Here is a 109,637-nt window from a genome sequence, read left to right as displayed (position 1 = left end):
TTTTCGATATTAGTTGACCAAAATCGAATTGGAATCTTTAGTTTTTTAAAAATATACAGAACCAACCAGTTTAACGCCCTATATTTACACAAAAATTCTTGACTAGACATTGAAAATGCCATAATCTCAATTGATGGCGCACGATCTGACTACTCCTAGTTGAAGGGCAATCCAAACTCCAATTGGGCAAGACCTTGATCTGATCGTGCCCACATATCCTCTTGTTGGTAGGTCGTACCAAATCACCTTTCATCACCAATTGAGTGTGCGAATACAGTCATTTGCGCAGGAATTCTTCGACTTCAAGTGACCTGTGTCCCCAGATGATTAACCGTAGAACTCTAAACTCTCCATCGTTTTAAACTCTAATAAACCCACTTAACAGCAAGTGAGAAGCAACATTGTCCAGCCGATTAATTAGATGCGTTTGAGAACCGTTGCCCAAATTACTTTGCAAGGTGATGGGTTTGTCTGTATGTCTCTCTTTTTTATTTCAAAAAGCAGCAGATGGGAAAATTTGAAACAAAACAGAGATTTTCGCAGAATTTCTATATTTCAAACACATTCAAATGGTGGTTGTTGGCCTACCATAACCTATCATTTGCACCCAAAATCCAAATACTTTAACAGGATTTGCACTAGGAATCAAACTCGTCTGTGTTGGTTCTCAGAACCACTGAACCAATTCCGAATTCCCTTCGATTTAAACATTACCGCCCCAGAATCCTTCGCCGGAAGAGCAGCATAGTTACCCATCTCAGGTAGGAATTCAGAATGCCGCTCGTGTATGCCCGTCGTAGAAAGCAGAACTGACCACCTGTCATGGTTGCCGACTTGCCCCAGATTCCTTTCAGTCGTTTACTCGTAAGTGGAGTGTCGATCGCTTTTTTCATTGCAGTTTTATTGTGAAAAAAATGAGTGCTGATGATTTTTTTACTGGGTTTCTTCGATGACGTGAGAGAATTCATTTCTAATTGCTCTCCTCTTTCTCTAGTTGACCCAATCCAAATTCCAAAGCCTTACATGAACGTCCTACCAGGGAATTTACAGGAGATTTCTGTCGTTTCCAATGTCCAAATGACAACCATCAAACTTAAATTTCTTCTCAAAGTTAAGCAAAACAACTTCCAGAATTTGATAAAAAAAATTACAGGAAAAGGGTCTAAGATGATAAAGAAGAGGAAGACGAAGAAGAAGAGAATTTAAGGCATTCGCTCTGGCACCTCCGGAGGCAAATATCATTCCAATTAGGCACTTGATGTTGGTTGACGCAAACAGTGCGAGCACAGGCATCGGTGCAGGCATCGAGCGCCGATAAACCGCAGACGGTGACGCAAGTATCAGGAGTTGGGTCTTTGGAGAATGCGCCAACCTTCTTCAGCATCCTCTTCGACATGCATACTCTCTCACAGACGAATATATCGTCGGAGCTCTTCTCCCGCCCCCTTGTACCATTCAACCTCTGCTCCTCTGATCGCCTCTTCTTCATTCTCAGAGCTTGGCCTGCGACGACAGCAGGAATCGCCGCCCCCAACAGAGTCACCCATAAATCCACCATCACAGCTGCTTTAGACCACAAGATTCTATCTTGCCCCCTTTCTTCTCTTCTCCTAGCAATATTAAAACAAGAAAACGAATAATCAGAGCCCTTTGCATTACAAAATTTATAAACCCTAGATTCCACTCTCTTCATACGATTCAATGGAACCGATATGATAATGATAAATTCTCAAGTAAAAGAATAAAAATATCAGAAGTTCAAACATCTAGGGTTTATCCTTTACTGCGTAGAAGAAAAAAATTGCCCCCAAGAAAAACAAACAAACTTGATAGTTGAAACTAAATAGAGATGGAAGAAAATTTCCAACCTGATTCAAGAGATTTCACATAGCTTTGCTGTTCTTCTCTGTATGAATTAATGCTGTTTTTTTTTTTTTTTCTTTTATTTCAACCGTTCAAGAAGAGAGAGCTCAAATGTAGTAGCGACCAGTTACTACTATTTCATGGGCTATTATTTATTAACATGAGCCGTTCAGGAAATTATGATGGAGCACGCCACGCACCAACCTTGTTAAAAAATGTGAAACTTCGCAACCGTTGGATTCTGAATAAGATGGTGTTTGATACGCTTTCTGGATTTTGATCTTACGGCAACGGGAGTAGAAATACTAGTGATTCGTGTTTGTCGAAACACAACATCAGAAGGACATCGGTTGAACGACTTGGATCTGCTGATCTGCGCAAACAGAGCAGAAGGCCGGAGACAGAAAAACACGAGGATGTGATGTCAGCGGCGCTTTTCCGCTTCAGGATTTCGAGAAAAGTAGAAGAAGCATTTAAACGGAATCCACCGTAATCGTTGATCCGTCAAATCAAACAGTGCTGTGCCGGTTTTAAAATTTGAAAACGTAAAGATTTGTGGTTCGGTGAAAAAGCAAAGTTTCTCGCCGGCCGCGCGAGCTGCTTTCAGTGGTTCGTTCGTGAGCTCCGGGCTACTCTCAGCGGCTCTGTCGCGAGATACTTCTGTTACTTGTGGACTGGACACTCCATTTATTTGGGTAGCTCTGTTCTTCTCTCGCTGTTGCAGTTGGTGATTCAAGCATTTGCATGTTAGTGCAGGATGGTTAGAGGTTGATATATTAGTTGGTTTATGGTTTAAAGTTATTAGCTAACATTAGAGGATACCATTTGATATTGGAATCTGTTTGTTAAGTTTTCACGAGGCATTTCTTATCTATTCGATATATGAGTTGTGTTTTGCTTCAAATGCTTGTTCTGGGTCTCGACTTCTGTTGAGAGAAGTTTAAGCCTTGAAGGTTCAGATCGACGCTGTTATCTTCTTCCCTAGCTAATAGGTTCTCCTGCTTAACACTTCTTTGCATTTGGCTTGGTGGCATACCCTTGGTCATTACTGCACAAGCCAGAGCTGTTTCGTGATTAGGTAGAAGGTATAGACAAATGCACAACCGACAAATATGTAGATTGATATTACGCTTCTCTGCTCTTTTTAGGGTACTCTTCCTGAGGAAGAAATTTGTTTATTTTTCTCTCCCTTTTTTTTTATGAAAATATAGGTTAGAGTGGAAAACTTTGTCCCAAGAAAGAGAAAACCTATGTCATATGATTTTTTTAATGTATAAGATGCCAAAAATTGAGACCCATCAGTCTCCAACACCAATGGATTGGTTCAGTTAAGAAGATGTAGAACAATCTCAATTTTAAGTTGCTTACAATCTGAAGGTTTAATTTCTAGGAGTTGAAATGAGGTCATAGGGTGAAAATTATTTTAACAGTTGAGTTGTTGAAAATTAAATTGGTTGATTAGGGTGACATTTTTAAGATTTCGTGAATAGATTGCCACCATATTTGTAATGTTTCTGGTTTCAAATTTTAATGTTCTTATATATTTCTGGTTTTTACCCTTTCAGTTAGATAAATATAATTTATTTTCTTTGTAAACAGCAATGGAATCACTTTAATATAATTGAAATCATGTACTGGAGAAGATGTACAAGGATGTGGATATAACAGTTATGTGACTGAGATAGGATTTAAAGAAAGATCCAATTGCATACAACTTATTATTTTGTTATTTTGTTCAATGTGGTTTCTAACTTCTGCATGCATACAGAACACTGGTTGGTCACAAATTAGTAATTGTTGAGGATGGTTTTTGTGGCATTGATTTTAACCAGGATGCTGATTCAAAGAACTTAGTGATACTCTTCAAGAAAAGTATTTCTCTTTTGTTTTTTTATTTTTATTTTTATTTGGGTTTAACTATGATTTTCCTTGATATTTCGGTTCCCACAGGAAATTCTTCATTATCTTCTCTGATTGATTGGTAACCTTAACAAGAATCTTGAAGGTAGATTTGTAACCCTTGTTGTGAATCTTTCAAAACTGGATACTAGAAACTTTCAGAGTTTGGATCCCCACCTCCCACGACCACCACCCACCCACACACAGACACAAAGGTAAACCCAAATATGTAAGGTCTTCCACCTCTTGCTCACAACCTATTTACTCCCACTCACAACTGGAGATTGGAAGGGAATAGAGAAAGCTGCAGGGGATTTATTAAAGGTGTAAGATATGAAGAGGAGAATGGGCATAGGGTGAGTTCTGGGAAGGATTAATGGTGTGGAGAAAGACCATTGCAGGATTTTTTTTTTTTGAGAGAACTGTAACCTTAATTGCAAGAGGGGAAAGGATGTACATGAGGAGATGTACAGCAATAGCAAACAAAACCTTATGCAGGAATTTTTCCATCTTTTTATGAGCTGGCAGAGTGGCAGCAAGCAGTGAGGCTTGGGTGTCTGATTACTTATCAGAAAATAATGGAGCAAGGGTATTGACTTCCCACAGTTTAGGAGGCAGCTTAATGATTGGGAAGTAGAACCTCTGATGGACCTAATGTAAATGCTACATGGCACCCAAGAAGACATCAACAACGAGGGCAAGAGAGTATGGATTTGGGAGCATTCGGGTCAATTTTTTGTTAATCTTTCTACAACCAGGTGATACAGCAAGATGGTCGCAAAATCCCCACTAATGTGCTTTGGAGCAAATTGTTCCCTTGAATGTAGCTATCTTTGTTTGGGAGCATATTTCAATAAGATATTAAGAAGGGACAGTCTGATGGTGAGAGGGATGGTAGTGGATAAGGATGAATATGGAGTTGGATGATCATACTTTACTACATTGCAATTTCTTTTACTCAATATGGTTTTGGGTTTTGAAGATATTTGCTCTCAAAGGACGTTTCCCTACATCAATTTAGGGCTTCTTGAAGTGGGGGATGGAAGGTTTATGTAGATGAGGAAAAGTCATCTGGAATGCAGTACCTGCAACAGTCTTTTGGACAATTTGGCAAGAAAGAAACAATAGAGTTATCCAAATGAAGAGTATACTCAAAGTTAGTTAGGAAGTTGAATTCATGATTAATATACACAAACTCTTCAAAGGAAGAGATTACAAATCTTTTTTTGTGTATGAAAGTATTTGTATTAATAGCCAGGGGGTGAGGGGGTATAGGGATCAAGGATGCATCTTTTGTAAATTTCCTTTGTACAACCTGAAAGCCTTTTCATTTTGCATTAATGAAATTTATAGTGTACCTTGTCACCAAAAAATAAATAAGGGTCCGTTTGGTTCTTGAGCAGGATCAGAATCGGAATTGGTATCTCTAGGAATTGGAATCACCAATTCCTGGTGCCTGTTTGGTTCAATCAGGAATCAGAATCAGATTCCGACCATTGCTGTTTGGTTCAACCAGAAGTTGGAATGGGAATCATCTTAAATTTCCAACTTTGATCCTGTTAAAACAACTTCAATGGTATTGGTGAAGAAACAGAGTAATCCGGAAGAAGAAGAAGAAGAAGAAGAAGAAGAAGAAGAAGAAGAAGAATGAACATTTGACACAACATTAATGACATGATTGGAATGATTTGTTAACATTGCAAAAAAAAAAAAGATAAATTAAATTTATGAATAAAGCAAGATAACTGAAGAAGAGGCATGTTTAGAAAATTTTCTGTTTATAGACATGCTTGGATTTACATTAAAATACAACAAAGAAATAAAATAATATTATTGGATGACCTGTAGAGTGTATGAAGCCAAGAGGAAAGGATAATTTCAGGAAAGTAGAAGAACCAGAAGCCATACAATCTGAGACTCATTTACTGCATTTAGATTTGATATGTGGAGATAAAAAGGACTCCAAGAGCTAAGAAAAATAGAAACCAAGAGACTAATAAAAAATTGTAGATAGCAGAAATATCTAGGTTGCTGATAGTGGCGAGATTCAGAGACGGATTGGGGATGGACTCCATAGACATGTCGTTGAGATCGACGACCTGAAACTTCTCTTCCTTAATGAATTTCTTTGCTCCGTCGACTTCCTTAATTCCATTCTCACATAGTGTTCGTACATCATGCTTCTACTCTCTGGTTTCTGATATTTACAGAAATCCAGAAATTGAAGAGATGGGATTGGCAGCGGCAATGGTGGTGGCTGATTTGGAAGAAGAAGAAGGAGGAGGAGGAGAGGACGAAGGATGGTCGACGACGGTCTTAACTCATCAGAGATGGGGTTGGTTGACGGTTGTCTTACTTCATCAGAGATGGGGTCGATGGTGGTGGCTGCGGCGCCGTAGCGGGTAGTATGGAGGTTGAAGGAGTTGCTTACACAACCTTGAAACTTGAATGGAATAAGGGTTGGAATCGAATAGGGTGTTTTCTGTCAAAAAAATAAATAAATAAATGGACTGGAATGGGAATCACATTCCTTGGGGTGGGGTCGGGAATGGCCATTCCCCCATTCCAGCAAGAATTGGAATGGGATTCCCATTCCACTCAACCAAACCGTAGGAATCAGAATGACCCATTCCGATTCCGATTCTAGGGTCCTATTCTCTCTAACGAAACGCACCCTAAATAAATAACTGTTTGCAATGTTTCTTGGTCAGTTTTTTTTTGAAAAAAAAAACATTTTTATCTCTTTCTCTTAAACACACACATTAAATGAGATAGGACATTCAAGTGCTTTATTGAAATACTAAGCTAAATTATAGCCTTTTGTAGTTTCCAAACCCGTAATCTATGGGATATTTGGTTTCTCCTCCAGGTTGCTCCATTAAGTGAGCAGATGCAAATGGAAATCAAATTAGGGCTTTACTAAGCTAGATTTGCTATTCCAAGCAATGAACTACTCTTCAACCACCCAAAACTAGGGTTTTGGGAGAGAAAACTAAACTGCTCCTTCCAAATGTTGCAGAACTCTTTCCAACACAAATTGCCCTTAATAAAAATCAAAGAGCTCCCTTTGATCCCCAAGCGCCAGCTTCAAAGTGTCTCTAGGACCTGTGACAAAGTTTCTCCAGTTAGTTAGAGTTTCTAGAAAAATTTTTCCAAGAACCTGCCTTGAGCTTCAACTAAGGTTGAAAGTCTCCGCAAAACATCTCCCAAAAACCCCCTAACTGGGCTACATAAACTGTTAAGCTGCTAATTGATCAGCCGATCAGTTCTCCATACACACTGTGTATGGGCTAAGAAAGGAGAAAGGTGTTGAAGGTGAGAACCTACTTTGATACCAAGTTGTGAAACACACCTGCAATAATTCAGAAAATATAGAAAAAAAAAAGAAGAAAGAGAAGTTTGTGAAAGAAGAAGGAAGGAGAACAGAAGGGAAGAGAGAAGAGAAGAGTTCAATCCTGTCTCTAGCTTCCCAAGATATCTTTTATTTTCTGAATTCTAAACTGAGTGCAATTCCCTGGATGCCCTTAATGGGGCAACCATCACTAAAGAATTAATAAAACTAAGAGGCTCATAACTAAGGCCCATAGCTGAAAGAAAATAAGCATAAGACAAAACTTAAAAGAAACTAGGGCCCATTTTTGCTAACTGTTCTAATGAGAGTTCAAGACCTTTGGTTTAGATTCAACAGACTTTATATTGAATTGTACCATCCACGCAAATTCTTTTAACTTTTCTACAACTTCGTTCTTAGATTTTTCTGTTGTTAACTTGGTCAAATCATTAGAACCCCAATTGCCAAATTTGCCAAGATTTTTTTGATATGGAATTTTAGAATCCCTACCCAAATGCTGTCAAAGGAATTTGGGTAGAGCTTGTTGCAACAAGGAAAACATCCAGATCTATCAAAAAAAAAAAAAAAAAGGAAAGCATCCGGCATGCTTCACCACATGAGCATTTCTTAAGACATTGGTAGGCTCACCTTGAGGGGCTGGAGTGGGATCTAGACCCTATCCCACCAAACCTTGCGGTCTCCATTCAGATATATGTCAACCAAGAAAAGGCAACCAACCCTGATAATGTATCAAAATTAAGGTGTAGATTAATTTCAATCCCCTTTAGCTTGGATAATTAATTCAGTTTTGATATTGCTCTTTTTTGTACAAGAGCAGTATCTCTTTCACCTTTTTTTTTGCTCTATGAACTAGAAAAAGTTGTTACATGTATCTCTTTTAATTTCTTGTTTTTGTCTTTTCTTCACAATTAGTTAATGTCTGGTCTCTCTCTCATAACTTTTGTTATTGTTAACTTTCATCAAGTTATGTAATAGTAATACAGTCAAGCTTTGTTGAAAATTCAGTCCTTTCTCATTTAATTGGGTATTTCAATAACAGTGACAAAGACTGACAATGGACGTTCTTTCATTTCTACATGGCTGCTATCAGGAGATTTGCAAAGCTGCACCAAACTATGAAAGGTAAAATTCAAGGTGTTGGAAATCATGCCAACAAAGATCTTGAAGAGGAATCCGATGTTGATCAATTGCAAGGGGGGCGGCTCATGTTAGGGGATGTTGTGTGGGTTGAAATCCATCATGGTTTATGGTGGCCTGCACAGGTATGAGATGTGTTTACTAATGGAAGATTTCTGATGTTGATTTGTCCCTGGACACCTTTATATGTATTTTCTTTCCCTTCTAGGTTTTTGACGAGAAAGCTGTGAGTGGAAGTTGTAAGAAGACCAACAATAAATTACCGGGTGAAGTTCTTGTTCGACTCTATGGAAGCTATGATTAGTCAGTGATCTTTGTCCTTTCTTTAATTTTTCTTGTTTTCACTGGCTTGCGTATTTGTATGGCTTTCTAAATTGTTTGCATTTTCTTCTGTCTGAAAAAGCATGTACGTCGACTCTGTTAGATGCTGTTCTGAGTTTGAGAATGTGAGTGTTAATATATTATACCTTCTGTATGAAAGTTATTTTCATTGTTCTGCCGTTTTTTTGGAACTGACCATGCTGTTCTTGTTGATGCCATTCAGATTCTCAAGCAAAATAATGGAAGTTGCAGGGAAGCATTCCAGAAAGCACTTGAACATGTAGGTTTTTTGTTGCTTATTAGCAAGAAAGTCTCATGATTTGATTAGTGGTGTATCTCAGGCAATCTCAATAACATTATTTTAATTGGTTTTCCTATATGTTGGCTATGACAATAGGTTCTTTCTCCTGTCAAATCTTGTAAAACAGAGAAGCAAAATCATAAAGAAACTAAAGGTAAGTCAATGCTTTGATCTCAGGCTCACTTCATATTTATCTTTTGAGTGGTAATGCAGGATGAAAACAATAAATTGGTACCTTCCAAAATGACTACCCCCTCCCAAAGATCCATGATCCACTTGAAGGAGTTGTGGGGAAAAAGACTGCTCCCAAGTGCTAACACTGCTTGGCTCAACATTTTATCCAACAGTTAAACACAGAAAGTGGCAAATTCGGGAATCTTTTTCTATTCTGCATTTCCATTTATGCTCCAATTCAAACACAGCCTAGGTGATTAGATGCTTATATTATTACCTTAAAATGCTGATATTTGCTTGGTCTCATGTCAATGTGATGACCATCACAAAATTTTAGTCCATTTCTTTTCCTCTCTCTCTCTCTCTCTCACACACACACACACACACACACACGCGCGCGCGCGCGCGCAAGCCATTCAGCTAATATTTATAAACAATTTGTTGTATAATGATTACATATCCTGTACATGCCTCCCAGGACCCTAGATGGCAAGGACCAGCCTGGTTAATGGCCTTTTTTTGTACAATTGTCTCTGCATTTAAATTGGCAATCTCTTTATTTCTTGTGTATATTTTTTTGATTGATAACTTCTCAAAAAAAAAAAAAATAATAAAGAATTATGTAATGTGGTACACAGTTTAGGATAAGCTAAGTACGCCATATATCATTTTAGTTCAGACCTAGCTTCCTGACCTGACCCCAATGATTCCAGTTCTTTATTTGAAATACAATAAAGTCTCTAATTAATAGACCTCCCCCAAATACAGACCGTCTCTAGTTATATTCTGTCTTGCCAATCTCTGGATCCATGTAAAGGCTCCTTATCTCACTTCATTTAATTCCTCTTCTGCTAAGTTCCAAGACTGCTATACTTGTAGCTAGTCAAACTACTCTTGAGTCCCTTTCCACTACAATATCTCTCTAATTGAGTTGCATTGTGTGATTTTGGTATGTGCATAGGAAGCTAGCCAGATTAAGAACCCCACATATTCATTTCCCTCCCACCATAATATACTGATATGTCTGATGCTAATTCAGGAAACATGATGTTGGTTTTATCTACATTTCCAGATTCACTAGAAGGAAAAATTATTATATAGACTACTACACATCAAATTGTGCTCATCTTAGTCAATCCGCCATTGCCACAAAGTACTTGCAAAAAAAAATGGAATCAACCTTCTATTATTTCATATTTTTTATAGATAACAACAAAATTTTATCAAATATATGTATAATAAGGATGTATAAAAACGTAGGATGAGTCATGCAGCTACATGCATATGTTGCCAAAAGAACAAATACAAGAACAAGTAAAATTGAACACAACAAACTGCTTGTGTTTCAAACTCAATCCTTTTCATATCCTTGAAGTCTTTTTTGACCAGTACTGAATGTGTGTTTATCGATGTCCTTGCATATCCTTTTGAATGGTCTTTGATTATTTTCAAAGATCCTTCTGTTCCAAAGAATTGCTGGCCATTGTTGAATAATCTGTGATGCTCAATGTTGGAGCCTAAAATCATTTCATTGGTTGATCCCATGTAATATTTTAGTTGGTGTTTTCAACCTGCTGTTGACCAAGCTGGTTGAACCTTTCAAACCGTCACTTGGCCTTAATTCTGGGTCTGGTTCTGCTGAAACTCTCCAATTGGTCCAAAAATGTTGACCTAGTAAAAAATTGTCTGACCTAGGCGGTTCCACTGTTGACCCATTTGACCTGGTCACCGGGTCACAAGTTGTACATTTAATGTATGTGCAAATTTTTGGGGGCCATAACTTTGCACTCAGATATCCGATTGGGGTGGTTTTATTTATTTATTTTATTTTGGGTAACTTTTTTAGATTTATGCATCCCAAGATGTTGCCCTGCTATTTTTGCCAAAACCCCCTTTCTTTGGGCCTCAAATTTTTAACATTTTTTACAAATAAAAAATTTTAAAACTGGATTAAAAATATAAATAAACATAAAATATATTTATATATACATATATTACATCTCAAAAATAATTATACATTTTTTTGATAAAATAGTGTTTATACATACCTATACAATACACACACACACACACACACACATAAACACACATCAATGTTTTAAAATGCAGAGGCGAGGCGGAGACGCTCCACTTCCACTACCTAGTGGCGTGAGGTGTAGTTCAGAACGTAAGAGGAGGGGGGATGAGGATGAAGAAGATGCAAAAGAATCTCATTTTTCTTTCTTTTTATTAAAAATCTTTTATATTAAGAAGAATGAAGATGCATAGCACTAGTTAAAAGGGGGTTTGGGGGTGAAGCCCCCTAGCCAAGGGGTCCAGGGGCTTAGATGCTTAGCCCTTGACCCACTTTCTTTACCCTTTATCTTTTCTTCCCTTCCCTTCCCTTTCCCTTTCTTCTTTCTTTTTCTCTTTTTTCGTTTCTTTTTCTTTCCCTTCCCTTTCTTAGGGCTGCAAACGGTATCCGATTATCTGATTCTGAATTCGAATTCGATCCGTTTATTGGATCAAATGTGGATCTACCCCTATCCGATCTGATTTGATTTAAATATATACGCTCATATATACTTAAAAATTATAATATATCTATCATTGGAGTTGGTCTTAATGTTCTATTTTCACTCAATTGTCATATGTTCAAGTTTTATACAAGTAATTTTCATTTCTTTTTGTTCATACAATATATTATTAGTCATTTTAGCTCATCTTATTAATAATATATAATATTTTGTTAATTTTTAGTCTAATTTATTTGTACTATTTAATATCCGATTATAATCCAAATTCGACTCGAATTTACTAGATATGATCTGATTTGGATTTGAATGTTAACAAATCAAATTGGGATATGCCTATATCTGATACATCCCTACCCTTTCTTTTCCTTTCCTTTTTTTTTCTTTCTTTTTTTTTTTTTTGTCTTTTTAAATGAGGCGCATGAGGCGTACGCCTCTAGCATGCCTCGTGAAAAAAGCATATTAGGCATACACCTCAGAGGTGTCGGTGCCTCTGGCATACACCTCAAGGCATTTTGGGGGTGCCTCTCCTGGAGGTGTGCCTCCTGGCATGTCTCCCACACCCTTTAAAACACTCAACACTGATATACATTTTATATGTATATACAGACTTGCTGGTGTGGCATGGTCTGACCCATTTAATCCAGACAGTTGAAACAGTGAACTGTGACCCAGCAGCAAAAGCAATTCGGCATCTGGTTAGGTTTTTAAAACATTGATTTTAGTTGTGGCTGGACTTTTCTGCTGATACAACTAACTCTTCATGGGGCTGTGGTTCAGTATGTAAAGATGGGCTTCAATCTGTGATCAACAGGTTGAGGCACTTCACATCATCTTGGTTTGTTCTAGTCCGAGGATTACCAGTCAACTTTTGGGGCCTACAGGATTCAATGTTGTATAGTGATAACTTTCATCAGTTATTTTATTTTATTTTTTGGAATACAGTGATTCTTCACATCAGTAATTCTCAGGTGGAGATGCGCAAGTTCAGTAAATCAACTTAACCTCCCACTGGCCCATGAATAGCCTTATCAGAACCTTGTGGCAGCTCTGTTTATGAAACCAAACCAGATGGATAATTATATTTTATGGGTGAGCAACTCTGCATAGGCTTAGTTTCTACTATTAACATCTGTATGTTTCAAAGCAAATCAGGGATCTATATGCTGTGGATTGCAGTTTACGGGCCAATGGTTCAATCATGATTGCAGCAGATTGATTAGGATAATTAGAAAAAAAAAATTCAACTGATAGATTTTGTTGGAATATTACCATCTAAGTGTGCACATGGACTCAGCCTTACGATCTTATTGGGTTGTCTTTCCCGGTTAAAGAAATTTGGAGTAGGCCCATTCCTCCTTAGGTTGGTAGTTTTTGTTGGGAAACTTTCCTAAAAAGAATTAACACAAATGACCTACTTCAGAAAAAAAGACCCAACTCTTGTTTACTTCCTAATAGTTGTACTTTGTGTAAAGTTGATGGGGAAACTGGTTACCACCTTATGGTTACTTGTTTGGTTGCTAAATCTGTTTGGGAGTGGGCTTTTTCCCTTTTTGGGTGTGTTTGGATTCCCCCTGGGCGAGTCCAAAGCTTGTTATCTTCTTTTTTTTGTCAGATGTTTGAAAAAGAGCGGGAGGATTATGTAGAGAAGCATTAGGGCTGCAGTGTGTTGGACTCTATGGGAAGAAAGAAATTCACGAATATTTTCAGACAAGGAAAGAACCGTTGAAAACTTATTAGATCTTATTCTGTTAAGGATGGCACATTGTCTGAAAACTATAGAACTGTTCTGAGATTAATCTGTGGCTGATTTGGTAAGAAATTGGAAAGAGGTAGCTTCCTCTGCCCTTTGTAAGAAGACCTTTAGTCCTTCTTGGTCCCCTCCTCCGTCTGTGTTCATAAAACTGAATTTTGATGGTAGCTGCTTAAGGAACCTAGGGCCTTCTGGGATCAGGGGAGTGTTCAGGAATGAGGATGGGGCTATCATTGCTTTGTTCTCAAGCCCAATTGGGGAAGGTATCCAAAGAGCAAGTGAGTTGAACATCAGATGTTTGGTCCTTGAAGGTGACTTGGAGGTGGTGATTAGGTGGCTTAAGGAAGAAGACAGCGGTTTGTGGAATTATAACAATGAGAAGAAAAAATTCAAATGGCTGAGTAGGGATATTGTGGTGCATTACAGCTGGGTGAAGAGAACTGTTAATTCATTTCCTGATGGGTTAGCCAAGCAAGGGGGTGAATAGGGAATCGTTTTTTTGGGCTACCTTTTGACTTTTATCCATTGTATTCTGTTTAATCTGAATCAGACGCAGTTGATCTCTGAATTAGTTTATTTACTCTTCAGCATAATGATAACTTTTCTTTGGGGGTGAGGATTGTAGAGAACTTTGATGCATCTTTACTGAAATTTATCGTAGTTTCTACTAGATAAAGCATATATTGGATATCGTTTATAAAAGCTATGCTCTTAATTAATCCACTAGGATCTAATGGTTGCTAGAAATTGGCTATCCTTTTTGGCAGAACATGTAAAGGTTAAACCATCTAAAGCTGAACAGCCAATGCAAGAGGCAATCAGAAAAAATAAAGGAGCAGAACGTACGAGTCATGTGAGTCTGTGTGTGTGTGTTTATTTTGATTTACCAAGACAATATAAAAGTATCTTTTTCTTCTTAGATACAGGTTACGTTGGGGAGACATCTAGGTAAAAGGGTTCGGGAAACAAAAGCAAAAAAAACTGATCATGTTGCTGGAAAGTCGAAAGATAAAACTTCTGTGAGTTTCATGTGTTCTTCTCTTAAACATTTGGATTTTAGACTTGCAATGCTTACTATCCCAACAATTTGTACGAGCTTGATACCAGGCAAGGGCTGTCCCAAGAGGACTACAGGTTGTAACTTCACAAACAAAAACAAAATGTGGGGATTTCACCGCAGAAAAGGCTGAGGAAGCTTCTAAAACCAGAACCCAAAAAGATGTTCGGAAAAAACTTAAGACAAATAGCACCAGCCCTGTGAGTATCTTTACATGTTCCACTAGTATGTTAATATACATATATTTTCTCCCATACATTCGTCTATAAACTAAAGATGTATTGTCAGGAAAAGAACCCGTTAGATATATCAAAAGAATCGAGTGCACGGCGGGTGAGAGTGATGCAGAATCTTGGTCTTATGGCTCCCTGTGGCTCTCCATTCTTTAGGAATGGACTCATGTCATCGTGTGGGTGATTTTGCACAAAAGAATTTCTTCCTTGGTGTTGCGGTTCCCATGTTAATACTACAATTGACCAATGGGATACCCTTGGGTTAAAATCTTTTCCAAGCAAGTTGCCCTGAATCGCCGTCAATTTTGCCCGCCTTTTAATGTTTTTACCGTCAGGGTGCTGTTTTTGAGCAGTCATTGCTGAATATGTCATCTGAAGAATTTAGTGAGCAACTACTATGGTTCATTTTTTGCTAAAAACATGAAGTTATGAACCAATTGCAAAATGTATAAATGTTTCCCTTCTCTTCTTCAATTAAACCTGGCCTTTGGCCTAATCATCTTTTTTCTCTTGACATCATAAATTGTAAAAGAAAAATAGAAAATAACGAAAGTGAGCTTTCAATATGATAAAACCATGCAATCTGAAAAACCAATAAAATAATCTGGAGCTTAACACTAAACCCCTTAAGATTACTTACTCCCGGGTTTGATTGACCTTCATCAAATTTAAAGTTTTGCTCTTTTGTGTTTCGTCTTTTATACTTGATAACAAGTTGAAACTTCTCAGATTGCGAAGTTTTGCAGGACCCTAGCCCTTTTTTTATTCTTTGTTATTTGATCAACGATCTAAAGTGCAAAAGCAAAAGCTTTTTTAAACGTTTGAGAAGCTAAGATCCTAGCCCGTTTTTTATACTTGTAGATTTTTTTTCCCTGTATCTCACGTTTGAGAAACTAAGGCAATGTTTGGTTCACTGCTTTACGCCACATTTTATATTTTTTAATACTTACTAATTTTGGGAAAGAATTTTTAAAATGAACCACATTAGACCTGTTCATGGGCTGGGTCGGGCCGGGCTTTAACTCTTCATAAACATGATTTTTTTAGGCCCAATCCCGAGCCTAGCCCTAATAAAAAGCCTGAAGCCCAACCTAATAGAACAAAGAACTCACCGCGGTTGACTGTTTTCGCCTGTGCTGAGTTTGCGTGTGTGTATGTGAGAGAGAGAGAGATAGAGGATTCACCGGCTGGTGCTCAGTTCACGATGAGATGCGATTTTGACAGTGAAAAGAGGAGTCAGTTTGCGTATGAGAGAGAGAAGACTCATCGTCGGTCTATCGAAGTTGTTGCACCGGTGAATGTTTGCTAGTTCTGTGGTTGCTTGAGTGTGAGGAGGATGTGAAGAAAAGGGAGGTTTGGCATTGGACAGTTTGGCTAACTGGAAATGTGGAAAGAGACGAATGAGAAGGGTTACTTAGGATATTAGGCCTTAGGGCTCATTTGTGGGCCTTATTTTATTGCGGGCTGGGCTTTTGGCCCGACCCGTCTGGGGGCTGGACCGGCCCGTCGGGCCACTCGGCCCATGAATAGGTCTACTTAGAATTTCATGTTGGGTAAGAATAAGCAGGAATGAGTGTTGAACCAAGCATAGCCTAAATATGTCAAGATTTCAATACTTTCAATTGGGTTTTGGGCCCAAATCCGAAATAAAGGTTGAACTGTCCAGTTTGGGCTTGGCCTGAATTGAAATTTAATGCACTCGGGTTTGGTTCAGGTCTCGGGTGGGCTTGAGTTTGTTAGCATACCTTAAAATTTAATATAAACATATGTATATATGGCTCAGTTTGAGATAAATTAGGGTTGGGTTTCGGTTATCTAAGCACTTCACCCGGACCTGGCTCAAAAAATAATAAAGCCCAAACTTTGTTCCACGCCCAGCCCGAGTCTAAAATCCAAACCTAGTCAAAATAAAATTGCAGCCTTGCAGGTTGAATCGGCCAGGCCATGGGTTGGACCCGACCCCCCCCCCCCCTCCCCTAGTTGCACCCGCTAATAGGCATCTTAAATTGTCTAATCTTTGTTCTGGAGCCAATTAAGAGAGAAAAGCTTATTTATACAATATATACTAGAAAATATGTAAATATATATTAATGTTGAGCTTCGAAATCCTTTTTAGCAGACGTTTGATTTTCGTGTCAGGTTAGAATTGTAAGATGTGTTTTAATGGTGCAACTGTGCAAGCGGCCTCCTATGGTTAAATGAGATTCGGTACTCATCTAGCTTGTACAATTCCGACGAGGATGCTGTCATGTTCTTGGCTGCCAGCGGCCTCTGAAATCAGGAAGGGACATGACCTAACAGTCTAACACCATTTAACTCCCTCTATATGGGTACAATATCTGAAAATTCTCTGTTTATTTATTTATTTATTTTTTGTCCTGATGTGATTTGACATCTCCCTGAGGGACAACGTATGGGCAGAAGCCGCAGAACTCACTTTGCAATCAGCTAATGCCATCAGTCGGCCTAAACCAGACGTGTGTTCAGAGTTACTGAGATCGCATTCAGAGTTTAGTGGAAATCCCTCGTATTGTTTTACTTTTTTTAATTTTATGAGATCACATGCAAATTTTATACTATGAATCAGCGCAGGTCTGTCAACGGGTCGGGTCTGGGCCCCGGACCAGCGAAAATCGAAACCGATGAAGACTTGGAATAGAACTGAACCCGTTAGCGTCTGTAAATTTTAGATGTAAAAATGAATTGATCGATTGTTAGGACAATCGAGTTTGATCCGATCCACCTGATATATATATATATATAATCTGTTTGTGAGTGGGTGTAACCAGTTCCGAATCGACTATAATTTGGACACTATATCTGGAACCGGAATTGATCTGTCAGTTCTGTCTTGGAGCTAGAGCAAACAAGAAAGATTTGGGAGATTTAATATATGAAGAAGAGAATATAGCTTGAGAATTGGGATTGATACAGCCAAAGCCACTGTTTTATATTTGTTGGAGCTCCCAAGTCTCAAACTCGTTAAAAGATGTATTAGTGGTCCTTTGATTGTTATTGTTTTTTAAAGGCTGCGTTTGTTTATGATGCAGATGCCGGTTCAATGTAAATATTTACTTTGGTACAGTTTTTCCACAGTTTGTTTATGGTGTAAATATGTTGTCAAAATCGATGTAAATTTGTGGATATGTCAGAATTTCTGTTGATATAAGCGTAAAAGTTTACTTCGATAAACATTTACACTTTCTCATCGATATAAACAAGCCATGTCGTTCATACATTTTGATGACCATATCGAAGAACTCTACTGGAAAAGCAACTACAGTGGTAAAATCTGATCTCAATTATTTTCCATCGACCTCTGAACCCACAAATCCAGCCAACGATCTAAGACACCAATGACTTCTTGCTACACTGGTGGCTTTTACATCAATTTCCTCTGATTTCTGGGAAGATAAGGGTTTCATAATCAATTCCTCCTTTGAACTCTGCTTCTAGTGGCTGCAGATAGCAAGACTGATTGGATTTCTCAACACCTATCGTAATGAATCATTTAGATTGCAACTGGAGCCGCTGATCAATTTCAATCTGTCACATAAGCTGAAATTCACGAAGGTTCTTCCGTTGTTAAAGTCGTAACCTGTGAGTTGGTTAGATTTTGGTTTGGGTGTTAATGTTGAAATGACCAAATTTGATGAATGCTATTTATTTGTGAACTCTACTTCTCGATAAAAATCAAATGCTAACCAGATTGAGAACCGAAACTCTCTTTTTGGATTTTTCCGATAAACCCATTTGTTTAAATCAGAACAGAGCCAAGACTCTCTCAATTGTTTTCATGTTATAATCCAAAAGCTCACAAAACTGCATTATACTCTGTATCGTTAAATGCCATACAAAAAGAGCACAAAAGAAAATCGAAATCCGCTTCTATTTTATATTCACTTGAATCGGACAAGACATCATTTACAGCGTGCAAAATTGCATTTGCACTGCAAGCAAACACAGCCTAAACTACATTTTATTGTTGTTGATTATGGATATAAAATGGGCTGGATCATCGTCTTATCCGAATTCAAATCCAATCTTATTTTTATTTTTATTTTATGTTAATTTTCAATAGATTTATTCATATTTTAATAAAATCGGATCTCTATTATTTATACATATGAATCGAATTCAAAACCATGTGTTGCATATGTATCAGATGATAAATTTGGATTTAGATGTAAATCGCAATCCAACTTTCAATCCTATCCATTTGCAGCAGCTCTAGGAGGTTAAGTCTTTGTATACCTGATATTGATTAAAATAACACGCTTGAGAATGAAACACCAATGTCACCAAACACAACCCAAATAATTGAGCTACATTGCAACCTGATTTATAAGTTATAACCATGCTACAGGATTGTTGTGTTGATAAGCCGCTCAACTACAGCGAACTGTTGGGAAATGTTTGTTGGGTATTATGATTATGTTTGGGAGTGCTTATTTGGCCTATTAAGCACTTAATAGCAAGGTTTAAAGTATTGGAAATGCAAAGTGTATCGGAAAGATAATTTATTTTTAAAAATAAAAATAAAAGTTTTACGAAATGGGCTTGAAATAAGTGCATATTTTAAAAATAAAAATTTATTTTTAAGTTCAAATTTTCAGGTTTTTTTAAGTGTTAATACAATAATCACTTATTCAATTTTTTTATTCCAACATTATCCCTAGTTGAATTTTAAAATACCACTTATAAAATTATCCTTAGTTGAATTTTATAAAAGTACGTTTATGAAAGTACTTTTATAAAGTGCTTGTATGAAAGCACTTTTATAAAAATACTTTTATGAAAACACTTTTATGAAGTACTTTTACAAAAGTGCTATCATAAAAGTACTTTCTTTAAGGTACATTCTTAAAAGTACTTTCATAAAGATGTTTTTATAAAAGTAATTTAATAAAAATGCTTTCAAATGATATATTTCAAAATTTTGAAAGAAAATAAAGGACAAAATAGCCACAAAATGCTTATTTAAGTGCTTATTTGAGAAAAAGGCTACCAAACGCCCAATATAAAATAAGTATTTATTTTAAAAATTAAGCACTTGTAAAAGTTGGATGTCAAATGAAAATAAATACTTATTCGAATAAACACATGTTTTTAAACATTTATTCAATAATCATTTATTTTTAACTTAAACGCTTCCAAACATGGCCTAAAGCAAAGAATTAATTGTCATACACGAATCCATACTGTGTGAGCCTGTGAGGCAATGGTACATTAGCAGTAGCACCTTACGCTCGCACTGGTGTATGTATTAACTCCAACATTGCCACGTGGAACCTTTATCTCTCCTCCTTTTTAGTTTGCTTTCGGGATTGAGATTTCTGGTTAAGTTGTTTAGTGGAAGTATTCTGAATAGTTTATGGTCGGTTTGGTTTATGGTAATAGGGGTCTGAAATTGGAATTGGACTGGTTTATTCTGATTCTTATCGTTTGATTGGTACAATCTGAATCCTATTCCCATTTCCTGTGGAATGATATTTTCCATTTAAGGGTGGCTATTTTTTCTTCTTTTCTTAAAATGAGAATCGATTCCAGCCAATTCTCATTTGGGTTTCATTTCCCGTTTAAACTAAAGCAATTGGAATAAATCGTTCCAATTTCTGAATTCAAACCAAACGGAGTCTTAAAAACTTCCAATGCCAGGTGGACTTAGGCCTCAATAGGAGTCCTTGAATCCTGATAAAGTTGGAACAGTTTCATTTAATGTGGCAGAGGCCAGAGGTAAATCGCCTTACGTGGCTAAAATAATCCAAGATTGGAATGACGATGAATCACATTGTAGAATTCTGATCCGATTTAGTCTGCATTTGGCATTCCTTATTTTAGGAATTTATATCATTTTTCTAGTTAAAATGCCCCTATTAATACTGAATTTTAACAGAAAAAGGTGACGAGTGCTAGGAATGCCAAATGCAGCCTAATCATACGATTCATCTACGTGGCTAAAATAATGTAGATGGAGTAGAGGGAATCGCCCTTTTTTTTAGAATAAGGGGAATCGTCCTATGACCCAGTTAGAAAACCTTCTTTCCCTGTTTCTTCTATTTATGAAACAACCTACCATCTATCATGAATCACATGGTCCAATGTTTCTTCTAAATATTTGCCACCTGGTAAATTAGAGAACCCGAAAGCACAACTAGCTGTGCTTTTGTCCCCAGACCCGAGCCCATCGCTACCAGCCTTATGGAGTTGGAGTCGGGAATGGAGGTGTCCTGTTGACATGAGAATGGCAGACAGGCCGTAGCCTCTCTACTGAACCATGACCTCAAAGTGACATTTGCTATTTTGTGACAGTGAGGAATTCCAACGCTGCCGTTGCTCTGTCTCTGTGTTTCTCTTCGATTTCTCCACCTTCCTGTTTCAAGTTTGAACTTTGAACTTCAACTTCTGAGTCTGTGACCTGCGACTGCAAAGCAGTTCTATCTCAATCCTGGCTGGGGCCCATTCTGAGGATCATAGTCTCCTGGGAGAGGGACAACAACGACATGAGAACCTGCTGTCAAAGGAGTCTTTCATTCACCCTTCCTTCCATATTTCTGGAACACCCCTCAGAAGAGAAAAGAATGGATTTTTTACTTTTTCATTTCTCCTTTCTGGCTCCCTAGGAATGATCAGTGGCTTCTTCTTGAACCTGGCTGGACCCGACTCACTGAATATAATAGAATTATTTGAAACCCCTTTGATTCAAGAAGACTAAAGGAACCCTTTAAATGTAGATCCTAGGGTCATTACCATTATTACATTCTTCATGGGGAGAGAACTGAGGAGAGAAAGGATGAAATCAAATCAAATAATAATAAAAGAAGGAGGTACACCCTACAATGGAAGTGGGTGGGGCCCATGAAAGATGCAACTCGATTCAACAAGTCTGGAGATAGCCAGGAATCAGAATGTGTCTCTGTCAAGCTCAAAATGTGCAAATTGCAGTTGAATGAAAACGTCATCCTTGGCTCAGAAGTGGGAAGGTTTTTTGGTTCAGCATCGATTGTAGGCTGTAGCCATTGCTGTTAGGGAACCACCAGATGTTTGACATCACTGTCAACAAATGTGGACCCACCCAACATCCTCACATGGGTTCACAGGTTGCTCAGAGCTTGAAGCATCTAGCCTGTCGTCTGTCACCACATCAAGGCAATTTTGCTCTTTTACATATTCCCTCTTCGGATATACTGACCAAACCCGGTTCATATGGAGTTGAACCGTATCCGGGTGGTCCATCAGTGCTCCTTCTGCTCTCTGCTCTTTACATCATTAATATGGGGAAAGTTGAAGCCCTTTGTGTTGAGAAAGGTTGCAAAGTAGAAGATTTTGATGAAGGAGTGGGGAGTGGAGAGAAGGATTCATGGACAAATTCTGTGATGAAGCATAAGTTTGTCTAGCTCTTGTTTTGCTTCGGCCATGATCGTGAATTACTTCTACTTTTGAGGAGAATGTGTCAGCACTTTAAGGAACATACACACACTGGTGCACTTTGCTGAGAAATGGGATTGACTTTGAATGTACGTCCCGTGGACTATGAGCCGCTTGAATTAATGTAGATGAAGTGTTTGTGAGTTTGTTTGAAATACCGGCCACATGGGCGGGGGCACCGAACTGCAAACAGAGAATGGATCATCGTCTCTTTTCGGCACACCAACATAGGCAGGCCATCGAGTGCGTAACGTAAGCAAGCATAGTATTTGGGGTCGGGATGGATGGCCGGAGTGGTGCAACCAAGTACGAGCAACCTGCGCAGACCCGCAGTGGGCTGTTCTAGTCCAGAAGATTCGAGCCCCTTTGTGGGCTTCAGCTTTGATTGAGCTGGTCGTGTTGAAGAAGCCACCTGTATTCCAGCTTTTCCCTGTGAGGTCCACTTTGCAAAGCACGAGAAGCGGCTGGGTGACAGCCATCTCAAATGACTTTAAGCTAGAGCTGGCATTGATAACTATCTATACTATTATTAAAAGTATAAATGAGAGTAAAATTTTTATTTAATTAAAATATTTTAATTTTTGAACAAATAAAAATAAATTTTTATAAACAATTATAAAAAATCGTCATATGCAAAGTATAAGAAAGTTGCCTGTATCCTCGACTAGGGCTGTAGATGAATCAGTCAAGCCTTATCCTCACAGACCTAAACCGGCCCAACCCACCCAAATAGGTAGTGTTATCATGTCAAACCCGATGGTCCCGATCACAGACCCTACAGAGTCTAATTCAAACTGGTTATGCACATTATGACACTACCCTTACGGGACCAGACCATACCCATTGGCCGCATCATTTTTCAAACCCAACCTTCAATTATCATAAGCAGTATTGTAGACATCATGTGCAAATTAATTTTAAGTCATTTTGTTCATATATAATGTACAATATCAAGTTCATTTTTAGTCTATATTTTTACCTTTTAATCCAAATCTGATTGATAATTCGATTAATGAATCTAATAGAGAAAAAGAGAAAGAAATAAGAAGAATCAAATGGAAACAGCTTCAAACAAAGAGATATGCTTAAGAAGTTGATGCCCAAATACACACTGCATGATTGTGACGAAGAGATTGAGAATTTGAGATAGTGACGGCCAGTTAGTTAATTCTCCCATAACTAAACGTGTCATAACCTTGGGCACATACATGCCAAATGAGTTCAGATGCATGTACGTGGAACGTAGCATGGTCCATGTATCAATGTATTTGTTTGTTTGTTTGACATAATTAATGCACATGATATCTTTCATAATATTCATACACATGTGCCACATGGCACATGCATGGATGGCGATAGAATCATGGAATCATTTTGTTTGCACACTTATAGCTAGCGCGTCTATAATATTTGGGAAACTAAGCTAATTTTAGCAGAGCAGGAGCACTGGAGCAGTGTGCAGAGAAGATTTCAGCAGGAGACAGCCGATGAGCATTATTGCTGACTGCCTAGTGGATTGGATTGGAATACTCTGTGGTGACTGCCAGACTGGTGAGCTCTTATTCCCTTTGGTTTATTATTAGCTTCTCTTCTCTGTTTCCTGAAAGATTATTCAAATCAGGGAAACTCCCTATCCCTACATGGTCGGTCCCACATTTTTTTTTCTTTTTTACTTTCAACATTTGGAGGACGTAGCTGACCAATCCAGACCGTCTGTTCATCAGTTGGGGTTTTCGTATAATCAGATCCTGTACATCTGTTTATCTGAAATTATGAAAAATCCATGCTGCAGCCAAGCTATTTGTCTGACGCATTCCGTTGGGGGAATTTAGAATCCTTTTCCCACTCTTGGGTGGAATGGCATTCTTTCATTTGATGAAGGAATAATGAAGTTCTATTCCAACTGAATCTAATTCTCATTTTGATTCTTATCTTAACTAAATATATTATTGGAAAACCATAAGTTATCAGCCTTAGGGGTGTTTGTGATATGAATCGATTTTTGTTGTTTGACTCCCATAAAATTGAGAATGGGTTTTGATTTAGGCAAAATCGGTGGAAAAACTATCACTGTATGAGTGTGAATTGGTTTTGCCTCTCTCTCTCTTTTGTTTTTTTCTTTTTTTTTTTTTTTTTTGTGAATAGATCCCATATTCCCATATATTATATCAGCAAAATGACAATAAATGTCAGAAGAGAATGATAGTGGTGAGAAAGAGCCTGAAATCCAAATTCAAAAAATGGTTGTAATATTGATTTAAAAATTGGGGGAATATTCTGTTATAGGAATTGAATCAGTCTGCTGCTTCTTACAAACAGATCCAGAAATCGTATACATGTTAGATCACTGATTCTCAGTGAACCATCGTTGTAGTTCAGCCAGCAGTCCTAGAGCTTGGCTGTAACCTGTAAGTATATATATATTAGAGAGACATGCCTTTAACATTAAATATTTATCAAATTAAGCATAAATAAGTGTAAAACTATTAGAGTATGATCTAGAACTATTCATGCCGATAATATTATATATAATAAAACAGTTCAGATCGGGCTTCATGATTTATACAAGGATTGGTATTGGAATTGGTGTTAAACATTTTTCATTAATAAAGAAGCAAAGTTCGGTCTGGCCTATGAATAATTCTAATATAACCGGTAACCACTTTTGGGTCAGACTTAACCAATTGGTTTATCAGATGATTGACCAAGCCAATTTTTTATAAATGAATCGTTCAATTATGAGACCAACTTAGATTAGAAACATAAAGCAGTGATGAACCAGTTCAATTTAAACTCTAAAATTAATGATTTCTTTCTTTTTAAGCCAACTTTGAAGGAATGTGTTACAATTCAACATTTCTCCGGGAATGAGAATGATTTGCAGACGTATATTGCCATCTGGCATCTGCCCATGTGAGTCCGGCCGAGTCTCGCCCTAAAATTGATAGACAACAAATCCAGCGCCTTGCCACCCTAACATAACAAGATTTGTCTTGTTTTTTTGCTGCTGCGTTCAGGAAGCCAAAATGTGTTTTTTATGCGTAGGCTGGACGTCAGGGAAAAACCATTAAACCAGGTACTCTGGTAAGCATGTCTCCTCTGGACGGGTCAGCGTCAGCCTGATGAAATGACGTCACATGGAGAAGATCGAGGTGGGTGTCCAGGATTTGAGGACAATGATGTGGTACAGCCTTGTTAGGTAGGCCATCATACACCGTAGTGGCCGGAGAAGAGCCAGATGTGAATGAGGAGAAACATGCCTTTTGACACGAGTCTTGCGACGTTTGTCGGCTCTTCTGTTCATACCTCGGCACCAAAAAGCTGTCGGCGCCGCCGTATTGCGCCGGAGAATGGACTTTCTTGGAGCCTCTCCACACTAATCCCACAGAGGAAGAAAACGATAAATCCTTTTCTTCATTTCTTCTTCCTTCTTCCATCTTATTTGCTCTAGCTACTAGCTAAGTGGATGAGCTGGTCTCCAGCAAGGCAGCAACCACGTGAAATCAGACCCACTGCACAAATCTCTATACATATCTCTTGTGAGTAGTCCTACTGAACTGACCCTATCTACGACTTCTTTGTCCATCTTCTTGTCTCCATGTTTCTTCTATTTGTTTGGTAATTAAGACAATATAAGTGAATATATATTTTTATGACATCTTTTTTGAGTAATCCAACTAACCTGACGTCATATCTGCAACTTCTTTGTCCATCTACTTGTCTCCATTTTTCTTCTGTTTGTTTGGTAATTAAACAGATGTAAGTGTATATGTTTATGTTCATGGGAGAATGACCAATCAACCCATATCAGAATTTTATAGCCCCAAAATGCATCCTGACCGTGAATTGATGTCAAATTCACATGTGGTTTATATGGGGGAGAGGGGTACTAGTAGGGTGGGGCTGGAATTTAATATGGGGCGGCCCAATCCACGAGCGCCAGACCCGGGGATGCGATTTGCCATTGCAGTAAGCGCCCTGCATACCTCGTGCAGAGTCTATCTTGGAGTATCCACGCGCATCTAGAGAACTTGTTGATTGCCCTCCTATGGCTTTCATCTCACATGTTTAATTTCACCAACCTCCAAGCAGCTCAAGTATAAATAGGAAGCACCCTCCAGGTGAGGGACCAAATCCTGAATCTAATCTCACTACAATACTTACGTGTATTCACTTGAGGAATTCAGTGTCTACGAGCAACCTCCTCAGAGTCCTCGTCTGAACCTAATTTCCCTCCTCGTATCCTTGTACTAACTTGACCATCAGAGATTCTATAGGCCTCTAACATCCTTTGTCTTGTAGCACTTAAGCTACCAAACCTCGGCTCCTTTGGAGCTCGGCATACAAATAGCCTTGGCTTCCAGTCTTCGGCCTTAGCACTTCATCTCCGAGCCCTCGAAGCCTTCGGCCCATCTTCAAAGCCCATGGGAGAAATTACTTTGTTGCCCTCAACCAATCCGAGTAGCAACAATTGGCACCGCCTGTGGGAAACGTCACTAAGACATTCCCTTAAAATCTAAAAAACAAAGAGAAAAGAACAAACCTCCCCAACTTTTGACATCATGGTGCGGAGAACTAGGAATAATCAGAACCTAGTCACCTATGAACAGTTCAGCCTGTCCTCGATCGTTTGGACCGCCTTACTCAACGTATGGAAGAAGTCTTCCCTTGAGCAGGAGGTCTCTCTCGAGGCGATCACCCCACGGGGGTGTTAGAGGATCAGGGCCGACACGAGCATGTCGAGCCACCAGCCCCCAGCCAGGGCAACAATTTGCTGGTCGAGCCATTGGAGTCGAGCAACAACCGTCCCCCCAATTCACTGCGGAGGAACGTCTGTCCTCCTAGCTGAAAGTAAAATGTGCCCGCTCAATCCGAAGATAGTCACCATCCTTCGGAGCAACACCACCGCCGCCAAAGGGAGGTTCCCCAAGACGATGATGGTTATCTCGGCCACCCTCGAGTTTTCTCCCGAGGCGAGAACCAACACCATTCCATTCCCCCTCCCGTCTCGGATCTCCGAGATGTTGTGAATGACCGCCACGCCCGCAGAGGAGCATGCGACCTGGTTTCGGAGTACTCGAGAGTCTGAGTTGACACCCACCGAGTTTGTGAAGACAAAAGCAGGGCCCACGCCCATGCTGTCTTCGGAAGAGGGGTTATCTAGTGGAATGTCTGCGAAGGGGCCTAGAAAAATTTACTCTTCCAATTATGCACGAAAGAGGAGTTATCTATTGGCTTGGTCCTACGGGGTTGAAGGTAGTACATGATGTCTTTGGAAGAGTGTTTCCTTGGCATAAACAACGCTTGGAAAAGCTTCGGCGTTAGTTCCACCCCCTGGAACCAAGCCACCACCAGCACTGCCACTATGGTCCTAACGGTGTTGGGCACCAGCTGACTAAGTGTGATCCCATACGCCATCAATAGTTCAGGGATCAACGGATGAAGGAGGACCCAAAGACCGAACCAAAGAAAATGTTGGTAAGCGCAAATCTCCCCCTCCTTAGGAGTCCACGACTATTCGCCCACCTCGGGCACCCTTACACCATAGTATGATGTAATGAAATACTGTCTCACCAAAGCCTTGACCTGATCCCCATCTAGAGAGTTTTCAAATCCTAGGTGTAGGAGATCGGTCTCGGCTACTGCCTAGGCAGCCCTCGTCCCAAAGACAGGGTCTGGGGTCTCCTCCCCCTCAACTTGGGAGGACCGTTCGGCTTCCCTCGACATCACGGATGTAGCACTCTCGCAAGGATGGTCATTGTCTTGACGGCTACCTTCAGCACCCTTGGAGGCTACCCTCTCCCAAAGCACCTCAACCTCTTGCCGAAGGGGAGCAAGGACATAAGGACTTAAAGGAGAAAGGGGAGAAGGGGTTTGGGTGGGGCTCCCCTCTGACTCATTTGGAATATCATAGCATTCAGGTCTAGAATCTGAGAAAGATATCGTTCAAGATTACCTAAATTGATACGGAGGAAGAAGAAGTGAAAACAAAGTGTTGAAGATTGGAGAATCTGGGAGTTGAGTTCACTCGAAAGCAAAAGCACTTGGAGGCAAATGACAAGAATGTTCCGTCAAGGCCCCTATTTAAAGGAGAACGAACGGCCCAAATATCTTGAGATCCAACGACTGAGAAGCCACCGCCTCTACAACCCAACCACAACGCACCGCCTAATGCTCAGCCTTGGAAGGCGAAATGACACGCTAGTGACGGCTCGGATCGTCTCAAATCTAATAGATGCAAAACACCTCCACACTTGCAATCCAGCCGTGCCGCACCCCTGAGTGCTCATCCTCGGAAGGTGAAATGACGCTCGAGGTGAACCAGTGCATCCGCCCAGTGTGACCCACCGGTTTATGTGACCCGGTTGCGCGAACACACACACCGGTTTGACTGGAAAGCTGTTCCGCACACGAGGTGTTCTCCCAATGCATAGACCCGTGCAGAATACGGCCCCAGGTCGCCTGACCGAAGTAGCAGCGTAGCGAATCACTCACAGCTTCAGCCCAACTTATGAAGACGGACAAGGCGGAGACGCAAAAAAGAACGCCACTGCAGGGTACACCTCGGTTGTTGAACCCACTGGCGCTCACCATCACTTCTCCCATCATCCGAAGTCGTATCTTTCACCTCAGCCTTGGGAGTGGGGGGCAAGTGTTGAGGGGTGGCCCAGCCCAGGAGCGCCAAACCCAGGGACACAACTCGCCACAGCAGGAGACACCCTGCACACCTCGTATGAAGTTTATCGCAAAGCGCCCACGCGTACCCACAAAGCTCGCTGACTACCCTCGTACGGCTCCCATATCAGGCGTTCATCTTCACCAACATCTAGGTGGCTCAAGTATAAATAGGGGGTACCCCCCTCCATATCAGGCATTCATCTCCACCAACCTCCACGCGGCTCAAGTATAAATTGGGGGTACCCCGCTCCAGGTGAGGGACTGAATCCTGAATCTAATTCCACTACAATACTTAAGTGTATTCACTTGGGGAATTCAATGTTTATGAGCAACCTCCTCGGAGTCCTCATCTGAACCTAATTCCCCTCCTTGTACCCTAGTACTAACTTGACCGTCAAACATTCTGTCTCGGGTTCTCACTCGAGGCTTTTGACATCCTCTGTCTTGTAGCACTTCAGCCACCAGACCTTGGCTTCTTCGGAGCTTGACATATGAATAGATTCGGCTTCGAGTCTTTGGCCTCAGCACTTCGTCTCCAAGCCCTCAAAGCCTTTGGCCCATCTTCAGAGCCCAGGAGAAAAATTACTTTATTACCCTCGACCAATTCAAATAGCAACAATATTCTTTTATTTGGTAATGAAACCGATATAAGTGAATAAATTTAATGGGTCTCATAGCAAAGTTTAGGGAATGCATTTAGTGGAATTAATGATAAGGTTTTATGTCAATAATAAAATATATGAAAACGTTCAATTATAAATTTATTGATTCCACACCTGCTGAACAATCAAAACGTTCAATTAATCTGAATTCAATTATAAGAGCATCATTAATTCCACAACCCGCTGAACGTTCAACTAACCCGAATTCGAATTCGATTATCAGAGCCAAAAACCTAAATTGGGGGAAGGGAGTAATAAATATGAATGGGTCCATAGCAAAGCATTTCTGAACCATAAGAGAGTCCATGATTCCCCTAGGTCCCTCCACGATAAGCATTATCCATCCGCGGAAAATATTAAAAATCCCCCACCAAAGTCTTTACCAGAGTAAGTTGAGGTATGACTTAACACTGGCACCACAATTTTTTTGGATAACTCTTGTCTGGATAAAGAGGTAGCCGGGTACCGAAAAAACGAACAAGGCATTAAATAATTTGCAACAAAATTATCGGTTACTAGATGAGTTGATGTTAGTATAATTGTAAAAAAAAAAAAAACTGTAATCAACCCCTTTTTTGTACAAAATCTAATCATATCCTGCCGAAGGTTTGAAACTGAAGGATCAGTACTTTTAGCTTGTATTTTACCAGGGGTTTTCTGAGTTCGGATTTCCTGCCCACAGAAATTGTACCCACGTTTACCCACATAGCACTACAGCTGTACATTGGGAGTGTCTTCGGTATACAATTGTAGTCTTAATGTGTCATATGGGTAATCGGGAATAGATTCTTGTGGGCAGGAGATAAGGAATTGATTTTCCTATTTTTTCTTTCAAACCAAACACAATAACAAGGTAAGGTATCCATATGGGCGATTCTGAACACCCATGCTTTCACAGCATTGAAATCTTCGATCTTCATTCTGTTTAATGAACATCAAGCTTTCGCCCAATTTCCTATTGAACCACCCTATGAGACAGTTTCCCAATTAGTAGAAAAACATACAAACTTAGAAAATGGGCTATGACCTGTGTTTTTTTTTTTTAAGGAAAAACTGGAATCCATTTGAGAGAAAGTTAATGGTACGTTTGGTTGTCGCGACGGGGATGAGAAAATATGAATATTTGCATAAGATTCCTATTTTCTCTCGTTTATTTTGGTCGAAACAATAGGATGGGATGAAAACTTACATTTCAAAAGTAGAGACGCGGGGTCTCACCAGATAGGTGCGACCTCGGTGAGAAACGAAAACAATGAGAAGTCGGTGAGAAAAAAAATGTCGAAGGCAACATCTCCCTTCACATGTCCCTATGATCAAATCTCCAACCACTGTTTTCTTCACCTCTAACGAATTTATGACCTCCGTTCATCAACTCCATCTCCGTTTCACATATTTTGGCCATTTTGTATTTTTCTCTGAAAACTCATTATCGGTTATCTTCCAAGTCGAGGTTCAGACCCCATCGATAGGGTGTTTAATCTCTGGTGAAGACAGAGAATCTCCTCTGTTTTTTTTCCTTGAACCTTTTCTTTTTGTTCTTTTTTCTACAAAAACCTCATTGTTTTCCTTCCTAGCTAAGCTTCAGAACCCCAAGCGCCAAAGAGTCCAATCACTGTTCATCATCTCCAACGAAGGTAAGACCTATCCATTCTCCGTTTCTCTCTGGTAAACTATTTTTTTTATTTTTATTTTCTCTAAAACTTCATTGCTTTTCTTCCCATTCGTGATTTCTTAGCCTTTCGACAACCAAATATTGGTAGATCTACTTAAACCTTTGTTCTCATCGTTGCAGGTCTAACAAGTTTGTACTTTTTTTAATGATATATTGGTTAGATTTCTTAGGCATCCCTGATTTGGCCATCACCATCGTTGCAGATATGCTAAAATATCTATTGCAGATTTGCTATCATTGAACCTCTGCTATTAAGGTAGAACCATTTATTATTGCAAATCTAAACCTTGCTAAACTTTTGTCATCATCATCGATCATGGTTGAAGGGGAATATAGGAGACAACCATGGGTGTTCATGTTCCACTGTTGTTAATGGTTGAAGAGGAATGAAATCAAGCATCTTGCAAAAATTTCTTAACAATCAAACATCGGAAAACAAATTATTTAGAATAATTGATCTCAGCAACCAAACATAGCATGCCAAAATGAGAAAATAAAATTCCTTTTCTCATTCCATTATTTCTCCGCAACCAAATGGACGACGATAAGGAACATTTGGATCCCTTTACATGGTTTCTCAAAAAAGATGACATGTGTTAGTAGCCAAAGATTCTACTCTGTGAAAATTTTCCAAGCCATTTAATAAATCTCTTCTCCATGAAAAGACTCGTCTAGGTAAAATAAAAACAACTGGCCACATCAGAAAAGTTGAATGTTTTTTCTCATGACATGGCAGTTTGTTTTTGTTTTAAAAAAGAGAACCATTCATATGGATGTACACCCACAAAATAGTCCTTTTCTTGTACTCATTAGGTGAAATGCTCTGTACAAAATAACTACAGGTGTCGGAATTTTATCAGGTGGACGAATGACGTGGCAGATTCAGTCCGTACATCTGATAAAGGACCTCAGCATCAATTCATCTGTAGTATACTTTGTCCACACCAACCCTATTGAAAACAACCGTTCTTTAATCAAAATTTGAATTCAAGTTATTATTAAATTTGATATTTTATGTTTATAAGAATTATTAAAATTATGTAAGTTTAAAAGTAATTATTTTTCGAAAAATATGAATAGGTTCAACGCAGATTTCTGAATTTCACTGAACTATAAGTATTTAAAATGTCAAAAACCTTAATTTTATTCAACAATGAGCATCAATTCTGAATTGACACTTATCCCAACTATACTTTGGGTTTAGAAATTCTGACCCTGGATTGAATCATTATTATATTTTACTTTTATTTTAAGCACAATAAATCGGATTTGGAATAAATCCAAATCATTCTAATAAGGCATCCTGTATTTTGGATTGGATTCAAACCCAACATTTTGGTAATCAGGATATAGCTGGATCCAATCTAAAATCACACTGATGATAGCCCTAGAGATGGGGGGCTTACAATTTGGATATTTAGAAGATTGGAGGAGCTTGATCACCATTGCATGGATCGGAAGTTAAGGAAATCTACACAGTTTTCCTTTGCCTACATTTTTTTTCAAACCAAACAGTCTAAAGAAATGAATAATAAGCATGTTCAGATAAACTCGGATGGGCTCCCCACAGGTGCCTCACAGCCATCGCCTCCATGAATTTTGAACATTTTCTATACTTATCATGGGGAGATATTTCCGATTCATCCCTATCTCCAGTCTCTGATGATCAAATGGCTTTAGGACCATTGATTTATGTATCGAGCTTTCAAAGACTAATTGAATTGAATTTTCTTCATAAGCAATATGTAGCTGAGTGACGTGCATATAGAGGGGGGAATAAGGGGATCAATATTATGAGGTCTTAGACTTATTGTCACATTGATTTCGAATGCTTCATTTTACTGTAATTCGATGACTCTTATAATCTTTTCTATTTTTATTCAATTGAGTATTCCGTCCATCATCGCCACTTCTAATTAGTACTACTCTTAAGTACTTATTCTCACTTATCAAAATTAGTACTTGTTCTCATTCCTCGGTAAAACTTTTTCGTTCCCGAGAAATTAACTCTGAGTGGACGAAGAAGAAATTCCTTTTAACCCACAGTAAAAAAAATGAGCTTTCAACCCCTCCCGCCCGCCAGTCCTCCGCTACTACTAGTACTAGTAGCGAGCGACTCCTCTCGTTCCCGAGGAGCAAACAAGAAGAAACGCCTATTGTTTTCGGGTTTTCAGTGAGCTCTGGTTCTTTTCTTCTCCTTCGTCTCAATAACAAGAAGCTTTTCGGATTTTGTAAGAGGAGATTTCGGTGAGTATTGGGATTTCGGATTTTCTGGATCGTTTCGCGTTCCTGGCGACCAAAATCAACAAAGGTCGGATATCTTTCTTGCACTGAAGTATTAATTAATACAATGCAAAGCATCTCCATTTGTTTCTCAGTGAGACATAGGTTGATACGGTTCTTATTTGCTTCCATAAAAGGGAAGATTCTTTTACTTTCTCTCTCTTTCAAAATTTGAGAGAAACATTTACTACTTGTAGCTGGATGTTTAGTTAATTGAGGTTTTGAACTCAGAAGTCAGAAATATTATATATCTCTCTCTTGATTTTCTTTTGCTATCTTGTTTCTATATATATATATATATATATATATTTCTTTTTTCTTCACCAGGAAAGAGGTAGCTAGCTGAGCTTACGTACCTCCGATTCTTTATACACTTTAACCTTTTTTTTTCGTTTCTGGAACTGGTTTTTAGTTCTTTTTTGACTTCTAGGTTTGATTTTTTAGAATAAAAAATCCTTTATTTTTTTGTTGTTTCTAGATAAAGTGGGAAGAAGAAGATGCTGCCTTTTCCAAGTTACTACGGGTTCGGGAATTGTTCGAGCAGGGATGGTTTTCCGAGCTCGATGGAGATGATGGAGGGTGGAGGCTCGAGGTCATCAATGGCGGAGGCTAAAGTGATCGCTGCATGTAAGAGCCACAGTGAAGCAGAGAGGAGACGGAGGCAACGGATCAACGGCCACCTTGCCACCCTTCGGACTCTCCTTCCGAACACAACCAAAGTAAGTCTTGTAGAGAATTGAATTGAATTTGTGATTGTTGAATTCGATTACGAGGGTATTTACGTAATTTGGTGCGGCTGGCAGACGGACAAGGCATCGCTACTGGCCGAGGTGGTCCAGCATGTGAAGGAGCTAAAGAAGCTGGCTGCCGGTGTGGCATCGCATGATGGGGATGGATGCAACAGCAATAGCAACAGAAGCAGAGAGTGGGCGTTCCCGGGTGAGACGGACGAGTTGACGTTAGGTTACTGCGACGCGGAATCGAAGATGATAAAGGCGTCTTTGTGCTGCGATGACCGGCCAGACCTGCTGTCGGACCTGACGAAAGCGCTGAGGTCAGCCCGGGGGAGGATAACGAAGGCGGAGATGGCGACGGTGGGGGGCCGGACGAAAAGTGTGTTGGTGATACAAAGGCGTAACGAAGGATGCAGTACTGGCGGAGATGAGGATTTGGAGATGCTGCGAAGGGCATTGAAGGCTGTTCTCGATAAGCCCATTTTGCCTGCGTCCGGCCGGATGCTGCCGGGAAATAAGCGGCCTCGTCTTTTCTCGCCGGCACATCGTCATTAGTCTTCTTTTACTTTATTTTATGCATACATGTAGAAATTGAGTTGTTGAGAATTATCAAATGGTTTTCTTCTTTCTTTTACTAAGAAAGCCTTAGAACTAGAATTTATTTTTCTTTGATGGTGATTGGTTCATGGGTATAGTTTTCCCTTTTTTTTTTTTCTTCTGAGCATAGATAGGTACAGGTTTGGTTTGGGCCAAATGTGAGTATTTTGTAAGCATCAATGCGCCACATGGTTTGATATTTCAGTTTTAGGCTTACGTGTGTAACAGCACATTCGAGGGAATGGACCAGATGGCTTGTTTCATATATTTCTTCCCTCTGTCTTTCTTTACCTTTAATTGCCTTCATCTCCAAATAAATTAAAGATAAGTTCAATTTGATCTCATCTCTGCAACTTCATGGCTAATCAACTTCATCTAACTTCATGGTTTGTTCTTCAAGTTTTTTTTTTTCAAAAACTTAACTAAAACTTGGAAAGAACATATTTAGAAAGTAAAGTTTCCCTTCTAAGGCAGGGAATTGGAAAATTCATATTGATTTTTTTATCATCAACTGTATAAAACCAGATGAGGATTTATACTTGAAGAATTAGAATCGCAATGGTCCAATGATGGTCCATGTTATTTGGTTGTAGGGAATTGGAATCTGATTCCCATTTTTGATAGAAATAGCAATGTCTTACTTGAGGGAATAGCTATTCCGCCCCATGAACTGTTGGACCATTCTAACAAAGCCTCTCTCCCTCCTGAACTCTGCAAACTCCGGTAGGACAAGTCATCGCCAGTCATTGTGAAAAATGAAAATAATCTCATTTCGATTCTGATTTGAATTATTGACTGGACCAGACAAGTGAAGAAATAGAATTGAATAGTGGAACTCGGATAGGTTGGATCGGACTTATGGTCAATCCAGGCCCAAGCATTTTTTATAGTCTGAGTCGGCCAGCCCAAGCCCAAATTAGGTAAATCGTATTACAATTAGGGCGGGGTTCCGTTTGCTGGAGTTTCTTGGGCTTGGGCTTGAGTGGATGAGTAGGTTTTGAAGGTTTAACAATACATAATAGTTTGTGTTTTGTTTGTGGAGCATAGAACGGTAAGGGTATCAGTATTTTTAACACTGGTCATTTAATAAACAATGCTGACCAATAAAGAAATCTTCAGTATGACAAATTGGTTCGGTCCCCAAAATGGCCCTACACAGTACATTTTCTTCTCGATATTCCCTTATTAATGGGACAAATTAAAGCCCTAAAACCCTTACCACGTGGCCAAAATATACCCCTCTTTTTAAATAAGTTTAAATACTAGATTAGAATATTAAATCTTTTTAACGGGCAATATTACTTGTGGAAGATATCAATAAAGGTGGGTCATAGGCTAATGTGGATTGAAACTTGAAAGATTGCATAGGTAACTTATCCCAAGGATGCCCCACTTGGTCGATGGCTCAAAACAGCCATATCGTCCTAAGGATGCCCCGTTTGGTTCGCTGGAATAGGGGTTTGGAATCGGAATCGGATGGGTTATTCCGATTCCAATTGTTTGGTCGGGTAGAAACGGAATTACATTCCCTGATTCTCATTTCTCCCATTTGAAAGAATAGTCATTCCCTTCTCTCTTTTTTAGGAATGAAATCTTATTCTTGCTGATTCTAATTATCATTCCCTTTTTTGCCTGAACCAAATAAACTATGGGAATAGATCATTCCGATTTGGACTTTGAAAGATTTCAGGATCTGTTTGATTTAGAGTTAGAATCAGAATTGGAATTGGAATTGAAATCGAAATGGTCCATTCCCATAGTCTGTTTGGTTCAGACAGGAATGTGAATAGAAATGGGAGTGAGCAGGAATGAGATTTTATTCCCATGGGAGGGACAAGGAATGGCTATTCACTCAAATGGAAGAACGCCAATCTAACAGAAATAAAAATGAAATTCCGATTCTGTCCAACCAAACAGTTAAAATTAAAATAGCCCATTCTAATTCCGATTCCAGAAACCCCTATTCCATGAATCAAACGGGGCTTCAATTCTGATTCCAATTCCAACTGTAAACCAAACAGATCATAATCAAATTATTCCTTACTAATTTTTCAATTTTTCATGTCCATTAGCCAAAGTGCCCGTATATTGTACGCTGACTTCCTTGTGATCAATTTGGGCCGCTATGTCATCAGTTTTACAAAAGTGTATATATGTTTAAGGCCCATGGTATTGTCCGTCCTCTTTTATTCCTAATTAATTCCATACTGATACACTCCTTTCGCGTACCATGGTGTATCAATATTTTAAACCCCATCCAGTGTTGGTATGAATATCTTATGTTCACTTGAAGGCCTCGTTCATTTGCAGGTAAATATGAATGGGAAATTTGGTCAATGGATAACTTTTTTTCCATTAACCAATTTTTTTATGTTCTTTTTGCATTAAACAATGAGCCCACATTAGACTTATCATTACTTTCCTGGGTAAAATTTACCCATCTTCCAAGTGGATAAGTAACTTTCCCACTTGGGAGAAATTTTTACAAAACATGATGAGACCATTTTGCCCATTTTAAGAGTTACTTTGATGGATAGAAATGTCATTTTGTTATTTACCTGGAAATCCTAAAAATCAAAAGAAAATGGGTAAATGCAGTTATCCAAGTAAATGTTACCTACCCAGGTAAACTGCACTATTACAAATGAGCGGGGCCGAAGTGTAACCATTGCATTCATGATGTGCAATATCAAAGTTATTTTTAATTTATTTTATTAATAATATGTAAGGCAATTTTTATGACACTAGAAGAGTATGATACCTGAAACCAAGGTTCAAAGTATTGGAAACGCTATGCATATTGAAAAGGCAAATTTAAGAAACATATCGGGATACGCCTTGGATACGCATGGATACGAACGAAAAATTAAGATATGCATGGAAACACATGGAAATGCTATAAATACTCTAATAAATCATAAATAAACATCAATATCACTAAATATAAGACATAAATGAGCTATTTATGCATACAAATAATATATTTTAGTGGATTTTATGAAAAAACATATTATAATCAATAAACGGGAAGTTGGGAATAGAAGCATGCTATCTAATTATGGACATAATAGATCAAGTAATTATTTTGCATGTTTTATTCTAAGTTTCTAATAACTAAATAATTATTTATTTTTATTCAAATAATTATTTTGCATGTTTTATTCTAAAAATTAAATAAAAATTAAGAAAAGTAAATATGTAACAAAAAATTGAATGGGTTTATGGACGTAATAGTTGAAATAATTATTTTGCATATTTTATTCTAAAAATATATAATGCTTTAAAACACAGAGGCATTCCACTACCTAGAGGCGTGAAGCATAGTTCAGAATGCAAGAGGTGTAAGATTCCTTAAGAGGAGGAATGAGGGAGGAGAAATGAGGGATTTTTATTTTTTTTCTTTATCTTTAATAAAAAACTTTTATATTAAAAAAAATAAAAATGCATAATAGTTGTTAAAAGGGGACGAAGCCCCCAACCAAAGGGGTAGGGGGCAAACCACTTTCTTTCCCCTTATCTTTTCTAACATTGGTTGAAAATGTAAAAGAAATTTGAAAATACATATCTAGTTTCACTCCTTTTTTCACAACTTCGAAAAACTTATTGAATCTTACAAATTTATAGATGTTTTGGCCAATTTTTACAAGATTTGAGTCTTTAAAAAGGTTAAAAAGCTTTTTGAATGGTTTGGGAAAGAAAGAGAGCTTCTGAAATGGGTTTAAAAACCCTCTTTCGAAGGGAGTTTTATTTGTGTTTCCACCACAATAAAATCATATTGTATCGGCCAATATAGTGTCGAAACGCACCAATACTCAACGATATAGGTACGGTACGGGCACGATACAGCCTCAATACGACGAATAAATATGGCACATTCAATTTGATACCATGTATCGTGCCAAAAATTTGTTGGAACGATATGTATTGGCCAATACAAGCCGATACGTGATGAAATTTTGAACCTTGCCTGAAATACTTTAACCAACAAACCTGCGTGAATTTTCAGGAATACTAGTTGATTGGTTACCAATTAGATAATACTAGTTGGTTGATTGAGCTTTTTTGGTATAATTCCTTTTCAGTGTCAAGGTGTAACTATATATATAATAATTTTTAGCATAACTTATTAATGATATTAAATATTTAAATATAATCCATGTCTTATTTAAAATTGATTTATAATATTTAATTTGAATCTGAATATTGATGAAAGAATTTTCTCTGTTTGAAGGTCACTGATGAAAGAAATTTCGATCTAGTACATCTGATTTTTTTACATCCAGTCTTATCCAAACAAGTATTACAATAGTTGCACATTAAGGGGATGCTTGGAAACATGGTCGTTTTTCAAAAAAATGGGGCCACATTGGATCCGCATAGGTGTTTCCAAAAATGCCCAGGTATCTCATTATTTGGTTTAGCTGATTATTAAAAATTGGGCATGCCTCAAAAATTGGGATCCCATCGATGCATAATTTGGCATTTTCATGCATCAGTGAACCGTTTCCCCCAACTGTTGACTGATGTGTATCCTATGTGGTGCTTACCTGTCAGCACATATATGAAAAACAGTGATAAAAATCACCTTCTCAAACAGCATAATGCTGCTCACTGCTTACATGGCAGAAGCGTTTTTTTGTGAAAAATGGGTCTTGGAAACATGGACGTTTTTTCTTGAAAATCAGTCCCAAAAAGCGCCTAAATGTGGTTTAGGACAGTGTGGTTTACACTGCTTTGTTCAAAGGTGTCAATATGCCGATTTTGGGTTGAATGGTTGGACCCATCCAAATCAAAATCAATTTGGATGAATTAGACTGACCAATAAGACATATTGAATTGGACCCGATCCATCCATAATGGATTTATATTGGATTTGGTTGGATTAAACCAATATCCAGTCCATTGATATAAGATAAGAATACATGTGTTGATGGAGCAGGTATGGATTAGAACCAATCTAAATTAAAGCCAATTTGAACAGATTTGATGGTCCAAAATGGTCCCAAGTATTCATTGGATTGGATTGGGCATGCCACATCTGTAATGGACTAATGTTGGACCAGATTGAGTTGAACTTAAGGTTCAAAGTATCGATACGTATCGACCTGTACCAGCCAATGCATATCATGCTTGTGGCTTCCCGATACACTCCTACAGGGGTTGTATTGGATCAGCCAGTGGTTCAGAGGGTAGCCGGGTCTTAAACCGACCCCTCTGAACTGGTTTCATAAAAAAAGTAGAACATATAAAAAAAACACCGATACAGGCCGATACGCCCGCCATATCGGCCCATATCACTATTTAAAACCTTGGTTGAATTAAATCCTGTCAAATTGGCACCCCTAACTCCATTGACATCCCTAGTGGTTATCAATAAACTATTAAATAAGATCGCTTATACTGTTTCTCTCTTATTTTCTATCAGACCAAACATGCAAACACAGCCTTAATGTTTTCTTTAATATCCAATCGTTTCCAAGCTTTCTTTAGGGTAGATGAGGATGCTGTTTTCTGTTTATCCAAATTCAATTTCACCAGGCACTGGAGAAAGCTTAGATCCGGGCTTGGGTTCTATTGTTGGCTTATGAATTTTGCGGACCAGCCCAAACATGGCCGATGTAAAACACTAAAGGGGGTGTTTGACAGTTTGACTAGTAGCATGGAGATTAGGCATGGCTCTAGATCAATTTGTCTACGTTTCAGACCGCTAAGTGCCAACTTTAGCAAATAAATAAACAGTGCAGTTAGGTAGGGCTGTGAATGAGCATGTGGTAGTTCAATCTCACTTTTCACGCTTTGTAAACCCAAGCCCAACTTGGGGTTTGAATGGATTTGATAGCAGGAAGAAGAAAGCACAACCAAGCGCCGGTGTGGTTAGAGATGTCAATGCACTGGTTTTAGATTGGACTCCGTCCAAACTAAAATTAATTTGGACGAATTGGACAGACCAATAAGACATAATGAATTGGATCAGTCCAGACTTAATAGATTAAAACAGTGTTTTCAAAACCAGACCAGACCAAATGGTTAGGCTGAAAATCTGGAAACAGTTACCTGACTGATGCCATTTCACCCCAAAACTTATCTATTGGCAAAAAATCGTAGATTTGATCAGCAAAACACTGACCTAGGTGGTCAAATCATTGAACCTTCGACTCGAGCAACAGTTTTTGAACTTCTTTTGTTTTTCTTTTTTAATTTGTTGTCAGAGTGGGCTGTCTGTTCAGACTGGACGACCTGGGAACCGGACCCTAGAACAGCTCCCTATCTGGCTCGGTTTTAAAAAGCTTGATCCAAATATTTAACTTATTGGATTGAACCTGGTCTGTACATAATGAATTTATATTGGATTGGGTTGGATTGAGACAATATCTGGTCAATTGATAGAAAATACGAAAGGTGTCAAGGTGTCAATAAAACACGCTTGAGTTAAAACCAATCTAAACTAAAACAAATTTAAACATATTAGATGGTCCAGATATTGAAATGGATCGGTCCAAAATGGTCTAAAATATTCATTGGATTGGATTAGATTTGGTCCATTTGTAATGGACTCACATTGGATTAGATCGGATTGGACCAAATCCGGTCCAATTGACACCGCTGGGTGCGACCACTTTTGGGCTTGTCATGGGTCTGAGATAAAATAAAAAGTGTTTTTTCTTATTGCCTTATTGAACATTTGATATAAGCACAAGTGAGAAACATATTCTTTTTACTTTTTTTTTTATCACAGAAAAAGCATTATGTTCAATAAAAAATTTTTAATTTCCTAATTTGTTAAATCTTACTTTGCAAAAGATGTACTAAAACCCAAAGCCACTTTTGGCCAAAAATCATTGATTTAGTCAATGAATCACTGATCTAGGCGATCAAGCCATTGAATCGTTCAACCTACAACAGTTTTGGCCATTTTTTGTGTTTTATTTTTTATTTTTTTGTTTGAGTGGGCCATTATTTGGACCTAATGGTTGAAACATTCAACCCAAGAACAAGGTTCGAAATATCGATACGCCCGATACGCTAGTAGTAGACCTGTTCATGGGCTGGGTGGCTCGACCCCTAGACGGGCTTGAACAGGCTTTTTGGCCCACGGGCTTAACCTCGGGCCAAAAAGCCCGGCCCGCATAAAATTCGAGCCGGGCTCGGGCTTTGCCAAAATAGCCCGGCCTGACCTATAGTTAAACCTAAATAAACCCAACCCGACCTATAGTTAAACCTAAGTAAAAACCCTATGTGATGTCCATTTAAATAATTTTTTTGATTTGAGAATGTTGTTGATTCACTTGTAGGACCATTGTTCATTTAAATAGGGGAAAAAACATCTAAATTAAAATAGAAAATGTCCATTTGAATAGGGAAAATTTTGAATTTCTTTTATTAGGTCAGGCTTCAGGCTCGGGCTTTTTATCAGGGCCGGGCTCGAGCTCAGGCCTAACATTTTTCTGTTATTAAAGAGTCAAAGCCCGGCCCAGCCCGGCCCATGAACAAGTCTAGCTGGTAGGGACGTATCGAGCATTTTGGTACTTGTTTTTATTTTTCTTTTCAAAACTGGTTTAGGGGAGCCGGTCTAGGACTCCTCCATCCCCTGAACCAGTCAGACCCCCGATACACCCACAGTAGGGGCATATCAGAAGGGTCCTGGAACAAGACATATGTATGGGTAGATACGTAATGATACTTTGAACATTGCACAAGAATTCGACCTAAAACGGTTCCATGTCTGATTCGATTTTAAAGACCTTGCTGAAACCTACAAAAAAAAAAAAAGTAAATTTTGATGCTATTAGATGTTCAAGTGGTCTTTGTTTGGATGAATTATTATATATTGTTGGGTCGGCTCGTTAGAATGTAAACAAGATTAATTGAAATTACTTCTTTTAATGTCGGAATGCCGGGTAGCTCACAAGCTAGCTGTTAAAGGAATGTTTGGATTGAAGGTGACTCAAAGCTTGTCTTATTCTCGGCAGTCTGCTCGGAAAAGACACCACCCCATGTAGATGTTCTATATTTATTCAAATGTGCGAAAGGATCAGCTAGGAGAAACAGTTTTACATCGGGTATTCTGATACATAGAGCGAAGGCAATTAAGCAGCTGACTAACCGACTAACGAAGGTCATTCCAGTCATCTTGACAGGGAGGCAGACTTCCCCTTGGATTGCAGTATATTTATGTAATGGACTTGTATGGTAGGACTGTCTTGTTTTTTCTTTTTGAGTGTATCAAAAAGAAGAAAAAATCCAATGGATTTTTATTCAAATACAGGGCGTTTGGTATTGCTTTCGTAAGTCTTTTTATTTGATAAACGGTAACAGGTCATTGCCATGTGGGTATTTGTCTTATCATGCTATTTCGTATTCCTATTTATTATATAAAATTTGTCTTAATTTGCGTGTTAGTCAATCATTGGAGAAATTTCATTTTAACGTTTTCCTCAATACAAAGGTATTTATTTATTGTTCTACTTATATAACACCTCTTTATCAATAAATACCAAAGAAACATTTATCAACCACTTTTTCTCGGTTTTGAAGATAAATCAAATAAAAATATTTATTTTATAAATAGAAACATTTCCAAACATATACTAAATCTCCCTTTCATTATTTTTCTTGATGGAGGTAATAGTTTAAAATTTAAAAATGGGCCATTTACTAAATCACCCCTATAGTTTCATGAATTTATTAACGAGAAATTTCCTTATTAGTACCTTGTACTTTGGGCCTAGTGTCATTTTGATTCTTGAATTTTAAAATGTGACAATTCAGTACCCAAACTTTCAAAACATGATAGTCCGGTACCTACTGTTAACTAGTTATTAACTAACCGGCAAGTGACATTTTAAAAAAATATAAATACCCTTCGAGTGTCATCTAATTTTCTTTATCAACCATCCAAACATTAACAAAAAAATTAATAGTCTCAAATCCTTGCCTCCTCTATTCAAGAAAGTTGAGGTCATCAGAATGCCCACTCAAACGTGACCCCAACCTTCTTGAATGGAAAAGGCAAAGATGTGGGACTATTAATTTTTTGGTCAATGTTTAGATAATTGATAAAGAAAATTAAATAATACTTGAAGGGCATCTATAGTTTGTGTTTTACTAAAACATCCCCTATAGTTTGTAATCAATTTACTTAATCGACCTTCCATTAGATGAAAGTGAAAAATAACAATTTTTACCTTAACATCCATTCAATAAATATAATCTTAAGAAGCTAAAAACAATATGTCATTTTTGCCCCTAATAAAACATGAATAACCATTCTGTTTTCTCTATTTTTTTTTCAATTTTATTTTCTATACAAAAAAGTGTTAGCGTACTTTTGGAATAAGCAACCATGGATCATTGGATCCATAGCCTTTGACATTTTCCACTTAGTTTAGGTGATCATGTTACTATATTAAGATGGAAAAACAAATAGTTCTTAATGAAAGGTAAGTTAAGTAAATAGGTTGCAAACTATAAGGGGTGTTTTAATAAAACACAAGCTATAGGCTAAATTTGTGAGACTATAAGGGTGTTCTAGTAAATGACCATTTTAAAATCCAACTTTTGCAGGAGCTTTATTGGAATGAATATTTATATTTATTGTAAATATAATTACATTAGTTATATGAAAATTTATATTTACATAATTTATATTTATATGAAAGTATAGATGTTTACATTTTTAGGGGTAATTCGACAAATGCTCATTCGAACAACTTTTGCTGTGGGCAAAATTGGGATTTCAAATAATTTAAAGCATTACATGGTCATTTTCCGTCAGAAAAAAAAAAGTAATAAAAGGGAGGTCTAATGCTCATTCCAATAAATTTTGTCATGAACAAAGGTGGGATTTCGAAAAATTTAAAACATTACATCATTTTCTGTGATAAAAAATAATGGTAGTGAGGTCTTTTGCATGTGTCTTTAAAAAGTGAAGGGAAGTTTCTCACCATTGCTGAGATGTCTCCTAAAGTCTTTGATAATTGCAATAATCTTCCTTGAATTTTATGACATAATTGTAAGTAGACTTCCTCTATTCAAATCCTCTAATAAGATGCATGAAAATGTGTGAAACCCCCATACAGTTACTATTGAGCAATGTTTTCAAAATCAGACTGAAAAAACTGAAACCCTAAAAAGCCACTTTTGGCCAAAAATTGTTGATTCGGTCAATGAACCACTAATTTGGGCGATCAAACCATCAAACCATTCGACCCGGGAACAGTTTTGGCTCTCTTTTGTGTTTTTACATTTTTTATTTATTTTTTTTTGTTTGAGTGGGTTGTCTATTTAGACATAATGGTTGGATCGTTCGATTTGGGAACTGAAGCCCGTAACGGTTCCTTGTCTGGTCCGATTTTAAAACTTTTGCTATTGAGGCTGATTTCTAAAGGAAAAAAAAAAAACAATGCACACTTTATGAAGAACAAAAAAAGAGAGTTGAAAGTTGTAGTTTGACCTTTGAGCAATTGATTTGAAGGGAAAATTTGAAAAATAAACCAATTTTGTAAATGAGATTGGAGAGGCTTAGGGAAGTGATTGATACGAAAAAAAATTGGAAAAATAAACAATTTTGGTCAAAAGTAACTGCATGAGTATTTTGGACATTTTCATGCATATTGTTAGAGGATTCTAACTAAGGGGTCTACATACGATTGTTTTAAAAAGTTTAGAGGAGGTGATTGCAATTACCAAACTTTAGGGAGATTTCAGCAAGACAGAAAACTTCAGCCATTTATATCTTATTTTTTTAGGGTTTCCCTTCTTTATTTACATTGACGCTTGCACAACCTTCAAATGTCTCTTTATCTTGAAGAGCAATCCGAATACTCCTACACTATACATTTCATACATGGTGGTTTTTAGTCTAATGGTGAGTTCTATGTGAACAAAGCTTGTACTTGTAGGAGATTTGGGTTATACTGTCATACTCTGTATTAGGAGTGAGAATGGGTCAGTTTGGTTCAATTCAGTGGCAAAATTTGAAACCTATCCTTTACGGGTCAGTTCTAGGTTTTTGGAACCTTAACCTACTTAATGAAGGTCTTTTTTAGGGTCATTTCTGGTATTGTCAATTCCAAGTTCTACTCGTGGAACATGTTTTTTCTTTACTATCGCCCTTCAAAATAAAAAAAATAAGTAAAACATGATTTTCAATAATAATAATTTATAATTTAAAACTTATATTATATTTATTGATTACATTGAGTAATTTAATATATAAATTATCATAATAAATTAATATAATTCAAAATTTATCATTTTATATTATTTATTATATACATTTAAATATTAATATAAAACAACTAATCAAATCACTTAAATAACTTAATGATAAGGTAAGACTATAATTATTATAACCATGAACGCTTAGGTTTAAATCTTCAACATCCTTAAAGATATTCCGGGACTTATTTAAAGGCAAGTTTAATTCGAAAGTCAATTTCTTAGGTTTGGTTCAAAGGGTAAACTCTGGAATCGACAACTTAGGTAGCAGTCGATTCATTGTCGATTCCAAGAATTTATCACTGGATCCTACTCTATAACATATTCGGTAGGATTAATTCAATACCGGTCCGAAGTCGGTTTCATTAAATTAAATTTCGAGTAGAACCTACTCATTTACTCACTGTAGAACGAATATCTCCCTATGTCGGGAGTAATCCGGATCTCCCACTCACAAACTCTTCCCACTCTACAGATCCGAGTTGGGGTAGGTGTAGGGATCAGATCCGGATTTAGCTTGTAGTGGGCTGTGGGCAGGCATCATTGTCAAGTTGTGTAATATCCTCTTTAATTGTCGAGTCGAATACAAGGTGGAGGCGTGGAGGACTCTGAATCCGAAGCGACCTGTCGACTGTCGAGAAAGCCGCATCATGTAGGGGACCCATCTCTTTGTGCTTATCAGAAAAGGAGTGGTCCACCTGCATCCACGTGGTAACCCTTGTTAGTGAAAAGACTTGAGAATAAATGGGTTTAAGGATCCTCCGGCTCCGGAGAGTACGAATCGGTGTTCACAATATATCTCCTGGCAAGTTGGCCCAGTTTTAACTTTAAACCAGATGCGACGGCCATTAAACTACGTTTATTTGCTTCGGTTTCTCCGTCTTTCTTGGAGACAAAATGGTGACCCAACTTCCACCCATCTGTTCTATCATTTACATGCATCCATTCATTCATGTATCCATGTCTGAAAAACCCTAACCACTTTCTGCTTTCCCAACTCGCATTCCCTCTTCCTCGTAGGATCCGCAATGGCAGCTCTTCGACCCTCACCTGCTCCTCAGCCTCAAGACTGCTCCGCTGCAACCTTTCTTCGACCCAGGAATTCTTTCCTGGGTCTTTCTAGAACTTCACTGGGGGTTACCAGAGTAAGTTTTTCTTCACTTCCCCTTTTTACTTCCTTACTTCTCTCTAGTTTTTTTCCCTGAGTTGTCTTCATTGATACCATTCCCAGCTGCAGATCTATGGTTCCCGAGAGAAGTTAGGGAAATTTGAGGAGGCCCATCTGAGATCCTTGGGTTCAAACAAGTAAGTTTATCTCTTCACCCTATTTTTCTGGAACAGTTTCAAATTGATGGTCGTTTTGCTTTTCCTCGTCTTTAACTTTTGCCAACTTAGCTGGGATATTGTTCATCGGTTGAGAATTCTACGGGATTTGCATGATATCTCGGATTATTATTTATGAATTTGAATTTGTGCTGTGATTTTAGAGAATGGGTCTGGAAAAAAATAGTTAGTTTCTATTTGAACTTTCGAACTATGGTTGGTCTGATTGCCTAAAATGGCAATTAATTAGTTAGCAATCTACTGAGAACCGGTATTAATTGTTTGCTCCAACATCGTTCTTTACATAATGGTTGTGACTGGGTATGCATGCAAATATCCGTGCTTATCTAATTGGCTCTCAGCACAAATCCGTTTAATCCATAATTGTCTGAGTTTCTAATGTTATTGTTTGATGATCTATTTATAGGAAATCTGTACTTTTAGAATTACAGATTCAATGCAACCTTCGGCACTGACCCAAAAAGATAAGAATGTATTCGTTCTTGTTTGAATCACTTGTGCTCTGTTATTCTATTCCTTGGATTCGTTAAGTATAATCTATTAATCATTCTAATTTGTGCTATTTCCATCTTTTGGCTTCTTCATTTGCAGGAGTGATCCAACTTTGAGAGTAGAGACTTCCAGGGATTCTGCGGGATTGACCCAAGAAATTACAAACAACAACAAACTAGGTGTAAATAAAATTGAGCAGGGGTTAGATCTGTTTGGGGAGATGAAAAATAGGTTTTTGAGTTTTAAAAGGCACAAATACCTGTAAGTAACGGTAGTCTCCAAACTAAAGTATTATAGCCTGAAGTTGGCCAATGTTTAAACTAACTTAGCCTGCATTTCAAACAGGGAGAACTCAGAACATTTTGAGAAGCTTTCAAAAGCTCAAGCACCAAAGGTGATAGAACAAACTAGGCTTATATTTTGGTCTTTGTTCTTTTATCCAGTTTAAAATCTGGCTTCAACATTGTTGGATTGCCTCTTTTTCCCATTTCATGTTATTATTTTCTAAGCCAATTTAGAATGGGATGCTCAGCTTCTGCATTTTTTATCAATAAACTTGGGTCTCGTTCAATAACTAACTAGTTGAAAAACAGTTCATGGTGATTGCCTGTGCAGACTCTAGGGTATGCCCTTCTACCATCCTGGGATTTCAACCTGGAGATGCCTTTATGATACGGAATGTGGCAAATCTGGTACCTCCTGTTGAGGTATTATGGTGTCTTTCTTCTGCCTTTGTTATTCTAATGGTGAAAACCTTGATGCTATAAGCTGGGAAGATATGGATGAAATAACCTTGTCCATTTTACTGATAAAAAAAACCTTGTTCATTTTGTAAATCTTAAATTTGAATCTTTCTTTTGCAGAGACCCTCAGAAACTAATGCTGCCCTTGAATTTGCCGTAAATACTCTTGAAGTAAGTTTCCTTGTGGTTATGTGTATATTATATATGTATATAGTTACTCTACTTGACGATCAGTTATGGACAAAATTATGCTTCTTGAGGTTCTGAGTTGTTGATTTTCTTCCTATATATTTATCAGCACCTCTTCAGTCTGTGGTTTTTGAAAAATTGTAGGTAGTGGGTACATGCTATTCACAAACACTACAAGATTAAGTGTGCATCTTTTTCTTTCATTTTTTTTTGTCACCAGATGATTAAAAATTAGTGTTTCCTACAGGTCGAAAATATATTTGTCATTGGCCACAGCTGTTGTGGAGGTATTCAAGCCCTTATGAGTATGCCAGATGAAATAGACAGAAGGTAAAGCCAGATAATTCCTTTTTTGTTAACATGAATGGCATGTCTTATCGTTTTTCCTTTGTGGAGCAGTGGAATTTATTATGGTTTCTTACACCAATTTATCTGTTTATTTCAGTAGCTTTATTAGAAACTGGGTTGTGGTTGGGAAGAAGGCGAGGTTACGCACAAAAGCTGTTGCTGCCAACCTCAGCTTCGATCAGCAATGCAGACACTGTGAGAAGGTGTTCTTTTCTTTCTTGCCTCTTATCACATATTTTGATCACCAATCAGTTACCTTGTTTTTGCTAATATTTTATTGCAGATTTGCATCCAAATCAATTTGAAACTTAGGCTCAGTTTGGAAAGAGTACAAATACAAATATGTATAGTACAAATACATACAAAATAATACAAAATACAGGGTTTTGCACTCTACATATTTGTATTTGTAGTCCTTCCTTTGGGAAGAGTACAAATACAAATATGTACAGTGCAAAACCTTGTATTTGTACTGTACATATTTGTATTTACACTCTTCCCCAACTTTGGGAAGAGTACAAATACAAACATGTACAGTGGAAAACTTTGTATATCGTATTTCTAAACCTTGTATTTGTACTGTACATATTTATATTTGCACGTTTCCCAAACTGAGCTTTATTGAATTTTTGATTGGTGGATTGAAATGGCCATCATCATCATCATTACCCAAGCCCTTATCCCAACTATATGGGGTTGGCTACATAACCCTGTTCTTCCATTCCATTCTGTTTAATGCCATATCCATTGTTAAATTATGAGTGCTTAAATCATTTGTTACTATTTCCACCCGTGTCGTTTTTGGTCTACTCCTAGCCCTTCTAGCCCCTTCAACTTGCAATGAAAAAAATGCATGCACAAATACACTATAATTGGTCACAAGTGTAAAAAACAATGGTAGAATTGTAAAGACAATGAAAAAAATGCTTGTGGATACACTATAATTGGTAATGAGTGTAATATGTGAATACATTAAGTTAATCGTCTTTATTGTTGGTAATAAGTGTAATATGTGAATGCATTAAGTTAATCGTCTTTGTTGTCTGCTGCTCGGATGAGTTATTTTCTGCATGTTACAGGAATCAATCAACCAATCAATACTGAACTTGCTAACTTACCCCTGGATTGAAGAAAGAGTGAATAAAGGAGTACTCTCTATTCATGGTGGTTACTATGACTTCACCAAGTGTACATTTGAGAAATGGACACTCGATTACAAAAGAAGTAATGTAGATAAGGAAGGTAGAAGAGTCTCCATCAAAGACCAAGCATTTTGGTGTTGATAATGCATTTTCATCCATAGCTTCAACAACATCTACTTGGTTTCATTATCCAGAATTAGGTACAATACAATGGTTGCGACCCAGTGCTACCCTGTTGAATTAAGATTTGCATTTGGAATTGTAAGACAAAACCTAAAGTTAAATTAAGGGACTTATCTTGTAAATTTTCTTACCTAGTGCTTGTACTTCTATTACTTTGTATTTGTGTGGTCTGTGGAGTGGTGTAATAAAAGCATCTATCTGACTCATTAGTTTGAACAACTTTCTACAAAGTTACTTTGGAATGTGCATCAAGGGAACAAATAAACCCAAGCACCTACTGGGATTTAAAAGGAAACTCAATACTTGATGGAAACTCTTGCATGTAGACAATTTAAACGTCCTAACATCCGGAGCCCCTAGTTGCGTGCATTTACATTGGGCTGTTTGCACAATGCACCAATCCACCATATTGAATTTAAGCCTAGCCTCCCAGTATATAGAATTAGCTCGGTTTGGTTTGTTGTAGTGAAGTAATTCATCAGGGCGGTGTTTGATTTGGTACCCTGATGTTGCATTCTCATTTAAGCTTCCGGAGATGCCACATTTGTGGTGCCTGAACTGATTCTTCATTCACAATTAAACAAAAAAATCCTTTTAACATCACCATTTGAGGCAAAAAGAAGAAATCACTTATTTTTGGATAGCTAAAAAGAAGAAACCACTGTGCCTTAGATTTTTTGCACGGGGGTGATGGAGAATCATCAAATCTCTTCGGGAGATGATACAGGATGCAGCGTTGGATGAAGCTAATGTGGCACCTGAAACGCCCAGTTAGTAGGTAGCAGGTAACCCTACCAAGCATGTGTTTCTGCATTAAACGTTACGGCAACAACTAAGGCATTGGGTTCACGCTTCAGGTTGAAAATTGAAATACATCGGTACCAAACACTATGTACCTTACATGCTCAACGAGGGGCTACTAATGACTTGGACTTAAGTTTTGTTTGGTACCATTGGTGTTTCAAGCCCTAGCATTTTGGTCCAAGATACCATTTCATCTTGAAACATGCATACCATCATTTATACTTGAGATTTGTTTTGTGGGTAGGGGTGCAACTTGGGTGGGCCCGACCCGAGCCTGGACTGATTAAGTCTGCAATTTTACACAGACCGAGTCTGAGCCCAAAATTTCGTTTCTCTTTTCGTTTCTTTCTTTTTTTTTTTCAACTCGGATCCAGGCTTAGGCCTTAAAAGAAAGCCTAAACTTTGAGGTTATAGGGTTAGAAATCATACCAATTTGCAATAATACCCTGTAGGGGCTATCATGATCCAATAGGTTGAAATAGCAAAGCCCAAACCAGACTTGGGTTGATGAATCAAAACCCTAATCTGACCCTACACTGACCCATTAGCATCCCTATACAAAAATGAAAGAATACTTTTTTTCTTGGAAAGTCTTGAACTAAGACATTGAATAACTGTAGATGAATTATAGAATGTTCAACTGCTTATTAAAACGTTGAACCTTTAATGGTTTCCTTTGAGAATATTTTCATTAGTATTGCAACAACAAGAGTTGAATTGAGCTGTCAAAGCATGGTATCAGATATATGAACAAGGTTTTTCAAGTTTGTATCTCTAACAAATCTGTTCTTAATACTGGACCCTAACCATGACACACCACATAAGCATCATACATGCAGGCCCCAAATGTTCGAATTAGGAGACCAACCCAAAGGCCCACTCCCAATACATTGAAAATAACGTGGGTTTGCAGCCCTAAATTGGAGTTCACCTCTGCGCCCCACAATGCCCCACACCACATTCCCACCTTGTATCGTGAACATCTTCCGATAACAAGAATGGGAGATGATGAGACATCATCGGGAGATGTTCCCAATACAAGGTGGGGGATGTGGTGTGGGGTGCAGATGTCAACTCCCTAAATTGGTGAAATGTATACAAATCAAGCTTGAATTTACATTGCTTGTCACTTTGCTAAAACCATGGCCTTAATTAAATTGATCCAGTTTCGTTCTTTTACTCTGTACAATAAAGATGACCCGTGCTTTATTTATTTTTTGTTTTTTTAGAAACTGTAGGTTCATAAATATTACATTTTTCCTCGAATAATTTTTTGAGCTATTTTTTGTAAGTGTTATTTTTCTCTCATGTTGATAAATTAGTTTATGATGGAGGGAGAAAGTTGGCCAAATTGTTATGAGACTAAATTGCCTAGAGGTATAAAGTGAGCTGTGCCATGCTGACATGATATGATTTTGTGGGCTTCTCGTGATTTAGTGGGCCATGCTTGCTTGGCCCAAAACCCTTCAACGGTCCGGCCCGGCCCGTGGCACAAGCCCAGGCAGGCTTACGCCAGGCTGCGGGCTGGGCTATGATAGGCATTTTTTAAAAAAGTTGAAAAAATGAAAATTTTAAAATAAAATAACAAAATAGACAAAAATTGAAAGAATCTTAAAATTTTATTTTTACATGAACGTCGATGTATACAAATTTTTATATATGAAATAATAAAATGAAATTAAAATAGTTACAATATAATTATAATAAAATAGTATAATAAAATTGATATAATTGAATATATATATATATAGACACACACATAGCCATCAAGCCATGCCATGTCAGGCTGCAGGCCCATGCCAACAAGGCCCACTTGTTCATGCCATGGTAGGCATGGCAGTGGCACAACCCATTTTACAGCTCTAAAATTACCTCTGTCAATACACAAAATTTAAGGCTATGTTTGATTTTAAGGAAAACGTAGGGAAAGGTAGGGAAACCTTTACAAATCTTGTATAGGTTTCCCTACCTTTTCATTCCTTTCCCTACATTTTCCTTCAAACCAAACATAGCCTAAAGCTCTAAATTTTCTGACCAAATAAGACGGGTCATTTACCCGGATAAATATATTTCAGACCAAACAGGGATCTAATTCGTAAGTCACTAAAAGTTGCCCTACTTCCCTAGTATGTTGTGCTGGATGCTGTCAATTCAGACATCACTGGACGACCCATGTGAAAGTTGGGCCTGTAAATTAAGACCAAGCCCAGGTTAGGAGCTAATTCTCATCTTTCACTGCAAGCCTGGATCTAAAAGCAGGCCAGGTCAAAGCCCATGGGCCTTAGCTGGTCTGGCTCATCTGCGATCATTCTAAAATGGTTCGAACACGAGGGATGTATTTGGCCCAAAAATTTTGCCACGTGGAAGACTGCCAGAATTTGGACTTCAGTGAGTAAACCAACTAGCAGACTTTCGCTTTCCAAGGAACCAAACACAGCCCAATGTAAAATCATAAAATGAACTCAGGAGTGCGAAGATGATCAGACCGGGATCTGAGATCAGTTTGCCATTGCACACCGGGATTTAGCCATGATTTCGCAGTTCTTTGTGCTATCACAGAGGGGCGATAACATCGTTTTCCGTGATTGTAAGTTCTCCTTCTCTTTCTGAACGAGCTTTACATTTGTTGATCCCCGTTGTCGGCGAATTTTGGGGGTTTAAGCCTCTTGCTTCTCGCATTCAATTTCGGATTCTTTTGTCATTTCTTCTCTGCAAATCTCTTCTTTCTTTCTTTTACTTTGGTCGTTGCCTTCCGTGCAAAATGAATTACCTTGTAAAATAATTCCTGGAACAATTAATTATACAATTAGAACTTGCGCGCCTAGGCCCTTGGATGAATACTAATTCTTCATGGAACAACAATCGAAACACATTGCGATTCAATCATTCGAAATCATTTTTTTTTCCGTAATAAACAAATTGTTGAGTCTAATGCTCCGAGTCGCCTCAATTCAAGTAAATTCTATACTTTGTTGATATGGCCAGCATTAACTTTAAATAAGTGCTATATTGACATGTAAATTCCTCCCAAAAGAGATGCATCTCCTTTTCCACGGGGACTCCGAATTAAGGAGATAATTGTCTCAACAGATTATAACCATTTTGTTCTAATATCCGAACCTTACCTCTTCCAATGCAAAATTCATGCACTTGTACAAAATCAGATCTCCTCTAATAATATCGCAGTAGGTGAACTCATGAGTTTAATAACCCAATAGCTTTGTTACTATGTAGCTAAAGCTTTTAGTAATATTCCTATGAGGTCAACAAGATTTATCTTAGTCCAATTGTGTTCGACTTACCTGTGTAACAAAACATTTTTTGAGCTCATATGACACGAGTACATCTTGAAGAACTCTTCTTTTTTCCCCCAGAATTATTTTTAATTAATTGAACGTTCTAAGAAAGTAAAAGTTATATCATTTACTTTAAGGGTGTTCTTTGAATACAGAGTCCTAACAAAAAGAACATTATTACAACTTTATGAAAAATTGTGGGCACTCCTCATGGTGGAAAATATGTAATAACTTGCATGATGTGTCAGCGATCATGCATCTCCAATTGTTGGTTATTGATAGATCTTCAACTGGATTTGGACTGTTTAGGATTTGGGGAAAGGCGGGAAGCACTTTCATTCATTATCAGAGATTAGCTGTTGGTCCTCATCATCATCTTATCCTTATTGTACAGAAACTGAATAGGATTAAGCTGCCACATTCCATGGTTCCACCCCCAAAGATATATATATATATATATATATAAAGTACTGAGTTTCATAAAGCTACTCCAGTAGATGCCTATTGGAAATTCCTATAGGGAGTTTTCCCTTCTCCATCTTCCTCATTTGGTTTGGTTATATGTAACTCATTGCAGGGAGCTACTAGGCTTTAGCTTTTTGTTCCTTTGGGCTTTGGTTCAGTGTTGTTGGAGGAATATGCTCGGGTCATTGTTGGAGGGATGGGAGGATCATGTGGTGGTGGTTTTGGAGGTTGAGATAATTATAAAGAGGTAAATCTTTGCCTTTTTGGTCAATCCAAGAAAAGAAAATTTTGATACTATTGAATTCATCAAATCAATTGTGTAAATTCTAATTGCAAATTTACAATAACTATTTATAGATTCAGCATAAGGGATTAGATCTTCCCCTACAGACATCAATTTCAACCTGAAAATTGACTGGAAACAACTCCTAACTGCATTAGCATTTAGCGATTTAGCACTAAGGTAAGCCCATCCTTTTTTTTTTTTTTGGTAAATGAGAGTAATTTTATTGAAATAAATATCAGAAATACAAGCAGCCTAGGAAGAGGCACGAGATGTTACCTCCCCCAAGGACTGAATCATAAACACTAAACATGCCCAAACCTTAGATACAAATTACAAAGTAGCCCAAAACAGATCACCCCTTGACACCCCTTGCTTGGCCTTGAGAACCAACCATTACATTTGCTGATCTGCTAACCCACTGGAACCTAGCAGTCGTGTTTCTTGTCATCCATTTAACTTTCTTTAACAGATCCCTGTAGCCCCAACAAACTGTGTCTGGGCTATTCAGCCAGCCCACTACTACCTTGGAATCTCCTTCTACTAACAAATTGTTCACTCCTAATTGACTAGCCATTTGTATACCTTGTACCGCTGCTAGTAGTTCTGCCCTTACAGAATCACCTTCACCCACTGGTCCTGAGAAAAGAGACAACATATTGCTGTCTTTATCTCTTAGAATCCCTCCAATTCTGGATGGCCCTGGGTTACCTTGGTAGCTGCCATCAAAGTTCAATTTTACCACTCCATCCGGTGGGGGTTTCCATTCAACTTGTAATTTGTTCTTGGTGGAGACTGTAGAGGCCACTGTTTCCCAATTTCTCCTTAAGTCATCAAAGGAGAAATCTGCCAACAATTGTGAAGATTTCAGCCATGAAATTGTCTTTGTCAATGTACATTCCTTGACTTCAGCAAGACTCCTTTGATACTTAAATAATGCCTTGGACTCTTAAAATAATTCCAAATACCATCATTAATTCTATTAAAACTAATAAGCAATAAAAAGATAACTTAAAATCCTATCATAGATTTACACCCTAATCCCTATCGCTATAACAGCTACAACTTTCCCAAAACACATTTTCACAAAATCTTGGTCTTTGTGGATGAGTAATTGAGAAACCTATTTAATGACTCTAAAATCAAGTCAAGTAGATAAGTTTTAACCCCAACAAATTTGCACCTTTACATTCTAAAAAATTCCTAATAAGTCAGTTTGGGTTAATTTGATTCATTATGATTATTGTACATATTGCTACAGTACCAAGAAATTATGAACTTAACTCTTAAGAAACTTAAAGTAACCAAAAATAGAGAAATAAAAAGAATTATAAAGATGCCATGTCTAGAGGAATTTAGAGAAACTTGATTTCTTCTTAGATACTTTATTTCCCCTTTGTCTGTTGCAAAAGGATGAGGGAGATATGGTAGGGACAAATCCCCTTGCATGTATGTAGCTGCTACCATCAGTAATTGAACTTTTCTTTTCCTTAAAAATCCTCTGGTTCCTTTATCTCAAAATGCATGAACAGGTTGCACACGGAGCCATTGGCCAAAGAAGCCCTCTATTTTTAAGGTAATTCTTTGTAAGGACCATATCAAAAAATAGTGAAAAAAACAGGAAAGCTTCAACCTTATGAGGGATATATGTACCCCACACAGTATTTATAATCAACTGACTCAGATGCCCTAGTAAGAGCCATATAAAAAGAATGGAACAAGAACAGATTGAGGGGCTCAATGATTTCCTTAGTCAATAATAGTCTTCTAAAGATATTATAGGACAAATATTTTCACCACTTGTTCGTATTTTAATATGTCTTGCATATAAAAATATGTGAGATTAAAAGGCAAAAATTTCTTTATTTATTTTTGTTGCCACTTTAGCTCATAAGTTTCTCTACCTTAGGCAAAGTCTCAAAGTACTTTTCCTTTCAATTTTTTTTTTTGATAATTATGTACTTTTCCTTTCAATTTGTTAACATTTTTCTCTGCTAGTTTGTTTTTTGATCAGCAAAACAATTGATTCCATTAACTTAGATTAAAGATATTACAAATTAGTGCTGGTATAAATGAACTCAACCCCCCTTTACAAATTGATAAAAGCCCAATTACAAATCTGCCCAAAAAAGTTGTTTCCCGTACACCCCTTGCTTAGCCAAATAGTCAGCCATTTCCTCTTCTAAGTTGTTAGGTAACTCCTTTTATTTTTGTTTTCTTTCTTCATGTTTTAGATATAAATATAGTAATCTACTTAGAACTTGATGTCCAGTAGTTTTGGAATTGACCATTAAAAAGATATGCATAACATATATGCCTACATGATGCAGACCGTGGCGAAGTATCAAAAGGAAGTGCAGAGATATTTTTTCGTAAAGTAAAGTTCTGGAAGGAGGATGGAGAGGAGGAAGCACCACCTGTCTTTGTAGGTATTTTTGTTTTGATTGGTAACTGAAAATAAAATTTCGTTAAAGCTTTAAAGAAAGGAAGAAGGGATATAGAAGCAATATTAGACATTGTTATATATATATATATGGTCGGCTAGGAGAGTCTTTTTGACTTCTCAGAATGACAGTTCTTCTTCTATTCTTCTTCTCTCTTTCTCTTTTCTATATCTCTGAACCTGGTTCGACTGAGCTATCAAAACATGGTATTAGAGAAATAAACAGGAGAGAAGAAGACTACAACTTCAAGTTCTTGGTGCTACGATCAGTCCTTCTCCCCTTCTTTCTTTTTATTTTTTCTGGGCTGTGCAACCTGGATTAAGGGTAAGAGAAGGCTGCGGCAATCTATAGAGGGCTGTGGTAACTTATTCTGGTGCCCCTAGGGTTATTGTGGTCTGGATTACAGGTGAGAGAGGAGTGCGGCAGTCCTAGTAGGTGGTTTCTGGACTGCTATCACCATGCATGACAGCCTTAGTGGTTGTGTTTGTGGTGGCTTGAACCCTCTACTGAGTAGTTTCAAGAGGGACTTTTTTGTCAGATGGTGGTTGTGGTGTTGTTAGAAGTGATTTTTTTTTTTTTTTTTATGCTAACAGAGGTGGCTGAATGTGTGGTTAGGTAGTACCGTGGTGGTTGGATGAGGAGGTGCTGCAAGGTAGTGAGTGAACTGGTGTAGCATTCAAAGAACAATTGTAGGTGTGTTTGGGCTGATACCTTTTTTTTGGGAAGGGCATAACCAGTTTCTTGAATTGAAATCTTGATGGCATCAATGGGAGGTGTTAGTGGTGACCAGAAATCGAGTGTGATGATTTCCTTAGATTTTTTAAATGTGCAGATGACATCCATTAAACTCAACGGTGAAAACTATGTGCCATGGGCTAAGTCGGTGGAAGTGTTTCTTAAGGCTAAGAAGAAAGTAAAGCATGCGAGGGAGGAGAAACCTACAACTGAATCTTCGAGTTTTAGTGATTGGGAGCAAGAAGATGCTCAAATCATGATGTGGTTGTGGAACAATATGGAACCCAAAATCAATGCTAACTTTATGTTCTTAGATACAACAAAGGAGATATGTGAGCATGCTAAGAAGCTCTATAATGGCCAAGACAATACTATGAGAGTTTATTAGCCTTATTAGGAGTATTTTAGTTTGCAGCAGGGAAATCAGACCCTTGAAGAATATTATGCCAGTATGAGAAATTTTCGGAATGAAATTAATGTCTATCATCCTTTAACTTCAGATGTCAAAACTCAGCAATAACAAAGGAGCAACTTGATGTTACCCGATTCTTAGTGGGGTTGAAATCAGAATATGAACCTGTTAGAGCACAAATATTGGGTGGATCTACCCTTCCCACTCTAGAGGAAGTGTTTACCCGTCTTCGTAGGATCTCTCTTGGACCCATAGAGGGCATCATAACGTCTAATAGATTAGCATTTATTGGAGCACAAGGAAGAACTTATTGGAAATAGAGGAGGAGGTTGTGCAGGTTGATGGGGTTGTGGCAACCCCATGTTAGGTCATAGTCATGGTAGTGGTGGAGGTCGTGGTTTAGGGGGAGTCCGTGGTAGAGGAAGAGGAAGCACTACTAGGAAATGTACACATTGTGGAAAGGACAAACACCCAATTAATTTCTATTATGATCTACATGGGCCACCCTCCACATGGACTAATCATGCCATTGTTGGTGGTAGTGAAGTCAGTGGTATCAGTTGGTTGATCCAACACCTTCAACATCTACAACTACTTCTGGGAAGATGATGAGTGTCCCAAGAGATGAGTATGAGAGGTTTCTTCAGGCTACTTCATAGCAAAATACTGCCACCAATCACCATTGCCCATTTTGGTATGGCTTGCCTGGTATCGAAACCTTCCCCCTGGTTAATTGACTCTGGAGCCTCTAATCACATGATCGGGACTTCATGTGCATTTTCCTCTCTTTCTCAGACCTCCACATCACATAATGTTACCCTAGCTCCAATGGTTCTACTTCCCCCATTTATGGTGTTGGTAATGTTGACCCTGCATCTCTTTCCTTGTCTTTTGTTTTATATGTACCCAAGTTGAAATTCAATCTTATGTCTGTTAGTAAACTAACCAAGTTTCTCAATTGTTCTATCACTTTTTACCCTTCTTCTTGTGTTTTTCAGGATCTCAAGATGGGGAAGAAGATTGGTGGAGGGCATGAAGTTGGTGGATTGTATTATCTTGATGGTGGTAGATCTACGGTTGCACTTCTTACTTCTTTGACTCCCCTCCAGTGACATTGCAGACTTGGTCATCCATCTCTTAAAGCTCTCAAGCTACTTGTTCCGTCATTGAGTTGTTTGTCTTCTTTGCAGTGTGAGTCGTGTCAGTATGGGAAACACCATCGGATTTCCTTTAGTCATAGAGTTGATAGTCGTATGCTAAGTCCTTTTGCTTTAGTCTATTCAGATGTTTGGGGTCCGATTAAAATTGAGTCTTAATGGTTACAAATATTTTGTAATTTTTGTTGATGATTGTTCAAGAATGACATGGATTTATTTAATGAAAGAAAGACGTGAATTATTCTCCATTTTCCAAAAATTTCATGTTGAGATACATACACAATTTGGTGTTCCAATTAAAATTCTTCATTCAGACAATGGTAGAGAGTATTTCCTCACTTCAGTTCAGCAATATTTGGAGCAACATGGCATTATTCATTAGACCTTCTGTGCCATTCTTCTCAGGTCCTGATATGTCTCTCTCTCTCCTGTAGATGTCCCTTTTCCTCTACCTCTTCTAGTTGATGATCCCATTCCTGTTGTTCCTACTGTGACTAAGTCTCCACCTCCTCCAGTCCAGAATCATATTGAACGACCACCAATCCGCCAAGTGTATACTCACCAACAAAGACCAACACTCGAGTTGCCTTCTCTAGCTTCTATTTTGTCTGTAGATCCAGTTTCTTCTACACCTGAGTTGCCTTTTGATCTTGATCTTCCTATTGCATTGTGGAAAGGTAAACGTAGTTGTACTTTGCATCCTATATCCAATTATTTTCTGTTTCTCACCTTTCTGCTTCACATCGGCAGTTTGTTTCTTTGTTATCTTCTGTGTCTACACCTAAGAATGTCTAGGAGGCTCTTACCTCATTAGGGTGGCGTCAAGCTTGGGAAGAGGAACTCTCTGCATTTCAACACAATCACACGTGGAAACTCACCAATCTTCCCTTAGGTAAGCATGTTTTTGGTTGTAAATGGGTGTATACTATTAAATATCTACCAGATGGGAGAATGGAATAATTGAAAGCTCGACTGGTTGCTAAAGAATATTCTCAATTATATGGTGTCGATAATGTGGAAACCTTTTCCCTTGTTGCTAAGATTGGCTCAGTTCGTGTGTTGATTTCATTAGCAATTATGTATGATTGGCCTATGTTTCAACTTGACATTAAAAATGCCTTCTTCCATGGAGATCTTCTAGAGGAGGTGTACATGGAGCAACCACCAGGGTTTGTTGCTCAAGGGGAGGATGGTAAGGTGTGTAAGCTCGAGAAGTCAATTTATGGGCTCAAACAGTCTCCCATGCTTGGTTTGGAAAATTTAGTAAGTAGTGAATGAGTGCGGAATGAGGCAATGTCAAGTTGACCACTCAGTGTTCAACTATGATTCTGAAGCCGAGAAGATCTTGCTAGTGGTTTACATGGATGACATAGTCATAACTGGCAGTGATAGACTTGGGATTGATAGATTGGAGGTCTTTCTATAAGATCACTTTTAGACAAAGGATCTTGGGAAGTTGAAGTATTTTTTGGGTATAGAAGTTGCTAGATTGAAGTAAGGTATAAATTTGTGGTAGAGGAAATATGTTTTTGACCTATTGGAAGAAACAAGACTATTAGGTGCTAAACCGGTTAAAACTCCCATGGAACTGAATGTGAAGTTGGGCAGTGATATAGGTGAATTATTTGATGATCCCGAAGGTATAGAAGGTGTTCCAACTTTAATAAAGTAAGAAAATGTGAAGAAAAAGATAGAAGAAAGAAAGAGAAGAAGATAGGAAGAGAAAGGGAAGGGAAGAGAAGAAAAGAGGGAAGACTAGAAAGGAGAAATCTGTTCACTTTTCCTTACTGTCGACCTAGGTTGTATTAACATTCTATTAAGGCTGAAATGACTACAATACCCTTAGGAAAATTACAATATATATAAGAGAGAAAAAATAACATGAAAAAGACAATACTACCCCTATTAACTACTTTTAACAATTTTGACACTCCCCCTCAAGTTAGAGCATATATATCATAAAGTTCCAGCTTGTTACAAATATAGTCCATCATTGAGCAACCCACACTTTTAGTAAAAATATCAGCTACTTGGTCTTCAGATTTAACATAGGGAGTAACAACCTCTCCACTTGTCACCTTTTCTCTTGTAATCATTCATGGAGAGTGGGGGAGAGAGAGAGAGAGAAAGAGAAGAAAAGGGAGATACGATTGAGAGGGAAAAAGATCTTGCTGGCTGTCGTCAGTTTTCTATTTATATTAACTTAATAAAAAGAATAGAAATTACAAGTATGCCCCTGGTGGCACACCCTAGAACCAAACTAATAAGAAAAAAAAAGGACAAGTAACTAACTGACAGTATCTTAAGAAGTCAGCCTACTAACAACAACTATAAAGTAACAATTAAATAAGCCTTACAACACTCTCCCTCAAGTTGGGCTGAATATGTCTATCATGCCCAACTTGTCACATAACTCATTGTGCCGTAAGTATGGAAGCCCCTTTGTGAGGACATCAGCAAGTTGTTCCTTGGAGTTGACATAAGGGATGCAAATTTCCCTTTTTTCCAATTTTTCTCTTATGAAGTGTTTGTCCACCTCAATGTGCTTGGTCCTTTCATGTAGGACAGGGTTGCTGGCGATGTTTATTGCAGACTTGTTGTCACAGTAAAGAGACATAGGACTATGAACAACAACTCCAAGCTCCCCTAGAAGATTCTTTAGCCAAAGGATTTCAACCACCCCATGTGCCATAGCTCTACCACTGTTTGTTTCTTGCTTTTCTAGGTCACTAGATTTCCTCCCACAAATGTGCAATACCCACTTGTGGACTTTCTGTCATCCACAACTCCTGCCCAATCAGCATCTGTAAAGACTTCCACCTTTAGGTTATTGTGTTTACTGAATAGTAGACCTGTTCCGGGATATTTCTTCAAGTATCTAAGAACTCTCTCTGCTGCCTCCATGTGTTGTTTCTTAGGAGTGCATGAACTGGCTTAGGACCCCAACGGAATAGGCAATGCCTGGATGGGTCATGGACAAATAAATTAGCTTTCCCACTAACCTTTGGAACCGTTTTACATCTTTCAGAGGTTCACCAACATAGTCACCTAACTTGTGGTCAACATCCATGGGAGTATCTGCCGGCCTTGCACCTAATTTTCTTGTATCCTGTAATAGATCAAGGGTGTATTTTCTTTGAGAGATAAAGATACCTTTTTCTGAGCGGGCAACTTCAATCCCAAGGAAATACTTCAGGGGACCTAGATCTTTCACTTCAAATTTAGATGCAAGGAATTGTTTCAATTTTTGTATCTCTGAGCTCCAACTTCCTGTAATGATGATATCATCCACATACACTATCAATACAGCAACCTGTTCCTGACATTTCTTCACAAAAAGTGTATGATCAGACTGACATTGTTTGAAGCCCATCTATTCAACCGCCATGTGAAACTTACTGAACTAGGCTCTGGGAGACTATTTTAAGCCATAAAGAGACTTTTGCAGCTTGCACACCTTATTTTCACTTCCCTTATCACAGAATCCAGGGGGTTGAACCATGTATACTTCCTCCTCTAAGTCACCATTTAGAAAAGCATTCTTTATGTCAAGTTGATGCAATTCCCAATCAAGATTAGCAGCTAGGGACAGGAGAACCCTAATTGAGTTCATCTTAGCTACTAGAGCAAAAGTCTCATCATAGTCAACCCCGTATACTTGTGTGTATCCTTTGGCTACTAATCTTGCTTTGTACCTTTCAACTGTTCCGTCTACTTTGTGCTTAACCGTGAACACCCATTTACACCTCACGGGGTCTTTCCCCTTTGGAAGATCCACCAATTCCCAAGTTTGATTTTTGTGAAGAGCATTAATCTCCTCCTTCATGGCATCTGTCCATTTAGGGAATTTTAAGGCTTCTGCAACATTTCTGGGAACAGGGATGCAATCAACTGCAGATAGAAAGGCTCGGTATGAGGGGGAAATGTGATCATAGGAGACAAAATGGGTAATGGGGTGTTTGGTAGTGCATGACTAGACTCCCTTTCGTTGGGCAATAGGAATGTCAAGGTCATCCACAGTAGGAGTAGGGTTAGGGAGTGGACTTACATCCTGGGAGTCTAGTGGTGTCGGTTGCTCAATGTTTGGCTGCTCCATATCTCTATCATACCGTTAATCTCTATGACGTGTACGCTGGAAGACACAGAAGGGAGCAAGGTCTGGAATAGAAGGAAGAGATAACTGAACCTGCTTCTCCTCTTCCACACTACTACTCTCCCCCTGAGGAGAAGCAGGGAAGAATGGCTTAGACTCAAAGGACACATCCATAGACACAAAAACCTTACGACTAACAGGATCAAAGCACCGATACCCTAAAGGAATTTACTTCTAGGATGTGAGGAAGAGAACAAGACACTACTGAAATAAACGCTAAGATGGTTCAATCATTAAACCAGCCCAGTAATCAGTTCAACACAACCAAGGCAGACACTACTATTAGTCCGACTGCAGTTCATACAATCTAACAATCCAACATCCAAACCAATATATATATATAACCAAGGAATAAGCTCTACACACCATCGGCCAAAGAAGACAAAAACAAAAACACACCTGTCCAGCACTTGTACGAAGGTGCTAACCTAAAATCGACTTCACAACATCGAATAGAGAAGGAAGGGAGTCTCTATCAGCATCGGCCTTCTTTGATTAGGGTTTCCTTGGTATTACGACCAAGGAAGAACCACAGGAAGTGCCGCCAGAAATTTGCTAGGGTTTCCGTCAGTAACCTACTAGGGTTTTCCTGTCTTCCACGTCCAAGATTTTTAAGGAAGGAAACCTTGCTCAAAACAGGAGGGATCGTAGATCTTATACAACCCAGAAAACCTACTCTGATACCATGTAATCATTCATGGAGAGTGGGGGAGAGAGAGAGAGAGAGAAGAAAAGGGAGATACGATTGAGAGGGAAAAAGATCCTGCTGGCTGCCGCCAGTTTTATATTTATATTAGCTTAATAAAAAGAATAGAAATTACAAGTATGCCCCTGGCGAGACACCCTAGAACCAAACTAATAAGAAAAAAAAAAGGACAAGTAACTAACTGACAATATCTTAAGAAGTCAGCCTACTAACAACAACTATAAAGTAATAATTAAATAAGCCTTACAACATCTCTCACGAAATGGCAATCAACTTCAATGTGTTTGGTCCTTTCATGAAACACTGGATTAGAGGCAATATGTATTGTAGCTTGGTTGTCACAAAACAATTTAATGGGTTGGCAAATTGTGATATTCATCTCCCAAAGAAGATGCTTTAACCAGACTAGCTCATAGGTAGCATGGGCCATTGTCTTGTATTCAGCTTTAGTGCTACTCCTAGCAAATATGTTATGCTTTTTACTCTTCTAAGTAGACCTGTTCATGGGCCGGGCCGGGCTTTTACTCTTTATTAACAGAAAAATGTTAGGCCCGAGCCCGACCAACGAGCCTACAACTTGGGCCCGAGCCCGGTCCTAATAAAAAGCCCAAAGCCCGACCTAATAAAAGAAATTCGAATTTTTCCCTATTCAAAAGAACATTATCTATTTTAATTCAGATGTTTTTTTCCCCTATTTAAATGAACAATGGGCCTACAAGTGAATCCACAACCTTCTTAAATCAAAAAAATTATTCAAATGGACATCACATAGGGTTTTTATTTAGGTTTAACTATAGGTCGGGCCGGGTCGGGCTATTTTGGCAAAGCCTGAGCCTGGCTCAAATTTTATGCAGGCCGGGCTTTTTGGCCCGAGGTTAAGCCCGCGGGCCAAAAAGCCTGTTCAAGCCCATCCGGGGGCCGGGCCGGCCCGTCGGGCCACCCGGCCCATGAACAGGTCTACTTCCAAGTAATGAAATTTCCGCATAAGAAAGTACAATAACCTGTAGTAGACTTCCTGTTCATCGGAGACCCTGCCCAATCTACATCTGAGTACCCTACCAGAGACATATCTCCCCCTTTCTTGTACAAAAGCCCTCAACCAGGAGCACCCTTTAGATACATCTGAGTACCCTATTGAGGACTCCAACACTAAAGGAGATGTGAATCCTAGTGATGGTAAGATGGATCAACTTGCCTACTAGTCTCCGATACCTTGTAAGGTCTTCTAATGGCTCCCCCTGACAATCAGTCATCTTCACATTGAAATATAATTGGACTCGAAGAGAAAATCCCTTCGAGTCCAAACACACTGGATCCGGAGTGCAGCTTTTCACAGTAAAAGTTTTCAAAGGATTGAAAGCTCCACCTTTTATAGTTTTATGTATGATTCATTACAAATAATTTGGAAAAAGAGACTACTCCCCTGTTTCAATTGCAGTAGAACCACATACAGGGTTAACATTAGATCCCTGAAAGGTACCCATCAAATTTCAGTTTTGCTTGCATATCCTATACATCTTTTGGATGTTAACAGTAAAGGGGAGAGGGGGTGCACTACTATATTCAGGTATTTGAAACAGAGTTTTCGTTTTGTTAGAAATTCTTGTATCTTTTGAGGCCAAAGCCTAATAAGAAATCATCAAGTTCACCTCATTGATGATAGGAGGAACTCAGAAAAGAAAAAAATTATCTATCTCTCTGCTCAAATACTCCTCAGAGTCACATAAAAAAATGTAACAAACTTTATTATGTTACTTAGCATTAGCAAGCTCCTCCCTACTGGAATAAAAGATCTAATATGTTGTTGAGTATATGTACTTAAATATCAACATGGTTGAGATTTCAGGATATGTTACAACCATCCTCCTTTGTCCATAATAGATGAAGAATTGGATGTTTTGTTTTTTCACCATTTCTTGGACAGTTGGACATATCAAGCAACTATGACACTATGAGGAGAAAGAGACTTGTTTTCTCTTCCCTGAATGGCATCAAGAATTCATAAGTATTTTTTTTTTGAAAAAAAGGCTTCATAAGTTTTTTTTTCAAAGATTTCATAAGTGTTTTGGAGCAGCTACAGTAATCCGAACCAGTGAAGAAGGAAGAAGAAGATGAAGAAGAAGACAAGAGAAAGAGAGAACATGAGGTTTTAGTCGAAAACTGATTAGTCTCCCATTCAGTCGACCCCCTTATGTTTATTAGGTTCTAATTACACTTACAAAGACTAAATTGCCCTCACTTAAGTGTGGGGCAGAGTACTCTAATAAAACAACCACATAAGCAAAGTACTTAACCGACATGAGATTACTAAACTACCCCTATTCGGCTCACTCTAACACTCCCCCTCAAGCTGGAGAATATATGTCATATAATCCCAGCTTGTTACATAGATGGTTCACTTTCCCTGAGTTTAGAGCTTTTGTAAACAAATCTGCCCATTGATCATTCGAGCCCACATGTTCTGTGTTTATCTCTCCAGCAAGGACCTTCTCCCTCACAAAGTGGCAATCAACCTCTATGTGCTTTGTTTTCTCATGAAATACAGGATTGGATGAGATATGAAGTGCAGCTTGGTTGTCACAATACAGTCTCATAGGTTTATCCATGTGAAACCCAATTTCTTGTAGAAGATTCCTCAACCACACTAACTCACAGGTAGCATGTGCCATGGCCCTATACTCAGCTTCAACACTACTTCTGGCCACAACCGTCTGCTTTTTACTCTTCCACGTCACAAGATTTCTTCCAAGAAATGTGCGATAGCCCGTAGTAAATCTTCTATCATTCACTGAGCCTGCCCAGTCTGCATCTGTATACCCCACTACTTCAAGTGTTCCTCCTGGTTTATACAATAGTCCACGGCCTGGAGCTCCTTTCAGATACCTCACAATTCTAAGAATCACATCCAGTGAGGTATACGAGGATTCTGCATGAATTGGCTCACCACACTGATTGCAAAGGATATGTCGGGTCTCGTGATAGTCAGATAGTTCAGCTTCCCCACTAGTCGTCTATACCTTCTAGGATCTTCAAATACTTCTCCTGTATCACTGCTCAACTTAACATTTGGTTCCATAGGGGTCTCAGTCGGTTTTGCACCTAACAGTCCTATTTCTTCCAATAGATCAAAAACATATTTTCTTTGGCACAGATTTACACCTTGTTTTGACCTGACAACCTCTATTCCCAAGAAATATTTCAATGTTCCTGTTAAAATTCAGGTCTGCCTTAGAGTTCAGCCTGACCGAGTTCAGTTATGTAGAAGAAGAAAGAGTGATAGAGAAAGAGAGAAAGAGAGAAAGAGAGAAAGAGAGAAAGAGAGAATTCCGGTTCGAACTGAAAGAGTCAACATAACTTCTCCCAGTCGGCCAGTAAGTATTTATATTATTATTAAAACATAACTGAAAAGCCCTTACTTAAGTTAAGAGCACATGTTTCAACACAACATTACAGATCAACAACATCAATCAAGGTATAAAGATAGAAATACCCCTATGCTAACACTCCCCCTCAAGTTGGTGAGTATATATCATATACTCCCAGCTTGTTACATATGTAGTCCACTCTTCCCCGACTCAAGCCTTTTGTAAATAAGTCAGCCCACTGATTTCCTGTATTAACATGTGTAGTGTCTAGCTCTCCATTCAGCACCTTCACCCTCACAAAGTGACAGTCAACCTCAATGTGCTTGGTTCTTTCATGAAACACTGGATTAGAGGAGATATGAACTGCAGCCTGATTATCACAATAGAGCTTCATTGGAGTGTTAATGTTGTACCCTACTTCCTGTAGAAGGTTCCTTAGCCACACTAATTCACAAGCGGTATGCGCCATAGCCCTATATTCTGCCTCTACATTGCTTCTTGCCACAACCGTCTGCTTCTTACTTTTCCATGTCACCAGGTTACCTCCCAGAAACGTGCAATAGCCTGTAGTAGACCGCCTATCGGACATAGAATCGGCCCAATCAGCATCAGAATACTCTTCTATTTCAAGTTTTCCCCCACTCTTGTATATTAGACCGCGACCTGGAGCCCCTTTTAGATACTTCACAATTCTCAGAACCGCATTCCAATGAGGAGTCAGAGGTTTTTGCATGAACTGGCTTACCACACTAACTGCAAATGAGATGTCTGGTCTGGTAATGGTTAGGTAGTTCAGTTTGCCCACAAGTCGTCGGTATTTGCCAAGGTCTTCAAACACTTCACCCATATCATTGCTTAGCTTGGTATTTGTGTCCATGGGTGTTTCAGTTGGTTTGGCACCCAACAAGCCTGTTTCTTCTAGCAAATCAAGCACATACTTCCTCTGGCACAGGTTAATCTCATACTTGGATCTCGCTACCTCTATCCCTAAGAAGTATTTCAGTTTACCCAGATCCTTTGTCTGAAAGTGATCCTACAGATAAGTCTTCAGCCTATCAATACCAATGTTATCATTCCCAGTAATAACGATATCATCTACATACACCACCAAACAGTATTTTTCCTCTCGGAGAGTCATGACTAAATACAGAATGGTCAACTTTGCACTGTTTCGTGCCAAACTTCTTTACCACCTCACTGAACCTACCAAACCATGCTTGAGGGGACTGTTTAAGCCCATATATAGCCTTCCTTAGTCTGCACACCTTACCATCCTCCTCCTGAGCAACAAACCCTAGAGGTTGCTCTATGTAGACCTCCTCGAGTAAGTTACCATGCAAAAAGGCATTCTTGATATCAAGTTGATATAGTGGCCACTCATACATGGCTGCAAGAGAGATCACAACACGAACTGACCCTATCTTAGCAACCGGTGAGAAGGTCTCTGTGTAGTCAATGCCATAGGTTTGGGAGTACCCTTTTGCAACTAATCGCGCTTTCAGGCATTCAACACTACCATCAGGCAGATACTTGACCGTATAAACCCACTTACAACCGACATTTTGCTTCCCAGGAGGAAGAGCAGCGAGGTCCCAAGTATGATTATGATGAAGGGCTGAGAGTTTTTCTTCCATGGCACGGCACCACCCTGGAGAGGCAAGGGCTTCCTGGACATCTTTAGGAACAATAACTGATGATAACAAGGTAACAAACTGGCGATGGGAAGCGGAAAGGTGAGTAAGAGAAACATAATTAGAAATGGGATGAAGGGTGCAAGTACGTTTACCTTTCCGCAAAGCAATGGGTAGATCAATCTCAGATGCCAAGTGGGGTTCTGGTGCCGGATCCGTTGATGGAGATGTAGCCGGTGCATGTGGGCGATGTGTATACACATGACGGATAGGTGGGCGTTCAACAGGTGGTGGCACCGGAGGCAAGGATTTGGTCACAACTGGAACAAAGGGAGGAGGATCGACAACGGGAAGTGGAAGGGGAGGAGGTGATGAGGAGGAAGAAGCATCATTAGCACACACAAAGGACCGTCGAGAACCAGGATGGTAACACCTATACCCTTTCTGGGTCCGAGAATAGCCAAGGAAGATGCACTTGAGAGAACGGGCATCAAACTTGTCGTTCCCAGGACCCAGATTATGGACAAAACAGACACACCCAAAAACTCTCGGCGTAAGAGGGAAACAAGACCTGAAACGGAGACTGACCATCAAGGATGAACGTGGGCATCCGATTAATCAGAAAACAAGAGGTAAGCACTGCATCACTCCAAAAGGGTTTGGGAACATGCATGTGATGCATTAGGGATCTTGCTGTTTCAAGGAGATGGCGATTCTTTCTCTCAGCCACCCCGTTTTGTTGTGGGGTGTAGGTACACGAGGTCTGATGTATAATGTTGTGTTGGTCCAAGTATTCTTGAAATGATGAGGATAAATATTCGTGGCCATTATCAGAACGAAAAACTTTGATGTGGGTACCAAATTGGTTACGAATTTCAGCATAAAATTTTTGGAAAATGGTAAACAATTCACTTTTCTTTCATTAAATAGAGCCACGTCATCCTTGAAAAATCATCCACAAAAATGACAAAATATCTGTATCCATTATATGACATTACTTTATAAGGATCCCAAACATCTGAATGAACTAAAGAAAAATGACTCGACACACGGTTATCAACCCTAGAACTAAAGGGAACACGATGGTGTTTCCCAAACTGACACGACTCACAATCTAAAACAGAAAGCTGACTCAAGGATGGAACCAAGGACTTCAAGACTTTGAGCGACGGATGACCAAATCGGCAGTGCCACTGGAGAGGAGAAAGAGATGACTGGAGAGCTGTTGAAGTTCTACCACCACCACCGTCAAGATAATACAGTCCACCTGCTTCATGCCCTCCACCAATCTTCATCCCCGTCTTGAGATCCTGAAAGACACACATAGAAGGATAAAAGGTAATGGAGCAGTTAAGTGATTTGATCAGCTTACTAACAGACATAAGGTTAAAAGGCAATTTAGGAACATACAGAACTGATGAGAGGGATACAAGATCTAGGTCAACATTACCAACACCACAAATTGAGGATGTGGAACCATTAGCAAGGGTGACAGATTGTGATGTTGAGCAATGAGATAAGGAGGAAAACACACCCGGAGTTCCAGTCATGTGATCAGAGGCTCCAGAGTCAATGATCCAGGGATTGGGTGTAGATGCCAGACAAGCCATACCTGAGTGAGCAAAAGTCGCCGTGTTCTGCTGTGATTGGATAAACCTCTCATATTCATCACGGGGAACACTCACCATCTCCTTCATGGGACCATCTGTGGATGTAGGAGGCAACTGGTTAGATGAATGATTCTCCTGTTTAAAACTGGAACTTGAGTCACCGGTCGTGGCATGATTGGCCCAGGTTGAGGGAGGACCATGTAAATCATAACAATAGTTGATAGTATGTCCATCCATACCACAATGAGTGCACTTCCTTGGGCCTGAGCTACATCCTCAACCACGGGCTCCCCCTGAATCTCTGCTCCCAGTACGACCACCACCACGATTATAAGTAGACCCACCATTGCCACTTCGACCATATGCAGAACCACTACCAACACCACGACCAGACTGAGCTCCCCGAGCTCCACCTCTACCACCACAGCCTCTCGATGCAGCAAAGGTTGATCTATCTGAGATATTAGAGTTCTCAGTAGATCCGATAGAAATCCTCCGAAGTCGAACAATTACCTCTTCTAAGGACGGAAGAGCTGATCCCCCTAATATCTAAGCCCGTACTAGTTCATATTCAAACTTTAGTCCCACCAAAAATCTAGTCACATCAAGCTGCTCTCTCTATTGTTGTTGAATCTGGACATCAGAAGTGAGAGGATGATAGACATTCAACTCATTACGTATGTTCCTCATGTTGGCATAGTACTCCTCAAGACTCTGATTGCCCTGTTGCAGATTAAAGTACTCTTGATAAAGCTGATAAACTCTGGTTGTATTGTCCTGCCCCGAATACAATTTATTTCGCATGGTCCCACATGTCTTTGGCAGTATCAAGGAACATGAAGTTCACACTAATCCTGGGTTCCATACTGTTCCACAACCATGTGATGATCTGAGCGTCCTCTTGCTCCCAATCTTCATACTCGTGAGAGTCAGAGGAGGGTTTCTCCTCTCTGATATGTTTTACCTTCTTTTTTGCCTTTAGAAAGACTTCAACGGATTTAGCCCAAGGCACATAATTCTCTCCATTTAACTTAATGAAGGTCATCTGAACATTCAGGTAGTCTGTAGGCACCATCACACTAGGTTTATAATCATTACTGTCTCCCATTATGTTATCACCAATTCTGCACACTTGCTGAATTCTATTATCACTGAGATCTGCACACTACACACCACTAGGTCACACCTGTCACACTGATTGCAGCACTAATTGTTGCTGGAATGTGTGCACAAACCCTACTCTTACAACTACCTGAAATCTCACCACAATATGATCATATCTCTTCCTTCAACATGCACAAAGAAACCAGCATAAACCCTAGCGCTTACTGGCCGAAACACTATATGATCATATATCTTCAAAAAAAAACCTAGAACTGAAATCTCTTACCTTATCGCTGAAGTAACACCCATGCGAGCAAGAGAGCAGTCCACACACAACAGCCGCTTCACACACAACAGCCACACACAGTTCGACCCTCTATTCTTCCTCTACTAGGAGAGGGCGATCTCAGAAATCACAGCAACCGACCACATACGACCTGACTGGAGGCATAGAGACCCCCAAGGGAAGAGGGCGATCACTCCTTTTCAGCCCTTTCCCTTATCTCCAATCGAACACAGAAAAAAAAAGAGGAAAACCCTAGATAGGGTGCGCAGAGAATGAACCCTAGGCAAGCAGAAATCTAGGCAGATTTAACGTGCTCTGATACCATGTTAAAATTCAGGTCTGCCTTAGAGTTTGGCCTGACTGAGTTCAGTTATGTAGAAGAAGAAAGAGTGATAGAGAAAGAGAGAAAGAGAGAAGAGAGAATTCTGGTTCGAACTGAAAGAGTCAACATAACTTCTCCCAATCGGCCAGTAAGTATTTATATTATTATTAAAACATAACTGAAAAGACCTATGTGCCCTTACTTAAGTTAAGAGCACATGTTTCAACACAACATTACAGATCAGCAACATCAATCAAGGTATAAAGACAGAAATACCCCTACGCTAACAGTTCCAAGATCTTTTGTTTGGAAATGATTTTGCAGAAATACCTTTAATTTGCCAATCCCCAATTTATCACTGTCAGTAATGACAATATCATCCACATAGACCACTAATAGAATCTTCCTAACTTCTGAGTCATAGCTGAACACTGAGTGATCTACCTGGCACTGCTTCATTCCAAAACTCTTCACCACTTCATTGAACTTCCCAAACCAAGCACACGGCGATTGTTTCAGCCCATAAATTGCCTTCTTCAATCTGCATACCTTACCATCCTCCCCCTGAGCAACAAACCCAGGTGGTTGCTCCATATATACCTCCTTTACAAGATCACCATGGAGAAAGGCATTCTTTATATCAAGCTGAAACAGAGGCCAATCATACATAACTGCCAGGGAAATTAGTACACGAACAGAACCAATCTTAGCCACCAGAGAGAATGTCTCCATGTAGTCCACTCCATACAACTGTGAGTAACCTTTAGCAACAAGTTTGGCCTTCAGACGCTCCACACTACCATCTGGCAAGTATTTCACAGTATACACCCATTTGCATCCCACAACATGCTTACTAGGTGGGAGAGTAGTAAGTTCCCACGTTTGAGTATGTTGAAGAGCAGAAAGTTCCTCCTCCATTGCCCGCCGCCAATCAGGTGAACTGAGAGCTTCTTGAACATTGTTAGGTATGGAAATAGAGGATAAAAGGGAAACAAACTGGCGATGTGATGTAGAAAGACGAGATAATGAAACAAAATTGGAAATGGGATGGAGGGTAGAACTACGTTTACCTTTCCGTAAGGCAATGGGTAGGTCAAGGTCTGAAGGTTCAACAATAGGAGTCATGAGAGGATCCGCAGATGAGGTAGAAGCTGGAGGAGGGGCCGGTGTCGTTCGATGTGTATTCACTTGCCGGATTGGTGGACGTTCGGTGGTGATCTGCACGAGATGAGGTGATGAGTCTACTACAACAACAACATCTGGAACTGGATCACTGACAGGGAGAGGAAGAGGAAGTGTGGGTGGAGACGAAGGCGCTTCAGGACTTGAGAAGAAGGGGACTGATTCAAAAAAGGTGACATCAGGGCAGACATAGCACTTTCGGGTAATGGGATTATAACACTTGTACCCTTTTTGAGTCCGTGAGTAGCCAAGGAAGACACATTTAATTGAGCGTGCATCTAGCTTGTCTATCCCAGGGCTCAGATTGTGGACAAAGCACACACAACCAAAGACACGAGGAATTAATGGGAATGGAGATAAAGTGGGAAACAAGATAGAGAAGGGGGACCGACCATGAAGGATGAAGGAGGGCATCCGATTAATGGAAAAACATGCAATGAGTACAGCATCACTCCAAAAACGTTTAGGAACATCATGTGGTGAAGAATAGGCCGAGCAGTTTCAAGAAGCTGACGGTTCTTCCGTTCAGCTACCCCATTTTGTTGAGGGGTGTATGCACATGATGTCTGATGAATAATGCCATGCTGTTCTAAATACTGTTGAAATGAAGTAAGAAAGTATTCACGACCATTATCTGAACGGAGAATTTTGATTGGAACACCAAATTGTGTGCGTATTTCAGCATGGAATTTTTGAAAAATGGAAAATAATTCACTTCTTTCTTTCATTAAGTAAATCCATGTCATTCTTGAACAATCATCAATAAAGGAGACAAAATACTTGTACCCATTATAAGACTCTATTTTGATTGGACCCCAAACATCTGAATGAACCAAAGAAAAAGGACTCAACATACGACTCTCAACTCTTGGACTGAAGGACACACGACAATGTTTCCCAAACTGACCTGACTCACATTGCAAAACTGACAAATGACTCAATGACGGGACTAAAATCTTGAGAGCCTTGAGAGATGGATGTCCCAGTCGGCAATGCCATTGTAGAGGAGTAAGTGAAGTCTGAAGAGCAATTAAAGATCCACCACCGTCAAGATAACACAGTCCAACAGCTTCATGCCCCCCACCAATCTTCTTCCCCGTCTTGAGATCTTGAAAATCACAAGTGGAAGGAAAGAAGATAACAGAACAATTAAGAGCTTTGGTTATTTTACTAACAGACATAAGATTGAATGGAAACTTGGGGACATATAAAATAGATGATAAGGGCACAGAAGCCATGTCAACATTACCAACACCACATATGGGAGATGAGGACCCATTGGCAAGTGTAACAGTTTGTGATGTGGAGGTTTCAGAAAGAGAAGAGAACACACCTGGAGTCCCGGTCATATGATCTGAGGCTCCAGAGTCAATAATCCAAGGAGGGATTTTAGATGACATGCAAGCAATACCTGATTGGGCAAGTGTGGCAGTGGTATGCTGTGAAGTAGTTTGAATGAACCGTTCATACTCATCACGCGGTAAGCTCACCATTTCCCTCTCAGAGGTAGATGTAGATGTGGGAGGAGTTCGGTCTGCCGGTTTATTGTCATTGATATCAACCTCACCTGCTACAGCATGATTAGCCCATTTAGAGGGATGGCCATGTAGATCATAACAGAAGTTCACTGTGTGTCCCTCTCTACCACAATGAGTACATTTCCTTGTAGAGTTATTCTTCCCTTAGCAACGGCCTCCCCCTGAGTCATGACCACCCCGACTAATCATGGAACTGCCACGGCCTCGTCGGGGAGCATGACCTCCCCCTCTTGTACTATGTCCAACCCCTCTTGCTGTCACAAGTGCTGATCTATCAGACTGTGTGGAGTTCTCTGTTTGTCCCAAAGAAATTTTACGAAGCCTTGAGAATACTTCCTCAAGTGTAGGAAGAGTAGAGCCCCCCAATATTTGGGCTCTAACTGGTTCATATTCCAACTTCAGCTCCACTAAAAATATTGTAACATTTAGTTGCTCCCTTTGCTGTTGTTGAACTTTAATATCTGGAGTAAGGGGGTGATAGACATTGAGTTCATTCCTTATATTCTTCATGCTGTCATAGTACTCTTCTAGTGTTTTGGTTCCTTGTTGTAAATCAAAATACTCCTGATAAAGCTGATGCACTCTTGTTGTGTTATCTTGTCCAGAATATAGCTTCTTAGCATGCTCCCATATATCCTTAGCCGTATCAAGGAACATGAAGTTGGCACTAATTTTGGGTTCCATACTATTCCACAGCCAAGTCATGATTTGAGCATCTTCTTGCTCCCAATCATCAAACCCTGGAGAGTCCTCCGGTGGCTTCTCATCTCTTACATGCTTTACTTTCTTCTTTGCCTTGAGAAACACTTCCACTGATTTAGCCCATGGAACATAGTTCTCCCCATTCAGCTTAATTGAGGTCATTTGTACCCCTAGGTAGTTGGAGGAAATTACCACATTAGGTTTCTGATCATTGTAGCCATCTCCTATTGCTGCCATTGTACTCTTTCATAGTTGCCTCTAACCTTACTTCTTAGCCACAAGCTGATTGACGTTGTTCACAGTTTGATACTTCAGCACCTATTGCAGCCCCTAAACACAACAGTGGGAGCACACACTTGTTCTTCTTCACACTACTGCTGACTTCACACATCTACGACCCACATAAGCATCACAAGCATCACAAGCACCACAACACAACAGTAGGCCCTCTTACAACCACTCAATAATAAAAAAAATTGTGCATCACAAGCACCACAACACAGTCAAACTGCTACACCCAGTTCAGATTTGTTTAACACACTTAAGAGGGCATTACACGACCACAAGGAGCTTGGCAATGTCACTGCATTCCACCTTACACCACTCGGCCACCTACAGCAGCCCTACACCATTCGACTACTGCACACACAGCCCTTCTTAGGGCAACAATGAACCTAGTTCTCTAGGTTCTAATCAGTACTAACTGATTCTTGAAGGGTTCCTACCCAGAAATACCAGCAACACAAAAGGACTAAATAACCAACCTTCCTTTGAGAGTATCAGCCAACCATTCACTGCTGAAATCACATTCCTTGATGAAGAAAAACTGTGCGCAGCAGAGAGCAACGAGCTGTGATGTCTCAGACCTAGGGCGAACCGGCTCTCTCCATTAACTAACCAGAAACGAAGAAGAGGGTGCCACGAACACAGCTGAGATGCTTTGCAAGCGGAAGCAGGTCAGAAACCTCGCTTTGATACCATGTTTTGGAGCAGCTACAGTAATCCGAACCAGTGAAGAAGGAAGAAGAAGATGAGGGAGAAGACAAGAGAAAGAGAGAACAGGAGGGTTTAGTCGAAAACTGATTAGTCTCCCATTCAGTCGACCCCCTTATGTTTATTAGGTTCTAATTACACTTACAAAGACTAAACTGCCCTCACTTAAGTGTGGGGCAGAGTACTCTAATAAAACAGCCACATAAGCAAAGTACTTAACTGACATGAGATTACTAAACTACCCCTATTCGACTCACTCTAACAATAAGTATTGTTTGTATTAAATGTCACCATTTCAGATGAATGCTTTGACTTTAAAGGGGTATCGTTATAGATGGAATAGTCTTGTATGGAGAAGATTTTGATGTACCCAATGTATAAGGCTTTGAGAGCATTAGTTTGAAATGCCTGTCTTACTGTAAATAGTTGACAAAATTTAATATAACTGATTATTGTATTTTTTTTGAGAAATGTAAAGTTAATTTTATTGTTGAACAGAAACAATCCAATACAGTACAACAAGCACCTGGGCAAACAATTATTTTATTTTCAGTTGTTTATAGTTTGCATTTGTTTGTGCTTCTGCATTTTATTTATTCTACGTTCTATCAGTTATTCCATTTCTCTTTAACACAAAAGTGTATCTATGGTTTATGAAACACAATGTTTGAGAATTGAATTATGCCCATGTATTCGGTCTTGCTGAGTTGGAGACCTTATATGATATCTCTGTTGGATTCTGAAAATCTACATCCATGTTACATAGATAAACTAAAAGCTCACTTTATAGTATAGAACTTATTTTTTATTAAGAAAATCAGGACTCTAGCTATTTTTTCCATTTGGCTATGTACTTGATATTTAGAGAGTAGTATTACATGGTGACTCTCGGTTCTGTATATCACATTAATGTCTGATTATCTGTTACATTAACTCTTTATAATCATTTTCATTCATATTCCTGTTTGGTTCATTTATGATTTATCTATTATTTTGTATCTTTTCAATTTCACTTATTTTCTGCGTCTGTGATCCTTTATCATCTTCTAGTTAGTAAATCATATAGCATCTTTTTATCTCTTCTTCCTGTAAAATGTACTGATACCTTATTCACTTCCTTGTTTTTCTTGTTGATAGAATGTGGATTCTGTGAATTACTTTCATGTGAAGGTTGCTGGCCTATTATTTGTTGCAACCACAAGAGTTAATGTCTCTCCTTCTCTTGTTTTGGAGCTCTTACAAAGAATTGCACGTGTAATCAAAGACTACCTTGGGGTTCTCAATGAAGATTCCTTACGAAAGAATTTTGTCCTTGTGTACGAGTTACTTGATGAAGTAATTGTGAGTTTCTTTTCATTCTGTCCTTTTCTTTTATAAAGGGAGCCTTTTGACGAGTTAAGTTCTGCCACTATTCCCTCTAATTTGCTAATTCTTTCTCTTCAACTTAATTGGTATATTTAGTGTTTCAGACCAATAATGCTCAACCTTCAGTTCCCTGTTTCTTTATCTCTTAACTGTTGAGTCGTTTAGCATGATACTTATATGTAGCTTTCTCAGTTTCTCTTGTGTAGCCTTGGTTCTTTTCTGCAAGAAAAATACAAGGATCAAGCTAGTCTGGTTATTCTGATTCTGTTGTTAGCTTTGGTTCTTTTCTGCAAGAAAAATACAAGGATCGGTCACTTATCTAACATGATCAATATCATGTGGCTTAGACAAGGAATAAGTGACTAACAACTGATTTTCAGACTGCTGACAGGGTTTTGATGGGTTCTATTTTTTCCTTTGAATCATTTTGATTTTTCAAGTTATAGTATTTTTAAGAATTGTTTTAGTACGTCCTTGTTTTAGAAGTTATTTATTAGAAATTTAAGCTAAACTTGCAATAGGTCAAAAAGTCTAATATCTAGAAGGCTTTCACGAGTCATTCATGAATTCCAAAGTTAGTCCAATTTATAATTAATACCTAATTATATGATTTCCTGGATGTTAAGGAAAGTTTCCTATATATGGTGATAGCACTCTTTGTATTTCTTTTTTGGGTAGTTGACACATTTAATTACTAAGATTTGCACGGAGTTTTGTTTTGTTATTTTCTTTGGGTGTGACTGCTAAGGGCCTGCGAATAGGATCTCGTCACGGGTCAGTCCACGGGGAAAACCTTCTGTTTTCCCTTGTTCCTCCCTTTTCTTGAGGAACCTATCTTGGCGCCTTAATGGTGATTTGCTCAAGAGATCACCAACTCTCCTGTACTCTGTCTTGACTGAGAATTTCGATGCCTCTATTGAATATCATTAGCTCCTTTAAATAGGAGATTACAAGAAGATAAGAATCTCATTTTTAGGAGGACTCCCTACTGATCTATACTACTGAATTTAGATAAGAACACTGAACAGATAAGACTCCCTACTAGATAAGATAAGACTCCCTACTAGATAAGATAGAACTGTATCTAGCTAGATAAAATGAGTACACTGAATTAGATAAGATGAGAACACTGAGATGAGATAAGATGAGAACACTGAGTTAATCGCCCATTACTGCTGCTGTCCATTAAACTCTGAATTAATCGCCCATTACTGCTGCTGTTAGCGGCTGTAAAAGCATCCACAACAGTGACTCAAGAACCTTTTTCTTTGGTGTGACTCCACTGAGGGCTTCTCACTGAGTTTGATGTGAATCCATACTTAACTCTGGAAGAGAGAAGCTATTTCTCCGTTGAAGCATCTATTTGTTCCTTTTTTTTTTTCTATTATTCTATTTTTCTGCTATTTGTGGGAGTTTTGTTTTGAAAGGTGAAAATGAAATTTTTATTAAGATGGAAAGTAAAAGCTAAGGGAGAGATTCCTCTAATACAAAAGCATCGAGATTAACCACACAAACAGCACAATGAGACAACAGAGAGCAGGTCATAAGACGAAGTTTTCATCCCAAATGATTCTATCCCAGTGGCTGTAGAAGTGACTAAAGTTAAAGCTTCTGAAAAGACTGTGGATGGTAGTCCAGATGATTCTATCCCAGTGGCTATTTGTGGGAGTATGAAAATGGTTTTGTGCTATGCCTTCACATCTCCCTCTCCCTTTTTGACCATACAGGAGCCTTTTCTGCCTGATCCTTATTCTCAGCCATCATAACTAATCCTGGTATCCTTTCACTGAGAAAAGACTTTGTCTTATCTTTTCTATCTAGGGTTCCCTATTCATATAGGAAGGTATATGTGGCAGGTATATACTTGTGTTCAATGGCAAGAAAAGGGTTGGGCACCCATACATCTCCCTTCATGTTTTTGTGCCTAAGGATGACAAGGCTGCCTCACATCCCCTCATCAATTGTGCCATCATTGGATGCCTCTTGCAGTTCTCTGTGGACCTGGACAGGGATGAGCTTTTCCAGGAAGCATCGGAGATCTGTTTAACCAGTGGAAATTGATGAATCTTCTTTTGCAGGGAAAAACCTATTGGAAGGCCATAACTGATGCGGTGATTGTGTTTATGGTTTATGCAGATCCCTTGGCTTTAACAAAAACATATTTTGGCAATATTATTTCTCCTTTTCTAGAGCATCATGTTTGCCACTTCTACACTTAATTTTATTATTTTCTTTGCCTCTCCTAAAAAATATCGCGAAATTTCAAAAGAATTGTTTCTCTTTTCAGTTCGTGGTTCATTTCTGATAAGTTAAATGTGTTTGGAAATTTAATATATCATATTATCATGAGAAATTTTGACAAATTGTATATTTTATTGTACAAGTATATGAGAACTACAATGTAGCTGAAATCATTTGTTGATGTTTCAATGATGGTCCTTTTGTTAATTTTATTGGATAAGTAGAAATGACTTCAATTCCCTTTGGTTGTGCAGGATTTTGGATATGTACAAACAACATCTACTGAAGTCTTAAAGTCCTACATATTTAATGAACCAATTATGGTTGATGCTGCACGTTTGCCATCCCTTGGCGCTGCTGCCATTTTTATGGTATTTTAGGTTATCCGATCAATTGTATTCTAAAATATATAGTACCACAAAAGACTTATTTTTACTGTAGGTCTGAACCAATTTTTGATTCTTCCAATCATTGAATGTCTGCAGCAAGGAACAAAAAAAATGCCAGGGACAGCTGTTACAAAATCTGTTGTAGCAAATGAACCTGGGGGTAGGAAGAGGGAGGAAATATTTGTAGACATAATTGAGAAAATAAGTGTCACCTTCAGTTCTAGTGTGAGTATTTTCACTTTCGTCTATGACACATTTCATGAGATTTCTTCTAGTGATGCTACATTTATGAATACTTCTAAGTTTCTTGATACGTTAAAAATATAATGGCTAAAGAGTGTATTATGGACATCCTAAGAATAATGTGGAGCAGAAATACCAACATGTTGGGCAGGTGGCATTTCCATTCAAACTGGGATTCTTTTAAATGCATTATGCAAGTTTTTGGTTCAGTGATGATCAATACTTAAAAGACACTGATCTCAATATGGAGCAACCACCAAATGGAAATAATTCATGAAATTTGCTTCGTTCTCATCGGAGTTTGTTTGATTCACATATGATAAGTTTTCTTCTGTTGACAAGTTGGGAAAAACTTTCCTTTATAGGATTCACTCATTTCAGTCATACTGAAGCAATGACTAAACTATGAAGTAACCTAAGAAAACAGAGCCACAATTGCTATCTATTACATTCTTTTTTCTTTGGACTTGTGATTTTTTTTTTTAAATTTTTGTAGGAAGTCTGCATGCTTTATTTTCTGTGTCATTGAAATCTCTTAGAGTTTGCTTATTTGTTTTTTGTTGTTTTAAGCAAACTCTAAAACAAACATGCTTATTTGTTTTTTTGTTGTTTTTTGTCAAACTGTACAAGGCTTGCTCTGAGAAATAAGCAAACTCTAAGAATTCGGATCTCTGGACACCCCCATTCTAATTGATTTCTTCCCACCTCTGCCCTTGCAAGTGAGTCTGCTAATTCATTGGTACACCTAGGTACCCAGTTGAACGAGTTATTCAAATTGGTGGCCATAGGTTGTGCCTAGGGGGTGATCATTTTCAGCTTGGCCTAGGCCCAGACCCAGCCCAGCCTGTACATATTTACATATATATTATTTATACATATTTATATATGCCATTACATGCTATATTTTATATTATATATAAATATATAAATATTAAATGTGACTATTGACAAAAAATAATATTATACATGACAGTATGACACCTATATATATTTTATACTATATAATGTATAAAATTAATTTTATACATATTATATGACATATAATATAAATTAGTGTATATTTATACATAAAATTCATAGGCCCAGAATCAGGCCCAGGCCCAGCCCATGATCACCCCAAATTGTGCCTATCTCACCATTGGTCTGAATACCCATGGAATTATGTCTTAGAACTCATCCAACAAATTACAGTTTGACAAAATCTCCTTCCACCTCCACTTCTTCCACCCCTTGCATAGCCAACAAATTTAGCCCCTGAAGTGAAGCTTGCAACTCATCTCTTAGAGAATTACTAAAACCAATCGGGCCAGAAAAGCTGAGAAGTATCTGTCCATTTTGTTTCCTAATTACCCCCCCAATGCCTGACTCTCCTGGATTTCCAAGGCAGCATCTATCAAAATTAAATTTGGTTTTGTCCACTGTTGGTGCAATCCATCCAACCAGTGTTTCAGGTTTCCTAATTTGGAAGTCAGTTACAACTTTCCATCCTCTTAAAAGATCATTTATTGTAATTCCCCTGAAGTCTTCACATACCAACACCTAATGAGCAACTCTTATGACAGTGAGCTCAATCAGCTCCTCAGCCCTTCTTTTCCTAACAAAAATTCTAGCATTTTTTTTTTCATTCCACAAACCCCATATGACAGCTTCATGTACACAATGTCATGATTTTTTTTTTTCTCTTGTCGTACATCTCACCCTATTTGTGCTGAAAAGTTCCCCTCTGTTGGTGCTACCCAAGTACATCCAACCAATGAAAAGAGATGTTCCCATTACCTGGGAAGCATAGGTGCAATGCAAGAGGAGATGGTAGTGCTTTCCCCACTTCTCAAACAGAGGATGCACACATGAGATGCGAGACACCAGTTTGTCCGCTTCCTCTGTAGTCTATCAGAGGTGTTAATAACATGATTGGCTACTTCCCAGCAAAAAACCTTCACCTTAGGAAGGATAGGACCACCTCATAATTCTTTTACCGAGAAAGGGTTTGTGTCAACTGGTTAGTAGAATCATTGAAAAAAAAGAAGCACAAGCAAAAGTGCCATTGATATTTGGTTCCGACAGTCTCCCATTCACCCCTCCCCCCAGGACACAGGTTCACCTCTTGAAGTGTATAAGCAAGAAGGTCATCTCACTTATTTCTTGTTCCCTCAAAGCAACTCTCAAACCCAAATTCCAAGCCAACCATGTCCCATCAAAGGACACCATTTCAGAAACAAGTTTATTTTTGGAATTAGAAGGTTTTTTCTGGGGAAGGCTTGAAGAAAAGTAGAGTTTCCCCACCAAATATCTTCCCAAAACTTCATGTTGGAGCCATAAATAACATCATGTCTTATATGTTGCATGAAGGTAGGGAGGATGGTCAAAAATTCATGAAATATGCTCTAACTATACTCTAGGAATTAAGAACTTTATCATTTTGAGACAACAAATTAATATAAAAATAGAACCTTTCTCATGCATACCTCTTTCTATCAGGATTCACCTTTTTTATGTGTTTCTGAGAAAATTTCTGTACATGATACGCATATTTGGTTGATAATGTGTTTTCTTGATAATCTTCCTTTTGATTCCACTTTTTAGAATATGTTTCGATACATCTTGTTCAATAGTTTTAGAATGGTTGCCAAGGTCATTTAGTTTTCTTGGTTAATTCATTTATGTAATTTTCTTTTGGTTCATCCTTTCTTTTGTGTAAACCATTGCTTATGTGGTCTAATATTTGTTAAACAGGGTTATATACTTACTTCTGAAATCGATGGAACTATCCAAATGAAGAGTTATCTTACTGGCAACCCAGAAATCCGTCTAGCTCTTAATGAAGACCTTAGCATAGGAAGAGGAGGGAGGTCTATATATGGTATTTCTCTGGGTTTACCATCTAATAGACTGCAGATATATGTCACTGATAGAATTTGAGAATTGTTTTTCCTTGATACTGATGCTTTTACATTAGTGCCAACATACTTGAATTAAGAAAAATTTTGAGCTTTAATACTCACATGTCATATTTCTTCTAAACTATAAAAAGGTATAACAGTCTCTTTTTAGGTTTGCTGAGGGAGGAGTATGGTCCATCTTTTTCTTGTTCAGGCATATGTTTTACCATCGGCTATGACTTTGTCCTCTATCTGATGTTCATTTCTTCAATAAATGATTCTAGTGATAGTTTCATATTTTGCATAGAATTTTGTCATTAGTGCTGTTTCATGCAACAGATTATACTAGTTCTGCTGGAGGAGGATCAGTGATGCTAGATGATTGTAATTTCCATGAATCTGTACATCTTGATAGTTTTGACATAGACCGAACTTTGAATTTGGTAAGTAGAATTAAGATACTGTATCTGTAGGTCTGAATTTTGTGTTTAAGATGAAGTGACACTTCCATTTCTGACTCTGATAACTTGTTATATCCTTTTATTTTATAGGTACCTCCTGATGGTGAATTCACTATGATGAATTACCGTATGACCCAGGAATTTAGGCCCCCTTTTCGAATCAATGCTTTGATTGAAGAAGCAGGTCCCCTTAAGGTGAATATAATATTTTTTCTTAACAATGTTCTTAATTTGGCTATGTATATCTTCTAATCTGGATCAAGTTTCAACACTTCATCATTTAGGCTGAGGTGATTCTTAAGATACGTGCTGACTTCTCCTCAACTATTACTGCAAACACAGTTTTTGTACAGATGCCAGTGCCAGCATACACTACTAGGTATCCATTTTTTTCTCTTGCTTGCTTATGGTTGAATTTCTTATGGTTATGGTTGTGTATAGCTAGGTTGACTGCAAAGATCAAAGTTTCACCAATTAGGCATATTATGACTCCTTTTATATATTGATGAGTGTGTACAGCCCATTTTATATCTTTATCAATGTATTTTTGAACTAAAAATTATAGCTCTAAATCCCTGCCTTTATGTTTTTATCTTGTCAGCTGAGGGTGGTTATTCAAAAATCTTGTCTTTTGTTTTGAGAATCAGGTATAAGTTGTCATTAAATCATTTAATGATTTATTTTGTAATTTAATAATTCATAATTAGCATGTAACCATACACTTACACATTCATATTGTAAAATATGTAAATGGTTATTTATTTGTTTTTCAACTAAGTGATGCCTTGTTGTCACCTAGGCATCAACTTGCCTTTCTAGGTCAAAAGACTCAAAAACACATAGGTGTTGCCCAGCTGCCATAACTACACTGGTCGAGACCAAGGTTTTGGTGTAAATTTTTATCTGTGTGAGTGTGGAATTAATTCATCAAAGTCCACAGAAGCTTACAGAAATTTGTAAATTATGAAAACTATGTAAACACTGTTAAATTGTTGGAAATCTATGATAAACATTTAGAAAAGAGAGAATAAATATCTAGGAACATGTAGGACTCATCCTACAACCAAACAACTTTTTTTTTTTGACAAGTAACTATGAAAATTTTATTAAATATATAGACAGGAACTATACAATCAGTACAATTATCTTTTGTAGATGGCAGCAATTGGTAAAACCAAACTATTTAACCTAGGAAACATAGAATATATAAAGTGATCTATGTGATTGAACATGTATGATATTATTAACAGCAAAATGATACCTAAATAAACCAGTTCATAGCAATGATCATAAGGTAATTCATCTTATATATTAAATAAAACAAGAAACGTTTGTTTATGCTCATCTGAGATTTTCAAATATTTTTATTTTAACCTGTTGTTTTCTTAAGTTTCATATAGAACCTGCCCCTTTTATATTATTTTGGATGCAAAGACATTTCTTTCTAAATTATGTTTTTTGTCTTTGTTTTTTACAGTTTCAGTTGACATGCTTTCACTTTTCAATTGAAATCATGTATTTTGATGTGGTATACTATTTTCACTGAACGACCAAATGCTTACTGAAATTTGACCAAAATTTGTGGAAAATTTGTCCTAAACTTCGACTAAATAAACTTCAGTGGAAGTTTAAAACCATTCCTCAGGCTAGTTTTTAAACCAAGTTTGACAATACAATTTACTATGTTTCTTCATTATTTGGATCTTTTTGAGTAAGGGATACTAAGTTGCATAAATTTTTTATCTTTTTAACATTAGCAGTCAACTTGCAAGCTTACAGGGTTTGTTACTTGATGAAATTGTAATTCTTGGGCTGGCAAGTGAGAGGACATGGGTTTGGGTCTGAGGGTGGCCACGTTTTGCATAAAAAGCCAAAGGTTAGGACCATACCCAGTCTACCCCTACCAGGACCCCAGATGGCTGGGACCAACATTGGGTAATAATCTTTTTTAATCAACTTGAAAGTTTATCATGCAGACAGGCATGTATGTAAAACAGTTCTTAAACCTTAAAGCTTAGTTTATGGAAATGGAAGAACATTAGAAACAAGAACTGATTTTTTTAAAATTTCTTGTTAATGAAATGTTAATTTTAATGAGCATAAAACCCTGGGAATAAAATCAAACTACAAAGATTAGCAAAATACTTAGGTGTGCCCTCATTGTTGCCTAGGTGAGTTCCATATTTAAATACCTAATGGAGTGCACATATGGCAACCCTGCTAGAGCACCTTGTTGCCTAGCTATCCTAGTTTACCTTGGTTAGAGGTTACGGTTGTATTTGGGTTCAAGGGGATTGTGTAGAGAGATTCATGGGGACATGGCTGAAGTCATGTAGCACTTGGCTCATTTCATTGAAAGACCCTACCTATTATTTGGCACACCCAGGTTGTACATCTTGTTGATATTGGTTTCTAGTTCTGCATGTAGTTGATAACCTTACTAGGCAAGGTGTTTACCAATCATAGTCTGTGCTGGGATATTCTTTGTTAATTTGATCTTTCTGTTACATTTTCCTCCTTTGTCATTGGTTAAAGATAAACAAATAAAATAGAAGCCTTCTATAATAGGAAAGTTTTTTCCTTGGATGATGAAAATGCTTGTGCAATGTAACCGTGTACTTACCAGTGATGTCATTAGCCATTGTCTTTTTAATGACTTGGGAGCTTTATAAATTTGGTGGTCCCTTGCTGGTACTCCCACCACCTGCTCCACTTTGGTCAAGAAAGTGCTTTGTGCGTGAAGTCCTGATTCCTTGTTTCATCCTATTGTCTTTGTATTGTTGGTCCTTCAAATATTCATTTGTTTTCTTATTTTGGTAGATTATAAGAGATTTATAATAAAACTGTATAAAGATGTAAATCATAACGATTGCAAGAAGTAAACAAAAGATGTTTTTAAAAAATACTATAAAACCCCAAATCCCTCTCGTATACATAAAGATGGACTTTGCTTAATGATCGACCATCTCATCCCATTTTCTTCTAATGTCAACCTGGCTGTAATGTTCTTGAACTCTTTCAATACCAAATCTAACATCAAAATGCATGAAAATATATACTTTCAGATTTAGTGGCTAGGTCTTTACTGCAATTTAAATGTCCTATTCTTCTTCCATAAACCCCACAAAACATCAAAGGAGGTGTTAGACCATTATACTTGTCCTTTGACATTTGTGTTCTTGGCCACTGCTCAACTATCAAATAGGGGAAAAAGTGGTAGCTGCCATTCCATTTTGAATACAAAAAGGAAGTCCTAGGTATCCTGTTCGCCAATCCACAATCAATAAATCCAAACATGCAATCATACTGGTTTCATCAGAATAAAGTGCAGAGCATCAACTTACATCTTTTGAATTTGACAAAGGTTGACAGAAGTGATTATTTATTTAAGAGAAAGAAATGCATGAGGTTTTCTGGTTTTGCAAGAAAAATATGTTGAGTTTTGTATATCTTACTAAACTAATTTGATTCTTTTGTATTAAAAAAAAATCTGCAGGGTTAGTTTCGAGTTGGAACCTGGAGCAGTTGGAAATACAACTGACTTTAAGGAAGCAAACAAGAGGCTTGAATGGGGCTTAAAAAAGGCAAGTGTGTGTGTGGCTGTTTTTTCTTTTCAACAAGTGGTTAGATTATTGAAGGGGATCAATATGAGTTGTAACAAGCTTTGATCTTTCTACTGTTTTAAATATTAAATTCAATATTTTTCCAGATTGTTGGTGGATCAGAGCATACTCTACGTGCAAAGCTCACATTTTCACAGGAATCACATGGTATGACTCGTTTCTGACTACAACTCCATGTTATTAGTCACAGACTTTTCATTTAATAGATACGTTCATAATGTTAATTTGACCTTTTTTTCTTGCAAATTATTGGTCGGCATTTGTTTCTCAACATAGCAAATATCACAAGGGAAGCTGGACCAGTAAGCATGACCTTCACCATACCAATGTACAATGCTTCCAGGCTTCAGGTGAAGTAGTCTCTTGGCTATCGGATTCTAGAATATGCATCTTCACATATGACAACAGTTTTCAGAATGGCCATGTGGCAGTGAAATCCTTTTATTGTGTTTGTCTGATTGGATGTTGCCATAGTCTATTGATGTCATTCATGGTGGCACCATAGGGGGCCTGGGCATATGAGACTGAATTTTATGGAGGATGACACTTTTTATTTCAAAAGAAAGAAACAGAGTTTTTCTTGGCAAATGTGGTTCATGTGATTTGAACTCCTCTGTATGGGGGCTGTGGGATCATGCAGCCCGGGCCACTATAACTAACCAGCATCTTGTACAACATAGATTCGGGATTTGCCATTAGATGTATTTTAACTTTTATCTAGTAATTTCAGAATCTTTTACTTGCATGATGTGACTACGAAAATCTGTTTTATAAACACCTTAGCATGTCTATGTGCTTCACACATTGGGTGCCATTTCCAGCAAAAGTGGACATCCACGTCTCCAAATGTTTTGCTTTCATATAGATATTTTGAGGTGCTTTTACTATTTACAACTTTATGGAACAGAATATCTGTTTGTCAAAGCATGACCCTAGTTGTAGGGTATGATATAAATACTGATTCAAATCCTAAGATTAGAGGATCTAGACTTTAATGCTGTTGGAATTATATGCCCATGCACACCCTTCACTAGTTTTTTTGGATCTGTATTTTTTTCGGTGCTATTTGTATGGATGTAATTATAGATTTTTTTTTTCTGGCATTCCTTTGGCAAAATTCATCCATATTGCTGTCCATGATGAGGCAATGGCTTTGCTTTCGCTTGGGGCATGTAGAAGTATTTGTTATTGAAATCATTTGATCCCAATTGATTACCAGAAGAAAGTGTTTCAATTGTGCTGAAGTACCTTATGAATATTTTTTTTGTACTTATTTTTTCTCTGCACGTGTATTGAAATGCTCACTTATGTTTCTAAATTTGTGCAGGTAAGATACCTGCAGATAGCAAAGAAATCCAAGACCTACAACCCATATCGATGGGTAAGATATGTGACACAGGCAAATTCATATGTTGCTCGTATATGATTTGTTTTTTTTTTTGGGTGTTTTCCCCCTTCCCTTTTCTGTTGTCTTCGGGCCATTTCTCCCTTCCGCATAGGGCCATTAATTTACATCAGAGTTGGAAAAGTTGACAAAGAGCTGTTTTCTCGGCTACAATTTGAAAGTACATGTACATTAAGCTCAGTTTATTTTTGGTTAAGCTTTATTGTCCAACTAAAGGCTCCTACTTACTACGTGACACTGCTAACTCTTCCACTTAGATGCATGGTGGCTAGCTGCAGAACCTGCGTTAATATGTGATTCATCTGCTTTCTTAGTTTGGTGCACTACTTCACATTGAGATAACTTGACTTGATTACTAGCCCTTGAGTTGTCATGTGCCGAGTATCCTACAAATACATTTGTAACATTTTCTTGGTGCAAATATAATCCTCTCTTTTTGTTTTTATGGTCCAAAGGCAAATTCATTCATCATTAAAGATCACCAAATCAAATTATTTCCTCCTGAGAGATATGTCCATAGAAGGTCACTGACCATGTCGTGGCCTTATTATGCCTAGCGGCATGTGACCATGGCCATGACCTATCATGCCCCTTTGGCACAGTTGACGAATGACCATGACCCTATACATTGTTATTGTTGTAGTTATGGCTTAAAGGTGATTGAGATTAGTTCTACTTGAGAGTCATTTATAATGCCCTAATCAGAGGCTATGCAATATTGTTTTGGGTTTTGATTGATTATCAGTCATTCTCTCATTTTAACTTTCTCTAGGGCTTCATCATATCAGCATTTTTTTTTTCTCTGATGGCACCTCATTCTGTCATTCCTGTATTCACGTCTACTATACTACCTCAACAATTTACTGCAATTCCTCCACGCATGTAATTACGAAGCAACTAGGCATGGTTGACAAAGAAATAGGTAGTGAATTGGTGCTGTAATTTGTGCAGGCTTTGTTAAAATTTTGAAGGGGCACGACCCTAATTGATCAAAGATTTATTGTGACTGGTTGCAAGCAACCCTGGTCTCTCAGTGAAATGTGAACATGAAGCTAGTGTTTTAAACCAAACACGAGTTGGTGTGATGTCTCACTGGCGTGTTTGCATTTCATTGAGGGGTCTCCAGATTGTCCTGTGACCATGGTAGTAGGAAATGTGATCTCACCCTATTTTGCAGAGGAAGTTGCAATGAATTCCATCTTTCTAAGTTGTAACGGCATTTCTACAGTGTACTGCTACCGAGTTCAAATCTGGGCTACTCAATTCTATACATACAAGTCTCACACACCAGGCTAACATGGTGTATCATCATTGATTCAGTATTATCCAGTTCCAGTAGAAGATTCAAACACATTTCTGCCTCTCAAGGGGTAGGGGGCGAACAAGATAGTACCGCCGTGGTAGAAGCTCAAGCTACACATTGCTGCCTTTTTTTCTTTCTCTACCAGTTAAGATTAGGCAGATTGTGATCGCCATTGGTATTTACTCTCTCGTTGATTAATCCATAAAAAAATTATTAATTAGTTGCAATTTTTAATTAAACTACAAATTCACCTATCATCAGAAATTAAGGTTCTCGCAATAGCTTGTGTATTAGTGCGAGCAACAATCCTTGGGGCCTAAGGTAGGGGGATTCAAGACAGATAAGTGCAATTATCTATGCCTTAAGATTAATCTGTTTCTCATGAAGAAGAATCATGGGAAGGAAAGAGAAAATAAGGCAAATGTCAGTGAAGGTGAAGAAAACCTTACTATGCACACAAGTTATGTCCAAGTCCAATAAAATCCCAACATATTTCCCCAAGTTACGGCCATGTACGGTACACTATGAGTATTCAAACGATCACCACTGTTAATTTGTTACCAATGGTGGGTCTAGAATGCTGAATGCATGCCTTTAATTACATAAAGCAATATATAAATTTTAAGTAAATATCATATGACGGTCACATACATTTTAATCAATTCATAAATGATTTAAGCGCCTATAATTAAACAATGGATATGACATTAAATGAAATAGAATGACCAAACATGATTTAAGTAGTTAGTCCCATCTAGTTTAATTTGGACAATGACGACGACAATATCAATCTGATGGCCACATTCAATCTTCCATGGTCACATCAAGAGGCACTAGAGGGAAATATCATTTTGAACCAACTCACATATATACAGATTTCTTTCTTTTTTTTTTCAATTTTGGTAGGCAATCCCCCACACCCATTTATATCCACCTTATATTCTAGCTCCCTATCTATGCTTATTAATATATTCCCCCCAATTCATATTTATTAACTTTTGGCCACCCAACAAAAAAATCCTGACTCTGCCCCTTGGATAATAATTATACATTTATACTAAAGGAAGGACCAGCATTGAGTACAAAAATAGGAGTTCAGATCTGCTCCTCACAATGCACACCTAACAGCATGCCCTGACCACACATTGGAAACATCTCCTATCTTTGAATTTATTATTCATAGAGAGATATTCCCATTATATGGTGGGATGTGGCTGTGAGGTTGTGTGAGGTGCGCTATGTGAGGAGCAGATCCTAATTCCAAAAATAGACCCACTGCCGTAACCCAAAATAACATACCTGATCGTACATAAAAATTTACAGGCTTACTTATATTAATTGATCAAGCAGTCTGGACTTTCGATATTCATCGAGAATGATGGGCCTAATTAAGCCGACCCAAGTTTAATGAACTGTCTCTAAGTTTGGTTCTTTGATTATTAAGGTTTCGTGTAAGTACACATGTTAAGACTTAAGACATGAGATGAGATATCCACTTAACAGAAAGAAGTCTCCTTTTCTTAACAACCATACATGCCAATCTCCAGTTTTCAAATAACAAGTACTACCAGCCAAGACTTGAACGTCTGATATCTGTGCGCTAGTGATAGCTAGAGAGGTTCAACCAACAACCCAAATCTTCCCCACCAACCTTGCCAAGGTCAATTTTGATCATTCCTAGACGCCACCTCCCTTCCCGTACTTCTGTACTCCTCTATCTATAAAAAGCCAATAACCTCATTCCTGCAACCCACCTCAAAGCCTTAAATCACCAATTGCAGTAGCAATCTTAAGGTGTCTCAAGCTCTTGTTCTGCAGCCATGGCTAATCACCAATACCCACAACTTCTCTTACCGCTGTTACTGATAACTTTGTCATTGAGGAGCAATGAAGTAGCTTTTGCAGCTCGTCAACTTCTTGAGGAGACACCCTCGCCGGCGGTGCCAGAACTTCCGAAGCCTGAATTGCCACCTCTACCCACTATCCCCACCATCCCTAAACCTGAATTTCCACCTTTACCAAAGCCTGAGTTGCCCACTCTGCCAAAGCCTGAACTGCCGCCTGTGCCTGAGGTTCCTAGTCTGCCTAAGCCTGAACTTCCACCACTGCCCAAGGCGGAGTTGCCACCTCTTCCACATTTTCCGACGTTGCCAAAACTACCTGAACTGCCCAAGGACATACCCATCCCTTCCCTCTCCCCACCCTATTCAACAACTAACCCTTAATTGCACTCGTTCCTTCATCCATCCTACATTGTGATCATGTTTCTTCGTGCAGATAGGATGGTTGGCATTACGCATTCATCTATATATCTAGCTAGTACTATGTTGGCGGCGATACTGTGTTGGGATCAAACTGGTTGCATTCTTAGTGGGTGGGATCTTTGTCCTCTCAATACAGCTACTAACTATCTATCTATCTATCTATCTATCTATCTATCTATCTTATATATATATATATATATGCTATTGCTGTAATAGTTGTTGGTCTCATAGTATGAGATTGGCTGTATTGGAGTACATTAACTTGTATTTTCATATATAGCTTTTAGAAAGAAAGAACATATATATAGTTTATAACAGTAAGACGGGTTTTTTCCTTTGGCTTTTGATTCCACATATATAATGCTTGGGAGCCTTAACACTGTTAACCATTGCTTGGAATGAGGTGACGAATCATGGAATGCTTATTTCATGAGAACAGAAAATAACTAAAATTGGCCGGCCGTCTCATAGTTAATGTGATGACAAACTCTTCTCAACACTTGGAAGGAATCAGAATATTATAGGACAAACTATGTTGTTCAATGCATGGTTGGATAGGGCAAAACTTTTTATCAATTTTTTTTCTAGAGAAAATGGTTGGATCAATCAAAACGATTTCTATTAATCGAAGGGATCATATAAAATGATCAAAAGTAATGATACAGTTATGGCTTCAAACTAATGGGAACAGACAATGAGACAAATAAAGAGATATATAACAATGAAATACTAGGGTTAAAGTAGTCTAAGATTATTGTTAAGTTACTTAATTCATTGTCGTTAACTTAAGTGGGCTTTCCAGATTCAAATATGAGTTATTTAATTCAGCTATATCCATTTTCACCCCTTTTACGAAAACTACTTTGGTTTTTGCCCTTTCATCAAAATAAACGCAGCCTTAACGAGAGAAAAAAAAAGCAGCCTTGATGAAATCTTTTCATCCCTTGCATTTAATTTTCAACACAAAATCCATAAATTCAGTCTTCAATCGAATCTTTCCCTTTTTTTTTTTTTTTTTGAATGGTGAGGGTTTTGGAACAATGCAATAAAATGGTGGCGACATCAAACATCCAATATCCACTTTGAATATTCAATTTCCATTAGAAGGATTGGCCATTCCTTGGGAATGAAATCCCATTCTAGCTATTCAATTTCCATTCAGATTTCTGTCTGAACCGAACAGACTATGAGAATAGTTCATTCGAATTCAAATTTGAGACCAATTAAAATCTTGCATTTTGAATGTTTTCAAGTACATGATCCTTCTTTTTATCAGTTTTGACTTTGAACAGTAAGCAAAGGTACAGATTCTTAGAAAAAGACCCAATTATTCCAGAGGTACCGGTAAGGAGCAATAAATCAATAAATCAAAGCTAGGTACCCCCAATTATTCAAGACTCAATTGTTGAATTGAGACTTTTATTTGTGCAGTTCAAATCTAATTTTCCTCAATCTAAGTTTTAACACCATTATGCATTATGCATTTTAACACCATTAATTAAAGAGATTAGTAAATGAGAATGTGTTTTGTATGTGATAATTTTAGATGACAATAATGATAATAATAAAAATATATTTCCAAAACCTTCAATAATTTTTATATTTTTGTGTATAAAAATAATTCTTATTTATCATTCTTATTAATTCTTATATTTTTAGGTCGGTTTTAAACATGGATTTTATATTAATTGTTAAAATCATCGGATATAGATGGCATACTTTATTTGAAGCAAAGAAAACAACTATAGAATTTATTAATTAAAAAATTAGTTCAAATATAGGATTTAATGCTTTAAATATATGACTTAAGAAGAGGGAATCGAAAGAGGTAAAGAATAGTTCAAATTACATTTTTTCCCTCACAATTAGAGAGGGACCAAATTAAAAGATAAGGGCATTTTAGCAAAGGAAAGCATTCAATGAAAGATGATTGGAGCTAATATCTTAAATAAAAGACTTAGTGAGGGGAATTAAATAGTATGAAAAGTAGTAGTTGAAATTATATTTTTTACCCTCACAATTAGACAGATACCAAGTTCATAAATAGGGATATTTTAGTTAGACAAAAGTTTCAAACTCTCATTCATATTTTTGATAGTAGTATAGATTAAATCTTTTACAATATCTAACAATTGAATACTTTCATTGGGAAAAGTCAATTACTAAATCAGTCGAGGTTAGGTCATCCATCTTGATTAGGGGTGGCAACGAGTTGAGCTTTTCACGAGTTGCTCAAGCTCGGCTTAGCTCGGTTTCAACCGAGCTTCGAGCCAAGCTCGAGCCCAATTCATTGGCTCGATTATGAAACGAGCCGAGCTCAAGCTTATGAATTTTTGACTCGAGCCGAGCTCGAGCCTTGTAGAATAGTCTCGAGCCGAGCTCGAGCCTTGTAAAATAGTCTTGAGCCGATCTCGAGTCTCGTACTATTCGGCTCAGCTCAGCTCGAATCCATCCCTAATCTTGATATATGATATATGGACCCTTATATTCCATCTTAAAATTCCTCATAGCCATTAAGGAAACAAGGTTGAGGTTGGTGACTAGACCTACTCATGGGTCGGGCCGAGCTTTGTATATGTATCAGTAGAATACACTCAGGCTTGAGCTCGAGCTCGAGTCCGAGCTTGGCCAAAAATTTGAAACACATTTTTTTTTCTTTTTTTTATTCAATAAAAAGGTGTTTTATTTATATTAAAAACCTTCAAAACTCAAAAATAATAAACATCTCACTATTACTTGGAAAAAAGAGAAGAAGAACAAAGAAAAAATATTATATATATATTATTAAATAAAATATATTTTTATTATTTAATATATTGTATCAAGTTGGGCTTGGGCTTTTTTGAGAAAGTCCGAGCTCGACCCGAAAAAAGTCAGGCTAGTGCTTTAGGCCCGAGCCTGAGACCGTGTGCCTAAAATTATGAACAAGCTTGACTTAATAACGGGCTGGACCAGGCCAGCCCGTCAGGCTACCCGACCCATGAATAGGTCTATTGGTGACAAAACCACTCTAATAGCTCTTTAGGACAAGTACAACATTGCCGCTTGGTAGATTGTAGTATGAACTAATCAATTAAACCATATCATCAATACTTCAATATCTCTTAGCTTTGACAAGTGTTTGGGTTTGTGGGCGTTTATTGAAAAAATGACGCCACATCAGCACCACATAAGTGTTGGCATTTATTGCAGATGAAGCAAAATGAAACAATTGTTTGGTTTTACTATTTATCAAATAAATGGTAGAAATCTGAAATGCTTTGATTTTTGTGTATGGGGCATTTGGGGAAATGTCAAATTCTTGTTTCCTCCAACGCCCCGGCCTTTCTTGAAACCAAATGCTGATGTGGCATACTTTAATGGGTATTAATCTTAGGTGAAGAGTAAAAAATGTTTAAAGTAAAACCCAACCAAACAACAAAAATAAAAAAAATGTTTAAAGTAAAAAACGTTTAAAATGAAAAGGTATACATAAATATTTAAAGTAAAAAAGTATACATAATTGGCCTATCCATAAACGCCCAAGGAAGCAAACACATAAAATAAATTATATCTGATATATACAGATTTTAGATAAAAAAAGAAGAGAGAGATGTGTGATTGATATACATTTGCAAAATTTTGATCTACCAACCAAAAAAATAAAAGAAGTGGCATTGAGATTTGATAGGTCGAGGGGATGAGCTACCAAGTAGCAAAGCACAACCCTCTCCAACAACCCCACATCAACCTCTTCGTTCCTTCCCTCAGCCCAGTACTCTTTTCCCCATCTCTATAAAAGCCAAATGGCGCTGGCTCATGCATGCAATCCAAAGCTTAAAGCTTCAATCAGACTTGCTTTTGTCTCACTCTCTCAAGCCGCTTTTGTCTTCATCGAATAGCCATGGCTTATCTCCGGTGCCCATCCTTTACTCTACGTCTGTTGCTCATCACATTGTCATTGCTGAGCAGCCATGTCCTTGCAGCTCGCCAGCTTCTTCACACAACTTTGCCTACAATTCCTACTGCAGCAGGAATTCCCAAGCCGGAATTCCCACCTCTTCCCACCATCCCAACAGCTTTCCCTAAACCTCAACTGCCTCCACTACCCCAAGTTCCAACCTTCCCAAAGCCTGAGTTGCCCCAAATCCCAACCTTGCCAAAGCCTGAATTGCCTCCGGTGCCGGAGGTCCCCGGTCTGCCAAAGCCCACATTGCCCACCTTCCCTTCCTTTCCAAAAGACATCCCCATCCCTTCCCTCTCTCCACCTCACTCAACCACTAGCCCATGATTTTCCTCCTTGCTGATCCAACATCAAGCATTGCTAGCTTCTATATATACCAGTGAAGTTGTGGACGGATGTGTGAGACTTGGTACTTTGCAGTATTCCAGTTGTAATTTTTATGTATTTTCCAATTGTAATCTTTTTTCTTGAAATATTTAAAGCCCCTTCTGTCAATTTTATTTTAATTAAGAGTGTTTGGTTTTATAAATTGTTCTACTTCGGCTTTTAGTGGCGACTTTAATTTCGGCGGCCTGGCACAACCACAAATGACAGAAAAATTAAATAATTTAAGTTAATTTAATTTAAGGGAAAATTTCGTACCCTGTATTTTAGGTGGGGTGCTAATTTAGTATTCAAATTTTAAAATGTGACAAATTAATACCTGAACTTTCATTGTATCCGATTAATTAAAAAGACCTAATTACCCAATCGGTATTTTGAATAATGCATGAATTTCAGATCGAAATTACGAAAAATAACCCAGCTATAATTTCTCTTATAATAGTAACCACTGTTTACACTTATAGTTACCTGAGATTCCGAAAACCAGCTCGTCATGGCGGTGATGTCGAGCGAATGCATCACTGAAAAAGTTGAAATCAGAGAATCTAGTGCCATTGCCGAAGAAGACGACTCTTGTTGCCGTTGCAGGAATATTGTTGCGTCCCTATTTTATTCCATTGTTGCCGACGCCGGAAGAAACAACCAGGGTATGTTTTTTTGCTATTGTTTTCTATCATCTTCTTTCTCAAGCCGACGTAGGCCGAAGTTGGAACGTCGGAGTGCCGTGAAGAACATCGACTACGATATCTTCTCCCCTTCTCTCTGCTGCTACTCGCTCCCTCAAAATCCTTTTTATCACCAACAAGACTAGCTTCCGAATTGAAGGCACCGATGAGCTCAACCAAATTTGCTCTAAGAGAATCCCAGTTGAAAGGAAATATTTGCGTTTGCCGGAGGTTGCCGAAGTTGATTGCAGCGAGAAGTTCGGACCATCTTCGCAAGGCCGGTTACGACTGTGCCATATGCAAGTCCAAGTGGAGGAGCTCTGCAGACATCCCATCAGGTATGCAAGATTCCTACTTCCGTCTCAGAAATTATGGAGCTTGATGATTTTAAGCAGAGTTTGATCAATTGAAGAACTGTGGTTCACTCTATTTTCACCTGGTTGTAGGAGAGCACACCTACCTGGATGTGCTGGAGAAAAGTCCTAAGAAGGGGGAGGTGTGAGTGGTGATTGAATTGAATTTCCGGGCTGAGTTCGAGGTGCCAAGAGCAAAGGATGAATACAATCGGCTTCCCGAAGTTTTCGTTGGAAAGGCTGAAAGGCTAAGAACCCTAATCAAGATCTCGTGTTTTGCTGCTAAGGAATGCATGAAAGAAAACAAGATGCACATGGCCCCTTGGAGGAAGCACAAGTACATGCAAGCCAAGTGGTTCGGGGCATGCGAACGAACCATGCCGTCTCCATTGTTTCCAGTGGGATCTTCTGACCGGACGGCAAAGCCAAGAGCGTCGATGCTAACGTTCGACTTGCTAGAGAAATTGCCAAACCTACATTGTACAGCGGTTGAAGTTGTGTGATTCAGAGATCAAAACTCAGTTTTGTTTCCTTTCTTACTTGTATTACGGGTTACAACCATTTGATTTTACTGCATCTAGTGAACTTTGTAGATAGATTTTTTTCTTTTGAAAGATGAAATGATGATCACGGAAACGTTCAAATCATATGGTTAAAATAATCTGATAACGTCGATTTAGGTACATAGTTAATGCTTTAGGCTCAGTTTGGGTGGAGTATAAATATAAATTTGTAGAGGGCAAAAAATCTTATATTTTGTATTATTTTGTATGTACTCGTGTTGTATATATTTGCATTTACAGTCTTTCCAAACTGAGCGTTAGGGGCTGTTTAGTTTTCGTTGTCATTTATCTTATAAATTTTTTGTATGACATTTTTCTTAGACAGCCAGGTGCCATTAGGTGTCACATGTGCCAAATAGTGAAAAAAGCATGTTAGAACTTCATTCATCCAAGAGATGATTCTCACATAATCCAAGAAAAATGTTTTCTTGATAAACAATTTAATTAAACAAAACTTTAGGCTCCATCGGCAGATTTAAGATCGATTATCTGATAAACGACAATAATACCAAGCATCATTTTACTTAGACCTATCGTATAGTGGGTGTAATGCTTAGATCACGGGGCACAAGAAAAGATGGAGCGTAGGCCCACCTATAAATCCCATCTAAGACGTTATTCTATTGTTGTAGTTTTTAGAGAACTTTAGAAATCATGTGTCGTCTCTAAAGTCTGAACTGATGATTTCCTTTATGCAATGCGGGGATGTCAACAGTACGCAATGTTGCAACTTGCAATGAAAAGTGCCCACGAAGCCCTAAATATCGACTCCAAAGCCTACGCAACTGTGGAACACCCGTGGATAATAGTCCTGCCACTTTTGGGTGGGCCCAATCGACTCCAAATTCCTGTCTTTCAGTCGGATCTTTTCCAGTTTGGATTGGTCAGGGTTTCCAAACCAAGCAATAAAAATGGTGTGGGCTGTGGGGGCATCCGACATTCAATACCACTGATTTATCATTTAGATAGTGAGGGCAATTGCATGAAAAGAATATATGCATTTCGAAATGTTTTCAAGCATCTATTATAGGTTCAATTTTTATCATTTTTGAACCACTGTTTTTAAAATCGGACTGGACCGGAAAACCGGGTTGACCAGTTCTGTTTTTTTTTTTTCTAAAACAACTTTTTCCTCCCAAACCATTGATTTTGGTCAGCAAACCGCTGAATCGGCCGATGAACCATTTGAACCGTTTTGACTGTTTTCCAATTTTTTAATTTTTTAATCTTTTTGTCAAAATAGGTTAACCGTTCGAACCAGTATCCGAACCCCTAACCGGTTCAATCACTGGTTCGTTTTTAAAAACCATGTTTTGAACGGTTAAAAAGCAAGAAGGGATACATACAGACACTTGTTTCTTTGGCGTCCAAAGAAACCTCTCAAGTCTCAAATGGTTTTAATGAATTGAAGACTTCAACTATCGTGCACGCACTGATATTGTTTGTACCTGAAATTTAAGGGTCCGTTTGGTTTATAGTTAGAATTGGAATTGGAATTGGAATCAGAATCAAAATTGGAATCGAAATCGGAATAGTTCATTCTCATAATTTGTTTAGTTCAAACAAGAATGGGAATGACAACATGAATGGGATTTCATTCCCAATGGAGAAAGGGAATGGGATTCCGATTCTACCCAACCAAATAGTTGGAATTGGAATAGCTCATTCTGATTCCGATTCCAGACCCCTATTCTCACGAATCAAATGGGGCTTTAGTTTTCATTGATTCACTTGATGAAGGGTGATTTGGCTTGACCTAGTAAAAAGGGGACACGTGGACATGACCTGACCAAGAGCTGATAATTCAGCCCGATATGCCTAGTTTGCAATAGTCGAGCTTGGACACCCAACCACTTCAACATTAAGTCACCTCGGGACAAGGCCACCTCGGTCCCAAGGCAATTCGGCATTAAGTCCAATTCGAAACTAAAAAGTATCAGCTCGGGGATATCGACCCAGACCATTACGTGGCAACCCTGAAAATCTCTCCAATAGACCCCGAACCTCACAGGACCACGCCGCATAACGACAAGCCTTATCTCCTCCCTGTCTGGCTCGGGAGGAATTGATAAGCCTTATCAGTTGGTAACATTATCCTCTAATTAAAGCGGAAATGGATCCCATCGTAACGAAGATCCCGGAACCAATCTGCAAAACCTGCGAGTACTTAGCTATATAAAGGCTCCAACCCCGAGGGCACAAGGTACGCATGATTTCTCTACTCTCTAGCTCTTTAGCTCTCTACATTCTCAAAGCTATTTCAGCTCACAAACAACTTACTAACTTAAGCATTGGAGTGACCTTGCCGGGCTAGCCACCCCGAGTTCTTGTCTCATTTTGTAGATTTACCTAGCTCGTCGTCCGACTAGAAGCCAGATCATCCTCCAGCAGAGAACAGTCAGATCGCACAACATCACTCTTCACAAAATAAGATTTAATTATGACCAAATTTCAATTATTAATCTCCATCTTTTACCGCAGAAGTTGCATCATAGATTTTGCCAAAATTGAAACATTTCAAGTATTAAAGAGATTGAACATCCAACAATTGAACACACTAAGTTAATCGAGATTAGGTCATCCATCTTGACTATATGAACTATGAGTTAACATCCATCCCACAAGAGGGCTGCCCTACAATGTCCCACAGAATATCCTCACTGTGTATTAAGAATATTTTTCAATGATAATATCAGAACCGGTGATGTTATCATCGGGAGATATGCCCAATACACGGCAGGATGTGCTGTGGGACGTTGTGGGGCGGAGATGTGTAATCATGAACTATGGGTAATTGGCTATGTGGATCCTTTGCATTCCCTGCTTATAGCTCGTTAGAACAACACTGTCACGTGGTAGATTGTAGTTTGAGCTAATCAAACTATATCACTGCTTGAACTTCTCTTGGTTTTAATAATTAAATAAAATTGTATCTTTTTTGTTGGGTAAACAAATTAAATTATATCTGATATATATGCAGATTGATCTAGAGCTATAAAAAAATAATGTGCTTAATACATTTGAAAAATTGGATCTAAAACCAACCAAACAAAAAGTAAAATAAAGAAGTGGTATTGAGATTTGATAGGTCGAGAGGATGAACTAACAAGTAGCAAACAAACCCTCTCCAACAACCTCACTACTATCTTCCCTCAGCCCCCTACTCTATCCCTTCTCTCCATATAAAAGCCCAATGGGGATGGCTCATGCATGCAATAATCCAAGCTCAAAAGCCTCAATCAGACTTGCTTTTCCACATTATAGAAAGCTGTCTTTCGCTCTCTCAATTGCAGCTCTTGTCATGGCTTATCTCCGCTGCCCATCCTTTCTTCTACCCCTGTTGCTCATCACATTGTCATTGCTGAGTAGCGATGTCCTCGCAGCTCGCCAGCTTCTTGAGGCAACGTTGCCTACAATTAATCCTGCAGTAGGACTTCCAAAGCCTGAATTCCCACCTCTTCCCACCATTCCAGCTTTCCCTAAGCCTCAACTGCCGTCACTGCCCCAACTCCCAACCTTTCCAAAGCCTGAGTTCCCTCAAATCCCAACCTTGCCAAAGCCTGAATTGCCGCCGGTGCCGGAGGTTCCCGGACTGATCCCATTAACCCATTTAGAAGCTAATAGTTATAAGCTGGTTGGGATTTGATTTAACTGCGTATAATCGAATGGTGGATAGATTTTTCATAGGCTATGTTTGGTTTGAAGGAAAAGGTAGGGAAAGGAAGGGAAGACAGGAAAACCAATATAAGGGTTGTAAAGGTTTTCCTACCTTTCCTTCCTTTCCCTATATTTTCCTTCAAACCAAATATAGCTTAAAAGATGAAACGATGATCACGATAATGTTCAATTCAGATGGTCTGATGCTTGAAACACGAGACACACCGGACATATAGAAGCCCCATCCATCTCCAATCCAAGGCGTTCTTCTCTTCTAGGATAAATTCGACTTTCTTGTTAGAAACCTTCACACAGCATAAGTATTCTCTTCCTAACTGATATGGTTTTCTCTTGTCTGGTGATGTTAATTAGAAGAGTACAAATAGAGTGCAAATGCAAAGTTGGTTTAGTTCTACATTGACAAACTTATTTTATTGTCAAACAGTTTTTAGTTGTAACTAACACAAATATGACTCCCGAGATTGAAATACACTTTTTAACATTGATCAACTCTTTTTTTTTTTTTTTTTAAATATTTAACACAACACACTATTAACTTTTTAAGGTAGGTGGAAATAGGTAGCGGGACTCTAATCCACATCTCTGTTGGGACTATTTAACTAATATATCAACTGAGACACCACGAAGTTTGACATTGATCAACTATGAGTGCAAAGTTTTACATCCTTTTTTCAATTAAGACTTTGCTCTCATTTTGGATGTAAAGTTGCTTTGAAATTTGTGAAAATTGTCACTTTCAATACATAAATGCATTCTTATGAAGCACCAGTAAAAACTGAACCAAAGTGCATATATACTCCAAACCTGTATTTGCACTCAGTTTAGAAGGAGTACAGATACAAATATGTAGAGCGCAAAACCTTGTATTTTTGTATTATTTTATATGTATTTGCACTGTACATATTTGCATTTGTACTCTTTCCAAATTGAGCCTCAATTTGATAGAAATATAAATACAAATATATACTATGCAAATACATACAAAATAATACAAAATACAAGATTTTGCACTCAACAAATTTGTATTTATACTCCTTCCAAACTGAACTGTGATTTTACAAAATGAGAGGGTTCACAAAGGCTTAAGACCCTAGATCCATCTATTGGTCTTCTATTCTTAAAAATCGACTCCAAAGCTTAAGTAGTCGTGAATCATAAATCCTTTGGTAAGAGTGCAAGTGTTGAATTTAACCAAATTGATACTCTGCAATTTTGCATGCATTTGTTAAGAATGCATTCTTGTAACAAAATGATAATAAATTTGCATTTTTTCACGTATTTTTTGCATTTAAATTAGATCAAAATAGAATCAAACTTTTGCACTTATGGTTGATCAATGTAAAAAAAGGTATATTCCGGTCTTGAATTCTATATTCATATACCCATCACAACCAAACATAATACAAAATTTATTAATGCAAAACTGAAGCAAATTTGCATTCTCAAATTTTTATCAAATTGTGTTTACATTGATGCATGCCTTTTGCCAATCGCAGCCTATGAAAAATAATCCTAATATAGACAACCTGAGTCTTGAGTCTCTAGTCTAACACATGAAGCGAGGTTAAGTGGGTAACAAGAATGTTGCCCAATTGGGCCCAATATGCACATAAGACATTGGATTGGGCTAAGCCTACCTCGTGAGACCTTTCTACAATAAGACGGACTGTGGATGATTTTGGGGGATATCTACAGTTCGTATGTTTGTAGCTTTTTGGGCTAGTTCTTTATTTGGATTTTGAGAGGGGAGAAAATTGGTTAATGAGATTTTAGTTGCTATCAACCAATATACCCCATATGGAATCAGTAATGTTAAATTTACATTATAGAATCAATAATGTTAAATTTATATTTATTAATATTTAAATAATTATTAAAAATTTAAGAAAAATTTATTTAAAAAATAGCTTTTCAATAATTATTAGAATATGGATATTTTTCTTTTGTTATGATATGTAGAGGGTTAATGATTAATTGAGATTGATAGAATGTAGGCAAAAGTGGTTGCGAATAACCACTTTTGCATTTTCTGTATTTTTTAAGAATGGATTGAAAATGGTGACAGTGGGTTGTGGGTTTTAGCAGCAACTTCCCATAAAATGCCACGTGTCTAGTTTTCTAGAAAAATGAGAAGGCCATGTGTTTGAATGGTGGGGGGCTGTAGAGTGGGTTGTGGGATTTATTAGGAATTTCTCAGGAATTGCCACGCGTCTAGCTTTCTAGAAAATGAGAAGGCCACTTGTCTGAATAGTGATAGTGGGCCGTGGGCTTTAATAACAAATTCTCAGAAAATGTCCTATGTCTAAATTTGAAAAAACCACATGTCTGAATGGTGGGGGCTGGCAGGAGTCTATGGAAAATTTATTTTCCATGGGTATCACTTGCCTATCCATCTCCCAAGTGGGTAAATAACTTTTCCACTTGAGGGGAAAAGTTGCTTACATTTGGATGGGACAAAATTGTCCCTTTTAATAATGGCTTTTTATAACTAAAATGGTCATTTTCTTGTTTATCTGAGAAACAAAAGAACATAGGTAAATGCACTTATTCGGGTGAGTAACTTCCTGAGGTAAATGAATATGCCCTCATTATAGAAGTACAATGAGTGCCTAATAACATTTTCATGTGTCATATAATAAAGTTGTATAAGATATATAAGGATATTAGAGAAAGAAAGTGATGTAACCGTTTCTGGTCACGTACCAATTTTTATGATGTATCAATTTTTTTTGGCTAAGTACCTCGTTATTTGACATGGTGGTGAAGTGCCTTGGTGATGAGCTACTTGGTGGCAAACTCCCTGGTGGCGAGCTCCCTGATGGAGAGCTACATGGTGACGAACTCCCTGGTGGAGAATTGCCTGGTGGAGAGCTGCTTGGTGACGAGCTGCTTGGTGACGAACTCCCTGTGATGAACTGCCTAGTAGAGAGCTGCCTGGTGACGAGCTCCCTGTGAGGTGGCGAGCTGCCTGGTGACGGGCTCCTTGGTGACGAACTGCCTGGTGGAGAGCTGCCTGGTGACGAGCTCCCTGTGAGGTGGCGAGCTGCCTAGTGGCGAGCTGCTTGGTGCCGAGCTCTCTGGTGACGAACTGCCTGGTGGCGTGCTCCCTACTAGGCAGCCAGTGACTCAGAAAGTGGTGGAGCTCCCTAGTTCAGTGCAACCCGACTGCCCTCTGCATGAGGTAATCTTATTTCCTTTGTAGGCAGTGGGAGCTAAGGGACCTGCGAGAACTCCATTTTTTCCTCATCTTTGTAGGCGGCGGGAGCTGAGGGACCTGCGAGAACTGAATCAGAGGACCTGGGGGTATTTTCTCGGCAGAGACTCTCCGATGCTTAAGTTAACACTCTAATTGTAGAGAGCTTGAAGATGATATGAGAGAGCTAGAGAGCAGGGATTACCTCTATTTTTTTTCCATTCTCCCCCCTCCCCTTTGGGGGGTGAGGTCTTTATATACTGGAGTCCTCATGGGTTAGGTGGGTGAAAAGCCCTCAAATGGTAAGACTCGTTACATCCCGTCAAAACCGGGGTACGGTGGTGAAATCCTCGAGGTTGTCAGGATGGCGCTTGTGTCAGGCGGCCAGGTCGGCGCCTGGGCCAGGTTGTCAGGATGGCGCTTCTGTACCGAGCTACCCTACAAGTGGTGAGCTGCCCGGGGGAGCTATGCCGAGCTGCTTGTGGTGAGCTGCCTGACTCCTTGGCGAGCTCTTTGGTGAGGTACCGAGCTCCTTGGTGAGCTACCGAGCTTGGGGGGCTAGGTCAGCCAGGTCGGACCATGTGCCAGGCTGATCCAGGTCGGTCAGGTCGCACAAGCCGCGCAGGCCACGCCAGGCAGCGCGCAGGTTGCGCCAGGCCGCGCCAAGCCGGCCAGACCGATGCCCGGGTGGGACACCAATTTGGTAAGATGCTGCCTGGGTGTTTGCTTAGTTGTCACGAGGTGCCACGTGTTGCAATTTCACTGGAGGGCCAAATCTGCCCTCATCAGAAAGAATGTGTATTTGATATACATTTGCAAAATTTTGATCTTCCAACCAAAAGAATAAAATAAAGGAGACTTGGGATGGAATCCCGCTTGCACCTGGGTTGAGGGAAGGGCTACCCCGTTGTGTAACCCTTCAGAAGATATATAAAATAAAATAAAAAAGTAGTATTGGTATTTTTTAAAATAAAATAAAAAGTGATATTGAGATTTTTTTAAATAAAATAAAAAAGTGGTATGAGCTACCAAGTAGCAAGGCAAATAATTAGCAACCTCTCTCCAACAACCCCACTACTGTCATCACATTGACCTCTCCTACCTAGACGCTTCGTCCCTTCCCGTCCCCTCTCTCTATAAAGGCCAACTAAGGCTGGGTCATGCATAAAGCCTCAATCAGATCTACTTGTTTTTCCACATTCTCCTATAGCTCTCACATATATCAACCATGGCTTATCTCCGATGCTCATCCATTCCTCTAACTCTGTTGTTCATCGCATTGTCATCGCATTGTCGTTGCCTACAATTAATCCTGCAGCAGGACTTCCCAAACCTCAATTCCCATCTCTTATTCCCACCATCCCAGCTGCTTTCCCTAAAGCTCAACTGCCGCCACTGCCCCAAGTTCCAACCTTCCCAAAGCCTGAGCTGCCGCCATTCCCTCAAATCCCAACCTTACCAAATCCTGAATTGCCCCAAGTGCCGGAGGTCCCCGGACTCCCAAAGCCCACATTGCCCACCATCCCTTCCCTTCCAAAGGGCATCCCCATCCCTTCACTCTCTCCACCTCACTCATCCACCAGCCCTTGATTTTCCTTGCTGATCAACCATCCTGCATTTCTTTGGATATCATCCCATCAAGCAATGCTTCTCAACCTAGTGGACCGTCCCACTGCATTCTCCTCCTTCAATTTTATTGGCGTGCTATAGAAAATAAGTTTTTTTTTTTTTTTTTTTTTTTTTTTTTTCAGCTGTGGATGTGTGAGATTTGGTACTTTGCAATATTTCTTTGCAATTTTCATATATTTTCCAATTGTAATGTTGCTTCTGCTTGATTTCAAGCGCCTTCTATCTATTTCATTTTACTTAAAGCTTGTCTGGTTTTCCAATTGTTCTATTGCTGTATTTTTAAAAGTCAACTCCAAAGCCTACGTAGTTTTGAACCATAACTCCTTTAGTATATAAGAGCGCAAGTGTTGAATCAAAGCAAACTTATACTCCATTTTTGTAGGTGTTTGTTATGAATACAATTTTGTAGCAATATAATAATAAATTTGCATTTTTTTTTCATGTTTTTGAATTTAAAATTGGAGCGAGATGGAAGCAATTTTATGCACGTATAGTTGGTGAAAAAGCCTGAGTCTTGAATCTCTAACTTAACTGGGTAACAGCCTAACAGGAACGTTGCCCAATTGGGCCCAATATGCACATAAGACATTGGATAGGGCTAAGCCTATCTCGTTAGACCTTGCTAGTTGCTACAACCGAGACAGATTGTGGATGACTTTGGGGGATGTCTACAGTTCGTCTGTTGTAGCTTTTTGCAAGGTTTTTAAAATCAAATCGGATAATGAACCGTTTAGGGGTCTGGTTGTTGGGTTGAATGGTTTGAACGTTCAAACTGAATAGATGGCCTGTTCTAACAAAAAAAAAAAAAATAAAAAACTGAAAAATAAAAAACAGCCAAAAACCATTCAATGATTCGGATGCTGATCAACGATTTACTGACCAAATCAATAATTTTTAATTTGACCAAAATACGATTCTGAGATAAAATGAAACCAGTCACTTAACCAGGTTTTTCCAGTCCAATCATCCAATCCAGTCCGATTTCAAAAACATTGACCTTTAGAGTTATAGAAGATATTGTTTTAAGTATCTAAAGACATGAGCACGTGACATGCATGGGTGGAATGGCATAAAGCCGTTGAGGATCTATGCTTAGTCATGACTACTAATAAAAATTATAGTGGCGGTCATAAATGTCCCCTAGATTTTGTTATACCTATGAATTTTGCCCAAAAAATTAGAAAAACCTGAAAATATACAAAATAATTTTATTATATATGATTTCCATTGAAGGAAAGAACTATAAAACAGATCTGTCAATGATCTATTAGACTTATTGACCTAAGAATATTTTATGTTATAGATGATTTTTTTTTCTTAAGGCTTAGTTTGGAATGAGTATAAATACATATATGTATATTGTAAAACCTTGTATTTGTATTTGTACAAATACAAGGCTCAGTTTGGAAAGAGTACAATATATAAATATGTACAATATAAATACATACAAAATAATACAAAATATAAAGTTTGCACTCTACATATTTGCATTTGTATTCCATTCAAACTATGTTAAGGCTGTGGAACAATCTTGATGCCCCATGCCATGG

At 38.4% G+C, this 109,637-nt stretch overlaps 3 protein-coding genes, 2 long non-coding RNA genes and 1 pseudogene across 23 annotated transcripts; 5 read left to right on the top strand and 1 right to left on the bottom strand.

Moving 5' to 3' along the window:
- Positions 1 to 519: 519 nt before the first annotated feature.
- Positions 520 to 15,117, top strand: LOC148850652 (uncharacterized). Of its 16 annotated transcripts, none has more exons than XM_088945019.1 (11): positions 554 to 864; positions 2,037 to 2,609; positions 8,205 to 8,376; positions 8,460 to 8,554; positions 8,655 to 8,697; positions 8,796 to 8,852; positions 8,970 to 9,027; positions 14,081 to 14,166; positions 14,240 to 14,332; positions 14,421 to 14,570; positions 14,659 to 15,117. In XM_088945019.1, coding segments are annotated over exons 2-11 (885 nt in total). In that variant the 5' UTR covers positions 554 to 864; positions 2,037 to 2,607; the 3' UTR covers positions 14,788 to 15,117. The 16 variants fall into 16 exon arrangements, with proteins under 16 accessions (XP_088801133.1, XP_088801132.1, XP_088801145.1 ...); XM_088945017.1 differs by having other exon boundaries at positions 586 to 864; positions 2,037 to 2,558; XM_088945015.1 differs by having other exon boundaries at positions 586 to 864; positions 2,037 to 2,558; positions 14,234 to 14,332.
- LOC148850653 (uncharacterized protein At5g64816 pseudogene) lies at positions 1,064 to 2,005 on the bottom strand (annotated as a pseudogene). Its single transcript, XR_016099309.1, has 2 exons — positions 1,869 to 2,005; positions 1,064 to 1,610 (listed from the first exon to the last, which is right to left on the bottom strand). The product of XR_016099309.1 is annotated as an uncharacterized protein At5g64816 pseudogene (transcript).
- Positions 15,118 to 23,465: 8,348 nt separating the features above from the next.
- On the top strand, positions 23,466 to 25,689 carry LOC148850651 (uncharacterized). The gene is made up of 2 exons (XR_016098872.1): positions 23,466 to 23,582; positions 25,049 to 25,689. It is a non-coding gene; the product is annotated as an uncharacterized LOC148850651 (long non-coding RNA).
- Positions 25,690 to 46,475: 20,786 nt separating this feature from the next.
- Positions 46,476 to 50,537, top strand: BCA5 (beta carbonic anhydrase 5). 3 transcript variants are annotated; one of them, XM_088943909.1, is made up of 10 exons: positions 46,476 to 46,777; positions 46,898 to 47,022; positions 47,115 to 47,182; positions 47,813 to 47,974; positions 48,059 to 48,107; positions 48,307 to 48,420; positions 48,577 to 48,627; positions 48,893 to 48,975; positions 49,091 to 49,196; positions 50,073 to 50,537. In XM_088943909.1, exons 1-10 carry the CDS (start codon positions 46,714 to 46,716, stop codon positions 50,274 to 50,276), a joined length of 1,026 nt encoding a protein of 341 aa, XP_088800035.1. In that variant the 5' UTR covers positions 46,476 to 46,713; the 3' UTR covers positions 50,277 to 50,537. The 3 variants fall into 3 exon arrangements, with proteins under 3 accessions (XP_088800035.1, XP_088800034.1, XP_088800036.1); XM_088943908.1 differs by having other exon boundaries at positions 47,109 to 47,182; XM_088943910.1 differs by lacking the exon at positions 46,476 to 46,777 and having other exon boundaries at positions 46,784 to 47,022.
- A 2,994-nt stretch (positions 50,538 to 53,531) lies between these two features.
- LOC148850648 (AP-4 complex subunit mu) lies at positions 53,532 to 90,322 on the top strand. Its single transcript, XM_088946102.1, has 13 exons — positions 53,532 to 53,709; positions 57,497 to 57,591; positions 78,644 to 78,847; positions 81,367 to 81,483; positions 81,598 to 81,726; positions 84,478 to 84,604; positions 84,963 to 85,066; positions 85,175 to 85,279; positions 85,369 to 85,463; positions 88,581 to 88,668; positions 88,794 to 88,854; positions 88,984 to 89,057; positions 90,035 to 90,322. The coding sequence occupies exons 1-13, from the start codon at positions 53,652 to 53,654 to the stop codon at positions 90,131 to 90,133; spliced, it is 1,356 nt and encodes a 451-aa protein (XP_088802228.1). The 5' UTR covers positions 53,532 to 53,651; the 3' UTR covers positions 90,134 to 90,322.
- On the top strand, positions 54,996 to 56,742 carry LOC148850649 (uncharacterized). The gene is made up of 3 exons (XR_016099495.1): positions 54,996 to 55,130; positions 55,241 to 55,346; positions 56,699 to 56,742. It is a non-coding gene; the product is annotated as an uncharacterized LOC148850649 (long non-coding RNA).
- Positions 90,323 to 109,637: the final 19,315 nt, after the last annotated feature.

Source organism: Nelumbo lutea, chromosome 5, assembly GCF_056320005.1.
Source record: "Nelumbo lutea isolate HS-2025 chromosome 5, American lotus-T2T, whole genome shotgun sequence".
NCBI classification, from domain to species: Eukaryota; Viridiplantae; Streptophyta; class Magnoliopsida; order Proteales; family Nelumbonaceae; genus Nelumbo; species Nelumbo lutea.
Note: the sequence above shows the minus strand (reverse complement) of the source record. Positions and strands in the feature narration are given on the sequence as shown.

Coding starts and splice junctions, on each gene's coding strand:
- LOC148850652 (XM_088945006.1), top strand. CDS start 788: ATGCCCGTCGTAGAAAGCAGAACTGACCACCTGTCATGGTTGCCGACT. Junction 8,555..8,654: donor CTCTATGGAAGCTATGATTA/GTCAGTGATCTT, acceptor TGTCTGAAAAAG/CATGTACGTCGACTCTGTTA. Junction 9,028..14,080: donor AAATCATAAAGAAACTAAAG/GTAAGTCAATGC, acceptor CCTTTTTGGCAG/AACATGTAAAGGTTAAACCA.
- BCA5 (XM_088943908.1), top strand. CDS start 46,714: ATGCGACGGCCATTAAACTACGTTTATTTGCTTCGGTTTCTCCGTCTT. Junction 47,975..48,058: donor TTTAAAAGGCACAAATACCT/GTAAGTAACGGT, acceptor CATTTCAAACAG/GGAGAACTCAGAACATTTTG. Junction 48,976..49,090: donor CCAGATGAAATAGACAGAAG/GTAAAGCCAGAT, acceptor TGTTTATTTCAG/TAGCTTTATTAGAAACTGGG.
- LOC148850648 (XM_088946102.1), top strand. CDS start 53,652: ATGATTTCGCAGTTCTTTGTGCTATCACAGAGGGGCGATAACATCGTT. Junction 53,710..57,496: donor TAACATCGTTTTCCGTGATT/GTAAGTTCTCCT, acceptor TACATGATGCAG/ACCGTGGCGAAGTATCAAAA. Junction 89,058..90,034: donor ACAATGCTTCCAGGCTTCAG/GTGAAGTAGTCT, acceptor AAATTTGTGCAG/GTAAGATACCTGCAGATAGC.